Here is a 134886-nt window from a genome sequence, read left to right as displayed (position 1 = left end):
ATCTTAAAAAAAAAAAAGGAGGAGGAGGTATCTTTGGGAAGGGGGACATTAAGCTGCCTACCACAATATTCAAGAAGCCTGCCAGAATCTCAGGTTGAGAAGCACAGCTAGAGATCACCCAATCTAATCGGCTCCTCCTTATTCATTACTGGGATCTGTGGGACAGTTAAGCACTGTGCTGCATGGTCCAGACTAGGTGCTTTCGGACTCCATTTTACTATACTTTCACTTGCTCTTCCTTTGGCAACTGTATAGTGGACCAGGGTGCCTCTAAGCAGCAGTCTTGCTTCCCCTCCCTAATTTGTTGCTGTGCTCTTAAAAGTCAGGTCACAAATTTATTGGAATATAGAAGTATGTGTAAAGTAAGAGTAGGTAGGCTCTGAGTGAGACCCCAGCAGCTACGGTGGGTTTTCCTTCTCTCTCTCTCTCTCTCTCTCTCTCTCTCTCTCTCTCTCGGATCTCATCCTGCCTCGCCCCCTCCTCCAGCATATTTCACATAATCTGCTCTATAGCTGAGAAGCCAAGGAAAGGCTCCCTCAGGCCAGGAGAGAATGTTCCTCCCTGGGTCCCTGCCATTCTGCCTTAGGCTCTGAGGTCATTTTGAGAGGAATAAACATGCCTCTGTGGCAGAAGTGCAGCCCAACTTTCTGGAGGGCAGTTTGGGGACAGGAATGAAGGTCACTTTCAGGAATCTAGCCTAATGAAATAGCTATCTGGGGTACCTGGGTGGCTCAGTCAGTTAAGCTTCTGACTTTGGCTCAGGTCATGATCTTGGGCTCAGGTCATGATCTTGGGCTCAGGTCATGATCTCAGAATCCTGGGATCAAGACCCACATCGGGCTCCCCACTGAGCGGGGAGTCTGCTTGTCCCTCTCGCTCTGCCCCTCCCCCTGCTCATGCTCTCTCTGTCTCTCTCTCAAGTAAATAAATAAAATCTTTTTTTTTTTAAAAAATATTTATGGGCAAGGCTCTTCACTGCAAGTATGACTTATAATTCAGGAAAATCAGAAATAGCTTAAATGTTCAGCTACCGTAATAAATTATGGTCTTCCCATATGAAATACTATCCCACCATGAAAAACAAATCATGTTTTGTAACTGCTGAATGAGCCCATGGGAGAATTAAAAAAGCAAAAAACAAAAAACATAAATACCAGAATGGGGAAATCCTTTCTAAGTATTACACAAAACCTAAAGCCTCAAAAAAAAAAAAAAAAAAAAGAAAAATTTCTGCATCGCAAAAACTACCACAAGCCAAGTCAAAAGAGAAACTTTAAATTGGGAGCGGGGTGTGCAGGAGTAGGAGTGAGGGTGGGTTGTGCAACTCATAACATAGGCAGAGGGATGAGTTCTCTAATGCATAAAAGGGCTCCCACAAATCATTTTTAAACGAACCAATAATGACTCAAATACGGAGAAATAGATGAAGGATATGAAGGAACAGTTCGTAGGAAAAGGGGAAATTCAAATGGGTTCTTAAACACGTGAAAAGATGCTCAGAACTCCCTTATAAGGATAAATGAAAACTTTATCTCCAAAGGTACTGTTGTTCACTTATCAGATCAGCAGAGACAACAACGTTTGGTAACACACTAGGTTTGCAAGGGTGGGAGAGAAGAGACACCTTCCTGCCCGGCTGGCTGGTGGTGTAAACTGATTTAAACTTGATAGAAGGAATTTGGCAATATTTATCAAACATATAAACACATGTTCCCTTTGACTCAGCATTTCCACTTCTGGAGATTTATCCTACAGATACCCTCACACAGAAGTGATATGGTGCATGCATCAGGCTTTTCACTGCAAAATTGTCTGTAGCTGGAATGAACCTAAAAGTCCACCAGCAGAGACAGGGTAACTGAGCTCCCTGTATGTCCGTGCAATGAGGAATGTAGGTAGCTATTTTTTAAAAAAGAGCTGGGGTGCTACCTATAAAAAGTTGTTAAGCAATAAAAGTAATAAATAAAATTTTGTACAGATTTTTTTATTCATTTATTTGACAGAGAGAGACACAGCGAGAGAGGGAACACAAGCAGGGGGCGTGGGAGAGGGAGAAGCAGGCTTCCCGTGGAGCAGGGAGCCCAATGCGGGGCTTGATCCCAGGACCCCGGGATCATGACCTGAGCTGAAGGCAGACGCTTAACGACTGAGCCACCCAGTCGCCCAATAAATAAATGTTTTAAAAATTAAAATAAACAGATCATTGTTCAAGTAGATTATCAATTGTATTTTAAGCAGGAAAAAGCACGTAATTCACTTTGACATATGTAAATAATGACTCTAGAGATATAAAAGACGCTGATAACACTGATTGTTTTCCAGAAGGAGAATAGAGCAGATAGAGAACGGGGTAGAGAGCAGATTTTCCATGCATCCTTTGGGAATGTTGAGCCATGTGAATATGCTGTCTGTTCAAAATAAAAGTAAAAGTGCAACGCAAAAAGACCAGAGGATTTAACAGATTTTACAATATAAAAATTGTTTAACTTTTCTATATTTGCAGATGAAACGACTTGATGTCTGGGGTTTGCTTGGAAATAATCCAGGTTCGGGGGAAGTCAGGGATGGCTGCTCAATACAGCATGATTTAAAATAGGGGACCCTGCTCAGCAGGGAGTCTGTTTCTCCCTCTGACCCTCTTCCCTCTCGTGCTCTCTATCTCTCATTCTCTCTCTCTCAAATAAATAAATAAATAAATAAAATAAAATCTTAAAATAGGGGAAAATCAGAAGTAACTTCAATGTTCGGTAATTGGGGACTAGTTAAATAAATTATGGTTCTCCGTGTGAAAAAATACTATGTCATCATTTAAACAAATAACTGTTTTAGAAGTAGTGGAAGAATCTGTTTTTGTTTTGTTAATAATCATGGACTGGAAAAACCTTTCTAAGAATTATACAAAACGCAAAAGTCACAAAAGGAAAGTAAGAAATTTGACTACGTGAAAGCAAAAATCTCTGCACTGCAAAAACCACTATAAGCAACATCAAAAGGAAAGCTTCATACTGGGGGGAAATCAGCCTTACCTTGATCACTGTGGGTGATCAAGGGTCACTGTGGGTGACCCACTCAAAGGTGGGTACACTGGGAGTTTATTATACTGTTCTTACTACTTTTGAGTATGTTTTCAAATTTCTGTAATAAAAAGTTAAAAATCATTTAAGTATATATGAACTTCCATATGGCAAAAGACAACAAGTGCACTGGGCTATAATATTTGCAGTACATATAACAAAGAATATCAGTAACATTAAAAAAGTTGCTACCAAGGTGATTTTTAAAAATAAAGATGCCACAGTTGAAAACTGGATGAAGGATTAGAACTCAAAAGACTTGTAGAAAAGGAAATTAAAAAGGCCAATTGATACATGAAAAGGTGTTCAACCTTAGTCCTAGTCGAAACACAATTTCAAAACGAGATGTCAAATTTTCCTCAGGATACTGGCAAAAGTTTAGACAATCCACTACACCTAGAGTTGGCAAGGGTGTGGGGGCAGGCTCTTAGAGCACTTGTGAATTGGTCTGACTGCTTGAGAAAGTACAATGGCAAGACCTATTAAAAATATAAGGATGGGGCACCTGGGTGGCTCAGTTGGTTAAGCGTCTAACTCTTGGTTTCAGCTCAGGTCATGATCTCAGGGTCGTGATATTGAACCCTGCTTTGGGCTCCACGCTCAGTGCAGAGTCTGCTTGAGATTCTCTCCCTCTGCCCCTCCCCGCCTTTAAAATAAACTAATAAATCTGTTTAAAAATGTAAGGATGTGTAGCAAGATGTTTATTGAAGCATTCCTCGTCATAGGAAAAATATAAAAAGGCCAAAGTGTCCATAGTGTGCCATTTAAACAAATTATTATAAACATCCACACGAAGCAGTACACAGCAGTTAGAATGAGTTAATTCTGTATATTTACCTTGGAATGATGTCTGTGGATATTTGTAAGTAAAAAAAGAAAAAGCATGTGCTAAAGGAACACATTTACTATTGTTCCATCTTCATAAGAACTCTCCTGTGGGTGGTGTCATGAGTGTTGGGATGAGTGGAAAGTCACGTGCCAAATGATTAACCTGTGTTCTCAGTGAAGTCAACTTGATGCAGGGGGGCTGCAGGGAGGGCAGGGAGACTGACCTTGTTTTCTTATATACCTGGGTACTCTTTAAATTGTAGCACAAACACAGACTATTTTTGTAGCAATTACCACCCCAAACAGTAAAATAGTATTTAAAAGAAAAGGATACAAAAAAGCCAAGGGGAAGGGGCAGATGGAAGGAGCCAGGCCCTGCCCATCCCGCGTGGGGCCCCTGGGTGCCCGTGGGCCTGCTCCTGCAAGCTCTGGGGCTGCTGGGCAGAGCCCTGGCGGGGGGTGACTGATGTCACAGTGGGACAGGGAACAACTTAGGGCAGCTCAATGAGGGCCCTCCCTCAAGTCCCCTCCTCCGAGCTGGAGTCCCTTGAGGACCAGGGCAGTCCCTTCAAGGTCTCCATCTCCCCTTGAATTCAGAAAGAGTGTGGGAGTAGGCAGGAGAGGGGTGCAGACTCCTAGGGTCCCCAGCCTGGAAGACCAGGAGCATTCCGTTTCCTCATCCCTCAGGGTCCCTTCCCTATACACACCCCTCCCCCGGGGGAACAATGTGTCCTGGAACTGAACACCTATTTTGAGCAGGTGATTTAACTCTGAGGCCAACACAGTCCCTGCCCAGGAGCCAGAGAGCGAAGAGAGAAACGGTTATTGTTATTCATTCACTCCTTTGGTCGGTCAATCAACAAACAAGTTTAAGGAGCATACATTGCATGTGGGCACCAAGCGTGGCTCTGTGGATGCAGGTGGGACCTGTTCCGGAGGACTCCTGCTCTACCTAGGTACCAGTGGCAGGGCTCATAAATGCCAAGGGTGCAGGGGCTGGATCAGTACTGTCTTCCACTGTGCCCTAGTGCCTAGCATGAGACTTGGCACTTACCAGGCGAATGAAGGAACCAAGTTCCACACTATTGTGACAGTGGCAGGGGGTCTGCTCTGTGCCTGGGAGGGGCAGGAGAGGGTCAGTGAACAGGGGGAGCTATTTGGGTTGAGTCTTGAGGATGGAGTTGAATTAGCCTAGTGGACAGGTGGAGGGAGGTTGTCCTGAGCGGAGGGACCAGCATCTGCAAAGGCACGGGGTCAAGTGCATGGCGGGGCATCAGGCTGGGGCCGGTGAGGATGAAACACTGGGGCCTTGGATGCCATGCTAAGGATTTTAGGCGCTGCCCCTAGGGGATGCTGAGTCCCTGATGAATTTTGAGAAACAGACACTACTGGAGATAGATTTGCCTTTTACATTCCTGGGGGACAGTCTGGGACCTGTTTGGAGGAGAGTCAGGTGGGAGGCAGGGACAGATGTTGGGACGGGGTACGGGCTCTCCAGAGGTGGAGGAGGGGGCAGTTTGGGGATTTTACGGCTTGGTAAGCAGGAGCTACAGGCTTGAGGAGGTAGGTTTTCTGAGAGGGAGGGAGGGTGAACCCGAGCGGCTGCTGGAGCTGGGATGCTTTTATTGTTATTTCTCTTTGCTGTTGTTTTCAAGAATTCAGTTTGGGTTTTATTATAAAATTGATTAAAAACACATTGTTTGAAAAAAAGGAGGACACAGAGCAGCTTTGAGAGCAAATTGCCTTGGCCAGGCAGGAAGCAGGAAAGGGCTTTTGATGTGGAGCTGGGCCCAGCAGGGTCCTGGACCGCAGAAGGGACAGACTGGACCCAGAGCACAGTGGGAGGGACAGAGGTCCCAAGCCCGGGTGAGAAGGGACAGGCAGGCAGGGCAGAAAGGCAGAGTGAGCCCTGCACCCCTTGGTGGGCTCCCATTCTAGGGCTCCCTCAGAACCCCACTCCAGGGAGCTTCCCCAGGGCAGGCCAGGGTGCTCAGTAGGAGGCCAGCTTTGCAGTCAGACACATGGCTTCCTATCAGGGTCTGACACGCACCAGCGAGTTAACTGACTTTGGGCGGTTACTTCCCCCGGAGCCTTCACAGATGAGGGTCTGTGAAATGGGCACAGTCCCTCATGGAGTTGTTGTGAGAAGTACATGAGAAACAGTGTGTACAGCGTGGACCACCATCAGGCCCCCAGGAATCCCTCAGTGATGACCCCACCATCAAAGTGTCCATCTTTGACCAGTTTGGCAAGGTTTGTGTCCCGCTCCGGCCCTGCCTCTTCCTGGGCCTCCGGCCCCCCGCAATCGGCAGCTCTGGGGGGTTCCCCATCTGCCTTCTTGGCCATCCTTCCCACATCATTTCCCAGGCCCTGCTATCTCCTGAAAGTGCCCTTTCCTGAATCCCCTTCCTGGAGCCTGGCTCTCCCATCCCTCTGAGAGCTCCAGGCCTCTGCCCCCCTCCCGCCCGCAGCCCTGGCCATCCATCGCCCTCTGTAGGCCTTCCTGTGCCCACCCCGCCTGAGCCCGCCCGAGGCCGCCACCCTGCCGCCCCGCTCCCCTGCTCTCCCTCCGTTTGCCCCCCTGCCAGTCTGTGAACCTCCTTTCCCACGCAGGGGCTGCCCTGTACGGCGGAGGAATCTGTAATAGGCCGGTTCTCACCTCCACTGTTTTGGTTTCCTAGGGCTTCAGGAACAAGTGACTACAAACTGGGTGGCTTAAAACGATAGAAATGTATTCTCTCAGCGTCTGGAGGCCAGATGTCTGAAATGCACGTGTCAGCAGGGCCATGCTCCCTCCAAGGCTCCAGGCGAGGATCCTTCCTGGTCTCTTCCAGCTTCTGGTGGCTCCAGGCGGTCCCTGGCTGTGACTGTGTCCCTCCCGTCTCCTCCTCTGTGATCACATGGCCTTCTCCTCAGAGTGTCTCTTATAAGGACACTTGTCATTGGAGGTGGGGCTTCCCTAAGTCATCCAAGAGGACCTCATCTCCAGAATTTTCACTTAATTTTATCAAACATCCTTTTCCCAAATAAGGTCACGTTCACAAGGTTCTGGGGATCAGGACGTGGACCTAGCTTTTGGAGGGCCACCATTCAACCCATCCTCAGCCTCTTCCAGGCCAGCCTCTGCCCACGCCCCCCATGGCTCACCTAGAGCACCCCGACCCCTCACGCCACACCCCGTGTCACAGCCTCCCCTGCCTCCAGCGTCAGAGGATAAGTTGTGACGTGTCCTTCCCACCTGCCCTTGGGGCCCCAACCGCCTCACCCCAGGGAGAACTGCTCCAACCGCCTCTCTCCTCCAGGGCCTCCTCCTCTTGCTCTGGCAGCCTGAGACCTTTTCTAGAATTCCCTTCTTCGAATCCCCAGGTGTTGGACAGTCTGACCCCTTCTCAACCCAGGGACCTCTCCCCTCGCACCGCCCCCCCCCCCCCCCCGCTGACCTGCTGTGAGGCTCTCAGGCTGCGCCATTTTGGAAGCTCTCCTCTTCAGAGCCCTCAGGAAACCCTGGGGCCTCCACCTGCCCAGCTTTGCCCCTAGTGCTCCAGGGATCCCCAGAAGGGCCCCAGGCTGTTTCAGGAAAGTGTGCGCCCCCCACCCCCCACTGCCACCGTTGGCCTAGGTCTCTGGAGATGGGTCGGTCCTCTCCCTGGCACTCAGATCTGCACAGAATGTGGTCCCCAAGACCTGCTGTACACAGGAGGGGTGAGGCCATGGGCCTGGGGATCACTGAAGCCCACTCCAGGCTTCTGGAGGGGTCTGCACCTGGCTGACGGTTTCAGGAAAGAGGCCAGACCTGTGTCCAACACTGGTACTTTTGGGGGGCAGAGTGTGGACAGTGACTGTTAAGGATCAGGCTTTGTATCCTGGCTGTGAGAATTGACTAGCTGAGTGGGCAGGTAGCTCCTGTGTGCCTCAGTTTCCTCATCTGCCAACAGAAACAGCACTCTGCCTCACAGTGCTGTGGTGAGGCATTAAGTGAGGGAATACCACCGGCAGCCCTGGGCCTTGGCACTGGGCTGTACCTGCCCCTGCCCCTGCCGGTAGCCAGGCAGCCAGACAGTAGGGCTCAGTGCTGGGGATGGTTAAATGTTTAACAACCCGCCGGTGGTGGGCATGAGGTAGTCCTGATTTAGCACTTTCTGATCTCCGTGGGTAATTAACCCCCTCCCCCCACCACATCCAAGTTCAAGCTCCCAGAGGAGGCAGAGTTGGGAAAAGACGCTGGGGCGGGGCGGGGGGGGGGGCGGGTGGTGCGGACGGGACACAGCACTGTAGAACATCAAGAGCATAAATACCAGTCAGATGCGGGAATGTAATTAGGAAGCCGTGAGTTTTGAGTATTACCTTTGTCTTTACTATATTTAACTGTAAGCCAATTATCATTTAATTTTTAATAATGGCTGTGGTTCACAATGGACTCACAGACTTTGTGTAACTCTAACAGTGGGCTCTCACGAGCTGGGTCGCGCTGGCTCCAGAACCCTGCTGCTGCTGCCCCCACTCTTCGAGGAGATGTGGGGTTGCTCCAAAAACTGGGGCCTGGGGTCTGCCCACCTCCCCTTCACCCCAGCGTGACTCTTGCGGAACCCCATGTTTAAGCAGGGGCTGGCTCTGGGGTTCCTGTATGTAGCCCATATTCGGACCCCGCCAGCCATGCGGACTCCTTCAAGGTTGAAAGGCACGGGTTTGGGATTCGGGCACACCGGGCTCACCTTCCGGATCCACCCTTTGGTAGCTGTGTGACCATCAGCCGGTGCTCTAATCCCGAAGAGCCCCATCTTCCTCATCTGTGAGATAGGGATAAGAATGTTGTTAGAATTCCAGTCTGGCAGAGTTGGGTGTTAAGAACGGTTTTGTTGAAACTGACACACACTTGACATGTGGTAAACTGCTTACAGTCCACAAGTCCTGACAGGTACCTTTTCGGGACGCGTTCTCCACAATGAAGATACCGAAGGTCCCTGGTGACCCAAAAGTCTCCTAGCCCCACTGTGATCCCTCCCGCCACCCCACCTCTTCCCCGTCCCATCGCCAGGCAGCCACACTGACCTGCTCTCGGTCATTATGGATTAGTTTATGTTTCTCGAATTGTACGTAAATGCAATCACGTGTCTGGCTGCTGCGCTCACAGAGTTGTGTGAGGATTAACCCCATAGGACCTGGTGCAGAGGAAGCGCCCCAAACCCAGGAGCTGCTGAGGCAGTTCACTGAGGTCCCGCTACGCTGCAGTAACGAAGTTTCCTCTTCGAAGTGGTGCACCTCACTTAGGGTCGGGTCGTCAAACCTGAGGGCAAGGTTGTGGGAAGTGTCATGTTCCCCCAGAGTAGAGAGAGGCAATGGATCCTTCGAACGGTAATAGCGTCTACCACTGATGCTTTCCCTATTATTACCACTGTTTCAGATTAACCCCTTCTACGAGATGGAGATCATGCAAATGCTCCTCACATGTGGTCTGGCTGATGTCCCAGGCACCACCACCCCACGCTGGGCTCTCTTCTCCCCATGGACAGGGTCCTCCCCTTCACCAGTAGCCAGTTCACAGTTTTGGAAATGTAGAGATTAGCTAAGTCCACCAGGCCCCACATCGCTGTTATCCTTGGCCACAACCCACTCTGTGCACCCTCCCCACTGCCCACTGAGCCCCGGAAACCCTCCTTCCGTGGCCCGCACTCTCCTAATCATTCTCTGAGCACATGGCTTCCCTTCCCTTCCGTGACCCGGCCCTCCACAGACTTTGCCCACTGCATTTCATCTCTTCTTGTTCTGCTCCCCAAACCTAACTTACCCACCACCCCCAACCCTGCTTCTCCCACGGTGCCCGACAAGACAGGGTCCCATTATCCACATGGCTGCCCAGGGCCCTGGTCATGACCTCCCTCCATGCCACAGGACGAGATGCAAGCCTTGTCAGCTCGAACCCCATGACATCCCATGCACCCTCCATGTCTATCTCTATGGTCCCACCTTGACCTGGTTTGGGCCACCACTGAAGGCCTCCTGGGATATTTTCCCTCCCTTTTCCGCCATTCTCTGCACTAAAGCCAGGGTGCAAAACGGGACGCGTCATCACCCTCTCTATGCACAACCAACACACACAGTCCCTCGCTGGCTTCCTGCTGTCCTCCGGATAGCCTTGCAAGGCCCCAGCTCAGGTCACCTCCCTGGCCTCGATGTCTCCACACCTGCTCTAGCTGCTCAAGAGCCCTTACTCTGCAAACTCTTACACTCTCTGGCCCCCTGGCCTTTGTGTGTAGCTAGCTAATCTCGTGATGAAGGAGCTGAGATGTACAATCCTGGAGGTTTTTTCTATCTCCCCGCAAATGAGCTCAGTCTCTGGATGGTGGCACCAGCTCTGTCTACCAAGGGTTGTGAACATGTGGGTCTCTTCCACTCTGAGAGGACAGGGAGGGGAGTTGTGGGGTGGGAGAGACCAACCAGTGACAAGGACAACAGTAACGACAGTGACCTAACATTTATTCAGCTCATACCATGGGCCAGACACTATCCCAAGTGCTTCCCATGGATTAATTCTTTTTTTTCTTCTCAAATCCATGTTATTTTTTTATTGAAGTTTAACAAAGCCAAAGAAAAATACGAAACCATAAGTGAAGAACTCAGTGAAGCTTCACAAAGGGACCACACAAGTGAAACCAGCACCCAGACCAAAAGCGAACATGCCCAGCACCCCATGAGCCCTACTCCTGCCCCCTTCTGTCTCTAGCTTCCAGAAGCATACCCGCTATCCCAGCTTCTAATACCATTCGTTCACATGGCCCATGTTTGCAGTGCAAATAAGTGAAATCACACAATCTACATTGTTTTGTGCCTGGCTTCTCATGCCCGGCGTTCTGTTCATGTCTGACACCATGACATATCATCATGTTGCATGTCGGCGTCGTCAGCTCTTTCTCATGGCTGTGCAGCATTCCAGGGTGTGAGTAAATATTCATGCATATCATTTAGATGGGCATGCGGTTGTTCCTGATTCTTGGCGATTATGCGTAGCGCTATCAACATTTTGTCCACATCTTTTGGTTGGACATGTGCACTCATTTGGCACCACGGAGTCCTAGGATAAGCATGTTAACTGCAGTGGGTTCCGCCAGTTTCCCACCAGCTGTAGAAGAGAGCTCTGCATTAAGTCTTCATCTGCACAACAGCCCATGGCACGCGATGTGGTGGACAGCTGTCTCCACCTTGCTCAGCAAGCTCCTCACTGTGTGACGCTGGGGCCAGCCTCCTCTAATTCCAGTCCCAGCCCCTGAACTTCACCAATCAGAAGCACCTGCCTAGGAGTCTGTGTCTTCAAGGAAGGCAGGCAGGGTCTACGGCCCTGGGGTCCAGGGTTGGCAGTGTCGGTGATAATTTCGGAGGACATTTTTTCCCTTGTGTCCTGGTCACCTTGGTTTTGGGATTTCCACCTTCCTTTTGAACCTGTGAGAGCTTCCCCATAGCCCTTTAGGAAGCTACTGGGTAGGTTCCATTGTTTGCAACCAAGAAGCCCCACTGATTCAAGGAAGCTATTTTATTCCCATCTCACAGGTGAGGAAACTGCACAGAGAGGTTATGTATTTTGCCCAAGGTCACACAGCTGACCTGCTGGAGCCAGGACTCAAAACCACGTTTATACCCCATTTAGGGCTTTCTGTCTATGTCTCATACACTACTCCTACAACTTGAAGCAGGCAGCTAAGTGATTCACTCGGGGTCACACAGTCACGAAGTCAGGCCCCGTGACTCCCACCCCACAGAGCTTCCGGCCCTGAAGCTTGGAGTGAGTGCAGAGCTTCGGCACACCGAGAGGGAAACGGGAACGTGCATTCAAGCATCGAGCCCTCATTTACTGACAGCTAATGGGGGTCAGGCACTGTGCTGGGTACCAGCAGAACAGCAGCAGTAAATAGTGAAAAAAGCAGAGGAGACATTACACAGGCTGTCCTGTCAGGTGCCGGGAAGGACAAAGCAGGGGGAGGGGGAGGGAGTGACTGGGAAGGCAGGCCGGGGGGGGGGGGGGCGGGGGGGGGCGGTCCTCTGAAGACATTTGAGCAGAGGCTCTCCCGAAGTGAGGGAGACCAGAAGACCGGCTGCGGGGAGGTGAGGCTGAAGGCCCCACGGCGGCAGTGAGCCCGGCGTGTTCACGGAACCGTGAAGGCCAGGATGGTCGGAGCAGGGAAGTCAGACGGGGCGGCAGGAGGGGAGGACAGATAGCCAGGTAGGGGCACCCAGGCAGGGCCTTGCGTCTTGTTCTGAGGCTAGCGGGAAGCCTTTGGAAGGTTTTAAACGCTGCAGGGCAGTGCTGTGGCCTGATGAAGGCTTCAGAAGGTTCAGTCTGGCTGCTGGGTGATAAAACAGGCCATGAGGAGGCAAAGGGGGGGTAGAGCAACAATTGAAGGGCTTCGATGGTGTCCAGGCAGGGGATGGGGGGGACGTGGGGGTGGCATGCGGGTTCCAGGACAATCGGTTCGTTGTCAGACAGTATCTGCGACTGGTGGGCAGTGGGCTCCCAGGGAGGGGGCTTAACCTTGGGGGCTCTGAAGAGGTGAGAACATAGGGGCTGGGCCACCGGAGGCTTCAACCAGGGACAAGGCTGGGGACTGCAGGTTCAGAACAAAGGCACCACCTCTGAGGACACATGGGAGCTAGAGGTCACTGGGAGGCCAGGGGAGCCCAGCCTGGCCTTGGGTCCGTGGCCTTTCTGGGGCCACAGGAGCCCAGAGCAGCTCCGCAGGGCTGGGCTGGGGGCTGGGGGCTGGGAGTGAGGTGGCTGGCAGGGACGTATGACCCCGAGCCCTGCAGCTCCAGTGCGCCTGACCGGGAGCCCCACTCTGGGCTGTCAACCTGAGCCAGGTGTTGCTCCGTGCCAGGGAGCATCACTGCGGAGCGTGCCTGTTTGGCATAGACTTTGGACCTTAGGATTTCCCTCCAAGCTGTTACGTCATCATGTACTTAAAGGGCTGTTGGGTTGGTCGGCACTTCCGAGGGCGCAGGAGGGCCTGGCTGCTGGAGAGGAGGCAGTAGGAGGCTGGGAAATTCAGGAGGGGAATTTCAGCAGAAAAGGCCCCAAAGTGCCCCAGGCCAGCATCGGAGTGGTAGTGGGAGCCTCCTCCTAGGGGATGGGTGCCAGGGAAGCGGCCGGCATACCTCCCAGCCACACAAAGGAAGTTCCAGGAAAGCTGGCTAAGCAGCTGACAGTTCAAATCGTAGCTTGTCTCAGTCTCCCTAGCAAGGAAGGATTACTTCCCAGGCTATATGTGTCGCTGCCGCCTCATGCCAGGCTGCGCGAGCGAGTCGTGTGGCGGGCAGCCAGCTGGGGGCTACCCGGAGGCTTGGGGAGGAGTCAAAGGAAGGGCATTCAGGACCCAGTGCTCAGGACCAAGAGGCTGGAGGAGAGCTTCACACCCAGTCTGCCCAGGGCAAAAGTAGTGGTCTCTGGCCGCGGGGCGTGCCTTGGCTTTGTGGCTGTCTCTGGGCCTCCAGCTTCACTGCGGGCTTGTGAGGGTCCAGAGATAGGGTGTGGGAAGGCCTCCTCCCACGGCATTGCCCCATGTTGGAGGAGGCATGCTGACTCACCAAGCCACACAGGCAAACCCAGGGTCTTATCTTGGCTGCACCCAGGCTGGTAAAGAAGGGGCTGCCTCCTGGGTTCTCTCTTCTGTTGCCTCCGGGGAGGCAAGATCCTACCTGGTCGAGGCCAACATGGACCACCAGGAACACCCCCACTCCCTGTGTGGTACCTCCACTCTGATCGGTCAGTGCCTGAGCCATGCTGGTGGGCAAATATTTTGAGGATCACCTCAATCTGGAGGACCAGTGAACCCCAGTCTTTGAGAAATTTACCTGTTCTTCCTTTATATCATTTCAGCTGTGCCTTTATGTCAGGAGTTTGCAAAGGACACCGATGCTCAGCAATGCAGAAGACAACCTTCAACCTGCCCGCTTGAAGCCGTGGCCCAATCCTAGGAGGCAGGGGAGGGGATCCCTGTTCCCAAGGCTCTCAGGAGGCCAGGCTGATGTCAGAGTTGAACAACAATGTAAGATTTGCTCTAGCAAAGGCCCAAAGATCTCAGTTCTCATGGGAAGCAGCCAGGCCTGCTTGGCCAGAGGCCCTCACCCCAGTCCTGGCCAAACACGGACTCCTTCCACTGTGCCTGCAGCACCTCTCACCTTCCTGCTGACTGGGGGTTCCAGGCCGTGTCTCCCACACTTCACGTCCTACCAATCAGAGAAGCTTGCTCCTCATTTTAAGAAAAGCTTTGCTTTCCAGAGCCTCCCCACTTCTGCTACCACTTTATCCAGTGGAGGCCTCTGGATATGAGGCTGGCCTCACTGGTGGGGCCAGGCCAGCCGCCTGTCTTGGGAGACCCACCCTGGCTCGCCTCCTGCCTTCTGTCATCTTCCTCCCAGCACCACCAAACCTCCTGGCCTCCCGCATCTTCTGCCACTCCCTCTGCTAAATGCCCCTGGGGTGACGGCAGCCAGAGTTTAGGGGGCCCTCCACGGTCTACAGCAGTTCTCTCAGTTAACCTTCACAATGCCGAGGCAGGAGTACCTGGTTCCTGAGTTTCTGGCTGCAGATACTGACCTTCTGCAGGCTCTGTGCGTCCCAGAGTGGGGCTGTGACCCACACTCCTCCATGACCGCCTTACCACTTCACTAGAACCACCCTTCCAAGTTCCCTCGCTGTGTTGCCTCACTTGGGGACAATTGCGAGCTCAGAGACCATGTCTTCTTAGTCCCCAACCCCTTGGTCTCTCCCACTCAAGGCCCCTCCCTTGACGTGAGGTTGCTCCACTGTCTCTTCTCCCTTCCCCTGCCCACGGCTATGTCCTCACCCTCCCGTCATCTCTTGGCCACACTGCTCGCCCCCACAGCTTCAGCCCATTTTCTCTCCTGGCCACTCCCAGGCTCCCAGCTGGCTGGTGGACGTCCGCCCCAGCTACTCTAGGGCAACTCCAATCTAACATGTCCACATCTGAACTCTGGGTCTCTCTTCCTCCCAAACCACCTCCTCCTCTCTCAAGTAACACCCTTGCTGGTTCTCCCATCACTTGAGTTCCTCGGTCATCAGCTTTGCCTTCCTCCTCTCCCTCAGCCTTCACAGGCCTTCTTCACCTGGTCCCTCCCCTCTTGCTACTCCCAACGCTACTGCCCTGGTCCCCCTTCTCAAAGGACTGAGCACAGGGCCCCAGAGAGCACAAGCTATGTGTTCTCGTAAGAAGGAATTGCCGTTTCCCTCAACCATCACTCACTCAACAGTTTCTGAGTGAGCAATATGCACCAGGCACTGTCCATACCGCACCAAATGAGGGATGAACCCCGCCCCTGGGGGGCATACACCCTAGCGGGGGACAGACAGCAGTTACAATCCAAATATACGGTACGTTAGAGTGCCACGGAAAAACAAAGCACAGCGCTGGGGTGGGGATGCAGAAGTAGGGGAGCTCCTTTATGTGGGGTAGTCTGAGAGGCCCCTCCTCTGTCCAGAGGGTGGCCTGGCTGTAACAGGCCAAGGCCAATCACCAAAGTCAAAAAGAACGTAACTCTTTCAGAAAGAGAACACTCTTGGTTTTGGCAATAAAAATCCAGGGACTTTATTTCCTAATCCTTTAAATTGGAAACACTTGTTGCTATGAGGTAGGGGGCTCGTGGTTTGTGGGAACAGGGTGGGAATCTGGCTGAACAGCCTTTGGTTACCTTAAATTTTGAAATACATGACTATATTTCCTTTTTAAAACACTGATTCACTGAAATAGGAAAGAATGTGCAGTCTTTTGGAAAAGATTAATCATTTCCATGAACTATTTCCTTAAAGGGGGCCTGTCTGCATATCTGCCGACTGCGGACAGAACACAGCAGATGGGAGTCTTTCTGTGCTCCTCAGAGGGCAAAGTCTCGAGCAGGGGGACAGCCACTTGGCAGCCTGTGAGCTTGGGCCAGGTGGCACATGGGTTGTGCGTGGGCACTTGACTAACCATGCGCACAGTGACAGGCAACCCGGGAGGCAGGGCAGAAGGCATGGGAAGCCAAAGAGCAGGGTGCTCGCTGGGAGCTGACAACACCTCTGGGTCGCTCTCATACTTAAGTGGCTCTCCATCCTGGCTATCACATTCACTCCCAGTTTTATCTTCAGGCACCACTGATGCATCCTATTTGGAGAGCCACAGACAAATGGCTATACTGAGGAAACCCCCTCTGAGACCGGTCCACGGGTGCCTGGGTGGATCAATCAGTTGAGGGTCAGACTCTTGGTTTCGGCTTGGGTCGTGATCTCAAGCCTCGAGTTGGGCTCCCCACTGGGCAGGGAGTTTGCTTCTCTCTCTCTTCCCACCCCCAGCCCTCCCCCTGCTTGTGCTCTCTCTCTCTAAAGTAAATAAATCAATCTTGGAGGAGGCGGAAGGCTGATCCACAAGCCAGGATTTAGCTGGCATGCTCCCCTGGCTTTCTGGTGGAGCTGGGGCCAGAGAGCACTTTGCTAGGGTGGCTCCATGGAGGTGGGTGTGGGGAGGGAAGGGCTGGCTCTGTAAGTGGCAGAGGCCTGAATAACAGGGACTTGAGAAGACTCAAGATATCCCAACTTAGTCCTCAATGTAACAAGCACAGGGCTATGACCAGGCCAAGAGGAAAGGTAAGGAATTAGGTGCCCTGTATGGGTGAACGTCTGTGTCCCCCAGATTCTGATATTGAAGTATAATCCCCAATGTGATGGTATTTGCAGGGGGGCCTTTGGTAGGTCATTAGATTTGGATGAGGTCATGGGGGTGGAGTCCCATAATGGGACTGGCGCCCTTATAAGGGGATGAAGAACCCAGAACTGTCTCAGCCACGTGACGACGTAGCAAGAAGACGGCAGTCTACAAAAACAGGAAGCAGGTTCTCACTAGACATCAAATCTGCTGGCATCCTGATCTTGATCAGACTGCAGAACTGTGAGGAATGTTTGTTCAACCACCCAGTCTAAGGTCTTTTTGTTACAGCAGCTTGAACTAAGGCTGTTTAGAGTACGGCCAGAGGGCATGATGGGGGCTGCTAGCGGTGGGAAATGGGCTCTTGTCCTTTAAATATTCCACATAACGCAGTCACCAACTCCAGTCACTAAAAATTCAGACTGCCAGTCACTCAGTGTGGGCACTCAAAGGTCCTCAGCAGAGACAAGATCAGGAAGCTGAGCCTGACATGCACCAGGCACTTAGAAACAGCCTAACAGAAGAATTTCAGATTTTAATTAGGGGCAGTGAGGACAGGAAACCCAATATTCTGTCCCATTTCAGGAAACCCTCAGTGTAAACCGTCCAGAGCCAGGGACTCCCAAATGTAGGCCCAGTCCCTATTTTCATAACTGACATCTCTCAAGCAGCAGAATCTGTATCCTTCTTCAAAAAAGGCATACAATTTCCTTTCAGTTAAAAAAGAAAAGTTTATGGTTTTGCTGGTAGCAGACAAGAGATCTAGCTGGATTTGTAGGCAACCTCAAGTAGTTAATGAACAATTATTGTGGTTTGTCCAAAGAGATGGGAGTTTTCCAAATAAAAAAGCAGGCTGGGGGCGCCTGGGTGGCTCAGTCGTTGAGCGTCTGCCTTCGGCTCAGGTCATGGTCCCAGGGTCCTGGGATCAAGTCCCGCATCGGGCTCCCTGCTCCTTGGGAGCCTGCTTCTCCCTCTGCCTCTCTCTCTCTCTCTGTCTCTCATGAATAAAGAAATAAAATCTTAAAAAAAAAAAAAAAAGCAAAGCAGGCTGAAGTTTTAGGCCACTATTAGAGGCAGTTTGAGGGATGTGATTGGGATGCTGACTTGCTGGGGGTCTACGGGACCAGTCAGTGGTTTGTGGCAACAGAGCAGAAAGCAACAGTCTCTGGCAGCTAAGAACACTGGAAGGTTGTCCCGGACAATGCAGGGCACCCAGCTGTCCTGAAGTAATACACGAAACCACAAAACAAAGAAATAAACTCAAGAAAAGTGACTAGGCTCTAGCTTTGTGACTCTCAATACGACACCTAACACTCTGGGCTGCTGTCCCCTCATCAGTCCAGCACAGGGGGCCTCCGGCTCTCGCCCTCTCCGACACCGTCACTGGTCTCGTGAGCAAACCAGCTCGGTTTTATCAGGGTTTGTAAGAAGCTACTAACCTCCCTCGGACTCGGTTTCCTTATCTATAACAAAGAGGATAAAATTGGGAGAAGCGATTGAGCAGTGAAAGCAAATGGACTTTGGATTTAGGCAAGCAGAGTCTCAATTCTTAGCCCTGTGTAACCAAAAGCAGGTTACTCGACCTCTCTGAGTCTTACTTTCTTCACCTGCAAAATGAAGACAATCATGTCTGTTATAAGGGCTGTGGAAGGATCCTGCTCACACTACCTTCCAGTCCGGGCAAAGTAAACATCAGTCTTCTTCCCTCTTTCTTATTCCACATTTAGCAAATGTGCGAGAGGGATGTGAATGCCCTGAAATGTCCGTTAAAAAAAAATTCAACCCTTCAAAGGATGCTATCCGCGGTGCCATCAGATAGAGTGACCTCCACGTCTCTCTTCCAGCGGAAGAAGGCCTACCTTCTGATCAGCACACTCGCCTCCGGCGCTGTCAGGGAGGGCCTGGAAGAGGTGAGGACAAGAGGCTGCGGGGAGCACTGAGCACCAAGCACAGAAGCACGGCGGTCCCGTGGGTGCCATCTCAGCCAGGCTCTGCAGCAGGAGCACGCTTGGGCGAATAGTCTGGGCCCCCGGCCAGCAAGCACGAGAAACCCTCAAGCTGGGAGACTTTGCCGTGATGATGCAGTGAGCTCCCTAAGGTCCTGAGACCTGGCCCCCGAGGCAGTGCAGGAAGAGGCACTACTCTAAGGCGCCTAAGTTAACCACAGAAAGTCTGAGCTCTAAGTTAACCACAGAAAGAAAGATTCTCATCACATGTAAAAATTCACAGCTTTCCAAAGCCAGTCACCTGGTGGGGAACAGCGTGGGCCCATAAGCAGAGCTCAGGGAAGGACTCCTCCCACACTAGGGAGAAGACGCACTGCCACCGGTCTTGGCCAGCCCGCTTCCCGTGTCCCCAACCTTCCCAGTGCCAGTTCTAGAACAAGTGATCCCAGCTCAGGCTCTCCTGCTCCACAAGCGGGTGTAGACAGCAGTGGCTTTCCTGTATGGAGAAAATTCATCATTTATAACACAGCAACTGACCCATCTGCTCCTCATGAGAAGAATGTATTTAAACCTGGAAAGAGTCATAATTCTGAGATAGTCCACATGTTGTCAGCTTTGCCTTCCACAGATGCAGGGCTTCTCCCCTTTGATGAGGGACCTTGTGGCTGAGCTGGAGAAACAGCCGTGGGGAAGAGGGTGCTCTCCCTACCAGCATGTATCAGGGTCATGATCTGGATCAAGTCCCGTGCAAACAGAGCTAGGACTGTGGCAGTGAGGGAAACATATTCCGTAGGTGGTGGGAACCAGAAAACTTGCCTAGACGAAAGGACTCTGGGCATGACAACCCTAGTAGAGGCAGGAGGCAATTCTGGTTCTCATCAAACTCTGCCCTTGTTTGCCATTCACCACATACCCTAATCTGAAGGGTCAGCCCTGTTCTAGCTATGGCACCTCGTCAGCAAGAGTGAATGCTATAGGACCTCAGAAGCATGGCGGTGCTAAGGATGAAGACTCTAGGCAGAGAATGTCCTAGTGGTGGGTTCTAGGAAGCAGGTGGGTCCCCAGACAGTGCCCAGTCCCTGGGAGTGGCTACATGCGGGAAGTAAAGGTACGAGTGGCTCGGGCACGTGGACCCCCACGGAGGAAGCCGGGGACCCCCCCCCACATCTGCAGTGAGTGGCCACATGTATCAGAAGCCGGCAGGTGGCATATGTGAGAACCAAGCCCACGCTAGCCGTGAACCTGGGACGCCTCCCCACCCCCAACTCCACGGCAGCAGGGGGCAGGGCCCGGGGCCTGACCCTTCTAAGGCTCAGAGTGGGCTCTGTGGCAGGACTGGCTTGGCTTGCTTCAAGGACTGCAGTTCAGTAGCCATGGGCCCTCAGACAAACTGGGACAGGTTGGGGACTTTGATGTTGAGATCACCAATGTTGATGTTCCGAGGAATCTCCGGCAGATTGATGTTTTTCACAGCAGACACGGCCCGGGCAGGGGCTGCTGAAAGGCCACCCTGAGGAGAAAGGGGAAGGGGCATGAGACACATGCTCAGTGTCATCTCTCTAATGCTTAGAAACACAAGTGACGGAGACCTGGAAAGCGTCCACGCTGAACACACACAATGCGTGTTTTGCTTTTTCGTCCGTATTCCTCAAAGGTAGCCAACACGACGATCTTGAGGTTGACGGGAGCCATGGGGTAGGGACCTGCACTCTGTGCTCCCAAAGGGGTTGTGGCTTATGCAGTGTTGTAGCCGCAGCACATAATAGTGCCTGGCACACCTGCAGGTGCTTTGCTGCAATAACCTGAGATGGTTCAACCGAGTCAAAGTATTGGGGGCCCTTTTCAGGCTCCAAACAAAACCCTTTCCTGAAGAGGCTGACTCTTAGAGACAAGTGCAATCACAGGGAAACTCTTATAAGGAAAAGGAAAGTCAGAGCTTAGGGCAACTGCTTGCCAACGAACACCGTGAGATGGGAAAGAGCTGGCTTTGGAAATGTCATGTGGCAGCAAGATGGGAGGAAGGACATGGGTCTGATGTACCCACGGCCACGGAAGGGCTGGTAACAAACACAGAGGAAGGCGGCCACAGTCGGTGCTCCTCTGGCTCACCCGCAGTGTGCAGAGAAGGGGAGAAGCCGACAAGACTCTCAGAACCATTTCCTCCTTACCAATGCTTTCAGGAGACCGACTCCAGTTCCACTCTCGCCCAGCACGTCTCCATTCTTCTGCTTTCCAAACCCCTTGCCTCTGACTCACTTACTATTCCTGGAAGCTTCGCGGCCTGCCTCCCTCAAAGAACTGTCGTGCCACTCTAGCTGTGGTCTGGAAAAGCTGCTTCAGCAGGACCGCCAGACCTCACAGACAGAGGAATTCCTGGTTTTGCAAGATCAAGTTCTGTTACAAGAAGCAATGAAGCTCTTGAAGATGCTCAGCTCATTAAAGAGGTAATTTATTCTGCTATTTCCGCCACGTGTGACGGTGTATACCTGTAGCCTCAACTCTCCAGGAAGGCTGATGGAGGTGACAGACCTCAGAGGGGTAGGACAGAAATAACTGTGAGCATTTATTTTATTTTTTTTTTAAGTAATTTCTATGCCCAACGTGGGGCTTGAACTCACAACCCCAAGATCAGGAGTCACACACTCCACCGACTGAGCCAGCCAAGTGCCCTGACTGTGAGCACTATGTGGGGGTGGGCTGGGGTATGTTACTTGCAAACCCAGCCCATACCCTACTGCAGCTGAGTAGAAGGCTAACTGGAAATACGGCAACTGGCAACTCCGAGGTTCTGAAAGACACCATGAGACATGGCCGCTGGGAGATCAGACTGCCATAGCACTGGGAAACCACGCTGGGACCAGAGAAGGGCATTCTGTCTCCCTCCAGGGAACGTGTAGCTTTGAAAGGAGGAATGACAAACCACAAACATGGGCCATAATCCCCCAAGCCCGGAGCTGTTTGTCTTCCTGTGCCATCTGACTTTTCCATTCACACTTTTAACCTTAATTCTTACAAGTTTAATTTTCAGCACTGGCCTTCAAGTCAATTGGTTTTGAAGGACTCAAGGAAGAAAGAGGAACATAAACATCCCTAAGGTTTCCCAGCAACACAAACCAACACATGTGTCCATTCCTCCTTCTGCCCCAGGCTCTTGGAACCAGCCGGGGCAAGAGCACAGCAGTGCACTCACCTCGGATTTCTCCAGCCTGTTTTGAGCTTCAATCTGAGCCACGATTTCATTCATGTTGGTTTCCAACACCATCCCACCCATCACCACCTCCTGAAGGATGTAGTGCACCTAGAGGGGAAGCAAAAATAAGAAGGGTTAGAGCACCCTGTGGTAGCTGGGGTGTGGCCCGAACGCAGACCTCCTGGGCCTTTCCGGCACCAGCCCAGCAGTCGGACCTGACACACCAGCTCCTGATTCCCAACAGACACTTGAGCGCCTGGGTCATCCACCTCTCAAGCGAGCCCACACGGATGGCCCCCACGCCCTGGCATTCCCTAGCATGAATCTCTTCCATGAGCAGTGATAGCTCATTCTTACCTGCGGAACTGCCTGGCCACACTCAAGGCAGGGAGGTGGTGGCTGAGAGCACAGGCTCTGAAGTCAGACGGACCTTGTTTAAAATTTTGGCTCTGCTCTCTGTTAGCTGGGTGATCTTGGGCAAATTATCCTTTCAGTCCTCCAGCTTCCTTCCAGAACCATGGTGAGGACTGAGTGCGATAACCTGTATCAAACACCTGGCCTGGCGTCTGCCCCACAACAGGTTCTGAATGCATCAGGATGGCTGTCATTACCAGTACCATCATCACGATCATCACGGATGCATTCCGTCCATCCAGCTGTGGCTGAGCAAGCCCTGCCCAGTGGGATGTCTCCCAGGCTTCCTAAGATAGACCCTTCTGCCTGGGCTCTGCTGGTGGCAAAATGGGCACCTTTCTTTGTACTTGTCCGCATCCCTTTCTTAGAGCTCCGGTAAGAAACCAGGCTCAGCATGAATACTCGCCTGGGTACCAGGCTCACACCTGAGCTCGGGGTCCATCTAGCCAGGACTCCCCAACAAAGGTGACTCTCGGTGTGCTCAACTGCTGTGCCCACTGAGCCATGGTGCTGACTCAATTGCTGTGGCCCACGGTAGCGGGAGGGCTGCCATGGAAACCCCCAGAGGGTCAGGTAAGAGGTGCCTGCTGGGGTCCTTAAGGGGGAGTGGGGCTTCCTCTTTCAAATCAAATCATATCAACATGGCCTTCAAGGTGCTTTCAGTCATGCTGGGAAGATCACAGGTACCACCTTCTATTGTTAATTAAGTGCCCAATTAGCAGTCTGAGGAGGAAGAGGGCAGTGGCTTAGAGAGACCAGAGAGGTTCACGGAGACGGTGGGAGGACTGAGCTGGGCTCTCACATCGGAGAAGGACACGAGGTGAAAGGCACTGGAGGAAGCGATTCGGCTGGTGTTGGGTATGAGGAGCACCAGGATCTGGCTGGAATGGCAGATTTACGAAGAGGCTAGAGACAATGCTGACAAGGTAGTTTGGGCCTAAGGTCTGGGCACTACTGCCATTAGGAGCTGGATAATTTTCTATTGGGGAGGGGGGCTGTCCTGTGCATTGTAGCATGTTCGGAAGCACCCCTGGGCTCTGCTCACCAGATTCCAGTAGCACCCCTCCAGCTGTGACAACCAAAAATGCTTCCAGACATGGTCAAATGTCTCCTGGCGAAATCGCCCCCAGTTGAGACATACTGATCTAGTGTCTAGACTGGGCCATGGAGGCTTTGAGGGTCAATTTACTCTGTAGGCAACAAAGAGTCAAGACAAATGATGTGTCCGTGTGTCTGTGTGCTTGTGCGTGTGCATTTTTGACACATGAAGCTCTCTGGAGGAAGTGTAATAAAAGCATATGTTCTGGAGCGCCTGGGTGGCTCAGTCGGCTAACCTCTGACTCTTGATTTCGGCTCATGTCATGATCTCAGGGTGGTGAGATCCAGACCCTCCTCGGGCTCCGTGCTCAGCAGGGAGTCTGCTTGAGATTCTCTCTCTCCCTCTGCCCCTCCCCACTGTGTGCTCTCTCTCTAAATAGATAAATAAAATCTTAAAAAAGCCTATGGGTAAACACAAAGTATATTTGCCTACATTGAGCTTTACAAATCACTTTTCTGTCCACAAAGACACACTCAGGCGGCATTCTTAAATTTTATACAATAGGATTTATTTCATTACTTAAATGCAAATGGAGATTTGATGGCAAAACGCTCATATCTAGATAATTAACAAAATGTTAAACAAGACTGATCTTAAAATTATTTGTTGGGGAACTATACCGTTTATACTTCCCCATCAAGAAATCAGCCTCTGAACACAGTATGGTTGTTTCTCAAAAATTTTTTAAAAAATAGAATAGCCATATAATCAAACAATTCTGCCACTGGGCATCTACTCAGAGGAATTAAAACAAAAGTTTCCAAAAGATACTTGTACATGTATCATCACAGCAGCATTATCCACAGAATAACCAAAAGGCAGGAGCAACCCAAGTGTCCATCGATGGATGAAAGGATGAATGTGACATACGCATACAAAGGAATATTATTCGGTCTTAAAAAAGGAGAAAACTCGAACACCTGCTACAGCATGGACGAACCCTGAAGACATTACACTAAGTGAAATAAGCCAGAGACAGAAGGACAGATCCGGCATGACCTCCTTATGTGAGGTACCTAGTTAGTCAAAACCAAAGGCATAAAGTAGAACGGTAGTTGCTGGGCTGAGGTGGGAGGGGATGGGGACTTGTTAATGGGAACAGAGTTTCAGTTGGGCAAGATGAAGAATTCTGGAGAAGGGTCACACAACCACGTGAATGTGCTTAACACTACTGAACTGTACACTTCAAAATGAAGATGGAAAATTTTACGTAACATAAAATTTACCAGTACTCCTAGTATTTTATTCCTTTTGTTTAATGAGCCCCTTCTTCATGGGGAAGTAGTACTTGTTGAGCATCTACTACACGATGAGCACTTCATATGTAACTTATTTTAATTTTACGATCCATGTGAGGTAGGTAATATGACCTTCACTTTATCTATGAGGAAGTGAAATATGGAAACGTCAATCAGCTATTCCGCTGTCACACGTATCAGAAGGAGGACAGAGTAATGGGGCTGGGTCTGTCTGACTCCGGAGCTCATGTTCTGCACCCTTTCCCCCATGATGCCTCAAAATCCCAAACTGTGTCTTCTGCCCTGTCCACCCCTTACCCCTAGTCCAAACAGAATCATTTTGAGACTTGCCTTTGGTATGTCAGAGATCTTGTATGAATTCTTCCATGCTCTATCCCCAAGGCCTAGCATACTGCCCAGTGAGGAGGAGGCATACTGACTGAATGAAAAGGCTTTTTGTAAGTCTGAGTAGCATATTCCTGGGGCTTTAGGTGCTTAGAAAGGTGGAAGGCAGTGTGGTGGTGGAGGCTGGATGGAGAAGGTGTAGCAGAAAACCTAATACAGAATATCATGGGGACCAGCCACTGGTTAATAGAAAATGTCAGTTAAGATTTCTGATTTGAACACTGCATCATGAAATCATAATTTTAAAATGCTATTCAAGATGTATTCTAAGTGCAAAAAGGAGAAATAAATAAAAATGCAAACTCCATTTTCAACAAAACTGGAAGACAACCAAAATCCCAGACTCTAAAACAGCTAGAAAAGCTGTCAAAGGCAGGGAGCTCAAACAAGGTTCCTTTCCTTTAGAGAAAGAAAAGAAGAACGGATCCTATGGAGAGGACACACAGGAGCTGGAGAGAAAGAGATGTCCAGACAGACTTCCTGTAGGTAAAGGACACGCTCTCTGGGACCAAACAGATTCCTGGTTTTGAGAGGCAGAAACGTCCGTGGACCTGGAGCTAGGAAACCACACAAACCAGCTATATTTGCCTCACAGAGTTAAACTCTGTGGCAGCATTTGCATCGTGGAAAAGCTCACAGATGCCTATCTCTGTTGGCTGGAGAGAGAGAAAGGGTAAATGAACTCACCCAGAACCTTAAATCATGAGAATGGCTGCAGCGAGCATGGAACGCAGACTCGGTACCTCTTCTATACAAGCATCCTGCAAGAGCTAGTCCCTGAAAAACTCACCTATTTAAAGAGGAGTTATAAGAAATCTGCACAGGATATATACAGAGATACAACAACAAAAAAAAAATTAGGGAAGAAACTGGAAAACCAAAAGGCAGACTAAGACTACACACTGGAAAACGCTGCTACAGAGCAGATGAACAGCAATAAAATCTTTTGCAAAAGTGAAAAAAGAAAACCATGAAGCAAGAGCTCAGAGCAGAGGGACACCTGGGTGGCTCAGTCGGTTAAGCGTCTGCCTTCAGCTCAGGTCAGGATCCCAGGGTCCTGGGATCGGGTCCCGCATTGGGCTCCCTGCTCAGCGGGGAGTCTGCTTCTCCCTCTGCCTGCCGCTCCCCCTGCTTGTGCTCCCTCTCTCTCGCTCTCTCTCTGACCAAAAAAAAAAAAAAAAAAGAGCTCAGAGCAGAAGAGCAAGCGCTCACAAGAAGGGGTAGGGAGATGACAGGGAGAAGAGAAGACATCAACTAGCACAGCTCAGGGAAGAAGGGGAAGGAAAAAATGAACCGAAATGAGGGTAGAACAGAAAAGAACAAAAGGGAGAAGAGACACTGTGGAAAGCATGGTAAGGAACAAAACGGAGGGACATGGAAAAAACCACATACAATGAAACGGGAAAGGCGTTCTCAATAGAATTGAGAGTGAACAGGAGTTACAGAAGGCAGCCAAGGCCAGCAGCATGCGCATAAAGGAGAACTGTAATCGAAGCAAACAAACAGGCAGAGTTGCTCATAAACATTCCATGAAGATCTACTTCGAGATGTTTCTGAAACAAAAATATCCACATACTTAAAGGACACACTGTATATCCCAGGAAAAACTGGCCCAGAACAGTCAGTGCCAAGACAGAGCCTGAGGGTAAGATTTCTGCAACCAGGCAAAAGGATCAAATCACGTAAAAGAGGGGCAAACTCTTGAAAATTCCCCCAGTAAAATTCAGTGCTAGCAGAAAAAGATGCAGTACCTACACAATTGCCAAAGAGAGGCAGCGAAACCCAAGAGCTGTACCCAGGGGGCTGCTGATCCAGAAACACTGTTCCCCATGAGTCTTTCCGGAGAAATCTACAAACGGAAACACCTCTGCCAGCCAAGAGGTGAGGGCAGAGAGGTCAACCCTGAGCACAGAGTCTGCTTACAGGCAGGGCCACGGCTGGGGGTTGGGGGGCATGGCAATGAGAGGCCAATGCTGTGTGCCTTACAATGTCGAAAGCTACAACTAGCGGAAATTAGGAAGACAAGGGCGGGGAAGGAAGGAGGGAGAACAAGAACCCCGATGCTCCCACTCTCGGTAGCTAAGAGCTACCTAAATGATAATGTGTATCATTTAAAAGAACTCATGTGATAAAGATACAGTTACCATGACTTTTACTGTGATTCCCCCCTCCCCATCCAAGCCCCCAGTCACTTGCTATAAACAACACTTTGAGAGCCACCAAACTTGTACCTTGGGGCCAATGAGATTTTTCCTGCTGACCAGAATTCTATGCCCACTTTTCCTACATCAAAGTCACCCATATGCATCAGTTTCTTTAAGCACAGGGAGAACTCAGCCCCCTGTGGAGCACTAAGTACGGACTCCTAGATTTTTAGGTGCCTCCACCTCTAGTCTTCTACAGTTTCTGCCAGAACCTGATTCGACTTCATTTCCTTTTTTATGTAACTAGCCTTTCCAAAGTGTTCACCTTAGTTTTCAAAGAACAATTCTCTTTGCTCATTTATCTGTATATTATTAAGTCAGGTAATTACAATACCCATTTGACTGGCACCAACAGGTCTACATATATCACAGCTGATCTTTGGTCAGCACAGTGACTCATGTGCTATAAATGAGCAAAGGATGAGGAACTAAAGGTCAGCTTCCCAGCTGCCCAGGTTAATCTGACAAGTCAGTGAAGACCCCTTCCAATGAACACGAAGTGACCGTGAAAGGAATAACATTTCTTTGAGTGCAGACAGAGGGGACATGAGAAAGCTGGGGGTTGCTCAGCATGGGTGTGTAGAGAAGGCTGCCAAGAATCAATACTACACAAACACACACACACACACACACACACACATGAATATGACTCAGCAATAAAAATGAATGAGATCTGGCCACTTGCAAGAATACAGATGATAGACCTAGAGGATATTATGCTAAATGAAAGAAGTCAAAAAGAGAAAGACAAATACCATATGACTTCAATCGTATGTGGAATTTAAGAAACTAAACAACCGAACAAAGAAAAAAGAGACAGACAAAAAAACAGTCTCTTAAAAACAGGGGACAGAGGGGTCACTAGAGGGGATGGGTTGGGGGGAGGGGTGAACTAGACAAAGAAGATTAAGAGCACACTTACCATGGTGAACACTGAGTAATGTACAGAACTGCTGAACCACTTTATTGTACACCTGAAACTAACGTAGCACTGTATTGTTAATTATTCTTGAATAAAAAAAGAAGAATCAATACCAAACTCATGTACCCAAGAAACCAGATACAGTCAGATCACAAAGAATGGCCCTGTTGAATGACCAGAGTTGACAGACAGACTGACCTTGAGGACGCCGGCAGAAATGTAGGTGAGTACCTCAGAGAACACTGAGAGTTAAAAGTACCAAACCAACAAAGAAGAGGCAGGGGAAAAGGAAATCTAAAATCTGAGTCATGTAGGTGGCAAATAAAAACCACAAGAATAGAAGACAGCAAAGACCTAAAGGTCCTCAGGAACCCTAAACCCAGCCTAACATCAAGTGCACCGAACAAACAGGAATTATCAAGTAATAATAACTCATAGCTCTCTGCTATTTCGACAACCGTCTAAAACAATGACAATACCAAAACTCATTCAGAAGTACCTGTTAAGAGAATTTAAACAAAAGCACTACTGATTTCTTAGTTCTTGGCAAATCCAGTGGTATTCTGACCTAGAAATAATCACAACCAGAAGGATCTTCAACTGAACATAAGATTGAGATGGCTCCAATAAACCAACAGGCCAACCTGATGTGAGAGGAAGGCAAAAGAAAAGATACTTTCGGTAATGAATCTGAGATCTTAACAGGTAAAATGCTGGGTGGAAACTCATATTTTACAAGATCAAAGAAACATAAATTTATGGCCACACTTTAATGAATAAAAGCTGGTGTTTATAATTTGGTCCTATTTAAATTTTTTCTCTTAAAATCCCTCAAAACAATCAAAAAGTAAAATACAGTTGACCCCTGAACACGGTTTGAACTTTGTGGATCCACTTATACACAGATTTTTTTTTTTTTTTAATAAATACACTCCAGTACTGTCAATGTATTTTCTTTTCCTTATGATTTTCTTAATAACACTTTCTCTTCTCTGGCTTATTTTATGGTAAGAATACATAGAACATATAAAATATGTTTTAATCAACTGCTTATGTTATTGGTGAGGCTTCTGGTCAACAGAAGGCTATTCTTTTTTTTTAAAGATTTTATTTATTTATTTGAGAGCCAATGAGAGATAGCATGAGAGGGAAGAGGGTCAGAGGGAGAAGCAGACTCCCTGCTGAGCGGGGAGCCCGATGCGGGACTCGATCCCGGGACTCCAGGATCATGACCTGAGCCGAAGGCAGTCGCTTAACCAACTGAGCCACCCAGGCGCCCTCAACAGAAGGCTATTAGTAGTTAAGTTCTGGAGGACAGTCAAAAGTTATACACGGATTTGTGCTGGGGGTTGGTGATCCTAACCCTGCGTTGTTCAAGTGTCAGTTGTAATTACTAGAATCAAATATCTATCCTCTGGGCGCCTGGGAGGCTCAGTCAGTTAAGCATCTGCCTTCGACTCAGGTCATGATCCCGGAGTTCTGGGATCAAGTTCTGTGGCTGGCTCCCTGCTCAGCGGGGAGCCTGCTTCTTCTTCTCCCTCTGCCCCTCCCCCCGCTTGTGCTTGCTCTAATAAATAAATAAAATGTTTAAAAAAATGTCTATTCCTCTAAAGGCAATCTAACCGGCTATCAAGCCTCTGTACTGTCCTCCCAACATACGTGGACAATGGTCTTCCTTCGTTCTTCTTTTCTAAGAAGTTGTCACATTGTCCTCCCACCCCTGAAGATACCTACTTCTGGAACTGGATCCTGTGGGCATCGATTTGGCCTCACTGTTTTTTCCTATCAATATAAGTTAACTGTCTGAGACCTTCCCCATCTCATTCCCTAGAGGCAATAATGAGTGTCCTTCAGGATGGGGACCTACAAGTTTGTGGCTTGTAGGGCTCCGCCAGGAAGTTTGTCTGTGACCCGGTTCATGACGAGATGAAATAGGAAGAACAAATCTGGTGCATGCTGAGGATTCAACAGTGCTTAGGTACGGTTCTGGCAATCCTAGCAAGTGTGACTCTCCTGTTCTAAAGAACCTGGCTCAGAGGTTCTGGGCCAAAAAAGGCTTGACTAGCAGTTCTACTGCAAAGATGCACAGAAAGGGGAAAATGACACCAGGAGGCATCAGAGGAGAGTTTAATGACTACTGAACCTGCTGGGACTCCCTGAAGCAAAGAAAGCCCTTCTCCAAACTGGAACAAGGGCTTGTACTGCCGCTGACTCTGCTGAGATTTCTAATCCTAACCTTCACTACCTTCTACCATTCTTTCTGCTGATCCTGTTAAGCAGTTCTGTAAAAATCAGAGACATTCTTCCAGGATTTGAGGTGTGGAATACCCACAGCTTGGGCCAAGTAAACTCAAGAAAGGCTAAGGGCTCTCTCAGCTAAGACAATCACCCTCTTCTCGGTGATAGTACTGGAGCCTGTGCATTTTTACTGAGGTACTTAATTTAGTGCACTGTCATATTTTTTACTTGCGTGCCTCTTTCCCTCGACCATGATTTTCCTTGAGGGTAGATTTGTTTGTTTGTTTGTTTTTAAGATTTTATTTATTAATTTGAGAGAGAGAGTGCACAAGCAGGGGAAGGAGCAGAGAGAGAGGGACAAGCTGAATGCGACTGAACACAGAGCCCAACACGGGGCTCAATCCCACAACCCTGAGATCATGTCCTCAGCCAAAACCAAGAGTCGGATGCTCAACCGAACACACCACCCAGGTACCTCTTGAGGGTAGATTCTATGTCATCTTCATCTCTGGGTCTCCAGTACTAAACACTGTGCTTGGTAACAGCAGAGCCTTCATAAATGCTGGCTGAATGGATGAAAGAAGCTCATCTAGTTCAAAAGTCCTGATTTTGAGGAGGCACAGGCTTTTTGAGTTGGCCTGACTTCCCATTCTGGAACTGAGAAACAAGCTCTACTGTCCAGGACACAGAGTTAACCTCTACAGATAAAAGTGGGTTAAAATAAACTTGCTAGTTTCATGTCAGGATCAAGAATCTAAGAGGGAACACAAAAGTGTCACTTCAAGGACAGAGATGCTCCTTAGGCACACAGCTGGGGATGGAGACAAGTTGGTTTCAGCAACCCTATCCAAGGATAGAGGATTCCAGGATCTGCCAGAGTTCTATCCTTGGTTATGTCTCTCACTGAAGGCAAAAAAGTTCTGAATCCAGTCCCAGGTCAACAGAGACCATCACTAAAAGCAAACTGATCTGGAGCCTAAAGATAACAAACAAGACATTACTTTTTCCTCTAGTCAAAACACAGTATTCACGTCTTAAACTGGCCATGTTCCATAAACTTAAGTATTGAACTTACAATGAATTTTTCTATAGATACAATAAGTTTCTCATGCTAGCAGCTCACAAAAGCGCACTTAAATCCGTAATGCTTACTTAGAGCAGCCCCGCATCTACATCTAAATACCACGAATAATACTGCTTCTTTAGTAAAATCCAGTTCTATTTTTTTTTTTTTAAATCCAGTTCTATATTGGGATGGCAGGAACCTATCTAGCAGGATGCCTCAGGCAGAGGGGGTCGGTAAGATCTTTTGAGACACCAGTGGCACATGAAGGCACACCACACTCCAGGCTTAATCTCATCCACAGAAGCCTCTAGACTAGATCAATCCCACCCCAGATTCTTGCATGGGAGGACAAAAGCCTATAGTACCACAAAAGGCAAGGGCTCCATCCCCACTACCAATCCCTACTTTCCTATCTTTCTAAAAACAACTGTGTTCTCACACAGAAGACAGTAAAACACTAATCAAATACAAAAGAGCACAGTCCCAGGGCTTGTACTGGAACAGTAGGATACCAACATTTTAATACTTAAGTTTTAAGAAAGAATCACTGATAAGATACATACTCTACTATATCAAAAGCTAAGTGCTGGGGTGCCTGGCTGCTCCGTTAGAAGAACATGTGGCTCTTGAGCTCGGGGTTGTGAGTCCGAGCCCCACGCTGGGTGTAGAGATTACTTAAAAAAAAAAAAAAAGCTAAGTGCTGATAACTTTTTTGACCTCTTCTTGGCTTCGCTGGTTTCATTAATTCCTAGGAAAGACCTCTGGAGAGTAAGGAAGGAAGAAATTCTCAGTAGGATGGGGTCTGCATCACCTCCTTGTCCATACCGGAGGGCAGTGGCTCTCAACAGGCCAAAGCATGCGCTCAGTACTGCTAAGGGGAAAAGAAAGTCATCTGAGAGTCATCTTGGCCCAGAGTCAGCCTCTAGTTCCCATATTATCCACTTTAGAGAGAAATGAAAGGGGGAAGAGGACATAAAAAGGCGTTTCAGACACCTGATACCTAAGGCTTCTCTCTTGTCCCTACTTTCATTCCAAAGTCCAATGTTGTATCAGTTTTGAAACATGCTGAGGACTGCCCGTCCTCATCTCCGTGGATTGCCTCTCATCTCACTTGTCTGCAAATGAACCATGGCAATTAAACTCAGCAACAGTCGGCTGAGTGTCCACGTAGATGTAGCTGCAGTGAACAAGGACCACACTGAGAAGTATACCAGGCACACCTAGTTCCACTGGGAAGCTGATTCTCTAGCTAGAGTCAGAACAGAGCGTGAAAGGGTCAAACATTAACTCGCCATTTTAAACTATTTTAATGGAAACCTTCAAAAAATGTAGAAGATACGCACAGACATTTTTCCAAAGAAGACATACAGATTGCCAATACAGACATGGAAAGATGCTCAAAATCCCTAATCCTCAGAGAAATTCCAATCAAAACCACAAGGAAATCACCTCACATCAGTCAGAATGGCTAATATCAGAAAGACAAGAAGTTATTTCTTGTGTGGCAAGGATGTGGAGAAAAGGGAATCGTCATGCACTGTTGGTGGGAATGTAAACTGATGCAGCCACTATGGAGAACAGTATGGAGGTTCCTCAAAAAATTAAAAATAGAATTATCCTATGATCCAGTAATTCCACTTCTGGATATTTATCTGAAGAAAATGAAAACATGAAATTGAAAAGATACATGTACCCTCATGTTCACTGTAGCATTACTTACAAGAGCCAAGACATGGAAAAAAATCTGTGTCCATCAATGTATGAATGGATAAAGAGATTGTGGAATATATATACACACAATGGAATATTATTCAGCCACAAAAAGGGAAATTTTGCCATTTATGACAACATGGATGGACCTTGAGGGCATTATACTAAATGAAATAAGTCCGAAAGAGAAAGACAAATACTGTATGATTTCTGTTACATATGGAACCTTTTTTTAAAAGATTTACTTGATTTATTTTAGAGAGAGAGAGATAGAGCGCACATGCACCTGTGGCAGGGGGTGGGGGGGAAGAGGCAGAGGGGGAGGGAAAGGGAGAGGGAAAGAATCCCAAGCAGACTCCATGCTCAGTGTGTAGCCCCACACAGGGCTCAGTCTCACAACCTTGAAATCATGACCTGAGCGGAAACCAAGAGTCGGATGCTCAACCAACTGAGCCACCCAGGTGCCCCTCTTATATATGGTATCTCAAAAAACAAAAAAAACAAAAAAACAAAAAAACAAACAAAAAAAACAACCAAGCTCATAAATATAGAGAACAGATGATGGTTGTCAGAGGCAGGGAGAAAGGGGATGATAGTGAAGGGGGTGGGAGAAATGTGTCAAGGGGGTCAAAAAGTAAAAAAATTTTAAAAAAGAGAGCGATACAACATGTGCATAACTGGTATGCCAGAAAAAGAAATGGAACAATAGGAGAGAGAAAATATATTCAAAGATTAATAGAAAAAATACATAACTTGATTTTACATATTGAAAAGATCAGGTGATATCCCAGAAAAACTGATTCAGAATGATTAACACAAGACTAGGAGCTCCAGGTTTTATATTGTTTTGAAGAGTGAGAAAACAAACCTCCAAATCTGGAATTTGGAGATTGATGCACCTGGCTAGAATAAAAAGATAAATGGCAAGCAAGGCAAAAAAAAAAAGAAGCAACAAGTGTTTTTACGTGCATGCTTGTATGTATAATTCATGCTTATGTATAAGTGAGATAAACGACAGCAATGACACAAGGGACAGCAGAGAGGCACTGGGATTAGTTATTATTTTGTTACTCTAAAGTATCTGCACTGCCAAAGAAATTATGCTGTAGAGAAACATTATATAACAAAATTGTTGATGCTGAATTCCTAGGTGGAAAATAAACTACCTGGGTATAGAATGATAAAAAAAAGTATACTTCACATTCTTATGACTTCTCAAACAGAATACAGTGAACACAATTTAGCTTTTTCTTCGCTGCTCATTGTTAATATCCGTTAGTGAATGCACTCTGACTCTGAGATGCCCCGCAGGGACGTAGCCACAGGGCTGTCTGGTCCCAAGCAGCCGTTAAAAGAAAGCAGGCAAAGAAATAACCTGCTTCGTAAAGTTCTGTTTTTCTCTTTTCCTTGTTATGAGTGTCTCCTGAACTACATTTATGATCTCCTAATCTTCAGATGGAGACAGGACATGTGCACCGTTTTTTTTTCCAGATGTCTTGTCATATAACTCCACAAACCTCAATCCCTCACCCTTGATTTTCCTTCTTTTTCACATTCATATGATCACATATTCTTTCAATAACACAGGAATGAATCTAGTGAAATCTCATCTTACATCAGTTTAAGTTGTAACAGCCACCAGAAGAGACGGAAACACGTGTAGCCGCACATCCCTTACATCGCCTGTAGTCTTCCTCCACCAACGGCACTGCTGAAGTGGCCGGCTTGGTTAGGGGCCACAGACTGAAAAGCTCTACTGTAACTTTAAGCACTAAAATCACTCCGAGCACCAGGTGATGCTTATGACAGGCACATGATAGGTGTTAAAGAGCAGAGACAAAGAAGAGCCGGATTCACACTCACCGCAGGCACACACGAACTGAGTAGAATTGTGGATGGAATCATTCTGTATTTGGAATTGTTATCCTCATCTTTTTTCCAAAGGGTGAAAGTTGAATCGGTATAAGCTAAACGTGTACATGTGAGCCCACTGTACTCCCTACACACAAGATGATGTGTTAAGGTTTGAGGCATTCACTCATTTTCACCGAAAGGATGTTACCTGTAACAATATCTGTTTTCAAATATGCTTAACATCACAGAATGGTAAGAGCTGGAAGGAGGAAAGGAAGATAAGATGCGAACCCTGTCCTCAAAGGCTTAGAATCAAATTAAGGAAGATAAAACATGTACAAAATGAACTGTAATAAAAGGAAGGCTGTGATAGTACTATGACCCAGGTACACAATGCTATGGGAATTCAGAGGAGGGTGGGTCTCGAACTGATAAATGGAGGAAAAGGCATCTGGGCAGAGAGGATGGCAGATTGCCCTGCAACTCATTAACTATTCTCCATGCTCTGCTAATAATTCTTTAATAAAAGGATTCCTCACTCGCTGGCTTCATGTTTGACACTGAGTATGTACAGGTGACTGCGGCAAAGCATGCTCATTGCATATTATTCCTTCTTTCCTAATTTTTTACTTTTTCCCAAAGGATGACTACTATGGGGGCGCCTGGGTGGCTCGGTCGTGAAGCGTCAGCCTTCGGCTCCGGTCATGATCCCAGGGTCCTGGGATCAAGCCCCACATCGGGCTCCCTGCTCCACGGGAAGCCGGCTTCTCCCTCCCCCCCTCCCCCTGCTTGTGTTCCCTCTCTCATTGTGTCTCTCTCTGTCAAATAAATAAAATCTCTTAAGATAAAAAAAAAAGAATGCCTCTTATGAGTTGGAGTGCTCTGTGAAGTAAAATTTTAAAGATGTCCCAGCAGGACTTTTCCTTACCTGTCTACTGTTTCATCCGCCTTCATTTCCTACCTATCTCCAGTATTTTACAATACAGCGGCAGCTGTTACCATACTTCACCAAAGCCAAGTTACTGCACCCCACTGATTGTAAAACACACCATTACTTTATGTACCGCTAGAAGAGAAAAATGTTGCCAATTTAACTATGAGATTCCAGTGATGTAAGACAAATCTTGACTTGAGATGTTAAAATCAAAAATATTACCAAAAATGGGAGTCTAAAAATCGATGAAGTATGGTACCATCCCTGTTGTACAAGTGAAGACAGTGGGGCACAAGCAGGTCTTCAAGAGGGTTGATTGTCACACAATTAGAATCCAGTCAAGTCAGAAGTCTAGAAGGCCACTTGAGGAAGAATCCCCTCAAGGAACACAGTGCTCTTCTGCACCAATCCAAAGGTTATCCATCTCCCAAGGGAGCAACGCAAAGCTGAGAGTCCTACCCTGAAACTAGGAAGCATGCACAGGTCAGAAACCTTCAAAGTCAAAAACTAATAAAAATATGTTTACAGAAGAGGCCTGTAACTGTGCTGATCAGACATTATATCTGAAAAGTACTTTGGAAAATTAAAAACAAACAAACAGATACACAGATACAGAATTAGGACATTTATTACATGTCAACCAATCAACTATATTTGAGTCCCTGTGCTGCTCAGAAAACCAACATAGCATTACAAACTGACACTATTCCATATACTGGAAACAATTAGGACTAAAAACTTTAGAGCAAGGGCAAGACAAGTAAGTTGGAGAACCAGAACGCTGGAATTCAGAGAAGAGTTCATCAAATGTAAAACATGGGCTGGGTCTTGAAGCCTGGAAAGCTTGACGGGGGGACGTGAGGGTGCTGGGAGTGAAGGGGGACTGGTGTGGGCACAGGCAAAAAGGTGTGAATTGGCATGGCATGTATGGAAGACACGTCTCATGGGCCTGAGGGGTCTGGGTCCCCAAGCAGAGAGATCCTAAGGGCCATGAGGCTCCACAATCCAGAGATCCTTGGAAGCAAAAGGGAAGAATGTCGAATGGAGGGAAAATGGTAGAAATGTTTTCTATGGAAGGTCAGCCCAGTGAGGGAGGCTGGGGGAAAGACTGGATATGGGTGCTAGAGCTACATGTTAGTTACCTGGATTTAGGTCACGTGAAGAAAAACAAGAAAAAAGAGAAGAAAAGGCAGAAGTGAACCTGGAGAAAATACTGAAAGAAGAATCAAGACCACCTGGTGATCACTTAGAACTAGAAGGTAAAGGCAGGCATCCCTGAGACTGCATACCTTAAAGAAAGAGGATGTTGCCGACAGGCTGGGGAAGTTGAGGAGAAGATACTGGGTGGAGAGGTTAGTGAGTGAAAGGTAGGCAGGAAAGGTGGTGGATCGAGAATATGAGTGGCCTGGTATGGTGGCAGGTCATCCAGACGAAGGGGTATTGCACACTCTGGGAAACATAGCCTTCAGCTTGATCAGAATGAAACGTAGACGTTGTGGGGCGCCTGGGTAGCTCAGTCGGTTGGGTGTCGGACTGTTGGTTTTGGCTCGAGTCCTGTTCTCAAAGTCGTGGGATCAAGCCCCGCATCAGGCTTGGTGCTCAGCACGGAGTCTGCGTGGGATTCTCTCCTGTCCCTCTGCCCCTTGCCCCCACTTGCGCACAGGCACTCTCGCCCTCTCACTCTAAAGTAAAATACATTTTTAAAATCTTAAAAAAAGAAAGAAAGAAAGAAATGTAGATGTCATTCCCCCATCTAGATCAAAGCACATGTGTGCTCAAGGGTGAATGCACAAAGAGAAAGCCAGCAGGGTGCCCAGGAACTGAGATATGGGGCACACACCCAGTTCTCTCACTGTAGGGAGAGAAAGGAGCAGCAGTCTTAAAGCCCAAGAGGTTGGGCCCAGTCAGCAGAGAGCCTTCCATTCCTTTCCTGAGGTTTCCATAACCAACATCATTAAACATGATACCTGCAGGGCAAATTCAGGTATGTAGATTCTGAAAATCTAAAGGGCCGCATTTATGTAGTGACTGGGCAAAAAAAAAAAAAACAGGGAAGTAGGGGCGTCTGCCTTCCGCTCCGGTCATGGTCCCGGGGTCCTGGGATCAAGCCCCGCATCGGGCTCCCTGCTCTGCGGGAAGCCTGCTTCTCCCTCTCCCACTCCCCCTGCTTGTGTTCCCGCTCTCGCTGTGTCTCTCTCTGTCAAATAAATAAAATCTTAAAAAAATAAAAAAATAAAAGTGTCACTTTGAAATAAGTTTAAAACAAACAAACAAACAAACAAACAAAAAACAGGGAAGTACTCAGCTCCTGGCTTTGACTGGATGACTTTTCGTCAGTACTCTCAGCAGTTAAACCAGCAGGAGTGGGCCCAGGCAGGCCTCTGCCACAGCTGCTGAAAATATCTTATGGTACCATGGTACAGACCGAGCTGACATCACAAATGGGTTCAATAATTTGTTCTCTACAGAATGTGAACCTTAATTCTTGAGGCCATAAACAGATAAGGCCACAAAGATTTCACAATGACTGAGAATTAAATGTAGTGTACTGTTTTCACCAAGCCTGTAGATCCATCTGCCTTCAGACTCATAAACGTATCCTAAGGCACACTCTCCGCCATTAGCCTTTCTTGGCACACACTCCCTTGGCCCTCCCCACTTGTGCTCTGGGCATAAATCATAGATCCTAGGCTAGGGTGAAGGGGCTAGTTTGCAGACCATCTACCCATTTATCTGGCTTCAAGCTCAGACTTTGCCTTAGAGCAGCAGAGAGCGATTTTAACTGTTTGCTGTGCTAGGCAATAAAGCTTGTAGAGAAAGTACTACCTGGACTCTTCAATGAAGTTGGCCTTAAGACCCCAAGCAATAAACAGACAATATATGTACATGGTACAACATTTCTCAGAAGTTAGTCCCTACACTTACCTAGCTCCTCTCCCCAGAGGCAGTAACTCTTACCACTTTCTTCTGTAACAATGACTTACAGTGACTTACCCGATCCTCTTCCCCACCCCTACACCTCAACTCCTATTACAGAGCACCCCTGAATGACTTGGGAGTTAGGGGCACTGACCACCCCCAATGCACACACAGCCAAAAATCTGCATGGAACTTTTGACTTCCCCAAAACTCAACTCCTAATAGCCTACTGTTAACTGGAAGCCTTACTGATAATATAAACAGTCAAGTTACACAGATTTTGTGTGTTATTTGTATTCTATGGTGTATTCTTACAATAAAGTAAGCTAGAGAAAAGAAAACATTAAGAAAATTATAAGGAAGAAAAAATACATTTACAGTACGAGGTTGTACTTATTAAAAAAACAAAACTCGCATGTAAGTGGGCCCACACAGTCAAAACCGTGTTGTTCAAGGGTCAGCCGTACCTCTCACCTTTCTCACTTCCATCCAGCCATATCGGCCTCCGGGTCCTTGTACCTGCTATTCTATCTACCTAGAATGTTCCTGTCCAGAAAGCCACATCCTGCTCACTTTAACTTTCTACTTTGCTCACAGGCCACCTTATCAGAGATGCCTTCCCCAGCCACCTGATATACTCAACCCTTACCTGCTCTATTTTCTTCCCTGCACTTATCACCACCTGGTGTACATTTTATCTTCCCCTACCAGATATAAGGTTTGTGAAGACAGGAATGTTTTACTAACTTTCCCAAGCACCTAGAATAGTGGATGGATAAGTGAATTCAACAATTGAGTAACTAGAATGTACTAAGTATCGTGTTAACCAGATTCACAGTGGTGAACGAGACAGGCTGATCCCCACCTTAATAATGGTATGAAGTGGGTGAGGGGCAAACAAACAAGAGCTAGGTGCTCTCATGATTCCCTGTCCACATGTAAGTTCCTAAGGCACAAGTCCTACAATTCCTATGTGGCAGAATCAGGACTCAAGCCCAGGCATGCGGGCTCGGGGGTTCCGTGCTCTTAATCAGGTCAATGAGCAAAAACAACACATTATGTTAAAGGCAATGGCAAAAGTAGTTGAGGGGTGCTGGGGGGAACAAGGCAAGTGTACTTATTTCCGTCTATGGGCAGGGAGAGGAATGTCAGAAAGGTTTTTCGAACACTAACTTCCTTGAAGGGTGAGTCAGAATCGTCAGTCTGGAGATGCAGGGGGCTAGAGATTCGGTTTTGGATGTAAGTGAGTCTGAACTGAAGTGAGTTCAGTGGGTAATTTAGAAGTCACCAGCAGACAGATGACTGTATGAGATTTCCTAAGAAGACAGCAGCTAAAAGAAGAGAAGAGGGACTAAACTACGAAAGAAGACTAAAAGGCCAGATGGAATGGCCAGAAAGGTAGAGAAAAGACCAGGTGAACATGTACGATGGGAACGAGGAACAAAGAATGCTTTAAGGAGGAGGAAGTGTGCAAATGGCTCGGTGAAAAGATCCCTGGAAAATGCCCACTGGACGCAGCACCGCAGAGGACGAAGGTCTCAGGTCTGCTCACCCTTCACTCCTTCACACTGTGCTCCCACCCCAGAGGGTATCTGCATGTGTATCAGGCAGGGGCCCTGCTGGCGTTTAGTCGAGGGGGTCAGGGATGCTAAATACCAGCAACTCAGTGAAAAACTGCACTACCCGAAATGCCGATAATGTCTGCATTGGCTGACTCTGTGTAGATGGAGCTGCGTTTATGGGTGGTTCCAAGTCTCCCCGAATGTTCACACGCTCCTCCCCACCCTTCGCCATACCGTCGCTTCCTACTGCTTTGTCTCCTAGAATTCTGGTTTTGGAATTAAAAACAATTTTTTTTTTTTACAGAATTAAAAACAATTCTGTAAATGTCTACATATCTATCATAATATTCATGCTTTAAAACTCTCAAATTCTGAGATTTCTGAGCTTTAATGCAAAGAATGTGGGTTTTTAACGTTCTGGGCATTTCAGCCTGAGCATCGGCTTGCTGATCTGTTACACAGGGGTATTACCACCTCCTTTATAAAAGATGACTGGGCATAAAGTTCCTAGCGCAATGCCTGGCACCAGGCAGCTGCCCAATCAATATTAATTTCCCTTTTCATGACTACTCCTCCCCTCGATGAGTGCTCTACTCAGGAATTTATTCAGCTTTCACTGCTCCTCTCTGGCAGCGCTGATCTTCTAGCGCACACTGCTCGGGTTTTTCCCCAGCTATCTGACTTTGGGCCACCACACCTGTGGTACCCCGTGTTGTTGTGACCCAGCCAAGGCCGCTGTGCTCAGTAGGCTGCCTAACATGTCCCATGTCTAGGACCCCAGATGCCCAGCCAGAGCACAGGGGGGCCGCCATCTACCCTGGCCACTCCCATTTCAGAGCCTAGCCTCAGAAACAGCCATCTCTTCAGAGTTCTGCTTTCCTTTCTCTATCACTGATCACATTATCATTAAATCAAAGAACTCACAATTAGGTACTATATTATTCTATATCAAAAATTCATATACACTTTACTTTTACAAAGTACAATATGCAGATGTACTATATATATGTAACTAAATGCAGTGCTTGTGCTCACTTCTATAAAAAGTAGTGCAAGACAAGAGCCCCCTCATATAACACCATGCCTACCGAGAAATTACACTCAACTTCTGGCATCTTTTTCAAAAATGTTGCTTACTCCAAGACCAAGGAACACCTCTATGGGATTCAACCTTCTAGTTGGGACTATCAGCTTCTTGAGGGTAGGGCATTTGTCTTTTCCATCTTTGTATCTCCATATCTAGCACAGGGTCCTTCTCATTAATAAATGTTTGTTATTCATCTGATAAACAGAGGGGGGAAAAAAGACAAAAAAACATTCTCAACAGACATTAGTACTTTAGGCCAGAGAGCCAAGGTAACAATAGATGATTTGAGGAAAGCCTTTATAAGGAAAGAGGTATCTGTCTCCCAGATAAGGAAGCAATTTATTCTGTTAAGGAATTTTAATTTCCTAAATCACCTTAAATTCATGTGAGAGGTACAGGATAGGAATGTCATAAATTCTGGTAGAGAAACTGAAAAGCTGTTACATGAGATGCCTTTTTCTAAGAGTCAACCATGCTTCCCTCTTTCACGAGCATTCCTGTATCTTTTGGATACCAAAACTTCGAGGTTCCTGCCTGTAAACTGATCCTGAAGCAAATGTCAGCTTTTCCTCTAAGAAAATAAATGAAAAAAGTGTGGTAGTTATTAGTAACACTCAAAGCTATTGCAGGTTTCCCCCAGTCCTGGGCACATGGCAGGAAGGCACTTCCCTAAGCCACTTAGGTGTGGGCAGATGACTTGCCTGGACCAATGAAATGTGAGTACAGTGGGTACAGCATGGCACTTTAAGAGCCAGGGCACAAGTGTCCAGCTGGAAGTACACGTTGAGAAGGATTTCATCAGCTGGAACACCCAAGTGACTATAGTGAACACCACAACGGCCACATAGCATGAGTGAGAAATAAACCCTGTTGCTATATAAGCTACTGGAATTCTGGAGTTATATATTACCTCGTCTACCTAGATTGATGCAAACATCACGCCTGACAAAGGGTTCTCAACTAGGGATCAAGAAATTCTGGGTTTTGCCTCAGAACAGGCCAACCCTCTCTTGCATCATAAAGGATTACAGCAAGAACAGAACTGATCTCAATTCCAGCCTTTTAGGGCACCTACAAATCAACAAAGTAATATATAATGTGTTTTATCTGCAACATATTCAAGTAATATCATTAGGATTAAGTTTTAGTATTGACTAAAATCTTGACAAACACTGGGTTTTATTGAAAAGGGAGGATAACAAACAGAGAGCTCTAAAGGTCAGATTTTGCTGTCTTGTGTACACTATCATCCTAATGCCCTTAACCATGAATAAGGAATGATTAAACAAAGTAAACAGGCTCTCTGCAATTTCAAGTGGCAGACAATGAGTCAGTGCAAAGTTCAAGTAAGGAAAGTGAAGTAGTGTAGCAGACATTAAGAGTGGTTTGGAGCAGTCTCAGCTTTTCTTTCTTTTTAAACAAAGTATAGTGATGTTAGCAATTTAAGGAATCATCATTGCTAGTCTCCGTTAGTTGTTCTGAAAGGATAAGATACTGGCCTCTGAAAAATATTCTGCCACAAAATTCTTATCCATCAAGCATCAGCAGAGAAGGGCTCAGGATACAATGGGGCCAAAGGTTGGCCTAGGTTCCCCTCCTCTCTCTTAGGCATAGCCAGAAAGACACAGATAGCCAGGGATGATCAGCACACCAACTAACACTTTCTCGAGCACTAAAACTCAAACAGAATGTCTTATTCTTCTATGCCAAAACAGCAACTTCTTCATCACTAAAAACATACTAAGTATGTGTCCCTCACTCTTTCTTCTATTCTTGGAGACCAGCAATCAGAATACCTGCTTCAATGCCACTAGGGTGTGGCAGAGGGCCTTAACGTCATTAGGGTGTGGTGGGCCTTAATGAGCTCTGTTATCACAAACTCTATTCCCATAAGGGACATTTTAAATAAGCACCGTCCTTTATTACGTTTATGATCCTTTCACCTTGGGCTCACCAGTTCATTACAATTTTGAACCCTCAGCATTTTCCCATTTCAGCAGTCTATACTTAGCAAGAGATTTTTAAATTCCATACTGTGAGGTTTCTTGGCCTCAGACCCACCCAAAAGCATATGTTTCAGCTCTCCTGAGATAGCCTATTGCATACTAAAGTCCACAAAAAAGGCTGGATAAATTCCCTTGACGCAGCCACTGAATCGTGACTCTGATGACCAGATCCTGAAAGCCCAACTGAGTGCCAAATCCAGCTTTGCTGATAAGCCACTGGTAGATCAAAATGTTATGCTACCCACATGGTTTTCTTTGAGCAAAACTCAATTCATCATAATTAATTAACATCAACACCCAACTTAGTCATGACACTGAGCTATTTGGGGATTTCCCAAAGCAAAAGGGACCCAGATGCCCCAGGCAAGGTAAGCTCCAAATGGCACAGTATGGACTGAAGACTACCCCAAAGACTCTGAAATCAGACTTTACCCAGCCCGCAGCAGCTTAGAGCATGAACGACCTGATGACTCTAGTGACCTGGGCATCTTTGGAACACTCAGGTGAAGACTACCTCACTCAGGTACCATGCTGGATTCAGTGAGGGAGACAGGGCAAACACAAAGATAAGGGTGGTCTAATCAAGTCAGGAAAACATACAAACCTATATAAACTTAGGTACATATGGCCAGAAATAGCACTATATATGGTCCACAGAGTTCATCACAGGCCAGGGTGATGAGGACAAGCTTTAGGGTGGTAGGATTCGAGCTGAGCCTGAATGACAGGCTGGATTCAGTTACAAAAAGATGTGAAAGGCAATTCAGGCAGAGGCTCTAAGCAGGAATTACAACATGACTAAGACTGGTCCAGTCTGGCTGCAGCAGAGGTATCTGGTAAGAAGTAATGGTAAGCAAGGGCAAGATAGACTAGGGACAACTGTAGACAGCCTTGAAGACCTGGCCAGGGGGTCAAGGCTTGATAACAGGGACCAAAATTGGTCTGTGCTCAAAGGAGCAGCTAGTCTAATGGGTGCTTTAGGGGGAAAAAAATGTGTGTGTGTGTGTGTGTGTGTGTGTGTGTGTGTGTGTGTGTATAAAATTCCCATGTGCAGGATCAACAAGAGGGAAAAAGAAGTAAGGTTAGAAAACCTGACAGACACAACTGAAATCGAGAGGCACCATAAGTAAAGACAGTGCTTGACCCATAGTGGAATCGGCATTAAAAATACAAAGGACGTTACTGGGGCAAGGCAGGAAATTTAAATATGAACTGTATATTGAATAACAGTATTTTTTAGTGTTATAATTCAAATATGTTGATTATGCTGTGGTTAAATTACTGTGTTAATTACAGAATCATGCACAACGTATTATATAAGACAATGACCTTGTTCTCGGAGATGTCTACTAAAGTATTTAGGGATGAAAGGTCATGTCGTCTACAACTAACTTGGATGGGTCGAGAAGAAAACTATATATGTAGAGAGACGTAAAAGCAAGTGTACCAAATGTTAATAACTGGAGAATGTGAGAAGGGATAGAAGAAGTCTATGGAGAGAAGCAGCAGGTTTTAGTGACCGACTGGCTACTGGTGGCAAAGAAGGGGGGGCAAAGTTTTGATGTTCTGAACGTACTTGCCAGAGGATGGTGGCAGCACCAATGGAAAAGAGAGGCTGGAGGAGGACCTGGTTTTCAGGAGACACATGCCGCATCCAGCTCTGGGTAAGAAGTGGCTGGAAGAAGTGAGATGCTGGAATGAAAGGAGGAGGAAATGTCGTGCAGCAGTGGGAAATAGAGGGAAGGGACTCAGGCCATACCGGACTAGAAATGCCAAGTCTGGGAATTACCCGGCGGGCAATTTAAGTAGGAGAACAGGATGAGATCTAGGCTAGAAACAGGAGTGTGAGAAGAGTGAGGTAAGAGATGACTGACAACAGAAGTTAGTGACGGAGGTGGGAAGAGAGTAAGAGAAGAGCCAGGAAGGCTCTACGTAACAGAAGCAAAGGTGGAGAAAGGACTAAGAAGGCAGTACCTCTTGGAAGGATCAGTAACATCAAATGCTGCAGAAACCCTCCAGAAGGTGATACTGGCAAACAGGATTAGGAAAGTACCAGTGCCTTTTGGGTGAGAGTGAAAACCAGGAGACAGGGCTCCAAAAAAGGAACGGATGACGCAGAAATGCAAGACTGGATGCAAATCACTCATGCATTCAAGATGTTCACCTTAAATGCCAGAGTGGAGATGAGATGCCAGGTAAAAGAACGAGAGAAGCAAGGGAAGAGCTGGGTTCTGTGAAAGACTGCAGCCACAGCAGCAGGAACAGATACAGACAGCTCAGAGGCACCGTGGTGTCTGGCAAGGAGAGACGGGAAGAGGATCTGGATCCACACATGGGACGAAACACACTCTCCTTTAGGCCAGAAAGAAAGGGAGAGAGAGGAGGTGAAGAGACTTAGGGTAGAGAGGTTTCTTCAATCCAGAAGGATGGAGTTCAAGGTGACATTCCTATTGTCTTCTGACTGGCCCTCTGCCTACCTATCAGTAGAAGATATGCCTGAATTAGCAACTGCTCTACGTGAGGGCAAAGACAGGCCTGAGATGGAATTAAAAAAAGTCACCTGCTGAAAGACACCTTCAGACAGTGTAAAGGTGAGCAGGGTGAGGTCCTGGCTCCTTGCATCATCACTTTCCAAAGATCTCGGGAAATATGGACTGTAATTTCCTGATGTCACATTAGCAACTAAAAATAGTTTTATAAAGTATAAAAGGAATCTGCAGCAGCAGCAAACTACTTTATGGAACCTATTTAAAGATAAGACACAGGAGAAAGAACAACATTTTGATGGCTTTTTACTTCCTTTTTAAAGCCACCACCGCTAGCAGGGACGGACACTGGGTTTGACCTATGGCTCTCCTTAAAGGAAACTACAAGATAGCGCCTTGAACAACTGACATGTTTAAAGCAACTCTAAATGCTTGCAAAGAGGAGGCAAAGAGGTCTCTGAAGCTTCTAAGATTCTTTCATATGAAAAGGGAGAGTGACCACTTCAAAAGCACCAATGAGCTCTGGATCCCTTGAGCCTATCAGGGAGCCCCAAGGCAAGTATCTCTGGCAAAAATGGGCTTCTGTGATTCTCTTGTACCAGGATGCTCAGGGAGTCTTAATGCCAAGCTAGGTGTTGAGAGAGAAAACTTCACTCATTCCAACATCCAACCTTAAGAACGCACTCACTGCATTCGCCCAGAGAGTGTCATCTGAGAATCTCAGGAGAGTTAACAGAGACCAAAGATCCTATTGGAAAATGACAAGAAAGTCCTCTAGAGGGCAATGCTAGCAATGACGGATCTAAAAACAACTACCTCGTTGGGATGAAAATAGAGTAATAAAGGATCATGGCTTAGCAATGAGTCGTTATCTCCTAAAAAATCATTCGCTCTCTCCAAGGGCCATGGAGCATGGTGACAACAATCAGCTGAAGAAAACCGGGAGCAAGCACACCTAAGGTGAACAGCACTGGATACAGCATGAGCCCAGCTGGATAAAATACATGCGACAGTTCCTATCCCCTTGTTGGCTATCTCCTACCTTTAACTTGGCACATGAGGACAGAGGCCATGTCAAAGTGATGCTAGGAGCACAAATCTGAGAACATGTACTTTGTACCATTCAATTCTGCCTGATGGTCTGCTTCCCTACAGAATATCACCTGACCTCAAACTCTGTTATAAATGTCTGAGTCACTGTGTTACTCTTTGGGAGTAACTAGCTAGGTCAAAGACCCTGTGTCATGATTCTTCCAAAGCTTCACTGTCACTGGATTATGCCAAGCGAACTCATTTTACAATCAACATCAAACAATTTCTCTCGCCATTGGTGTGGCAGCCAACCATTATAGCGACACCACTGCTCTCTACCAAGAAGTCTGCCTGTAAAGAGATGAACCATGACATAGGTCCAGTAATCTCATGTTGTGTTAAAACTGGTAACAGATCTTAGCAAAACTATTAAACTTAAGTTATTAAATGAAACAAGTCTGGGACTACCCCCAGAGTAAGAAGCCACAAGAAAGAACATAAAGGTGTAGAGGTGGATAGAAATATCCTAGGCTTTTTGTTTTCTAGTAACCCTGGTTAGGGAGAGAAGGTACCTTATCCATATGGAAGATCAAATCCAATTCACAAACATTTTCAAAACACTTATCCAGGGTCTCCACAAAAACCTAGGAAACAAGGAAAAACAGATCAAGAAATAGGAACATATTCACATCTTCATAAATGTCACATTTGAAAGTAAAGAGGGGCCGCCACGATACTACTTACCTTATGATAAATCTCAAAACAAACCAAAAAACTACCAGCTTCAGGCAATCACCCTACCTGTCCCAACTTCGAGGGCACAGTTTAGGACAGGACAATCTTGTTTTTAGTAATAGCAATACAACCAGCAGCAGACACATGGGATTGTCTTCCCCCCTTTACAAGGTGCTAATTTACACAGAAAAATAACAAACTGAAATACCAACTACTTGCAGTCCTTTCCACGAGCCTCCATGTATACATGTACAAAAAATTTTTACTAGTATGGTGTCATCACAGTTTTGTCCTGCTAATTCCACTTAACATTAACTTCAGAACACCTTTCCATGAATCACGTAAGATACTCACAATTTGAAGTTTTTAACTTAATATAACATTTAAACAGAAAAGCATACAAATGATGAGTACAGCTTAATGAATTTTCAGAATGAACACATCACATGATCAACCACTATCCAAATACCGCAGTGGAATGCTCCTAGCTCCCTCATGCCCCTTCAGCCAAAACACCCTCTCCAAAGGTAGCCACCATCCTGAGTTCTATCATCACAGTTGAGTTCTGCCTGGGAATTTACATAGGTGGCATCATACAACGTGTATTCCTTTTGTCTGACTTCTTTCATTTAACAGTGCTGGTGAATTCCTCCACGCTGCTGCATGTCATAAAAGCTTGTTCATATTCACTACCGGATAGTATTTCATAGAAATATTTATGCATTCTCCTACAGATGGGACATTTGAGTTGTTTTCAGCTTCTGACTGGCTATAAACTAATAGAAATGGAAATCATATTTCTAGCTACTCTGGAAAACTCTTTGATATTATTTATATTATTTATTTATTATTCGTTGTTATTTTACTGTTTCAGCAATTCTACTCGTAGGCACGTACCCAACAGAAATGCATATACATATGTATATACATATGTATGCCAAGAAAATATCATAATTTCATATGGAAGAGTTATGGACACATAACTCTTTACATTTTTATCAGTGGCTTTTTCTAGAAGGATAACATACTTGAATAGGGGCTTCTTTTCAATCCCTGAGCACTTGGTGAGCCCTTACAATCTAGCAACTCAAGTCCTTCGGTTTGGGAAAATTTTGCCAAATGCTTTAGTTGAGAATGCCCCCCTTGCCCTGTCCCTAGTATGTCTTTCCGGAGTGGCTTCTGCTGAGGTACCAGACCTCCTCATTTTCTTATCCTTCCCCTTCCAGTTTTCTCTCAGGTCTTTAATTTCTAAGAGAACATTTTGTTTCATCTTTCTTTTTTATTTAGCAGACCGTTTTTTTGTTTTGTTTTACTTCCCTGTGGCTTAAAGACAGGGGTTTATTTTACTGTTGTCCTTTCTTTTATGGTCCCTATTTCCTCTACATTGCTCTTTCCGGTTTGTTCATTTCAGTCTTCACCTTCCATGTTAGAGGCTTTCCTCAGATTACTGCTTGGCCTTGTTTTTTCAGTCATACGAATCAAAGGCTGACTGGAAGCTCTGCAACCCTAGCTATTTGCTGGGGATCCTCCCCTTCATCCCTTTAGGCTTTTTTATTCCTTCCCCTCAGATTGCTCAAATTTCCCGGAGAAATTTTACAATCCCCAGCCTGAAAAATGAAAAGACTAGCTATCCGAAATTTGGGAGCAGAGTGTTGGCAAAGGGCTAGGAAGTCAGTACGCAACATTCACAAGGCACACGTTCACTGATCCCCTCGCTGTGCGCCATCGACCATGTCCGGTGTCCCCCAAACCAGAGACCCAGGCCTGGGGAAAGGACTTAGGGATCTAACTGGTGCTCAGGCAGCTTTCCTTGCCCAACTCCACACCACACCCAGGGGCCGTGCTGCCAGCTCTGAGCCTCGTGAGGCTTACGTGCAGTGAAGCAGCGTGGCTGTCAGCCTTCTCTGCTGCTGGCCCAGGACATGGCTCCCTTGGCCTTGCCAAGTCAATTACCATATTCTTTCCTCCTTTCAAAAAGTTCCTTGCTATTGTTTCCTCTCCTGTTCTGAGTGCGTGCGTGTGTGTGCGCGCGCGCGTGTGTGTGAGCCTCTAGTTTTAAAGGAAAAAAATGAACTTAGAAGTGTGGAAGTTCCCAACAGGACTTAAAAAAAAAACAAAAAACTAACAAAGTCAAAGTTCTTAACAGAAAATAAACCGTGAAAATACTCCGCCAAGAATGTTTAGAAAAACAATCATAATAAGGAATGACTAGGCATCAAAATTCATTGCAAAGCCTTGGTCATTAAAACAGTAAAATACTAAGAAAAAGAAGTATCGATCAATGGGACAGGAAATAAAATACTGAAACAGGGCGCCTGTGCGGCTCAGTCAGTTGAGCGTCTGTCCTCAGTTTGGGTCATGGTCCCGGGGTCCTGGGATCGTCCCTGCTCAGCAGGGAGCCTGCTTCTCCCTCTGCCTCTGCCCCTCCCCCTGCTCATGCTCTCTCTCTCTCTCAAATAAGTAAAATCTTTAACAAATAAATAAATAAAATACTGAAACATATACATGTGTATAAGAAAATACATTCCTCTCCCCCTCCCAGATGTGGTAAATCATTTTAATTGTTGTCAAAGGCACAATCCAGTTTTGGAAATTTGTTAAAAGGTTAAAATGCATACGAAACCTGCCATAAATTAAGACAGAGGTAGATTAAAATGCATCATAGTGATCTCTTAAAGTAATACCTTCCATAAAAAGCAAAGGTGGGCTTTTGCCTTAATGCTGAACAATGCTGGCTCTAGAATTCTATGCAATTCTGAACAAAAATGAATTCTCTGAAATTATTTCCACTTATTGTGAACCTCAACAGACCAAATTCAAAAGCAAATCCTGATAAAATCTACCATCGTCTTGAATTCCGTAGTCCAGGAATTTCAGACAAACTATGCTGAAAAGCCACTCCAGTGAAGCACGGGGACACATCATGGGCACTCTGGGTTTTGAAGCTTGAGAAAATTAAAAAGTTGATTTTGTGTATAATATTTTTAGACGTAATCTAGGAAGACCAAAACCACGAAAGCCATAACAGTCTGTGAAAGAGTCACTGGAGCCTACTGTCACCAGGCTGCCTCCATGCCCAGCGCCACATTCACGTAGCCTCCAGTGGTCGGCGCCACCAAACCCTCTTCCTCTCCCTCCACACAGCACGTGCCCCTCCTCGTCCCTGTCCTACAAGGTCTGGGGGCACTTCATCGTACGTGGGGCCTCTCATGCAAAGAAAATACAATTTTTGACAAAGGTGGTATTTTGTATTGGTGGGGAAAAGCTGTACTAGTTGACAGTGCTGGGACAAATGGCTAACCTTCAGGGGAAAAACTATAGTTGCCTATCCCAATACAGACATAAAATATCTTAGAGGTATTATGGAGCTAAGTGCAAAAAACAAACTAAAAAAGCAACGGCAGATCCCCTTTGTGCCACTTAGGTCTCTTAGTCAGTCTGTGGGAAGCTTCTGGGCGGCTGGTATTGTTAAAAGCGCTGCCCCAGCAACCAGGACTCTGGAGTAAGATGCCCAGAGCGTATGTGAGGAAAGGGAGACCATATTTCTCAGTGTGCCAAGGGCTGTTTTTATTAAAGAGGGTTAATGAAATTAAGATTAGTGTAGTAATCATCTTGGGCTGCCATAACAAAATACCACAGGCTGTGTGGCTTAAACAACAGAAATTTATTTTCTCAGTGTTGGAGGCTAGTGATCCCAGATCAAGGTCTGGTAGGACTGGTTCCTGATGAGGGCTCTCCTCCTAGCTCACAGACAGCCACCTTCTCGCTGTGTCTTTGATGGGACTTTCCTTGGTTTGTGCGCATGGAAAGAGAGAAATCTTAGTATCTCTTCCTGTCTTACAACAACATGAGTTGTATGGGATCAGAGCCCCAAGCTTATGACCTCATTTAACCATAATAAAACATCCTTAAAAGCACCCATCTCTAAATATAGTCACATTGGGGGTTAGGGCCTCAACATATAAATTTGAGGGGACCCAATTTACTCCATAACAATTGGGTTCTCAAATAGACCAGTAATACAGAAGGAGATGTAATAGCTCCAGAGAAGATATCCCCAGATAAAGATCGAAAAAGAGCAGTCAGATGTATCTGTTTCTTCTAGAGCCTCAAGATATCATCATTCAAGATCACGATCAAGATCGGGCGCCTGGGTGGCTCAGTTGGTTAAGCGACTGCCTTCAGCTCAGGTCATGATCCTGGAGTCCCAGGATCGAGTCCCACATCGGGCTCCCTGTTCAGCGGGGAGTCTGCTTCTCCCTCTGACCCTCTTCCCTCTCGTGCTTTCTATCTCGCATTCTCTCTCTCTCAAATAAATAAAATCTTAAAAAAAAAAGATCATGATCAAGATCAAAAGAACATGAAAGTCAGATAATGCAGGAATAAAATGCAGGAGCCAGAGCAGAAGCAAAGAGTATGCTAATGCATGAAGAAACTGAAGAAGCTACAGACGCAGATAGCAGAATAATAAGACACGAATCTAAAAATAAATCCTCTAAGAAATACAAATTTGAGGAACATATTGACAAAGAACATTCTTATAAAGGCGAGATTAAATTCATCTGAAAATGGTGAGGACAGACACAAATGCAAGAAAGTAAGTCCTCAAGAGGCAGAAGTCACTCAAGACCTAAGTCTCACTAAAGGCATCATCACGGTATTAGCGGGGAGTGGAAATGTCTCGATCCAGGAACAGATCCAGAAGTCATAATCTAGAAGCAGAGAGAGGAAGACACCATGATCCAGAAGCAGGGGAAGCACTGTGGATAAAATCTAGTCCCCGCTCAACACCAACGGGCATAGGGGTAGAAGCAGGAGCAGTACAGATGAGAGACGTCAAGATATAAAGAAGACAATGGACAAACCAAGAAGAGTTAACAGAAGTTTAAGCCACACTCCTAGGCTACCTCTCTTCAGAGGCAGAAATAGCAATGGGTGCACAAAAAGCTTTAGCTAGGGGGCTGGAAAAGGCACATACTGGGAATTACAAGAAAAGCAAGAAGAGGAAATTGTTGAAAACAAAGACAAGGGGCACCTGGGTGGCTCAGATGGTTAGGCATCTGCCTTCGGCTCAGGTCATGATCCCAGGGTCCCAGGTCCAAGCAGGGAGGCTGCTTCTCCCTCTCCCTCTACTGTGCTCTCTCACTCTCTCTGTCAAATAAGTAAATAAAATCTTAAAAAAAAAAAGAAAACAAAACAAAAAGAAGAAATAGCCTCAGCTACAGGAGGCTCTGTTCTCACTGCTGCGGCCCTGTGGGCAGTGCAGCGAGCTCCCCTTGTCCGTAGGGGTGCACCCCAAGGCCCCTGTGGGTGCTAAAACCACGGGTATTACCCAACCATGTACAGACTATATCCTATATGCACATACTTAGGATGGTTTAGTTTATGAGGCCCACTAAGAGATCAACAATAATAAAAATACAACAATTAGGGGCACCTGGGTGGCTCAGTCGTTAAGCGTCTGCCTTCAGCTCAGGTCATGATCCCAGGGTCCTGGGATCGAGCCCCACATTGGGCTCCCTACTCGGCAGGAAGCCTGCTTCTCCCTCTCTCACTCCCCCTGCTTGTGTTCCCTCTCTCTCTGTGTCTCCCTCTGTCAAAAAAATAAAATCTTTAAAAAAAAAATTATAACAATATATTATAATAAAAGTCAAATAAATGTGGTCTCTCTCTCTCTCTCTCAATATCTTACTGTTCTGTACTCACCCTTCTTGTGATGACAAAAGAAGATAACATGCCTGCATGGTGAGATGAAGAGAGGTGAGCGGCTAACGCACTGTGATGTAGCATTAGGCTACTACCGACCCTCTGATAAAGCAGGACACGCTTCTGGGTCGTGGCTGATCCGGGTAACTGAAGCCAGGGAAAGTGAAGCTGTGCATAAAGGGGGACTACTCTGATGCCTCAGACAGCTATGGCTCAGATGTTAGCCCAAATGAATACTTTGGCAGAGATGAGAATAGTCTTATCTAGCTATTACAACCTCGCAGTTGTGAATCCAGTGAAACCTGCTGAACAAGAGAAAAAAGGAAGGCGTTTCAGCAAGGCAAGAAAGAGGGGGACAAATCCCAGCCTGCTTAAATATGGAATTAAACTGAATTTTGAAAACAAGAACCGAAACGTCAAATTTAGAAAATTAAGTGATATTACAAGTGAAGACGAAGATGGATATAGTTCAGCTGATGAAGGAAGTTCCAAGACTAAGCAACAGGAAGTACAGATGACTCTAGAACATGGGGATTAGGAGTGCTGACCCTCCCCCACTTCCCACACAATCAAAAAATCCGTCTATAACTTGACTCCCCCAAAACTTAACTACTAATAGCCTACTACTAGTAGCTGGAAGCCTTACCAATAAGATAATCAATCAACATAAATATTGCATGTTATATGTATTATACACTGTATTATTACGATAAAGTAAGCTAAAGAAAAAAATGTTATTAAGAAGGTCATAAGGAAAATACACATACAGTATTGTACTGTATTTACTGAAAAAAAACCTATGTATAAGTGGACCTAGTGCAGTCCAAGGGTCTGGAAATCTAGATGCTCAGTATGAAATGGCAAGATCATAAACCCACACATAATGCAAGGAATGGATTCAGTTTGAAAAAGATCACACTTATAAAGTTTGGGACTTTAATAAAGACTTCTTGTTCTGATCAGGTCCTTGTTCACCAGAGGGCTAGCATTCCAACTTGTGTGGGTATCACACTGTAATTTATTGAAAAAATATGATTCTCACTACAAAAACAGAAATGGTTAATTATGTGATGTAATAAGAGGCGTTAGCCAATGCTCAGTGGTAATCATCTTGCAATACATAAGTACATCAAATCAATAGGACTGTACACTTTAAACTTATGCAATACTATATACATCAATTATATCTCAATAAAGCTGGGGGGATCATTTTTTTTAGAAAAATCAAATCAGGGACACTTGGGTGGCTCAGTCCAATGAGCGTCTACCTTCGGCTCAGGTCATAATCTCAGGGCCCTGGGATCAAGTCCCCCATTGGGCTCCTTGCTCAGCAGAAAGCCTGCTTCTCCCTTTGCCTGCCACTCCCCCTGCTTGTGCTTTCTCTCTCTCTCCCTCTGACAAATAAATAAAACCTTAAACAAAAATAAACAAAAATCAAATCAGTTTGACACTGGTGTTAGTGTTGTAATCAGGCTAAATCTCCTTCCATTAAACTTTACAGGACAAATTTTTTATTTCATGAATTCTACTTTTCAAATATACAAAAGCTGCAGGTGGGATAAAATTTCATACATGGATTATCTGTGTCATCTTGTGTACTTTGGTACTTAACTTTTTGCAGGTATTTTCATCTCTTGAAACATGAAGGAAATGTTATGCAGGTGTTCTTTAGACAATCTGGCCATTTGCTACATATCCAGCACAGATAAACTGGGTGGTGATGGTGATAAAAATGGTTTTCTCAGGAGAACAAATACTGTTAAAATGGCCATACCACCCAAAGCAATCCATACATTTAATGCAATCCCCGTCAAAACACCAACAGCATTTTCACAGAACTAGAACACAAACAATTCTAAAATTTGTATGGAACTACAAAAAAACTCAAATAGCCAAAGCAATCTTGAAAAAGAACAAAACAGGAAGTCTCACAATCCCAGACTTTAAGATACAGTACAAAGCAAAAAAAAAAAAAAAAAAAAGATACAGTACAAAGCTATAGTAATCAAAACAGTATGGTACTGGCACAAAAACAGACACATAGATCAATGGAACAGACTAGACAGCCCAGAAATAAGCCCACTCACGATTATATGGTCAATTAATCTCGGACAAAGGAGGCAAGAGTATGCAATGGGAAAAAAACCGTCTCTTCAACAAATACTGTTGGGAAAACTAGACAGCTCCATGCAAAAGAGTGAAACTGGACCACTTTCTTACATACAAAAATAAACTCGAAATGCATTAAAGACCTAAATGTGAGACTGTAAACCATAAAAATCCTAGAAGAGAGCACAGGCAGTAATCTCTCTGACACTTACCATAGTAACATTTTTCTAGACAGGTTCCCTGACTGAGGTAAGTGAAGCAAAAGCGAAAATAAACTACTGGGAAGACTTTACAATAAAAAGCTTCTGCACAACGACGTGGATGGAACTGGAGGGTGTTATGCTGAGTGAAGTAAGTCAATCAGAGAAAGACATGTATCATATGACCTCACTGATATGAGGAATTCTTAATCTCAGGAAACAAACTGAGGGTTGCTGAGTGGTGGGGGGTGGGAGGGATGGGGTGGCTGGGTGATAGACATTGGGGAGGGTATGTGCTATGGTGAGCGCTGTGAATTGTGCAAGACTGTTGAATCACAGATCTGTACTTCTGAAACAAATAATGCAACATATGTTAAGAAAAAAGAAAAAGAAGAAGATAGCAGGAGGGGAAGAATGAAGGGGAGTAAGTCGGAGGGGGAGACGAACCATGAGAGACGATGGACTCTGAAAAACAAACTGAGGGTTCTAGAGGGGAGGGGGGTGGGGGGATGGGTTAGCCTGGTGATGGGTATTAAGGAGGGCACCTTCTGCGTGGAGCACTGGGTGTTATGCACAAACAATGAATCATGGAACACTACATCAAGAACTAATGATGTAATGTATGGTGATTAACATAACAATAAAAAATTAAAAAATTAAAAATAAAAAAAATGCTCAAAAAAGCTTCTGCACAGCAAAAGAAACAATCAACAAAGTAAAAAGACAACCTACAGGATGGGAGAAGTTATTTGCAAATGACATATCCAATAAGAAGTTAGTATCCAAAATACATAAAGAACTTAACACCAAATAATAATAATAATAATAATAATAATAATCCAGTTAAAAAAGGGCAGAAGACACGAACAGATATTTCTCCAAAGAAGATATACAGATGGCCGACAGGCATACGAAAAGATGCTCAACATCACTCATCAGGGAAATGCAAATCAAAACCACAAGGAGATATCACCTCACACCTGTCAGAATGGCTAGAGTCAAAAACACAAAAAACAAGTGTTGGCAAGGATGTGGAGAAAGGAATCCTTGTGTACTGTTGGTGGGAATGCAAACTGGTACAGCCACTATAGAAAACAGTATGAAAGTTCCTCAAAAAATTAAGAATAGAATTACCATATGATCCAGTAATTCCACTCCTGGGTACTTACGCAAAGAATATGAAAATACTAATTCAAAAAGGTATATGCACCATATGTTTATTGCAGCATTATTTACAATAGCCACAGTATGGAAGCAACCGAGGTATCCATAGATAGATGAATGGATAAAGATGTGGTGTGAGCGCGTGCATGCACACGCACACACACACACACGGAATATTACTCAGCCATAAAAACGAATGAAATCTTACCATTTCCAACAACATGGATAGATATACAGAGTATTATGCTAAGTGAAACAAGTCAGTTGGAGAAGGACAAATACCGTATGATTTCATTCATGTGGAATTCAAGAAACTGAACAAATGGACAAACCAAAAAAGAAACAAACAAAAAAACCAGACTCTTAAATACAAAGAATAAACTGGTTGTTACCTGAGGAGAGGTGGGGGGGGGATGGGCGAAACAGGTGATGGGGATTAAGAGTACACTTAGAGTGACAAACACTGAGTAATGTACAGAATTGTTGAATCACTATATTGTACACCAGAAGCTAATATAACACTGTATGTTAATTATACTGGGAATTTTTTTAAATGTAAAAAAAAGCTGAAGAATAACGAGAATAAATAAGGGTTATCTTTATGCGTCATCAATCAATACAGTTTACCGGGCCTAAAATATATATATATACACACACACATATGTATGAGGAAATTTTAAAAAATGGCTTTCTCAAAAAAAAAAATAAAGGAACTGTAATACTGGACATTTTTTTTTTAAGATTTTATTTATTTATTCATGAGAGACACAGAGAGAGAGCGAGCGAGAGAGGCAGAGGGAGAAGCAGGCTCCCAAGGAGCACGGAGCCCGATGCGGGACTCGATCCCAGGACCCTGGGATCATGACCGGAGCCGAAGGCAGACTCTTAACCGTCTGAGCCACCCAGGCGCCCTGGACAACATTTTTATAGCTTGGAGCTATCAGGAAAAATATCAACAGATGTAACTACCTAAAGTTAAAAGACAAATGGACTAGGAGAAAATATTTGCAATAAATATAACAGAAAAAGGACTGATATCCACATAGTTAAGAAAAAATGCAACCCTTACAAATGAATAAAACAAATGGCCATGAGAAAAGTGGACAAATGCTATGGTCAGATATTTTCAAATATAAATGACCAGTAAACACTGAGAGCCATGCAACTTAAGCAATATTCAAGAAATCGAGGGACAACAATGAATTTCCGTTTTCACCCATCAGATTGGCAAACATTTGGAAATATTCTTAATATTGAAAGTTGGTGAAGTTATGGGGAAACAGGCCTTTTTGGGGAGACAATCTGGCAATACCTATCAATTTAAAAAGCACACATCCTTTAATCAAAGCAGCAATTCCAACGTTAGGAATCTATCCTAAAGAAATGACTACACGAGCATACAGACCATGTGCAGGGGAGCACTGCAGTGCTGTTGGAAACACTGAGAAGCTGGGTACTGAATAAAAGATTACAGCATATCATTTATATTATTATAAAATCATTCTTCACTAAAAAGAATATATGAAATGGAAAAAGCTCCAAGACTTATCATTAAGTGATAAAAAAGCAAGTCACAGAACTATGTATATGGTGTCACTACTTTTTATTTTAAAAAGTACATGCATACAGGGCGCCTGGGTGGCTCAGTTGGTTAAGCGGCTGCCTTCGGCCCAGGGTCCTGGGATCGAGTCCCACGTCAGCCTCCTTCCTCAGCAGGGAACCTGCTTCTCCCTCTCCCTCTGCCTGCTGCTCTCCCCGCTTGTGCTCTCCCTCTATCAAATAAATAAATAAAATCTTAAAAAAAAAAAAAGTAAATGCATATGATGTACGTGTGTATGTGTGTATATACGTGCATTAAGACTTAATAGTGGCCACCTCTAGAAAGGAGAGTGGTGTATGAGAGAAAAGGGAATGAATGCTAAGGGAAGGACTTCTCCATTTCACTTAATAAACTTAAAAAGAATATATTCAGGGCACCTGGGTGGCTCAGTTGGTCAGGCGACTGCCTTCGGCTCAGGTCATGATCCTGGAGTTCCAGGATCGAGTCCCGCATGGGGCTCCCTGCTCAGCAGGGAGTCTGCTTCTCCCTCTGGCCCTCCCTCCTCTCATGTGCTCTCTCTCTCTCTCAAATAAATAAATAAAATCTTAAAAAAAAAAAAAAGAATATATTCATGTACTATTTATATGACTTTTTAAATATTTTTTTCTACTTGTGTAATTTTAAAAACCCAAAACAATATCCTTGAAATTCCAGAAATAGGCCTAAATTTATATAGAAATTTAAGTTTAAACTAGGGGTAGCAAAACTACGGGAGGCTGAATAATTGGAGAAACTGGATAATGATATGGAGAAAAAGTAACTCAGCTCCATATCTCAACATACATTGAAATAAACCTTGTGTTAAAAAGATTTAAATAAATCTTTGTGCTAAAAGCTTAATAATACATATATTTTTTAATTGGAAACAACAGTGATAAGAAGACAAACGACTACTGAAGAGATAAGCATAAAGTAGAGAGTTTCAGTGAATAGTGAACTTGTAAATTAAACTGAGAATTAAAGGGAAGGTTGTGTAATTATAAGAAATATTTGCAAATATAATGATGAATAAAAGCTTAATATCTTAAAATTTCAAAATAAACCATAAGGTATTAGGACCCTCTTTGAAAAAAAACAACAATAAAACTTTAACGTAAGATCTGAAAGAAGAAATGAATAAATGGAAGGAAATGCTGTTTTTAATTCATTTCTAAGTATATATCCAACAGAGACTTTTGGGACCATTACAAATTATTCAAGAATGTATACAGCTGAACAAATGGTTATAAATATCAGAGAATATATTGAAAAAGAACTGCACCCAAGGGGAGTAATTGGTCTTACTGAGTATATGAACCTACATTAACACTAAATAAGACAGTGTGAAACTCATGCATAAAGAGAAACACAATTCAGTGGAACAGAATGATTAGTAAAAACCAAACCTCACTATGTATTATGTTTATTCAACCAATATTTAGTGAGTGGTTTCCGCATGCTAGACATTCTATCCGGGGGCTGCCTCGGTCAACAAGTCATGCTCTTGCCAGGCTTATGTTCCGGGTGTGGGAAGAACAAGGCATATAAACAAGATCTTTTCTATTGTCCTAAGTGCTCTGAAGGAAATGAGCAGGATGATGGGATGGGAGGTTACTTCAGACAGGCCTTCATGAAAGTCTCAGAGGATCAACGTTTGAGCCGAGTCATGAATGATAAAGAAGCCAGTCATCTGAAGAGCTAAAGAGGAAAAGAACTTGAGCAAAGGCACTCTGGTGCACTGAACAAGCGCAAAGGCCCTGAAGCAAAAATGTCCTCGTGTCTGAGGAACAGAAAGAAGGTGGGAATGGCTAGAGTATCCTGGAGGACAGTGAGAATATGATGAGCTCAAACAGAGAAAGACAAAGGAGCCAGATCATGACAGGCCTTGTAGACTGACAGGGAGTTTGGATTTTACTCTAAACCTTATACATTACAGTTTCTTTAATAAGGGGAAGTAAAATGGATTATTTACAACTTAATATAATAGTTTAGGAAAAAATTAGTTTTAAAATAAACTAAAAAATATAGAGAATTACTTTTCCATTGATTATAAAACACTTATTGTGCTAAGAAGTAAATGCTATCAATTATAATTGTAAGATTTCATCTACTGTAATATACATCCTGATGTAGGAGTTACTAAAGTGGGGGAAATGTGCATCATAGAATAGATGAAATATAGAACTATAAACCAGGATCTAGACTTTACCGGACAAGTGGTTCAATTATATTATAAAAGGTATATCTGAAAAGAACAATGTAAACCTACACATGGAAAAAGGAGGCACAATTAATAAAAGTAAAAATTCAGACATTTGTGAGGCACCACTCTACCTCTGAGTAGAGATTAAAAATGACATATCTCAATGTTGGAGCTAGGAAGAAACATGACCTCAAACAGTCCTGGAGCCACTGTACGTTAATATAGCTTTCCTGAATATCTACCTAGCTACGTGCATTATAATCAGCAATATTCATCTCTTTCACTCGGGAATTCTGTTTTCAGTAGGGTGTGAATAGGCCCAAGAGTCTGCATAAAGACAGAGTAGTTTTATTTGGGTTACTTAAAAAAAAAAAAAAAAAGGAAAATGGAAGCAATCTAATATCTCTTCTACTGGTCTGCTGCCTGGATTAGCTGAGGACACTCGTTTTACTCCCACTGAAACGCGCTTTGCCTCACTCTTGAAAACCAGGGCTATGGTCAGGACAAGCTGAGAAAGAAAATGAGCACTCCATTCCTCCTGACATGTTTCTGCTAGACAGCCAGAGCCTGATGCCCCACCTATGGTGAGCTGTTTCTCTGGATGCACTCACATGACCTTGCCCTCAGATGTCCCCAGAAGGAGCTCAGGTATACTCTCAGGGACGCTGAAGCCAGACCATGACACAGCCACTCTGCTCAGCTCATCTTCTGTTGGGAGCCTTCATCTAAAAGTGGCAAGTTATCCTTTCCTTGCACAACTAATTTTTGTGCTTGCCACTCAGATTTTCCAAACTAAGATAAATACCAGTTAGGGAATATACATCACATGGTAAAAACATAAAGAGAAGCAAAGGGAAGACCAACACAAAAGTCTGAAGAGGGTTGCAATGAATGAGCAGATAGGAGTAAGGAACAGTATATATGAGCTTTACGGAACTAGTAATGTACTGTTTCTTAATCTGGGTGATAGCTTCATTTTACTGGCATTCTTGAAACTGTATTGACATGTTTAGATTTTTTTTTTGTGTATACATGTTTCACAATAAATATAATTTTTTTTTAAAGATTTTTATTTAGGGGTGCTTGGGTGGCTCAGTCATTAAGCGTCTGCCTTCGGCTCAGGTCGTGATCCCAGGGTCCTGGGATCGAGCCCCGCATCGGGCTCCCTGCTCTGCAGGAAGCCTGCTTCTTCCTCTCTCACTCCCCCTGCTTGTGTTCCCTCTCTCGCTGTCTGTCAAATAAATAAATAAAATCTTTAAAAAAAAAAAGATTTTTATTTATTTATTTGAGAGAGCGCAGAGAGATAGAGAGCGAGAGAGAAAGCATGAGCGGGGTGGAGGGGTAGAGGCAGAGGGAGAAGCAGGCTCCCCACTGAGCAGGGAGCCCGATGCAGGGCTGGATCCCAGGACCCTGGGATCATGACCTGAGCCGAAAGCAGACGCTTAACCGAGTGAGCCACCCAGGCACCCCTGAATATAATTTTAAAAACAATCTTATAGGGATTCTGATTGGGTTTTCAGTAAATTTATAATCTGAAAGTATGGACACTGTAATGAGTTTTCTCAACAGGCAAAGGGTGTATGTTATTCATTTATTTTGCCTTTTTCATATTTTCAGTAGAGTTTGAAAGTTTTCTTCATATCTATCTTGCATATTTTTTACATTTATTCCTTGATACCTTATGGACCTTTTTGCTTTTGTGAGTGGGCCCCTTTAAATATTATATTTCCTAACTTATTAGCGCTAAGGGAAAGTTACTGACTTTTAAGCTTGTTAAACTTGTCCCAGTACTGAACTCTATTATTAGCTCTAATGGTTTCCCAGTGACTGTTTTGGATTTCCTAGGTAATAATTTCATCCACAAGCCTAGTAAAGCCTATCCCCCATTAACTTTTTCCCTCAAAACATACTTTTGCATTTCTTAGCCATTCATTTTTCCTGATGAATTTTCCCTTCAACAAGTTCTATAAGATTTCCTGATGGATTTATAACTGGTTTCCCATTCAATTTGTTGATTACTATTATCTTGGCTTGACTTTTCCCAAAAAGGAGAGCGCCTGTAGCTCCATTTATTTCAAATATTCCTTTATGTTTTTCCTTTAAGATTTCATAATTATTGGAATTAATGTCAAGTATTCCATACTAATTTCCAAACACTCGATATCCTTTGTCACTCCTGAGGCTTTTTTTTTTTCTAAAGATTTATTTATTCATGAGAGACAGAGAGAGAGAGAGAGAGAGAGAGAGAGACAGAGGGAGAAGCAGGCTCCCAAGGAGGAGGGAGCCCGATGCGGGACTCGATCCCAGGACCCTGGGATCATGACCTGAGCCGAAGGCAGACGCTTGACCATCTGAGCCACCCAGGCGCCGTATTGAGGCTTTCTTCTTTAATTATGGTTTTTCTATTTTCACAGAAATGAAAAATTCAATTTTGATGGATTTATCTCATATTTTGCTATTTTGCTCGTATCAATCATTACTTATTTATTATTGTAATTTTTGCTGTTTTTTTCCAGGTTTTCTAGGTATATAATCAGGCCATCCTACAGTGAAACTTAATTCTCTCTTCCTTTACCATGTAACTTGTTCCTTTCTTTTTTTATCACTCGTTACAAATGTTTATTCAAATTAGAGTAAATAATAAGGGACAGCCTTGTTTTCATGAATGCCTGTAGATTTCTCTCCTGAGACAATGCTGGCTCTTGGTTTTATTTTTATTTATTTTTTTTAAAGATTTTATTTATTTATTTGACACAGAGAGACACAGCCAGAGAGGGAACACAAGCAGGGGGAGTGGGAGAGGGAGAAGCAGGCTTCCCGCCGAGCAGGGAGCCCGATGCAGGGCTTGATGCCAGGACCCTGGGACCATGACCTGACCTGAAGGCAGACTCTTAATGACTGAGCCACCCAGGCGCCCCTGGCCCTTGGTTTTAAAACTAAAATTTCCTGGGCTCAGTCAGTAGAGTGTGTGACTCTTGATTTGGGGGTAAGTTTGAGCCCTACATTGCGTGTAGAGTTTACCTAAGAAAAAAAAATAAAGTGGCGCCTGGATGGCTCAGTTGGTTAAGTGGCCAACTCTTGGTTTCAGCTCAGGTCATGATCTCAGGATTGTGAGACTGAGCCCCGCCACCCCATGGGCTCTGCGCTCAGTGGAGAGTCTGCTTGGGATTTTCTCTTTCTCTTTCTCTTTCTCCCCCTCTGCCCCTCCCCCTGCTCACATACTCTTTCAAAATAAATAAATAAAATCTTAAAAAATAAATAAAAGGGTTTCTATAAAAATAAATAAAATCTTGAAAAGATAAATAAATAAAACTAAAATGTGCTACTCCTAGAAAAATAAACTAGGTACTGGAGAAAAGAGGGAGAAAAATACTTTTCACTATATATTCTTGGTTTGCCTTTTGAATTTTGAACCATGTACATGTATTATTTCTTCAAAAATAGTTTACGATAAATAAATATGCACTAAATAATCAAACAAAAATGCTTCCTATTCCAATTCAAGAGCATTTCGGGAATATAATTTGGATAATCATTTCTCTCTGATGCAATTCTATCAGTCTCCACTATCTTCCTTACTGCTGTAATAGATTCTAAGAACTTTCCCCTTACTAAACTGACTTGCATCCTTGGGATAAAGACAATTTATACACAATGAATAATTCTTCTAGAATGCGCTATTCTTGAGAGAGTACTTTCAGAGCTAGAAAAGAACAACTTGCACACTTACAAACTGAAACACACACACACTGAAGAGCCAAAACATAAAACAAGAACCCTTGAGCCAAAAAAGAGTAAATGATTTAAGGCCACGCTGCTTATTAACAGGACAGACAGAAACACGAGCCAGGTCTCCTGACTTGCTACAAGTGATTATTGGCTAAGATCTGCTTTAGTAATTCTGTACCAAAACTAATATGCAATATTTGAGTAAGATTTTTTTTTTGAGAGGCTTTTGGATTACTACCAATTTACACTGTAAAATACACTTAAGTAATATGATTTTTTTAATTCTCAGTTTAAGAAATACCTTACGCAATACAGAGGTTTTATTGTACCTCAACACTTAAAAATTCTGCTGAATCTATTAAGGAGTCAGGTTTTTTTAATCCTTTCCTGTTTCACGCTAATACTGGGTTAAGCGCCTTGTTGTTGGTCTAAGCTGGGTATTTATGTTCTGAAGTCAGCGACTTCAGATACATTAGTGATACAATTACGTGCATCATCCTCTAAAAACATGCGCATGTTCTCTGACTTTTATCCTCAATATATTAGGCCAACTATTCATTGATTTCATCGTCTTTTCAAAGATCAAACCCCTTAGTTCCTATTATTTTCATCTTCTACTTATCTATCTTCCCAAATCCAATGCCCATTATTTAATAAACACCCATTACATTGTAGGGTTAATTCTTTTTATTTTGACAAGATACATATGTGAAGTGCATTTCCTCCAATAACCGCATCCCAATTTTTAAACTATATTATCACTATTTCCTTTTTCTTCTAAAACACTTATTATATGCACATTTTTATAGCATTCTATAGTTTACAATACTATAAAATACATTGTCACAACTGAATCCTATAACCTATACATCTATTCAGATGGTAGATCCATGACTCAAATGCAGGTTTTCTGATTTTAGGTCTTAAACTCTTTCTATTATGCCACATTGACTCTCAATGTCCAATCTGACTCAACTGTTTTAAGAAAGCTTTTTAAATCATCTTACAGAGGGGCGCCTGGGTGGCTCAGTCGTTAAGCGTCTGCCTTTGGCTCCGGTCATGATCCCAGGGTCCTGGGATCGAGCCCTGCACCGGGCTCCCTGCTCCGCGGGAAGCCTGCTTCTCCCTCTCCCACTCCCCCTGCTTGTGTTCCCTCTCTTGCTGTGTCTCTCTCTGTCAAATAAATAAATAAAATCTTTAAAAAAAAAAAACTTAAGAGATCATCTTTTCAGATAATTTATATACTGTTATGTACAATGCGCGAATATAATGTATGAGTTTTTAATCATCTTAAATCATTTTCTGAATGTAAAATTTATATTTCTGTAGCTAGAGAGTTTTCTATAATTGTTGATTAGGTTTTAATGCAAGCTTCTATTTCAGTGCTTTCTACTTAAGAAACTTATTCAACTCACTTAAAGGAAGCCTACCTAAAATTTCACATATAAAATGATGGAATTAGGGGCCATGGCTGGCTCAGTTGGTAGAGCATGCAACTCTTGCTGTCGGGGTTCTGAGTTTGAGCCCCATGTTGGAAGCAGAAATTACTTTTAAAAAAAATCTAAAATGATAGAATTATACTAAATTAATGGTTCCCAAGCTAGGGGCCCTACACATCTCAGTTTCCATAAAGACAATAAAAAGAATCTATAAGCCACGGGACACCTAGGTGGCTCAGTAAGTTAAGCGTCTGCCTTCGGCTCAGGTCATGGGGCCAGAGTCCTGAAATGGCGCCCCGTGTCGGGTTCCCTACTCAGTGGGGAGCCTGCTTCTCCCTCTGCCTACCCCACCCTCAGCCCCGGCTTGTGTTCTCTCTCTCTCACTCACTCTCTCTCTCAAATGGATAAATAATAATAAAAAAATAAAAGAATCTATAAGCCATTTCTAATTTTCAAAAATCCTAAAAAAATTTTTGTTTACCTATGTTAGGATTGCATAGATTAACCAAAACATCGAGTATCTTTGTCTTAGGCTAGAATTACAAGTAAAAATAAAAAGTATGAATTCTTAAATGTCATTTGGCTTAACAGTTTAAAAAAATTTCAAAACATGGTATGATACTGTAATTTATAATAAGAAAATATTTGGTACTCATCCCTGTTTCTGGCACAGAGTTCCTAAGTGATAAAGGAATTTGGAATTTCCTAAAAGATAAAGGTATCCTGTTTATGTTAATAAGGTGACTTTTAGAAGGCACCGAAGATGGGGGCTTTTTGCCAGGCAAACCAACCATGCACTTAGAGGACTGGAACTTACAGTCCCACCCCTGATCTCCAGAAAAACCCAACAGGTCAGTGTCTGGAGAGCTTCCAGGATGGTGGACTTTGGAGAGTGGCCTGACTGGAAAGGCATGGAAGCCCTTTCCCCATTTCTCCATTCCTTGCCCTGTGAATCTCTTCCGTCTGACTGTTCCTGAGTTATATCCTTCTATAGTAAGATGGTAATCTAGTAAGTACCATGTTCTTCTACAGAGTTCTGTGAGCCACTCTAGCAAATTAAACCCAAGGAGGAAGTCATGGGAACTTCTGATCCATAGCCAGTCAGTCGGAAGCACAAGTGACACCAATCTGGACTTGTCACTGGTGTCTATCTTCAGGTAGATAGTGTCAGAATTGAGTTAACTTTGTGGAACACCTGGTCATTGCCCAGAGAGAACTGAGTTAACTGCTAGGTGGTGGTGAGGGGGAAGCACACACATCGGAATTGGTATCAGAATTGTACATGAAAACCAAGGGCAGTGAGAGGGCTGGGTAGAAACCAATGAGTCCAAAAGCTCTAGGAGTTTTTACGGGTTGCTAGGAGCTTTCTTAATAGCACCATATGGTGGACATCTGGCAACTCTTACCAGTATCAATAAAAAGACTAACAAAAAGATCTACAGGATGGTTACTCAAAAATCCAGTGCAAATTCTCTTTAGTGGCTGCCATCATTAGCTGACTACACATACCTGGATGAGGTCCAAGATTCCAAGTTCACTCTCTGATGAATCCACACAAAACACAAAGTAGAGAGTAGCATAGTGCCGATAAATCAGTTTGTACTCAGGGCCACCAATCAAACTGTGGAAGATGGGAAACGTTTAAATGGCTGTATCTTAATTAAACATTTCAAAGAGAAACCCTATGCCAAAGAATGAGAACAGGTACAACAGACAGGTGAGCACAGGCCAAACAACAGGCCATGTCTACCAGGGGAACAGCAACCAAGTTTGGAAGAGGTGCCTAAAACCACTTTACCTCACCTTTTCTTCTGCCGTCCTCCCAGGAACCAAACATCGAAATGAGCAGTATCGGAAGCACAACCATTCAACAGCTTCCAAAACAGAATTGGGTCTCTTCGTGAGCAGCTCAGGTACCCACCTGACACTTGAGTACTACCTGAAGAGGCAACAGTGATGAAGGGCACCCAACAGTGGATACACAGGGAGAAAACGGAAGCCCATGATTTACCTTCCACCCTCCAAGAAGTTACAGATGTTGTCATCTCGCTTGAGAACTAGATGGAAGGTCTCTCGAACAATCTGCTGTTGAATTTCTTCTGGCTAATGGAATAAAAGAAATAAAAGTGAATCAGTACCGGGGGAGGCAGTCTGAAAAACTACATTCCATGGATGGGGATGAACAGGGAGAGAAGTGCTTCTAAACAAGGAACAATCTGAACATTTGGTACCAGTTTCCAGAAAAAAAGAAGTGATGAATAAAGGAAAAATAAAAGGGGAATCTATGGAAAATGGGAAAGACTCAGTTACACGGGGCGCCTAGGTGGCTCAGTTGGTTAAGCAACTGCCTTCGGCTCAGGTCATGATCCTGGAGTCCCGGGATGGAGTCCCACATCAGGCTCCCTGCTCAGCAGGGAGTCTGCTTCTCCCTCTGACCCTCCCCCATCTTGTATTCACTCTCTCTCATTCTCTCTCTCTCTCTCTCTCTCAAATAAATAAATAAAATCTTAAAAAAAAAAAAGACTCAGTTACAGGAATTAAGCTAGGGTGTATTTACCTGGACATTGAGTCACTAACCATTACTGTCTTGATAGGTAAGCCTTATAGTTAATAACCAAGGAAAGGAGCGGGGAGCCTGGGTGACTCAGTTGGTTTGGCGTCTGACTCTTGGTTTTAGCTCAGGTCATGATCTCGGGGTCATGAGACTGAGCCCCACAGGGGGCTCTGCTTGAGATTCTCTCTCTCCCTAAGCCCCTCCCCCTGCTCACACACTCTCTCTCAAATAAATAAAATCTTAAAAAAAAGATTTTATTTATTTTATTTGAGAAAGAGAGAGAGAGAGAAAACAAGTTGGGGGCAGGGGCAGAGGGAGAATCAGACTCCCCGCTGAGCAGGAAGCCTGATGTGGGACTCGATCCCAGGATCCAGGGATCATGACCGGAGCCAAAGGCAGACACTTAACCAACTGAGCCATCCAGGCGCCTCTAAATCAATAAAATCTTAAAACAAAAAACAAAAAACAAGGAAAGGAGAACTGACAAACTCTCATAAAAGGTCAAAGATAACTAGAAGGCCAGTCCTGGAATATTTTGCCTTCACCTAGAAAATATCTATGCCAAGGTAAATAACAAATGTCAATAGGCCTAACCCTTCAAGGAGGTCAAAATTTAATTGTGTAATCATGTTTTCAAAAACTGAATTTTCCATCTTCTGTACTGGTAATATGGCATTACATATAAGATGGGGTGTTACTCACCAACAAAGTATTACTGTCAGAAAAAGTTCTATTTACAGATTAGAATTTTGAATGGTTATACTTTTTTTTTCACATACACAAGAAAGCTCAACTGTAATGATACCTCTTGATAACTCACATTGTGAGTTATAAATTCACACTCTTTATACAGAGGAAGTTCATAAGTATGGTTAAAAAAAATAAAAGGATGATGGCGGGCACCTGGGTGGCTCAGTCAGTTAAGCCTCCGACTCTTGCTTTCAGCTCAGGTTATGATCTCGGGGCTGTGGGATTGAGCCCTGCCATGGGCTGTGCACTCAGCCGGGAGCCTGCTTGAGATGCTCTCTCTCTGCCCCTCCCCCTGCTCTCTCTCAAATAAATAAATAAATCTTAAAAAAAAAAAAAGGATGATGGAAGGAAGAAACTGATCATTAAGACAAAAGTAATTAAAAGCTCTCACATCTCAATGTGCAATGAATCACCTGGGAATGTTATTAAAATACAGGTTCTGATTTAGTAGGTTTGGGGTACATCCTGAGACTGCATTGCTAACAAACTTCCAGGTGATACCAATGCTGCTGGTCTGGGGATCATACTTTGAGTAGCAAAGCTTATGAAAACCTTCAGATTGGACTTGCCCTAAGAGTCAGAAAATAGATTCAAGTAATGTTAACCCCTTCTTTCTAAAGCATTGAATTTGGGACGCCTGGGTGGCTCAGTCGGTTAAGCGTCTGCCTTCAGCTCAGGTCATGATCCCAGGGTCCTGGGATGGAGTCTTACAACAGGCTCCTTACTCAGCGGGGAGCCTGCTTCTCCCTCTGCCTACCGCTCCCCGATTGTGCGCACTCTCTCTCTGATAAATAAATAAAATCTTAAAAAAAATTGAATTTTAGTTTGAAATAGTTATTTAAAAGAAAGACTGAGGGTGCCTCAGGTATCTCAGTCGTTAAGTTGTCTGCCTTTGGCTCGGGTTGTGATCCCAGGGTCCTGGGACCCCACATCGGGCTCCCTGCTCAGCGGGGAGCCTGCTTCTCCCTCTCCCACTCCCCCTGCTTGTGTTCCCTCTCTCGCTGTGTCTCTGTCAAATAAATAAATAAATTTTTGAAAAAAATAAAAGAAAAAAACAAAAAAAAACAGGGAAAATGTAACTGTGGAGAAATTATTTTTCATAACTTTGACTCAACGTGGATGAACAGTGGCTCTCAGTATTTACTCAATCAATGAAAACCAGCTAACGGGATGCCTGAGTGGCTCAGTTGGTTAAACATCTGCCTTCAGCTCAAGTCATGATCCCAGAATCCAGGGATGGAGCCCTGCCTCTGGCTGGCTCCCTACTCCTTGGGTAGCCTGCTTCTCTCTCTGCCTGCCGCTCCCACTGCTTATGCTGTCCCGTGCACGCTCTGTCAAATAAATAAATAAATCCTTAAAAAAAAAAAACAATAAAAAAAATAAAAAAGAAAACCTGCTACTCACTAGTCACTGTAAGTTTGAGTCAATCAGTTACTATTTTCCTGGTTTCCATTTAAAGTCACAAAGCTCACTGACGCGAGGATGTGTAAAGGATTAACTCCGTGTACTTGGAAATACAAAACAAGTGAAGTATCAGCACTTTTTAACCTGATAAAAACATCTTTCAAACTAAAGCCTTTTATCTGACCCTAGGGGCAGGCAGCAGCAGTCATAGGGGAAGTGGTAATGAAACAGTGAAGCTAACTAATTTCTTTCTTTTTAAAAGATTTTATTTATTTGAGAAAGAGCGAACTAGCAGGGCGAGGGGCGGAGGGAGAAGCAGATTCCCCACTGAGCAGTGAGCCAGCCATAGGCAAGGCTCCATCCCGGGACTCTGGGATCATGACCTGAGCCACCCAGACGCCCCTAATTTCTAATTTCAACAGAAAGGTGAACTACCACTTGCTTACATGCCTCAATGACTTTAACAATCCCTCATATTTTTTAGTTCTCTGCCGTTTTCAAAGTAACTTTCACTTACAAGCTAATGTGTTCTTATAAAAATTCTATGTTCTCCAAAGGTTTACAAATGGCCAATAAGGACCTGTAAAGATGTTCAACATCACTAGTCATTAGGGAACAGAAATTAAAACCATAATGAGAATCCACTTTATACCCACTAAAGTGTTTCTAATCAAAAAGATAGTAACAAATATTGATAGGGAGGTGGAAAAACTGAAACTCCTATACATTACTGATGGGAATGTAAAACAGTGCAGCCACTTAGGAAAACAGTTGGGCAATTCCTCAAAATGGTCACCATAAAGTTACCGTATGACCCAGCAATTCTACTCCTAGGTTTATAACCTAGAGAAATGAAAACGTATGTGTACATAAAAACTTGTACGTGAATGTTCACAGCAGCATTATCCACTAGAGCCATAGGTAGAAACATCAACTGATGGACAATCAAAGTATGGTATATCCATACAACGGAACGTTAACTTGGCAATAAAGAGGAATGAAGAATTAACACATACTACAAGCTGGATTAACCTTAAAAACATATTAAGTGGAAAAAGCCAGTCATAAAAGACCACATACTGTATACCATTTACATGAAATGGCCAGAATAGGCAAAATTTAGGGACACACAAAATAGACTAGTGGTTGCCTAGGGCTGAGGGAGTTAGGAGGAAAATAGGGAATGATTCCTAATGGGTAGGGGCTTCTTTTGGGGGAAATGGAAATGTCCTAAAATCGACCATGGGTATGGTTCCACAACTTTGTGAATGTACTAAAATCCACTGAACTGTATACTTTAAATAGGTGAACTATATGTATGTGATTTATTTCTCAATAGCACCTAAAAAAAAATTCACACACACAAATGCAAATACAAACTGAATGGTTCTCTCGAATGTTAATAGTTTTATCTCAAAATATTTAATAAAACGTAATCTAGCTTAAAAAATTCCACGAAAAAGGTAAAATTGTTTTGTTCATATCTATTTGACCAAAAAAAAAAAAAAAGAGAGAGAGAGAGAGAGAGAGAGGAAAAACACAGGGTCAATAGACACGGGGTAAAAAAGGTGAGCTGAGGCCTGAACAGGAGTTTTCTCACTTTACCCTCTTCATTTCACCAATTATGTCCGTCACATTTTGAAACCTTGCCACGAAGAAATACAACGCTGGAGGGCGAGAGACAAATAACGATGTTTGTGTTTTCCCAGGGGAGTTTTTGGGAAAACTCAGATTTACATTATCACTTATTGAGCCCTCACGCGGTAGCATTTATAATTTCTCACCGCTTCCCACTTTTAAACTGACTTTCTTCAACTCTACAGGAGGAAGGGTATCCAGTCCCTGGGCAGTCCCGGCCAGCACTGAAGCAAAATAAGCCCAAGAAAGCACTTCTCCAGATCCTCTAGCCAAAGCAAAAACTTTCATAAGCGGGCATATGTCTTCCTACTCTTACAACGGCGCTTAACGACCGACAAGATTAAAGGGACTTCAATCAGTCGCGTTCAATGGGGCACACCCCACCGTCATTCAGCGAGCCCTGAGACCCAAGGGGAAGTGTCACCAAATGGCAGAGAGATGCAGGGGTCCAGGTGAGGGAGCGCGGGGGTGGGACAGACGGCCCGACAGCCGCCCGGGTCCCGCAAGGAGGGTGACGAGTGTGAGGGTCACGCCCGGTGCAAGGAGCCCGAGGTGGTCAGCCGGCCGGAGCGGCAGAGGGAGGGAAGGGGGAGCGCGGGCGCTCCGAAGGGACGTGACGAAGCTGGGCCGCACTCACGAAACGCTGGTAGAAGCGGACCAGCCGCGGCTTCCCGTGGTTGTTGAAAACCAGAATCGCTTGAATCATCCTTGCCGGCCACGTTCCTCCCACCGCCGGCGGCTCCCACAAAGCATCTCCTTCCGTCACAACACGGCCACTTCCGCTCGGTGCGCGGCGGGGCAAGGCCGGCGGAAACGTGCCCCCGCGCCCAAGGGCCCGACCGCGAAGGGTCCGGCTTCCCTGCACCCCTAGGAGAAAGCTCCCGGGTGGGCGGCGGGCTCGCGGGGGTCGGGCCGGTTATGACCGCGGGGCCGGGCCGGGGCGTCACCTCGGCTAAGCATCGGCTTGCCAGTCAGGGCCTGGCCAGGGCGCGAACCCGGACCTCCGCCGCTCGCCCAGAGGGAACGCTTGCCGCAGAATCCAGGGCGGAGCACGTGGGAAAAACAGATCCCGAAGCCGAAGCTCCCGAAAGCAGCCGCGCTCCCAGGCGACCAGGCGGCGGGGACCTCTCTGTCCCGCCGTTCGCGCGAAAACGTACGGTCCTGCCTTCCCCGTCACACTTGCAGGACGGTTCGCGGTGTGGACGTGCCCGCTAATTTAGCCACTGTCCGCTTAGGGAGCGTTTGGTTCATTTTCGTTTTGCCGTGTTACATACAGTGCTGCGGTGAATTACACAAATGCATGCTCGTGCAAAAGGGCCGTTTCTCCATGGTCGGTAGTGAAGGGTGGAATCAGGGACTCTTCCACGCATATCCATGTGGCGATCCCAAATTGGTAGATTTTGTTTCTTCTTTTAATGACTTAGTGGGGGTGAGGGGGAGCCACGTCCCTTATAGCAGCTAGAGTTACACGTTGGAATCACCTGTCCAGAGGACTGACCGTGGACATCAAAAGCCTTTAAAATATGGAGAACGTTAGGCCCAGCGTTTCGTGGTAGAATTTATAATAAAAAAATTGTGGACGTGTGAAAAACCTCAAGAATGTACATCTCAGGGAACATGGCTGGCTCAGTCGGTTAAGCCTGTACCTTCGGTTCGGGTCATGATCCCAGGGTCCTGGGATCGAGTTCCATATTGGTCTCCTTGCTCAGCCGGGAGCCTGCTTCTCCCTCTCTCCCTGCCTGCTCCTCTCCCTGCTTGTACTCTCTGACAAATAAATAAAATCTAAAAAAAAAAAAGTACGTCTCAGCAGTGTTAACTGCAGGGAAAAATGGGAAACAAATTATTCCGAAACGAGTTATTTGTTAAATGCCTTGTTCCGCATGCACACGAGGAATATTAAATGGTCATTAAAAATAATACTGTGAAAGGTATATGGTATAGGTAAGTGTTCATGGCATATCTGTAAGTGAAAAGATCACACAAGGTATGTACCTGGATATCCCACTTGGTAAAAGACTGTAAGTAGATACACCAAAATATGAATAATAATCATGTCTGATGGAATGGCAGCATCACAAAGTGTTCAGCACAAGGCCCTTGTAACAACACTGCCCTGGTTAAAACCCTGGCTCTGTTGACCACCTGGGTATTTTGGGCAAGTGCCTTTGTAAAACAGGCATAGTATGTTTCCTTTACTATAAAACTAGGTTTTTTTCTACTTAGACGGTTAAACAAAATTAGTTACTGTTTGTAAGCACTTGGAACAATGCATGGCATATAATTTAGTACATAAGCGATTTGACAAACAGCAGTGAAATTCGATGTTTTTCATTTTTTGAATTTTCTAAAATAAATATGTATTACTCTTGGTGCCAGATTTTTTTTAACTTAAAAAAAAAAAACGAAGTGTAGGGGCGCCTGGGTGGCTTAGTTGTTAAGCGTCTGCCTTCGGCTCAGGTCATGATCCCAGGGTCCTGGGATCGAGCCCCGCATCGGGCTCCCTGCTCTGCGGGAAGCCTGCTTCTCCCTCTCCCACTTCCCCTGCTTGTGTTCCCTCTCTCGCTGTGTCTCTCTGTCAAATAAATAAATAAAACCTTAAAAAAAAAAAAAACGAAGTGTTAAGCATCCGACTCTTGATCTCAGCTCAGGGTCGTGAGTTCGAGCCCTGCGTTGGGCTCCACCCTGGGTGTGGAGCATACTTAAAAAAAAAATAAAATCCAAAGTCAATAAATTTGCACTGAAACTTGACAAAATGTTCCAAATGTTGAGGAGAAATAGCAAAGAAAATTCTAAAACAGAAGAATAATGAGGGGGACTTAGCTCTACCAACTATTAAAACCTACTATGATAGTTCAAATTATTACTATAGGGAGACTTATTGAAATAGAATAATAATTTAAGTATAAAATAACTTTAACATGTGATGTAGGAGCCATCATAACTTGAGAGTGGGAAGGAATCCAATAAATATGTTGGGATAACTGGTTAGCAATTTGAAAATAAGCTATTTAGTTATCTCACTTCCTGCCCTTTCACAAATTAAAGGCGGAGTAGATTAAGGACTTAAATGTAAAACCAGGTAAAAACCAAAATGGAAGAATTGAAACTGAGTAACATCTGAAAGGAGAATATAAGCTTAGAAGCAATAAAAATCACAAAAAGTCAACAGATACATCTATATAAAGATTTTATGTTTGTAAGAAAATCAATTTTTTAAAAACAGAAAAGTTGTTAAAATATGGTAAATGCTTATGTTTAAAATTTAAATAGCCGAAAAGACCTCCACCTTCAGTATATAAATAGGCAAAGAACCTGAGGAAGCAAAGAGGAAATATATCTGGGTAATGAACGTGGAAAAATGTTTAAGCTCACTATTAATCGGGGGGAAAGGCTAATCACAAAGTATTAACTTTAAAGTATTGTTTTTACCTTATCAAATATCATTTTTTATTTTATTTTAAAGATTTTATTTATTTATCTGACAGAGAGAGACACAGCAAGAGAGGGAACACAAGCAGGGGAAGTGGGAGAGGGAGAAGCAGTCTTCCTGATGAGCAGGGAGCCAGATGCGGGGCTCGATCCCAGGGCTCTGGGATCATGACCTGAGCCGAAGGCAGACGCTTAACGACTGAGCCACCCAGGCGCCCATCAAATATTATCTTTTAAATGTTATTACACCCAATTCTGGCAAGGGTAGCATGAAAATGGTCCTCTCCTACAGTGCTGGTAAAATCATAATTTAGAACAACACTTTTGGGGAAAAAAACTTTTACAAAAAACTCCTAGATTCCCAGTAATCTGACTCCTGGGAATCTGTCCCTAAAGAAATAACCTCAAAATACAAAAATACGGTAGGGGGGTGGGAGTGGGGGATGGGGGGTGCATGGGGGGGGCAGGGCAGGGAGGCTGTATGGGTGAGATTTAGGGAACTATATAATCTAAAACACTTACTGACATGTTAATTAAATTATCTCTAAGTAGGAATCAATTAATTATCCAAAAATTGGACAATGATAGAGCTATTAAATGGTAGTCAATCTTAAAAAACAATGGTTATGAAGACTGTGTAGCAATATGGAAAGTGATTATACAACATTAATTGAAAAAGGATTATCAAATTTTATGTGCAGGTATGGTATAACAACAACCGTGTACACAATTTGTATATTCCAGGAGCGGGCCCCTCCCCCACCCCCATGGCTCTTCAGGTGCTCTTTTCTTGCTGGGGAGTCCCTTTCCTCCTCCATCTACCTGGATTTCTTTCCATCTCCACTCCCGTCGCTATACACCAAACTACTCTAGCCTCTCACTGTGACAATTAAAGCAGTCTCCTAGCTGGGCTCGTTGCCTTTAGTTTCTCTGCAGTCAAGTGATTTGATAGAAACAAATCAAATCATATCACTCTCCCCAGAATCACTGGCTTCCAGGAAGTTAAGGATAAAGTCCTAAAATACTTAACATGCTAAAAATGTCATGCCTGATTTCCTGCATCATCTCAAACGACCTCTACCTCCACCCATTCTCTGAGCTCCAGCCACAAAGGCCTTTTCCTTCCTTCCTTCCTTCCCCCCTCCATCTCTCCCTCCCTCCCTTCCATCCTTCCTTCCTCTCTCTCTCTCTCTCTCTCTCCCTCCCTCCCTTCATCTCTTCCCCACCCACCCAAGACATTAAGCCCACTTGCTGCCCAGGGTTCCCCCCACTGACACACTGGACCTCCTTTTTTGGAATGGTGGCCTGCCTATATGACCTTGCCATACCCTTTGGCCACAGTGCTATGGGCAGCAGGATGCCCTCACCGGGTGTCTCTATTCTAGTCAATATCCCCCAACCTCCTGCTGCTTAACCACTTCCCTGGCCACCCCCATGGTTGAGGCCCCAGCATGCTCAACACCCAGCCAGCCCCATTCAGACACAGGACACCAGGGAGGCAGCTATTATAACAGTCAAGGTGAGAGGTCACAAAGGTCTGAACTAAGAAAAGGGCAACAAGAACAGAAGAGATCGCAAGCAGACCAGTGACCTGTGACTTCAGGTGGCCTCACTGAAGTGTGAATCCCAAGCCTCACAGCCATATTGTCAAGCCCAGGCTCAAATATGCAAGAAGGTAAATGAAAATTGGAACCATAGTAGTAAATTCTGGAAGCATAATATTACTTGCTCAACTGCTAATACCAATAGAACTGATTTCAGCCTGGGCAGACCAGCAGTCAAAGGTTTAGGCAAGTTCCCTAAAGTCTAGGAATATAACCCCACTTCACAGAGCCAGGACTCCTCTGGCCCCCGTGTCCAAGGAGGCAAAGGACAGGGGAAGAACATAGGCTTTGCTTTCGACAGCCCCGGATTTAAATCCTGGCTGTGCCACTTATCAGCTGTGAATCTGGGAAAGTAGCCTTAACCTCTCTGAAGCCCCTTTTCTTCCCTGTAGTGTACACGTGGAAGCAGAATAACCCAGTAAAGAATACAGAGTCTGAAATCTGACTGCCTGGGTTGAAATTCCTCTTTCCTCTATATACTATAGATGGAGCCTCTGAGCTTCGGAATCATATGGAAAAAATTGGGTATAATAATCACACATACCTCACGGGACTGTTGTGACAGTGAAGTAAGATACTGCAAGTGCTTAGCAAGTACAGGTTTCCCCTACTATCCAAAAAGTACAGCATTCCTACGAAACCTTTTGTAAACTGAAATGGGAGACAGTGAGTAAGCAATCACCATTCATTTATATGGAAAAATTTTTGAGCGTTTTCTTAGGCTTTTCTGGGCACATCTTGCTGACACATACACAAAATCAACTGAAGTAAAGCATAGATGTTCCCAGGAGAGGAGACTGGTGGGGTCACTCTCACTACTTGGGGTGCGCAGCCTCTATAATGGCTCCCTGCGAAACAAATGCTGAATGCTATTTTCATTTTTTTTTGCCTTATTTTCATAAAAATGCAGATTTCTTTTCGTTAGAAAAAACAGGTACTAAGGTAGGTCTTTCATAAACGTCAAGTGTCATAACACAACTTTGAAAAGCAGGGGATATGCGCACTAGCACCAGGAAGGACTCAACAGTCAGTGGCTATGATTATCATCATGGAAAGCATCTAGTGCCATGTTCGATACATTAGGGGACTCGATACTTGTTAGTTCACCACCACCCTGTCTTGTCCCTGAGGCCAGCAGGATCCAAATGCCACCAAGTCTCTGCCCCATTCTTAGGACACGTGGCTTTCAACTCCACACCCCGTCATGGATCTGAGTGCAGGCGCACTACCCAGCAAGGCGAGGTTCATGATCAAAAAGACATGGCTTCCTTCTTACAGGATCACTGCTCAGCTGGAAGACCGTTTATACCTGACATAACCCGGTCAATGCAGAGGAATCCTTTTCTGAAGATTTACTCACTCAGAAAAAGTTCTCAAAATACAGAACAATAGCGGCAAAGGTGTTATCAAAATGTGGCCTGGCAGAGTGAGCCTGAAAGGTGGGGACCAGCCAGCCACACCTGTGAAGACTCTAGGCCTCCCTGAGAACAGCATCCCCAGCAAAGCAGCCAGGGAGGTCAGGAGACAGCAACCCCCCCAGTGTGGCAGAGAACCAGAGGAGGAATAAAGAATTGGCAGCTCTAGGGGAGGAAAAGGGCACAGAGGGGACACGGAGGTTTGAACAGGAGAGCAAAGACTATTATAACTCAGAGCACTGGGCGGGGGGGGGGGGGGGGGGAAGCAGGTGTGGAAGGTATAGGAGAAAATACGAGGGCAGAGGAAGGGACCCCTGAGCCACTCTGCATGCAGATGAGGGACATTCCCCAAGTCTACACAAAGACCAAGTTCGGTTCCACTGACTGCTTCCAGAAACAAGGCTGCCATTTAAGGGCAAGGGCCACCATGGAAACGTCTAGGAGATCTAGACTCGCATCAAGGGAGGGCCCCTCCATGAGCCACAGCATGGGGCACCACTGCTCACGTCACCACGGTCTTGGATTTGATTTTAGCAGTGCTTATTCCAAGAGCATTCCGTGGCAGCTGTAGGAAAAACCAGGGAAGGCTTGGCGGACCGCTCCCTCGAACTCCAGAGTCGATGTTGATGCAAGAGATTCTCAGCAGTGCTGGTGGGCCCAGGGGGCGCTTCACTCCCACTCACCTCAGTCGTCCTAGGGGTTAAGTAAAGAGGTGTGAACAGAGTGCATTTCATAAAAGTCTCCTACAAGTCATCAGACAAACAAGGGTTCCCTTGAGAGGTACCAGGGGAGCCCTCAGCCACCGTTCTTGGCTTCACCTCATTCGAGCGGGCCCAGGGAGCGGGCCTGGTGGCTCTAATTGTTTTTCATTCTGAGATTCACTTTTTTTAAGACAAAGGGGACTCCAGACCCTCCACTCTTCCTGCCCTGCTTTCTCTGGTGAATGTCGTTATTGGCATCACCTAGATAAATAGCCCATACTTCTGTGACTTGGTTTTAAATGTTCAATTTGGGGACTTTTGACAACAATTCAAATCTTCGGGTGAAATACGCTTCAGAAAAACACATCGACTGTGGATAGACTAAAGATCAACGAGGGGGCTGATCCTTGGCAAAAAAAAAAAAAAAAAAATACCCGACCTAGTGAGGACCAAGCCAGCCATTTTCCAGCCACTTTGGGCAGGGAGCCCAGAACGAAGGAGGGGGAAAAATGCTCATTCAGCTCAGCTGCCACAACATGGCTAATGTATTCACTGGAAGTGAAAATGTTTGGAGATTTAACAGCATCAGGTTTCACAGGTTCCCCTCCAGAGTCCATTCTTTCCATCCCTTGCTTTTATCAATCTTTGGGACTTTCTTGTAGATTGGCACAGTTCAGACCCACCAAAAGGAAAGGTCTCAAGTGGTCACCCTTCATTCCTTGAAAAGAATTTTCCCGAGGCTAACACCCACTCAGGAATCCCATGGAATTCCACCAAAGCTGGGGGTGTGAAATGTATGCTGCTGCGTTCTTGTCCTACACCCGCCGCAGCCCGTGCAGACAAAACTCCTGCCGAGGGGTAAACTGTACCAGTGCCGGGCTCACGGTCATCTCTCTTGACCTACCCACTCCTCGTCCTCTGCCCCGTCCCCCTGCTCTCGGGTCTCCGCGGTGGCTCCCATCGTAGACTTCTGGGCCATGATGTTGTCTGTCCAGGATGCCCCTGTCTTTCCATCACCAGCAAAATTACACTTGGTCACTGTTCCAGCCTCAAGTTTGGCTAATGACTCTGAAAGGAGGGAAGAAGTTGAATGGGCCATCTCCCTATTTTGGAAACATAGTGGGGGCTGGCCTGTTCTGCTGGGGTCTCCGAGGCCTGGGTTAAACCACTGTTCTCCCAGACCTGGGTGCCCTCGGGGAGGCCCTGAGTGTGATCCTTAAGGCACTAGATAGGAGACATCACCCACAGGAACCAGAGGATTGGGTGGCACCCCAGGATCCAGAGTGTCTAGGCTATTGGCCCCAGGGCACTTGTCCAGAGACTTAGAACTAAATCTCAGGGCTAAGCAGACCTGGCCTGCTCCCATGAGTTCTAAGCAGGAGGGACAGAGGAGCCTCAAACAGGAGGCCAGGAGCCTCTACAGGTCATGGGGACATGCTCACCCAGGAAGGGGCCATCGCCTCGGGTTTTCAGCCGTACCCCGACCCCCAGCTCCAGCTCCATCGCCTCCATCTCTGACTCGGACATCCAGAACGCCACTGTCTGGGCGGGGGTAAGGCTCTCCGTCAGCGCAAGCAGCTCTGGCTTTTGTACCAGTGCCTTCAGCGCCTCGGGCGTGAGTCTGTCCGTGTCCCCCATTGCTTCCACCTCTGTAGGCACACAGCACAAGAAGGTCGTTAGTGCCGGAACAGCAAGCACGTGGGGGCGGGGGGGTCTTTCAGGAGCCAGGTGAGGCCTGAGTGTTTCACATATTCATAACCACCTGGAGGTAGGGCTCTGCGACCCCACGGTGCCGGGGACTCACCGAGGGACTCCTAGCGGAGGAGTTACGGGTGTGGGCTCTGGAGCCAGGCTGCCTGGTGCCGGTCTGTTCACAAGCCACGTGAGCTCGGGCAAGTGACTTAACCTCTCTGGGCCTGACAGATGGGGATAAAAACGGTACCTACCTGACGGGGCTGATGTGAGGTGTAAGTGAAGTAACATACGTAAAGCGCTCAGCACAGGGTCTGGCGTGTGGGACACCCTCAGTGCGTGTAACTACTTTAATTATTCCTTTTTGACACAGGAGAAAACGAAGGCTTAGAGAGGTCAGGTGAGTTGCCCAAGGTCACACAGCTAGTCACACAGCTAGTCAGATCCTAGGAGGCAGGATCCCAACCCTCCACAGAATTCTGCCTTCCCACGGAGTCCCCAGTGACAAGCCAGGGTTCTCTCCAGGCTCTCAGGGTCTCCTGGCTGGGCTGGGGTCTGCTGGAATGAGCAGCAAACAGGGGTGATCCCCATACTCTCCCTTGGCCTGCTCATCCCCATCCTGGCAAAGCTCGGGGCTCAGGGAGGATTCCAATAGCCTCACCTGCCTGCCCCAAATGTCCCAAATCTGCAGATTCCGGGTTGGGGACCAGGGGGTGGGCAGCGGTGTCCCAGACTGAGAAGTGAGGATTTGCAGGGCCAGGAGGGCTCACAAGGCCCCGAGACCTCACGAAGGTGTGCACAGCCACCCCCCAGCTCAGCAACCCAAAACGGTCCTGCAGGTGGTCCTCTCCACACCAGCAGCCGGGGGCAGGGCTCTGCTGGAGAGCAGCCAGCCAGCCCATGGAGCCCACACCCCCTTCCGTCAGGGCGTAAAACCTCCAAGCTCTGTCAGGGATGCTTTCCGGGGTTCCCCAGATGCCTCACTCCCACCAAGGGCTTTTGAACTGACCCCTTCCACTCAGCCCTTGCCCTGCTTAACGTCCCCCCGGAAGTGCGACCACACGTCCCAGACAGAACTCTTCTCCCCACAATTGCAGCCAAGCCCAAACCCCAGGGTCGTCCCTGACTCCTCCCTCACTCGCCCCGTCTCCAAACACTGAGGCCACTGTCCCTCCTCTGTCTCCAATCTGTCCAGTCCCTCCATCCTCACCGACAGGCCCTTAATCCGGCTATCACAGCCTCCTAACAGGCCTGCTGGAAAGAGGAATGAAGTCACCAAGGGCCTAAGAATCACATGGGAATTTGGGCAGGAAAATGGAGGCTCTGCACAAGGGCAGTGAGAGCCCAGAGCCAGGTACATGGACGACTCTGCCAGACTGCAGGAGGCGGAAGGCCAGCCAGGCCCTGGGGATTGAGGTGGGGCACTGGGGATCCTCTGAGTGAATGCGGGGGGGGGGGGGGGCAGGAAGGAGTCCAGCCAGGGGGCCCTCAGGCCAGACATGGGCTTCAAGGCCAACCACAACTAAGACACTCACTAGGGGCCAGGAGACCCCTAGAGACACAGAAAGGCCACAGGGTCAGGAGGCCCCGAGGGAGGAAGGATGGAGGATACCTACTGTAGGATGACATGAGGAAGCCCGTGTTCACCTTCCTGGTGGCGCTGAAGTTGGGCTCGATTTCATTTCCCTTGGGGTCGAACTTCCGGCGATGGATGCGACTGGGCCTGATGTATAGCACATAGTAGCGCTCCTGGGGCCGGAGAGAGAGTGAAGGGGGGGTGCTTCACTCCCCCCACCCTCCAACACACACACTTCCCACAGGGCTCCACTGCAAACCGCCCCCCCCACCCTCTCCCTCCACCCTGAATCCCACCTCAGCGCCAAAAGATACTCAAACTGGGCAGACGCCGCCCCCCCCGCCCCCCCCGGCCCAATAGTCATTCATTCATCCAATCGTGTGCTTAGTACAGCAGCTGCCATACAAAATGAACCACGGAGACAGCCATGAGACGGCAGGCCCCGGGCCTGACCCTACGGTCTCCACCCAGCCAGAGACAGAAAACACAGACACAAAACCATAACCCAAGCACCAAGGACCCCAAATACTGTGACGCAGGAGTGAAAGAAGCCAACGTGTCACGGAAAGGGCTGTGTAAGGGTTCTGAGTGAGGGCGGCCATTGTGCCTCTTCCAACACATGTGGGACCTGAGGCAAATACCTCCTAGCCTCAGTTTCCCCTGGAGCATGGGGACAACGTGCTGTCTACTTTCAGGAGTGCTGTAAAGGTTCAGTGAGAGGACAGAGGAGCAAGCACAGCGGGAGACACGGAGCAAGCTGTCCATGCTGTTTGCCAGCTACTCTAATCCAAGCAGGTGGACGACACGCTCCCAGAGACTGAAGAAGAGGAATCCACCTCCTAGGAGAAACAGAAAAGGCAAGGTCTCCAAGGCTGGAGAGACCTACGACTGCGGGGGGAAAAGGGTGTAGGGAGACTATTCAAAGCCTGGGACAGGTACGAAATCAAGGTCAAGGTCCCATGTGCGTGTCTGAGCAACGCAGGGCACGCAGAGGCCTCGTGGGAGCCCAGGCTGAGAATGCAAGTAGGATCAGTTTGAGATGGGCCTTGAGCTGGTACTTTGGAGTTTGGACTTGATCGGGTCGACAAGAAGGAATCCCCAAAGGCTTCTCAGCAGCAGCGAGATCCTCAGAGATGCCTTTCGGAAAACAAGCTGGCTGCCGGGCAAGGGCGGGCGCTGGGGGCAGCCAGAAGGAAGGAGGGGCAGGTGCAAGACTGACGAGGACAGGCGAAGTTCCTGAGGCCCATGTGAGGCCAGTGGAAAGAGGAAGGGAGGGGCCAGGGAAGGGACAGTCAAGGGAGGAGGCCAAGAGGACCAGGCACGGCCGGCCTGGGGGAGAGGGGAGGGAGAGACAGTGGGGGTTTGCGGGGCTGTGACCAGCGGCTGGGAGGTCTATTGTCTTATCACGAGGAAGGAGGAACTCAGAGGAGGCACGTTTGGGCCAGGCTAAGAGAGCCCCACATCAGGCTGGAGTTACTAGTGCCAGCTCTGCTGGGCAGGCTGGCTGGGGGCTCTAGATTGGTTGTCTACCCTGCTGACCTGCACACTAAGGAGGGGGTGGGCGAGCAGAGGCTCTCCCCTGGGCCGCAGGACAGCAACAGGCTCTGAATAGCACCAGGCCTCTGGCCTGCCTTGGGGGCCAGGAGATGAGCTTGGCCTTAGAGACCAAGGAGCTAAGGTGGTCGGCACACTAGGGTGGGGCTGTATGAAAGGGGGTGGAAATTCAGAACGAGTGCTCCGGAAAGCGACACGGGCAAGAAGTGCAGGTGTGTCTGTGCACACCTGAGACGGCGGGGTGACAGACGGCATGACCCCAGGGGCGTGAGAGCTCAAGGGAAAAAGGCGTGCGGACACGGGAGGTGAAGCCCCCAGCACGGTCAACAACGCAGACTGTAGGCTGGACAAAGGCCCTGCACACAGCAACCCACCTCCCACCCCAACGTCCCCGCCTGTATGAACGAGGAGGTCCCAGAAACCCAAAGTGCCCAGCCACATACAGTGGTATTCAAAGACGAGCGAGCCCATGCCAAGAGATTCACCGCTTTGCAAAGGGAGAACTTCAAGGCTCCTTCTAAAAGCAAATTCCACCAGTACATTTAAAATAATGCAATTCCAAAGAATTCCAAGGACATGAGACCTCCCAGGAACAGACCCGGTACCTAGAAAGGGGAAGGTCGCTGCTGACCCTGTCACACCCGCCCAGGCCGCTAACCTGCCCTGACCTTGTCCATCAGGCCCTCGGGCGGTGGGAACCACCAGACCAGAAGCCGGGAATCTGGGCTGTTGGCCCTCCCAGAATAAAGAGCCATTCTTCCTGCGCATCCAGCAAGGCTCCCAGCACTCTAACAGAAAGCAACAGGACCTCTTCACAGTGCCTTCCAGCTCACACACAGCCCCAGCGCCAAACCAGTCACCTCACCCCTTCTGCTCTCACCCTCCCAATCCCAGCCGCAAACACGCCACTGGGGTTAGGGCTGGTCTGTCTTGTCAGCAAGAACCCAGGTCCTGCCCTCTGTCCTCCACCCAGCACAGTCCCGGTTGACCCCTTCCCACCCAGTGGCCCCTTTAGGCTGCTATCTCCCCACCCACCCCCCACCTGCCCTACCAGGCCCTCCAGGAATGAGCTGTACCCCAAGTCTGTGCACTGGCAGAGCCAAGCACAGGGAGATGGCTTGGTGGCTGAGGACCCGGAAGCCAGTGCCCTGCGGGTGTCCCCGGGGAGGCATCCTCACCTTCCTGTCCTGGGCATCCAAGATGCTGTGGCGAGACACATCTACCAGTTCTCCCTCCAGCAGGACGCCGTTTCCCCTGGGGATGTGAGAGAAAGAAGGGATCCCCTGCTTCGGTCAGTCCTCAGGGAAGAACCACAAGTTCAACGGCCCAGGCCAGAGTCTGGACTGGGACAGAAGCGGGGCCCACAAGCATCTGCTAGTCACCTGGCTGCCCCCCACCCCCCTCCCGGCCGCCCAGCGGACCTGGTACTATTTTCTTTGCGCTTCTCACATGGGGCCTCCATTCCTCCATTCCTCCAAGGGTCCCAAAGACTGGGGCGCTGCACAAAGGGTAGGGGGAACCGCCTCAGGCTGCAAGACCAAGCTGTGACCCGTCCCACAAGGGCTCACTATAAGCAGAGCCTCAGTCTTCTTATCTACAAAATGGGAGAGTAACAGCCACCTCACTCTGCTTCTGTGATGATGACAGCATAAATCGTGTAAGTGAAGGTGTTTGTAAACTATTATATGCTTACTAAATATAAAGGATTTTACTTTTTTATTTAGCCAAACTTGAGGGAGGGGTCTAAGGTGCTATAAAGTATCTTCCTTTTTCACCTGTTTTTTTTTTTTTTCCACCTGTCTTAAAACACTTTCTATTCTTCTCCCCATTCATACCCACTTAGAGGTGGGAAAACCCAAACTTAGAAGTTTTATGACTAGCCCAAGATCGCCGGGTCCCTCGCCGAGAGGAACTAGATCCCCGCTTCCCGCTTCTAGTTCTCATAAAAAGCAGAACAGGAGGCTTCCCTTTTTAGAGCCACAGAAATGAGAGAGGGGTGGGGACAAGAAAAGACGGGGATGAAAATGGAAACCCGCTCTACTTTACTTACCCTACCCACCGCCTCACCTCCAAATTCTTGCGTTTCTAACCAAATGGAATGGTCCATTTGTTCTCATAACGTCCCTGCGACAGCCACCCCCCCCCCATCCCGAGCCCACACGCGCCTCCAGGCAGGCACTGCCCTCCCACGGCCACGGCAAGCCAACTGCCCCGCGCTGTTGGGGTCACTGCGACGTCCTCCCTTCCGGGGCGGGAAGCGGGGCGGCCTGTGCCAAGGCCTGCGGGCAGGGCGCCGAGGCAAGTGGCTGGAGTTCATAGTCGCGGCTGGGGAGGGGTTGAGACAAAGATCGGTGCTTTCGAGCTCCGTGTAGGCGTCGGGAAGGGTACGGGGTGGGGAGGGGGCAGTGGGGAGATTTAAGCCCATCTGTGTTTTAGGGGGTGCGCTCCGGCTGCAGGGCGCAGGGGAGCGTTGAGGTGGGGGGTGGTAGCCGTGGCCAGGTCTGCCTTCCCTCCCAACCGCACCCGGACCGCGGTCCCCTCCCCAATCCCGGAGCCGGGGTTCCAAGCCGGGGCCGGAGGGCCGGCCCCGGGGGTCGGAGAGGCGGGGGCAGAGCACGGCGGGCCTACCCCTGGTGGGCGGCGGGGTCCCAGGCCCCCGGCAGCCGCGCGCTCCGCACCGCCTTGTTCCGGAGGGCGCAGTCGTGGTAGATGCGGCTCATGGTGCGCACGGCCGCTGCGCCCGCAGGCCTGGCGCTGGTCGGCGGCGCGCGGGGTCTCGGGCTGGGCGCGGGGGAGCGCGGGGGGCGCGCGCTGGGCAGTGATTCCCAGGCGCGGATCCGGGAAGGGCGCGGTCCGGGCCTGCCCGGACGGGATTTAAAGGGGCCGAGCTCCATTCCTGCCGCGGGACGGCGCGCGCGGGGAGGTGGGCTTCCGGGAAGACCCGCAGTTGGGGCCTCATTGTGGGCGGGGGGGGGGGGGGGAGCCAAGTTCTCCCCTTTCCCTCCCTTTCTTGTGACTAGAGGGAGACCCCCGCCCCCACACACGCACAAAGGGGAAATTGAGGCCCAGAGATCCTACAGGATCCACTCTGGAAGGAGCAGGAATGGAGAAAAGGGAAGTCTTTCAGGGATGGCGGGGTGGTCCGCACAGAAGCTGCTCTTTATGCTCTGCCCAAGGTCCCACAGTGGCTGAGGAAGGGGTTCCAGGGATCTGTGCCTAGGCTTGGGTGTCAGATCAAGGACTTATTAAGGTTTAAATCCCAGTTGTGTGAGTATGAGCAAGTGCCTCAACCTCTCTGAACCCATGCTTCCTCCTCTATGGGGTCAGTATCAGAGGGGTGGTAACGATTCATAAACTCACTGTAGAACATAGCATTTCCCCTCTCTGCCTTTCCCACACGGTTCTTGAACCCCTCCCCAGCTCCCTACTGCCCTTTGCCCAAGTATGTAACAGTGTAGAGGGGCGTTTTCCAAGCCTGGGTGCAGGAGTCTGTTCTGACCCTGGGATTGTTGGAGAACCTTGGTTGTCTCGGACCCATCTGCGGCCTCTGGGGGAGCATTCAAAGGGGAGATGGCCATTTAGATACCTGGGAGTCCAAGATGCGCTGTAAGTGGTAGAAGAAGCACCCTCTCCCCCCACACACATTAAGACTTTGGTGGTCCTACACACTTTTGTTTTCAAGGGTTCCTTCCTTGATTAAAAAAAAATTTTTAAATCATATTTTATGGGTGGGTTGACATAAAGATGAATACATTAATATTATATATTAAAACATTTTCTTCAGCCTGAAAATTCTTTTCTTCTTCTAATTTTTTAAAGAAATTAAAGTTAAAATTAACATTTTCATGGGTCCTAGGCATTGTGTCAAATGGCTTAGTTACCTCCCCTCCTCCCTCCTCAGTCTGGCCTACCTGGCTGTTCCAGAAAGTCTGAGAGAGAAAGACAAGAGCCCTAGTGGGCTTTGAGCAGAACTATCTTTGGGCTTTCTCTCTTCAAAATTCCCCTGGTTGATATAAGGAACTCCTACAACTTAATAGCAAAAAAAAAAACCCCCAAAAAAACAAATAATCTGATTTAAAAATGAGCAAAGGAACTATATAGATATTTCTCCAAATAAGACATACACATGGCCAACAGGTACGTGAAAAGCTGCTCAACATCACTAATCAGGGAAATGCAAACCAATACCACAATGAGATACCATCTCACACCTGTTAGGATGGCTAGTATCAAAAAGACAAAAGATAAGTATTAGTGAGGATGTAGAGAAAAGGGAACATTGGTACACTGTTGGTAGGAATGTAAACTGGTGCAGCCACTGTGGAAAACGATATGGAACTTTCTCAAGAAATTAAAAATAGAACCACCATATTATCCAGCAATCACACTTCTGGGTATACATCCAAAGGAACTGAAACCAGGATCTCAAAAGGGATGCCTGCCCTCCTATGTTCCCTGCAGCGTTGTTCACAATAGCCAAGACATGGAAGCACTGTAAATGTTCATCAATGGATAGATGGGGGAGGAAATGTGGTATATACATACAATGGAATATTATTCAGCCTTTAAAAAAAAAGGAAGGAAGTCCTGCCATTTGTAACAACAAGGATGAGCCTGAAAGTGAAAGAAACCAGACACGGGAAGACAAATACTGCATGATCTCATTTACATGGGGAATCTAAAATAGTCAAACTCACAGAAGCAGAGAATAGAATGGTGGTTGTCAGGGGCTGGGGGGAGGGGGAAATGGGGAGGTAGAAGTCAACGGGGTACAAAGTTTCAGGTATACAAGATGAATAAAGACCTAGAGATCTACTGTACAGTATAGTGCCTATAGTTAATATTGATTTCTATACTTAAAAATTTACTAAGAGGGTAAATCTTTTTTAAAATTTTTTAAAAGATTTTATTTATTTATTTGAGAGAGAGAGAGAGCACATAAGCAAGGAGAGGGGCAGAGGGAGAGGGAGAAGCAGATTCCTCGCTGAGCATGGAGCCCAATGCAGGACTCGATCTCAGGACCCTGGGATCGTGACCTGAGCCGAAGGCACACGATTAACCAACTGAGCTACCCAAGCACCCTTAAGAGGGCAAATCTCATGTTAAGTGTTCTTATCACACACATAAAATAATAATAGTAATCAATAAACTTTGGGGAGGCAATAGGTATGTTTATGGCATAGATTTTGGTGATGGTTTTTGGGGTGTGTACTTATCTCCAAACTCATCAAGTTGTATACATTAAATATGTACAGTGATTTGTATGTCAATTATGCCTCAATAAAATGGTTTGAAAAACAAACAAAAAACCCCAGGCTGGTTGCAACCATGTGGCTGGTGTGCCCCCCTACTTCCTCCCCTTTCTGTCAATTTCCTGCTCCAATGGCTTCAAATCTCCACTGCCTTATGTGGCAGCTACTGGGTACATGTGGCTATTTTAATTTTAGTTTTAATTAATTAAACCTAAGTAAACTTCAATTATGCCGTCTCACCAGCCACATTTCAAGGGCTTCATAGCTAGCAACATGGGGCTAATGGCTGCCATTTTGGACAGCACAGACACAGGACACTTCCATCATTGCAGAAAGTTCTATGGGACAGCACTGCTGTAAAGCCTTTTCTGGGAAGAGTAATCCCTCGCTTGCTGGGCTCTATGACTTCACCGCATCAGTACAACTGGTAGACCAGGTGCCGGCAACACAGGAAGCTAAAAGAACAAGAAAACATTTTTTTGAAGGTTTTGATATTTATTTCCTAAAGAGCCACCAATCATCACAGGGAAAAGACCAGAACTTTGTTGGACTTCCTTATACCTATTTGTAGGTTACTGATGTTTCTATATTAAATTATAAACCATGAGGTACAACATGGAGACAGCTTAAGCTTTGGGCCCCTCAGTTCAACGGCCCCTTTTGAGGACAGGGTTGAGGACCCCAAACAATATGTTTATATGGGCATATGCTTTTACAAAATTTTCACGGGTGGGGCAGTTTTTGGTATAGTCAGTTCAGACCAATATCTTTTGTTTTGTTTTGTTTTGTTTTGGCCTGAATTTTCCGTTGCCTCACATCAGATGATATTGCAATGGACCTGAATGAGAGAACAGTTGCCATGAGATACATTTAGTTTGGGCTTTGTGGGACGACAGATTTATGGGGTCTGTAGTCTTTCCCACTATCATTCCGTTTTTGCAAGCTGTCCTGGTATAGGAGGGCCCTACCAGCCTCTGTGCTGACTCACCTAGGGGAGGGCTCAAAGGTGCAGGACAAGGGGTCCCATCACAGTAGAAATGTGTGCTGCAGCACCTGGCACTGAGACTGCGTGGGGAGAGGACAAGGAACAAACTGTGGAACATAAGGAACCAGAAGCCTGGTGTGTAGAAAATTCTCCTACTCACCAGACAGGTAAAACCATAAGCAGTGGATTGGTTCTTATTAACCCTAGTCAAAATGGATGTTTACTCAGGAATGTTCTCGCTAAAAGCCACACATGTCATTGTAAACCCACCAACCTTTTTTTTTCCCCTTTTGGTGTGCATGGGACAAAACTGAATTTACCGGGATTTCTGTAGAGCAGAAACAGACAACAGTAACACCAACAAGAAGTGCCTGTGTGTGTAGTCTCAGGTTTTATGCCTCACAACACATCTTAGCATATCTGACACATCTTGTCTTGACAAAGTCTGCTGGTTCCGGAAGAAAGAGACGGCCAAATTGCCACAAATGCAGTGAAATCACCTGAAGAAAACACACATACACACCGCAGAGCAAAAGGTGCAAAACAAAGGAAGCAGTGAAGAGAGCAAGCGTAATAGAAAATAAGATGCCAGAAGGAGAGCTAAAGTTATCCATCAAATTACATCAATAAATGCAAATAGGACAAGCCTTGTTGGGAAAGAAAATCTATGATGCGCCTTTGTAGCAGACATCTCTTCACGCCACATCAGAACCTCTGGTCCTCACACGCCTCTGGGGCCTTTGACCCGTCCTGTCCCAGCCCCTCGGTGATGACCAACCCTGCCTACTTCACACAGAAGCAAGCCTCCACGCCTCACCTCGCGGCCACACCTCAACACTTGCCCCTGAAGACAATTGGTCCCCAGGGTGGCCCTTAAAAGAAGACTCTCAGCGTAGGATTGTGAAGTTGAATTACCTGTCGGTCTGATGGCAATAAGGACACTTGCTGTGGAAAGTGGGTGGTGGTCACCCTCGGCACAGAGAGGCATCGAAATTCCTGAGGTTTTCATCTGTGGTTAAATGGGGTGAGGTGCAGGTGGGAGGTGACATTCAGCTGGGAGATGGAATGTCTGTAGCCTGTGATGGGTCTTGGGGGCAATGATAATTATGCGACATGTGGAATAGGCCAGCTTTTTATGAACAGCAATGGAAAGCCTGATGGAAAGAAGATGATGGGCTCAGGGTAGACCACAGCCAACCTCAGGATACGCCATGGGGAGCTGTAGGGCAGTTTTTAAGGAGACTCTCATGTCCTGTGGCTCCAGGGCAAACTGCTCTGCAGTCAGGCTCTGCAGCTGATTGTAAGGGTGACAGAGCGGCTTGTTCCGTTACAGCTGTTGCTGGGATGACAGAACTTCCGTGCTTCAGCTCACTTCGTGTGGGTACAACCCAGCGGTGCCTTGAGCCCTCCCCAGTGCGTGTCTCCTGCTTTTGCCCTGAGGCATCCACGTTGATGCTGAAGCACTGATGCCCCCTCTGGGCACCAACCTTGCACAACCCCAAATGCAGGGGAGTTAACACCTTGGAGGGAACATTTGAGAATGTGGGGGATGAAAGCTGCCAAGTAAATTCTTTCTCCTTTCTCTCCCTGTACAGACTGTGATGAAAAATAGCTGAAAAGGCAGATGGCCTCTTAGAAGATGGTCCCATGAGATCAGACACTCGCTCCCTCTTATTTCCGAGTGGCGACCCACTGCATAGGGCACCCTTAGACTTGCCCTTCCTGCTTCCCTGCCCCTCAGCGATGTTCCCTTCCTCTGGCTTTCCTGGGATTGCACTCCCTAATAAAGCAGTGGCAAGGGAGGTTTGGTCTCAGGCTCTGCTTTTTGGAAGAACCCAATCTAATACAATCATATATAAGAATTTTCTAAAACAAAGCGACCCAGAAAGATATATGTAAAAGGACTTGGCAAAGGGCGCCTGGGTGGCTCAGTCGTTAGGTGTCTGCCTTCGGCTCAGGTCATGATCCCAGGGTCCTGGGATCGAGCCCCACATTGGGCTCCCTGCTCCGTGGGAAGCCTGCCTCTCCCCCTCCCACTCCCCCTGCTTGTGTTCCCTCTCTCGCTGCGTCTCTCTCTGTCAGATAAAATATTAAAAAAAAAAAAAAAAGGACTTGGCAAAGAGGAGGAAGATACAAACCAAAATGGCAGAGTCACACTTGTAGTAACAGACAAGGCTGAACTTAACACAAAATGCATAAACTCAGGTTTTTTAAAATGGGATTTTGGGGCGCCTGGGTGGCTCAGTCATTAAGTGTCTGCCTTCGGCTCGGGTCATGAGCCCAGGGTCCCAGGATCAAGCCCCACATCGGGCTCCCTGCTCGGCGGGAAGCCTGCTTCTCCCTCTCCTGCTCCCCCTGCTTGTGTTCCCTCTCTCGCTGTGTCTCTCTTAAAAAAAAAAAAAAAAAGATTTAAAGAAAATAATAATAATCAAATGGGATTTTATAGTGCTAAAAATTACAGTCCACAAGGAAACGGAATGAAGTTAATATTGACATGTCAAATAAAGTATGATTGTAATTCAAAAATAAAACATGATAGGATGAAATAGGAATCAAAGGGGATCACAATGAGATCCAAGTTCACACCCATTGAAATTATTCTTATATAAAAACAAAAACAGAAATAACAAATGTTGGCGAGAATGTAGAGAAATCGGAACCTTTGTGCACTGTTGGTGGGAATGTCAAATGGTACAGCCACTGTGGAAAGCAGTATAGAAGGTCCTCCAAAAATTACACATAGAATTGCCATATGATCCAGCAATTCTACCTCTGGGTATACACCCAAAAGAACTGAAAACAGGGACTGAAACATTTACTTACCTACCCATGTTCACAGCAGCGTTATTCACAACAGCCAAAAGGTGGAAACAATCCAAATGTCCATCAGTAGATGAATGGATTCAAAAAAAATGTGGCATATACATACAATAGAATATTATTCAGCCTTAATAAAGGAAGGAAATGCAGGGCACCTAGGTGGCTCAGTTGGTTAAGCGTCCAACTCTTGATTTCAGCTCAGGCCATGATCTCGGGGTTGTGAGATCGAGCCCCACATCGGGCTCTGCGCTGGGCTTGGAGTCTCCTTGAGATTCTCTCTCTCCCTCTGCTCTCTTCCTGTCCCTCTCTCTCTCTCTTTTTTTAAGATTTTATTTATTTATTTGACAGAGAGAGAGACAGCGAGAGAGGGAACACAAGCAGGGGGAGTGGGAGAGGGAGAAGCAGGTTCCCACGGAGCAGGGAGCCCGGTGCGGGGCTCGATCCCAGGACCCTGGGATCCTGTCCCTCTCTCTTAAAAAAAAAAGGAAGGAAATGTTGACACATACCACAACATGGATGAACCTTGAAGACATTATGCTAAGTGAAATAAACCAGACACAAAAGGACAATATTATATGATTCCACCTATATGAGATACCTAGAGGACTCAAAGTCACAGAAACAGAAAATAGAATGGTGGTTGCCAGGGGCTGGGGGGCGGGAAGAATGGGGAATTGTTGTTTAAGGGGTGTGGAGCTTCATTTTGGGAAAACGAAAACCTTCTGGAGAAGGATACATCACAGGAATGTGACTTCACTTAACAACACAGAACTGTGCATTAAAAAAATGGCAAGGATGGGAAATTTTACGTTAAATAGATTTTACCACAATAAAAAAAAAATACCAATGTACACATGCACTGTAGAAAATATGATAAGCAAAAGGAAAACATTTTTAGAAATTGCTCTAAGGGGAAAAAAAAGAAACAGATTTGAGTCTATATCTAAGATGATATATGTAAATTAAAAAACAAACACATGCATACACCAACACTGGATGTCTTAGTTTACTAGGCTGCCATAACAAAGTCCAATACATTGGTAGCTTAGACAGTGGATATTTATTTCCTCACAATTCTGGAAGCTAGATGTCCCGAGATCGAGGTGCCCTGGCAGTGTTGGCTCCTACAAAGGCCTCTCTCCTTAGCTTGTGGATGGTCATTTTCTCCCTGAATCTCACATAGTCTTTTCTTTGTGCAGGTGCATGTCTGTGTCCACATTTCCTCTTCTTATAAGCACACCAGTCATGTTGGATTAGGGCCAATTCTAAAGACCTCATTTTAACTTAATTGTCTTGTTAATGACTTCATTCTGAGGTCCTAGGGGTTAGAACTTCTACATGGGAACTTTGGTGGAGACACAATTCAGACCACAACACTGTATGTCATTCAGTGATACATTCCCAACCAAGGACACACAGTTAAATGCATAAAAGTGGGTGCTAGAGGATGAGGGTGGCAGGAGAACAGAGTTAGAATGGGAGTGGAAATAGTGAATAGAGGGGAAATGCCATTTTATTTTATTTACTCTTTTACAATTAAATGCGTTTATTTTCTGAATATTATGGTAATCCATACTTCCTAAGGATATGAGTTTGGGGCTTGAAATGGATCAAAATAACATCACAGACTCATATTTTATTGATTTCTACCCTCATGTCCCACACTGTGCCTATGACATTCTCCTAATTATTTCTAGAAGTCCCATCCTCCAAGAAGATCATATAGCATCCATCACACTCGTCCCTTCCTGATCAGCATGCCTGATCCTATGTCTCTTCCTGAGGCCCCTGCTGTGTGTGAAGAATCTGGAAGGCACTTTATCATTGCCTCTGATGTCAAGCCACCATTGGGTACACTTCCTCCCTCCCCCTCCCCTGACATACCAACCACTGCTGCATTTTCCAGTTAGGTCTGTTCCTTCTGCACTCTATGGGGTAGCACAGTTCTTGAGAGGCTGCCCTGTGTTCTTTGCAGCCCCACCTTGCTTCATGCAGAAATGAGAGGATGTTTCTCATTCCCTTGTATGTTAGCATACTGCCCGAACACCAAACAGAACTACTTCTGATCCAGTCCTTTAGAGTATCTTCTATGAAATATCTCCTTTCATTTTCTGCCCTCTGCAACTCCCTCCTTAGGTTTAAATATATCACAGGCTTGGGCATTTTTAGTGCAGAAATGCCATTTTAAAATGTACATGTCTGTAGGGAACCTGGGTGGCTCAGTTTGTTAAGCGTCCGACTCTTGATCTCAGCTTAGGTCATGATCTCAGGGTTGTGAGATCCAGCCTCACGTTGGGCTCAGCACTGGGTGTGGAGCCTGCTTAAGATTCTCTCTCTCCCTCTCCCTCTGCCCTCCCCCCCTCTAAAGAAAGCAAAAATGTACATGTCTGTATATATGTGTATTAGAAATACAATAGAATGAAAAGACAGATGAATTAATCCCAAATGAAAGAACAAGATAAGGCCAGAGCCAGAGATCTAAGTGAAACATAGGTTCACATCAGGCATATAAGTAACATGCCTGATGGAGAATTTAAAGCAACAATCATAAGGACGCTCACTGGACTTGAGAAAAGAATGGAAGACATCAGTGAGACCCTCACCACTGAGATAAAAGAGTTAAAAAAGAATCAATCAGAGACGAAGTATGCAATAAACAAGATTAGAAACATACTTGATGCAATGAACAGCAGGCTGGAAGAAGCAGAGAAACAAATTAATGACCTAGAAGACAAAGTAACGCAAAGCAATGAAGCTGAAAAAAGAGAAAGGAGAATTATGCAAAACAAGAATAGACTTAGGGAACTCTGTGACTCCAACAAATGTAATAACTTTCGTATTATAGGAGTCCCAGAAGTAGAAGAAAAAGGGGGCAGAAAATTTATTTGAAGAAATAATAGCCAAAAACTTCCCTAATCTGGAGAAAGAAACAGACATCCAGATCCAGGAGGCACAGAGAACTCCCATCAAAATCAACAAAAGCAGGCCAACACCAAGACATACTGTAAATAAAATGGCAAAATATGGTGATAAAGAAAAAAAATCCTAAAAGCAGCAAGACAAACGAAGTCATTAACTTTCAAGGGAAAACCCAAAAGGCTAGCTAGAGATAGCTTCAACAGAAACTTTGCAGGCTGGAAAAGAGTGGCATGATATATTCAAAGTGCTGAAAGGGAAAAATCTGCAACCAAGAATTGCAATCCAGTAAGGCTATCATTCAGAACAGAAGGAGAGTTAAAGAGGACCACAAAACCAGGCCTGCAAGAAATATTAAAAGGGACTCTTTGAGTGGAAAGTGAAGACCAAAAGTGACAGTATAAATGTAGGAAACACAAAAGCAGTAAAAATAAATATTTCTGTAAAAAATCATTCAAGTAACTCATACCAAAAAAAAGGATAGAAAACACAATCACATATACCTAAGTGTGGGGAGGAGAGAAGAATGGGTTCAAACTTAAGCGACCATCAACTTAATATAGATTGTTACATGCAGAAGAGGTTATATACAAACCTAGTGGTAAAACCACTAATAAACATGCAAAGAATAAAAACAAAGAAATCCAAATATATCACTAAAGAAAATCAGCAAACCGCGAAAGAGAGAAAGACAAAAAAAAAGGATCAGAGAAAATGTCCAGAAATAACCAGGAAACAAGTAACAAAATGGCAATAAATACATATCTACCAATAATTACTTTCGACGTAAATGGACTAAACACTCCAATCAAAAGACATAAGGTGAGAGAATGGATAAAAAACAAGACCCATCTATATGCTGCCAAAAGAGACGCATTTCAGACTGAAAGACACCTGCAGATTGAAAGTGAGGGGATGGAGAACATTTATCGTGCAAGTGGGTGTCAAAAGACAGCCAGAGTAGCAATACTGATATGGGACAAATGAGACTTTAAAACAAAGACTGTAGCAAGAACAAGGAAGGACACTCTATAATGATAATAAAGAGGACAATTGAACAGGAAGGTATAACAATTGTAACTATTTATGCACCCAACATGGGAACACCCAGACACATAAAACAATTAATAACAAACATAAAGGAACTAACTGATAATAATATAATAATAGTAGGGGACTTTAACACCCCATTTACATCAATGGACAGATTATCTAAACAGAAAATCAACAAGGAGAGAGGGGCTTTGAAGGACACAGTGAACTAGATAGATTTAACATATATTCAGAATATTCCATCCTAAAACAGCAGGATACACATTCTTTTCAAGTGCACACGTACCATTCTCCAGAACAGATCATGTATTAGGCCACAAAACAGGCCTCAACAGATTCAAGAAGATCGAAGTCATACCATGCACCTTTTCTTACCACAGCACTATGAAAGTAGAAGTCAATCACAAGAAAAAGTCTGGGGCGCCTGGGTGGCTCAGTTGGTTAAGTGACTGCCTTCGGCTCAGGTCATGATCCTGGAGTCCCAGGATCGAGTCCCGCGTCAGGCTCCCTGCTCAGTGGGGAGTCTGCTTCTCCCTCTGACCCTCCCCCATCTCATGCTCTCTCTCTCATTCTCTCTCTCTCAAATAAATAAATAAAATCTTTAAAAACAACAACAACAACAACAACAAACAACAACAAGAAAAAGTCTGGGAAGACCACAAATACATGGAGGTTAAATTACTGCTACTAAACAATGAATGTGTCAATCGGGAAATAAAAGAAGGAATTTTAAAAATACACGGAAACAAATGAAAATGAAAACACAATGGTCCAAAACCTTTGGGATGCAGCAAAAGCAGTTCTAAGAGGGAAGTTTATAGCAATATGGCCAACCTCAAGAAGCAAGAAAACTCTCAAATAAACAATATAACCTTACACCTAAAGGATCTAGAAAAAGAACAACAAAAAAACCTAAAAGCAGCAGAAGGAAGGAGATAATAAAGATGAGAGCAGAAATAAATGATATAGAGACTAAAAAAAATAGAAAGAACAATGAAACCAGGAGCTCGTTCTTTGAAAAAATTAATAAAATTGATAAACCTCTAGCCAGACTTATCAAAAAGAAAAAAGAAAGATCCCAAACAAATATAATCACAAGGGAGAGAGGAGAAATAGCAATCAACACCACAGAAATATAAACCATTATAAGAGAATATTATGGAAATCTCTATGCCAACAAATTGGACAACCTAGAAGAAATGGGTAAATTCCTAGAAACACATAAATTACCAAAAATGAAACAGGAATAGAAAATTTGAACAGACTGATAACCAGCAAAGAAATTGACTCAGTAATCAAAAAAACTCCCAACAAACAGAAATCCAGGACCAGATGGCCTCACAGGCGAATTCTACCAAACATTTAAAGAAGAGTTAATATCTATTCTTCTCAAACTAGTCCAAAAAATACAAGAGGAAGGAAAACTTCCAAATTCATTCTATGAGGCCAGCATTACCCTGATACCCAAACCAAATAAAGACACCTCAAAAAAGAGAACTACAGGCCAATATCTCTCACAAATATAGGTACAAAAATCTTCAACAAAATACCAGCAAACCAAATCCCACAATATGTTAAAAAAAATCATTTACTACAATCAAGTGGGATTTATTCCTGGGTTGCCAGGTGGTTCAATATTCGCAAATCAATCCACATGATACATCACATCAACAAGGGAAAGGATAAAACCCATATGATCATTTCAGTAGATTCAGAAAAAGCATTTGACAAAGTACAACAGCCATTCATGATTTAAAAAAACCCTCTACAAAGTAGGTTTAGAGGAAACATACCTCAATATAATAAAGGCCATATATTAAATATAGCTAATACCATCCTAAATGGGGAAACCTGAGAACTCTTCCTGTAAGGTCAGGAACATGACAGAGATGTCCACTCTCACCACTATTATTCAGCTAGTACTGGACGTCATAGCCACAGCAATCAGACAACAAAAAGAAATAAAAGCCATCCAGGGACACCCAGGTGGCTCAGTCAGTTAAGCATCTGCCTTCGGCTCAGGTCATGATCCCAGGGTCCTGAGACTGAGTCCCATGTTAGGCGGGGGGGGGGGGGGGGGGGGGCGGGGGGTCCTTGCTCAGTGGGGAGCCTGCTTCTCCCTCTCCCTTCCGCTCCTCCTGCTTGTGATCTCTTTTTCTCTCTGACAAATAAATAAGTAAAATCTTTAAAAATAAATAAATAAATTTTAAAAAAGAAATAAAAGGCATCCAGATCAGCAGGGAAGAAGTCAAACTGTCACTATTTGCAGATGACATGACACTATATATAGAAAACTCCAAAGACTCCACCAAAAATACTGCTAGAATTGATCAATGAATTCAGGAAAGTTGCAGGATCCCAAATCAACATATAGAAATCTACTGCTTTTCTATACCAATAATGAAGCAGCAGTAACAGAAATTAAGGACTCAATCCCATTTACAACTGCACCAAAAATTATAAGATACCTAGGAATAAACCTAACCTAAGAGGCAAAAGACCTGTACTCTGAAAACTGTAAAACACTGATGAAAGAAACTGAAAATGACACAAAGAACTAGAAAGACAGCCCATGCTCATGGACTGGAAGAACAAATATTGTTAAAATGTCTATACTACCCAAAGCAATCTACATATTTAAGGTAATCCTTATCATAATATGAACAGCATTTTTCACAGAGCTAGAACACACAATCCTAAAACGTGTATGGAACCACAAAAGAACCCGAATAGCCAAAGCAACATTGAAAAAGCAAAGCAAAGCTGGGGCATCACAATTCTGGACTACTACAAATCTGTAGTGATCAAAACAGTATGGTACTGACACAAAAATAGGCACAGAGATCAAAAGAACAGAATAGAAAACCCAGAAATGAACTCATAATTATATGGTCAATTAATCTTTGACAAAACAGGAAAGAATATGCAATGGGAAAAAGACAGTCTCTTCAACAAATGGTGCTGGGAAAACTGGACAGCTACATGCAAAAGAATGAAACTGGACCACTCTCTTATGCTACACCCAAAAATAAACGCAAAATGGATTAAAGACCTAAACGTGAGACCTGAAACTGTAAAAATCCTAGAAGAGAGCACGTGCAATAGCTTCTTTGACATCAGCCATAGCAAGTTCTTTCTAAATATGTCTCCTGAGGCAAAGGAAACAAAAGCAAAGACAAACTGGGGTGCCTAGCTGGCTCAGTCAGTAGAGGATGGGACTCTTAATCTCGGGGTTGTAAGTTCAAGCCCCACGCTGGGTGTAGAGATTACTTAAAAATAAAACCTAAAAAAAAATAACAATAAACTATTGGGGACCACATCAAAATAAAAAGCTTCTGCACAGCAAGGAAATAATCAACAAAACTAAAAGGCAACCTACTGAATGGGAGAAGATATTTGCCAATGACATACCCAATGTTAGTATCCAAAATATATAAAGAATTTTACACAAATCAACACCCAAAAAACAAATACGCCAATTAAAAAATGGGCAGAAGATATGAATAGATATTTTTCCAAATAAGACATACAAGATGGCCAACAGACACATGAAAAGATGCTCAACATCACTCATCCCCAGGGAAATGCAAATCAAAACCACAATATCACCTTAACACCTGTCGGAATGGCTAAAATCAACAACACAAGAAACAACAGGTGTTTGTGAGGCTGTGGAGAAAGGGGAACCCTCTTACACTGCTGGTGGGAATGCAAGCTGGTGCAGCCACTCTGGAAAACAGTATGGAGGTTCCTCAAAAAGTTAAAAATAGAACTACCCTATGATCCAGCAATCACACTACTGGGTATTTACCCAAAGAATACAAAAACACTAATTCAAAGGGATACATGCACATCAATGTTTATAGCAGCATTATTTACAATAGTCAAATTACGGAAAAAGCCCAAATGTCCATCGACTGATGAATGGATAAAGAATAGGTGGTGTATATATACAATGGAATATTATTCAGACATAAAGAATGAAATCCTGCCATTTGCAATGACATGGATGGAGCTAGAGAGTATAATCTAAGTGAAATAAGTTAGCCAGAGAAAGACAAATACCATACGATTTCACTCATATATGGAATTCAAGAAACAAAACAAATGAGCAAAGGAAAAACAAGAGAGAGAGAGAGAGAGAGAGAGAAACCAAGAAACAGACCCTTAACTACAAAAACCGAACTGCTGGTTACCAGAGGGGAAGTGGGTGGAGGGATGCAGGAAACAGGTTATGGGGACTAAGGAGTGCACCTGTGATGAGCACCAGGTATTGTATGGAAGTTTTGAATCACCATATTGTACACCTGAAATTAATATTACGCTGTATGTTAACTAACTGGAATTTCAATAAAAAGTTAAAAAAATACAATAGAAATGAGAGACTAATTTACTTCTCTCAACCTAGAACAGACAAAATACACATGAATTATTTGTTAGTATTTCAGTTCAGGTTTTGTCATGAGTGTGTGTTACCGTTTTCTTCTTTGTTGTTTACAGTTTTTAATTTTTTCTCTTCAAAAACCAGTCCGATTTATCAGTTCTGGCTGACGGTTTTTCTGTTTTTGAATTTATTCTTCTCTCCTCTCAGCTGCATGATTTCCTTCCTTTTGCTTTCCTTACATTTATTTTGTTCCTTTAAAAATGTGCTGAATTGAACGCTAAACCCTTTGTTTTCATTCTATCTGGTTTAGTAATCTCAGTTTATAGGGTTGTAAATTTCCCCTTGAGCCACCTCCCAAGCTCTAACACCCTCAGGCCCTGCCACCCGTCCCATGCCCTTGAGATAGATGGCCGGGGAGTGCCCTGCACTGAGAGCTCTAGTTTTGGAAGATCTTCCTTCTTGCTACTCTCAAAGGTGCTTACTTCTTTTCCCTCACCACAGCATTATGCCTCAAGATTCCTAGGCTTCCCCAGAATAAAATCTCTAGGAAGGCAGCTTCACACATTCATATGTGACTTGATGTTCCCATAACGAGGGTGTGGTAGACAAATGGAACACCAGTATATGATAAAAGTGCCATTGCCAATCAGCAGGGGAGAGATGGACAGATCAGTAAGTGGTAGGACCATTGAATCCCAATCGATTAAAGGTGAAAATTCTAAAGTACTGTAAAAATACTAGAAAAAAAACATGCAAAAAAAAAAAAGCTTAATAATTTCAGAGTGGTATGGCTTTTCCAAACAAAACCTAAAGTCTCGGCCACACACACACAAAAAAGGTGGGGGGCATGGATTGCAAGTGCATGTAAGTAGGAGTTCTGCACCAATGTGCATAAAAACAAGGTGGGGGGAGCACAGTTCTACATTTATAATTGCCTTATAAACATGGCAAAAGGTGCTCCTCCTCATTCATCGTGACAGCTATGCGATAAAACCATTGAGTAGGGTTGAGCATCTTTTAACATGTTTTATGAGCCATTTATATTTTCTGTGAAAGCTGATTTTTGCTTGTGTCCATATTTTCACCCAGTTTGAGGAAAATCAGAACATTTGGTAATAAAGTTTGGTTACAACATGGATAAACAGACACAGACATCTCTGGGGGAAATACATGTGTGAGTTGGTGTGACTTTTTTGAAAGGGCACTTGATCTATTAAAAGCACAAACACAGATCTTTCCCGAGAAAGAAAATTTTGTAACTATGGGTGGTGGGGGATGTTAACTAGACTTAACTTTGGTGATCCTTTCCCAATATACACTAATCATTACACAGTACACCCGAAACCAGAATAATGGTGTGTGTTGATTACACCTCAACAAAATATAAAAACCCATAAACACACATACCACTTTATCCAGCAATTCTATTTCCAGGAATATATTCCTATGTGTGTGGATTAACATATATGTGAGCCTGTTTTGAAATACCAAAATACTATAGGGGTGCCTGGGTGGCTCAGTCGTTAAGCGGCTGCCTTCGGCTCAGGTCATGATCCCGGGGTCCTGGGATCGAGCCCCACATCGGGATCCCTGCTCTGCGGGAAGCCTGCTTCTCCCTCTCCCACTCCCCCCGCTTGTGTTCCCTCTCTCACTGTGTCTCTCTCTGTCAAAGAAATAAATAAAATCTTTAAAAAAAAAAAAAGAAATACCAAAATACTACAAACGATGTAATTGTCCATCCAGGGGGAACAGGCTAAATGAATCATGAATTATTTACGAAGTAAAATGAATGGAACATACACACACACACACACACACACACACACACACACACACACACCATACGTATGTGTGTGCACACGATACCGAACTAGTTCACTCACTGTGAAATAAAAACAGCAAAATTCAGTACAGTGTGCCCAAGAAGCACTCATTCAAGAAATATTAGTCGAGGGCTTGCTTTATGCCACATCTGGTCGTAGGCACTGGAGAAATGGAGGTACACGGAATGGCTCAGATCCAAGCTTACATTCTGCTAGAGGAGAGGCGCAAGGAACAAATAGGGTATCCAGAAATGAGCTCATTTCAGATAGTGGTAAATGCTGCAAAGGAAACTGTGCACCAAGAGACGTGACTGTGAAAGATCGGGGGAAGTGGGGTTGCTTTAGAACACGTGGTCAGGGAGACTTCTCTGGAGGTGCCATTGGAGCTGAGGCAGCAGGGTGCAAGAAAAAAAGACCCCGAGGCAGGAAAGAGCTCAGAGTGAGGGCCACAGAGATGGCCAGTCCAGTCGGAGTGTGGTGACTGGTGGGGAGAGCGCCCCAGATGGGGTCTGAGCAGCAGGCAGAGCTGGGGATCTGTATTTCTGTCTAAAAACACGCTCTCGCTGTATACAAAAAAGGATATAAATGTACATTCGTGCATTTTTTTTTCTTGCGTGTGTGCTTGTTTATGTACCTATTTCTGGAGGGAGAAACAAGAAACTGATCGCGGTGGCTGCCTTGGGAGGACTGGGGCTCCAGGACAGGAAGGAGACTTATGTTGCATAGTGTATGTTTTTATGTTGTTTGATATTTATATCATGTACATGAATTACTTTTTCAATTAAAAACTAGTTAATTTTTTAAACTCTGGAAACATCATAATATTCCATCTCAGTCGTAATCAGAGAAATGCAAATTAAAACATCAGGGAAATAAGATTTTTTAGAAAGGATTCAAAAACTCATAAAGCTCATAGTGGATGAGAATATGAGAAACGGACTCTCAGGGACGCCTGGGTGGCTCAGTCGGTTAAGCAGCTGCCTTCGGCTCAGGTCATGATCCCAGGGTCCTGGGATGGGGCCCTGCCCCAGGCTCCCTGCTCAGTGGAGAGCCTGCTTCTCCCTCTGCCCCTCCCCCCTGCTTGTGCACTCTGTCTCTCTCTCTCTCTCTGACAAATAAATAATAAAATCTTTAAAAAAAAATAAATGCAATGTATAAATCTTATCTTTTATAGTTACAACTCTTTTTGGCATCTGGATTAAGGAATCTTTCCCTACTCTAAAATTAGAAAGGTATTTCCTAGATTGCTTTGTAAAAGGTTTTAAGTTTTACTTCTGGCATTTAGATCTAGAATATACCAATTTTCATCCTGGTCTGAGGCAGAAGAGATGCAGTTTATTACTTTTTTTTGCCATATGGATAATCAATTTGCCCAGCTCCACTTATTGGTATCGGAGGTAGCAGGGTAGAATGTGAGGAACAGACCAGGCAGTAAATGGAGCTGGGCAAGGAAACAAAGCCTTGGACCTGAGGGAAGTCTGCAGTGGCCCCTGAGGTTTCCTCCTTAATATTCACTGAGACTGTTTTCTTGCATGTTGTCATACGAGGATTTGGTACTGGGGACTGTTTCAGCCATTGTGTCCCTAGAGAGGAATGTTGTTGATACACAGAATACGGACAATGGAAAATCTACAGAGGACTAAGGTCTTTGATCATATAATTGAGCCACTGAGTCAACTCTAGCAGCAAGCATCTGGTACATATTAAGTCCTCAATAAATATTTCGGAGTAAGTGAATGAATGAATACATCTTCCACACAGGACCACTCCCTGTGCCTCACAATACCTAGTTCTTTTCTGCCTCTGTTGTCTTCATATTTTCTGTTCCTTCCACCGAGAATGCCATTCCTTCAACATCTCCATCTCCTAAAATTTGACTCAACCTCCAAGCCTCATCTAGAACGCCACCCTTTCCCTGGCGCTTATCCCAAACTCCAAAAGCAGATGTGATTTCTCCCTCCCTCAAATACTCATAATACTTTGTACTTTCCATACCTACCTTTTTAAACTTTTGACTTTTAATTATTGGTGCCTAGTCTTGCTCTACAAAAGATTTGGAGGTGCTTACAGGAACACAGAGGACCTTGGTTCCAGCAGTGGGGGCAGGTCTTGTTTTGCAAGCAGACAACTGCACACCGCGCCATCCAAATAGGCAAAGAGAGCCTCTGCAGACAACTGGACCAAAGGGATAAAAGGCCAAGACTCAACAGCAGAGCGCACGCAACACACATGGGAGATGCTCCCTGAAGGACCAGGCCCTGGGGAACAAGGGACATTGCTCGGCCGGGCATCACAGGACCTCTTTGTCATAAGGCTATTATTGATAAGAGCAAGAGAAGTACTTTCCTAACACACAGAAACAGATGCAGAAAATCAGACAAATTGAGGTGACAGAGGAGTATGTCCCAAATGAAAGAACAGGAACAAACCACAGCATGAGACCAAAGTAAAACAGATATAAGTAATATGCCTGAGAGAGAATTTAAAGTAATGATCATGGGGTGCCTGGGTGGCTCAGTCAGTTAGGCGGCAGGCTCTTGGTTTTAACTCAGGTCATGATCTCAGGGTCCTGGTCCTGAGCCCCACATCCAGCTCTGTGCTCTGTGGGGAGCCTGCTTGAGGATTCTATCTCCCTCTCCCTTTGCCCCTCCCCCTGCTCACTCTTATGCACACGCTCTCTCTCTCTCCTTCTTTCTCTAAATTAAATAAATAAATCTTAAAAAGATAAATATTTTTTTAAAAAATTAAAAAATAAAGTAATGATCATAAAGATACTCACCGGACTTGAGAAAAGAATGGAGAACATCAGTGAGACCCTTAACACAGAGACAAAAGGGAAACAATCAGAGATCAAGAACAGAATAAATGAAATTAAAAATACACTTGACGGAATAAATAGCAGGCTACATGAAGCAGAATGGAGTAATGACCTGGAAGACAGAGTAATGGAAAGTAACAAAGCTGAGGAAAGGAGAAGAAATAAAATTATACAAACTGAGAATAGTCTTGGGGAACTCAGTGATTCCATCAAATGTAATAACATCCCCATTATAAGGATCTCAGAAAACAAAGAGAGAGATGGGGCAAAAAATTCATTTGAAGAAATAATAGCTGAAAACTTCCCTAATCTGGGGAAAGAAACAGATATCCAGATCCAGGAGGCACAGAGACACCCCCAAAAATTCAGCCAAACGAGGTCCACGCCAAGACACATAGTAATTAAAATGGTAAAAAAGTGGGGTGCCTGGCTGACTCACTTGGTAGAGCATGTGACTCTTGATCTTGGGGTCATGAGTTCAAGCCCACGTTGGGCATAGAGTTTCCTTAAAAATAAACAAATAGAACGGCAAAAAGTAGCGGTAAAGAAAAATATTTAAAAGCAGCAAGAGAAGGGGCGCCTGGGTGGCTCAGTTGGTCAAGCATCCCACTATGGATTTCAGCTCAGGTCATGATCTCAAGGTTATGGAATCGAGCCCCACATCAGGCTCTGAGCTTGGTGGGAGTCTGCTTCTCTCTCTCTCTCTCTCTCTCTCTCTCTCTCTTCCTCTGGCCCTCTCCCTACTCGTGCTTTCTCTCTCTCTCTCTCTGAAATAAATAAGTCTTTAAAAAAAATAATAAAAATAAAAACAGCAAGGTAAGAGAAAAGTTATGAACAAGGGAAACCCCATAAGGCTATCAGTGGATTTTTCAGCAGAAACTTTACAGGACAGAAGGGAGTGGCATGATATATTCACAGTGCTGAAAGGGAAAAATCTGCAGCCAAGAAAACTCTATGCAGCAAGGCTAGCATTCGGAATAGGAGAGATAAGGCGTTTCTCAGACAAACAAAAACTAAAGGAGATCATGACCACTAAACTAGCCCTGCAAGAAATATTAAAGGGGACTCTTAGAGTGGAAAGGGAGACCATAAGTGAGAGTATGAAAAGTAAAAATCACAAAAGCAATAAAAACAAGTATTTCTGTAAAACCCACTCAAGGGATTCATAAAATATAAGGATGTAAAACATGACACCATATACCTAAAATGTGGGAGGAAGAGGACTAAAGAATCGGTTTAAACTAAGAGACCATCAACTTAATATAGACTGCTACACGCAGAAGATGTTATATACAAACGTAATGGTAACCACAAATCAAAAACCAGTAATAGATATGCAAAGAATAAAGAGAAAGGAATCCAAGCACATCACTAAAGAAAGCCAACAAACAATGAAAGACAAAAAGAGAAGAAAAGACCAGAGAAAATCAATAGAAACAACCACAAAACAAGTAACAAAATGGCAATAAATACATATCTATCAATAATTACTTTGAATGTAAATGGACTAAAAGCTCCAATCCAATGTCATAGGGTGACAGAATGGATAAAACACATACACACACACAAGGCCCATCTATATGCTGCCTACAAGGGACTCATTTCAGACTGAAAGACACCTGCAAATCTAAAGTGAGGGGATGGAGACCATTTATCATGCAAATGAATGTGAAAAGAAAGCCAGGGTAGCAATACTGATATGGGACAAAATAGACTTTAAAACAAAGACTGTAGCAAGAACAAGGAAGAACACTATATAATAATGAAGGGGACAATTCAACAAGAAGATATAACAATTGTGGGCGCCTGGGTGGCTCAGACGGTTAAGCGTCTGCCTTCGGCTCAGGTCATGGTCCCAGGGTCCTGGGATCGAGTCCCGCATCGGGCTCCCTGCTCCTTGGGAGCCTGCTTCTCCCTCTGCTTCTCTCTCTCTCTCTCTCTCTCTCTCTGTCTCTCATGAATAAATAAATAAAATCTTAAAAAAAAAGAAGATATGACAATTGTAAATATTAGTGCACCCCAACATGGGAACACCCAAACACATAAACAGTTAATAACAAACATAAAGGAACGGATTGATAGTAATATAATAACAGTAGTGGACTTTACCACCCAATTACATCAATGAGCAAATCATCCAAACAGAAAATCAACAAGAAAACAATGGCTTTGAATGACACACTGGAACAGATGGATTTAACAAATGTATTCAGAAAATTGCATCTTAAAACCACAGAATATACATTCTTTTCAAGTGCACATGGAACATTCTCCAGAATAGATCACATATTAGGCACCAAAACAAGTCTCAACAAATTCAAAAAAATTGAAGTAATACCATGTATCTTTTCTGACCACAATGTTATGAAACTAGAAATCAACCACAAGAACACAAAAATCTAGAAAGAGCCTAAACACATGGAGGTTAAATAACATGCTACTAAACAATGAATGGGTCAACCAAGAAATCAAAGAAGAAATAAAAAACTACATGAAGACAAATGAAAATGAAAACATAATAGTCCAAAACCTTTGGGATGCAACAAAAGTGGTTCTAAGAGGGAAGTTTATAGCAACACAGGCCAACCTCAAGAAGCAAGAAAAACCTCAGATAAACAAGCCAACCTTACACCTAAAGGAGCTAGAAAAAGAACAACAAACAAAAACCCAAACCCAGCAAAGGAAGGAAATAATAAATATTAGAGCAGAAACAAATGATATAGAAACTAGAAAATACCAATAGAACAGATCGATGAAACCAGAAGCTTGTTCTTTGAAAAAATTAATAAAATTCTACTCCTGAAACTAATATTACACTATATATTAACTAACTAGAATTTAAATTAAAAAAAGGAAAAAAGAATAAAATTGAGACATCTCTAGCAAGATACATTAAAAGAGAGAGAGAGAGAGGACCCAAGTAAACAAAATTACCAATGAAAGAGGAGAAATAACCAATATCACAGAAATACAATTGAAAGAGAATATTATGAAATGATATGTCAACAAATTGGACAACTCAGAAGAAATGGATAAATTCTTAGGAACATAAAACCTATCAAAACCAAAGCAGGAAGAAATAGATTTGAACACACCAATCACCAGCAATGAATTGAATCAGTAATCAAAAAACTCCCAACCAACAAAAGCCCAGGACCAGGTAGCTTCACAGGCAAATTCTACTGAACATTCATTTATTTTTAAAGATAAATTTTATTTATTTATGGGGCGCCTGGGTGGCTCAGTCAGTTGAGCCTCCGACTCTTGGTTTCAGCTCAGGTCATGATCTCAGGGTCGTGGGATTGAGCCCCCTGTCGGGCTGAGCGTGGGGTCTGCTTAAGACTCTCTCCCTCTCCCTCTGCACACCCCCCGAAAAAATAAATAAATAAAAGTTACTTATCTATTTATTTATTTATTTCAGAGAGAGCGTGCACACACCCATGTGAGCAAGGAGAAGGGCAGAGGGAGAGGAAGGGAGAGAATCCTCAAGCAGATCTCCGCTGAGCGTGGAGCCCCTCCATGGGGCTGGACCACGAGATTATGACCTGAGCCTAAATCAGGAGTCAGACACTTAACCAACTGAGCCACCCAGGCACCCCAGTTCTACCAAACATTTAAAGAAGAGTTAATACCCATTCTTCTCAAACTATTTTAAAAAATACAGTAGGAAGGAAAGGAAGGAAAGCTTCGAATTCATTTTATGAGGCCAGCTCTACCCTGACACCAAAACCAGACAAAGACACTACAAAAAAAAGAGAACTATAGACCAGTATCTCTCACGAATATGATGCTGAAATCCTCAACAAAATATTAGCAAACTGAATCCAACCTTATATTTAAAAAATCATTCTACATGATCAAGTGGGATTTATTCCCAGGATGCAAAGGTGATTTAATATTTGCAAAACAATCAACGTGATGTGTCACATCAATAAGAGATAGGATAAGAACCCTATGATCATTTAAATAGATGCATAAAAAGCACTTGACACAGTACAACAACGATTCATAATAAAAACCCTCTGCAAAGAGAGAATATATCTCAAAATAATAAAGTCCATATACGAGAAATCCACAGCCAACAAAATACTCAGTGATGAAAAACTGAGAGCTTGGGGCGCCTGGGTGGCTCAGTTGGTTAAACCGCTGCCTTCAGCTCAGGTCATGATCCCAGGGTCCTGGGATCGAGCCCCACATCGGGCTCCCTGCTCATGCAGGAAGCCTGCTTCTCCCTCTGCCTGCCGCTCCCCCTGCTTGTGCTCTCTCTCTCTCTCTCGCTCTCTCTGTGTGTCAAATAAATAAATAAAAAAAATAAAATCTTTAAAAAAAAAAAAAACAAAACTGAGAGCTTTTCCCCTAAGGTCAGGAATAAGACAAGGGTGTCCATTCCCACCACTTTTATTCAATATTGTACTGGAAGTCCTAACCACAGCAATCAGACAACTTAAAGAAATAAAAGGCATCCAAATGGGTAAGAAAGAAGTCAAACTGTCACTATTTGCAGATGACATGATATTACACATAGAAAACCCTAAAGACTCCACCAAACAACTAATAGAACTAATAAATGAATTCAGCAAAGTTGCAAGATATAAAATCAATAAACAGGAATCTGTTTATTCCTATACATGAAAAATGAAGCAGCAGAAAGTGAAACTAAGAAAATCCCATTTACAATTGCACCAAAAAACAATAAAATAGCTAGGAATAAATTTAACCAAAGATGTGAAAGACCTGTACTCTGAAAACTATAAAACACTGATGAAAGAAATTCAAGATGACACAAAGAAATGGAAAGATATTCCGTGTTCATGGGTTAGAAGAACAAAAAATTTTTTAAAGATTTTATTTTTAAGTCATCTTAAAAGACCCAGCGTGGGGCTTGAACTCACAACCCCAAGATCAAGAGTCGCATACCCTACCAACTGAGCCAGCCAGGTGCCCTGGAAGAACAAATATTGTTAAAATGTCAATATGACCCAAAGCAATCTACACATTTAATGCAATCCCTATCAAAATACCAAAAGCATTTTTCACCGAGCTAGAACAAACAATCCTAAAATTGTATGGAACTGCAAAAGACCCCAAATAGCCAAAGCAACCTTGAAAACGCAAAGCAAAGCTGGGGCATCACAATTCCAGACTTCAAGTTATATTACAGAGCTGTAGTCATCAAAACTGTATGGTACTGGCATAAAAATAGACACATAGATCAGTGGACTAGAACATAACCCAGAAGTAAACCCACAATTACATGGTTAATTTAATCTTCGACCAAGGGAGCAAGAACATGCAATGGGGAAAAGACAGTCTCTTCAACAAATGGTGTTGGGAAAACTGGACAGCTACATGCAGAAGAATGAAACTGGCCCACTTTCTTTCACAATACACAAAAACTCAAAATGGATTAAAGACTTAAACATGAGACCTGAAACCATAAAAATCCTAGAAGAGAGCACATGTAATAGCTTCTTTGACATCAGCCATAGCAAGTTCTTTCTAAACATGTCTCCTGAGGCAAAGGAAACAAAAGCAAAGACAAACTGGGATACTTAGCTGGCTCAGTCAGTGGAGGACGGGACTCTTAATCTCGGGGTTGTAAATTCAAGCCCCACACTGGGTTGTAGAGATTACTTAAAAACAAAATCTAAAAATAAATAAATAAACTATAGGGACTTCAGCAAAATAAAATGTTTCTGCACAGTGAAGGAAACAATCGACAAAACTAAAAGGCAACCTAATGAATGGGGGAAGATACTTGCAAATGACATATCCTATTAAAAGGGTTGTATCCAAAATATATAAAGAACTTATAAAACTCAATACTCCTTGGGGAGCCTGAGTGGCTCAGCCGGTTAAATGGCTGCCTTCAGCTCAGGTCATGATCCCGGGGTCCTGGGATCGAGCCCCATGTCGGGCTCCCTGCTCAGCGGGGAGCCTGCTTCTCCCTCTCCCTCTGCTCCTCTCGCCTGCTTGTGCTCTCTCTCTCTATCAAATAAATAAATAAAATCTTAAAAAAGAAAAAACCCTCAATACTCAAAAAACAAATAACCTAATTTAAAGGTGGGCAAAAGACATGAAGAGACATTTCTCCAAATAAGACATATAAGATGGTCAACAGACAGATGAAAAGATGCTCAACATCACTCATCCTCAGGGAAAGGCAAATCAAAACCACGAGGAGATACCACCTCACACCTGTCAGAATGGCTAAAATCAACAACACAAGAAACAACAGGTGTTGGAGAGGACGCGGAACCCTCGTGCACTGTTGGTGGGAATGTAAATTGGTGCAGCCACTCTGGAGAACACTATGGAGGGTACTCAAAAAGTTTAAAATAGAACTATCTTATGATCCAGGAATTGCGCTCCTAGGTATTTACCCAAAACATACAAAAATACTAATTCAAAGGGGTACATGCACCCTTATGTTTATTACAGCATTATCTACAAGTCAAACTATGGAAGCAGCCCAAGTGTCCATCGACTCATGGATGGATAAGGAAGATGTGGTATATATACACAAGGGAATATTACTCAGCCATAGAAGAGAATGAAATCTTGCCATTTGCAACAACGTGGAGGGAGCTAGAGAGTATAATGCTAAGTGAAATAAGTCAGTCAGAGAAGTACAAATACCATATGATTTCACTCATATGTGTAATTTAAGAAACAAAACAACAAAGGGGAAAAAGAGACAAACTGAGAAACAGACTCTTAACTAGCGAACAAATTGACGGTTCCCAGAAGAGAGGTGGGTGAGGGTGGGGGAAATAGGGGCTGGGGATTAAAGAATATACTTACCATGATGAAAAAATAAGAGAAAAGAAAAATGATAAAAAAAAAAAAAAGAAAAGCACTTACCCATGTTAAAAAGAAAAATCAAACAGAAGTAAAAATGTAAAAATCAAGACCCAAAATAAAGAAACTGGAATAGAAGCCCAAAGCAAGGAGGGTGTTAGAAAGCATGTATGTGAGCCACGGCCTTCATAGTTACTAAATATGAACCAATTTTTATCCATCTATAGCAGCTCCTGATATCCCCCTTACCCCCAATTTGTCATTATATTCAGAACTAAATCCATCCCTACTTGAAATGTCATCTTTTTTTTCCTCTCTACTTGCAAATATTTCTTGTCTTCTTATTCTGACCCACTGAACTGTGTAGTACCACACCATTTTTATTTTTGTAGTTCTAGGAGCTATTCCAATAACCGATAAGGCAAGTTCGTCTTTGTAACTCTACTCTATTTGACCTTGAATTCTCCTCCTCTACCTGTTTTCCTAGGTTTATCAATCTATTCCAGACTTTGAGAGCCCCTGGGGTGATACTTGAACTTCAAAGCTTAGGGCATGGTGGTGCTGGGCTCCCGGGCAGGTCTCCCTCTGCCCAGCAGAGATCTCCATGGCTAAGGCGCAGTCTGCGTGACGGTGGCTGTCCCCCAACCTTTGAAGCAAGGTACGCTTAAGGGGATTCCCATTTATTGCCAGACTCACATTCCAGAACGCTGAAGAGTGTCCTCTTTCCAACTGATGGTCCACTGCTGCTCACCCAGGTGTGACTGATTTGCCCAGAGCCCCTGAAACTTGCCTGTTTTGAGGAAGGGATTAAATTTACTTCTTCCCTAGACTAGAAGCCCTCACACCGGGCACAGGTCTGCCCAGGGGAGCTGTGGTGTTGGAGACTCCCGACATGGTGTGAGGTGTTTTTATCCTTGGTGCTATTTGCAAGACGCTGAGTTTTGGAAAATGAATGTCCTCATGTTCAAAGTTGTCATGCTGCCTGTAAGGGAAACTGTCTGACAGAGCAGAGAGGCAGGATAGGCCAGGATGATTTGGGTGAGTGTCCCCTCAGGGGCCTCTGGCCACGCTCCCCTGCTCTGACTGCTGGACACTGTTCTGCCTGATCAGACAGGCTATCTTCATCTGGTCACATTTTGTTTGTATTTACATCCTTATTTGTCTTAGGTGCCTCTGGAGAAGTACATTACTGCTGGGGATTAGAATGCCAGACTCAGGGGTCCTCCGAGAGCTGCTAGCGTGGAGGCCAGTGTGAATGGGAGATTCGTCACTGACGTTTTCATAAAAAAAAAAAATGGGTAGTGTTGTGTGTGGTAGGGCTTGGGGACATCTTGGAGAAACCACTGCTCTATTTCTGCTTTGAGGGCTAGTGTTGTAGAAATATCCTGTCAGTTTTTCCCCCAAAACTGTCATACTTGGGCTGGGTGTTAGGGAACAGGGAAAAAGGGATCATTTCCCACAATCGCTCCCTCAGCCAAGTCGCCCACATCCCCTTGCAGGTAGGTTATGTTTGAGAAGAGTGAGGGGTTTCAGAAACCCATTTGTGACATTTGCTATATAATATTTTGTGTCTAAATGTCTTTATTATTTTTTTGGCTCTACATACTCATTGTAGAAAATTTGGAAACTACAGAGAAGTATAAGGAATTAAAATTACCCATACTTCTCTGTTCAGAGTAACCACTGTTAACATTTTAGTGAATTTCCTCCAGTCTGTTTCTTATATCTAACTGAGGTCTTTCACTCAGTATATACACATTTACTTCCTGATTGCCACTTATTGGATAATTAAAACCGTCCATAAAGATCATTTTGATAACTGTGTAAAGTTATATTTGATGCACGCATAATAACCGGCTAAACCATCCTCCTATTGCAGTACATCAAAATTGTTTCCAGCTTTCACTTTTATAAATGTGGCAGGGTCTTGAAATGCAACTATCTCTGGGAGGTGAAGACAAAAATGTAGCTCTTTCATTTTTTCTGGTCTCCCCCATATCCTATTCTCTGGCTAGTCTGGGGGGAAAAAAAATTACCTTCCAAATATTGGTCCTAGTCAATAATCCCTATATGTGAGGCTCAGCCTCTCTAAGAAAAATGGCCGGTCTTCCACTATTGCCGAGATGGAGACTGGGAAACAGGGGAAGGAGTATGGCTTCTGGGATCCCAGAGGCAGGGCTGGAAGGGAAGGCAGGGGTTCCTTGGCCGTGGGGTTCCTCAGGTGCCTTCTGAGTCCCTGGTGATGTCACATCACAGTGGTCCTCTCCAGCAACGTGACAGCTCCCTCTCAGCTCCGTCTGGATCTCCATGTGGAGGCAGTACAGAGGCTGGGTGAGCCAGCTGCAGGGACCCTCCCCCTGGAACTGCGCCTGGACTAGTTACCGGACTTTCTGGGAGGTCACCGCTTCCAGGGGCTCCAAGCAGGAAGAGAGGCAAAGCCCCCGCCCCCCCCCATCACGGGTGTCAGGAGTTACTGACTTCTCTATCTCCCATCCCATTCTGCCTGACGTGCTCTCCTCCCTCCGCCCCCTCCTCCATCGCTTTCATCTTCCTGCTTTTCCCCAGGCCTTACACGGGCGGGCTTCCGCCGGGCTCTGCCTCCCGTCCCTGCCGTGTAGAGTAGCAAGCCTCCCCGCCTGCCTTCCCGAGCTGGAAGGATTATCTCCTCCACTTAGGGAGGACCCCACAGGCTGAGTTCTCTGAGCTCGGCTGCTGAAATGCTGCAGAAAAGGGGGGATGCGGGGGGTACCTAGGATCAGAAGGAAATAATTTAGAAGATCTTCTTTTAAGACAGACACCCGTTTTGCAAGGCTAATGTCGTGCTGCATAATTCTATTCTGAATGTCAGAAGGTAGATATTAATTCCTTCTTTCTCTCTTCATTCTTTCTGTAATTTTGCATTTCACTGAAATGAATGCCATCGGTTGTAAGATGCACTGTTATTTTAGGTACTCCCAAGAAAGAAAAACAAGCTGCCAATTAAGTTATGAGTGATGCTTTCTTATAATTCAGAATTTGGGTTTATACTTAATGCAAAAGCTCTTTTTGGACTTATTTAGACATACATTTTTATCACATATCACCCCTGTGCATCGGTAAAAAAAGAAAACAGCAGTGAAATAAATTGGAAAGTATTCCTAAAACTTCTTTGCAGAAGAGACTGATGCAGAGGATTCTTCTGAATCCATTTTCAACTCAGAGTTGTCTGTGCTTCCAGAGTGTTGTCTACGCAGGATCTCTTAACCCAGAGACTAAGTAAAAGATCTGCCTCTGCCTCCGGAATTTTCTTCCAAACCGCTGGCATCCATCCTGCCAGTTTTCATGCTGCCCCTCCCCAGCCTTTTAAAAGCCTTAAGGAAGGTGTTAATAGAAGGTTTTCAGACCAAGTTTGCATATATGCCGACAATGACAACCATGTCCCGACCATTGCCAAGCCAACAGCTACTGTCAGCCAACATTGATTACAAGACACACCCAATTTCAAAGAAATGTAAGTCTTAGAAATGATGAATTATAGTAAGCCTTAATATTTCTCCTTCCCACCCCTCCTCTTCAGGCAGGTAGATGCTTCCAGTCAAACCGAAAGAAAGTCATGTTCCTGGAAAGATTCTAATACTTTCTGAGCTATTAGTCCCCTTAATTTTATCAATGCTGCTGAAAAGAAAAACTTTGAATAGAAAACCTTGACTACAATTCTACTATTTCTTCAAATAGACTCTTTAGAAGAGGGTTTAGATATTTAAAAGTTCGGCGATTTTTTTGTGTGTGAATGTATGTCCCAGCTATCGGATCGAAGGTGAGGTAGGCAGACACAGGTACATGCTCGTGTGCGTATGTGTGCATCCTATGGCGACACTGGAATACAAGTGTTCTCAGTAGACCAGAAGTGCTCAGGAACTCTTAAAAGTCAGAAGGAGAATGAGGCTAGACTGAAGGAGGAAACCACAGCAGAAACCACATGCAAGAGAAAACTGCTTATAGAAGCCAAGAGCAGCTGAGAGGCTCTAAGCTCAGAAATGGCAGATACGGGAAGCAGAAAGCAAGCTCTCTGGCTACTTGAAGGTGGTTTTTTGAGGCCTTAACGTAGGAACAGGACGCTGGCTCTCTGTTTTCCTCCCCTTATTGTGCCAAGAAGAGGACAAGAGAAGCATCTGCCTGCAGTCAGTAGTAAGGGGGAGCACTTGAGCTGAAAAATAATGGCAGTGCCCAGGCAGGCCATCAACACTTAGGAGCAAGGAGCTTCTTTGGTCAAAGACATAAGCTTCTTGTTCACCTCACCCGGTAGAATCTTCCATTCCTCCACCATAATCCCCGGATTCAGGATGTGGGAAACAGTTAACAGTGTTCACACACTGGCCACATTTGTCAGAAATCTTTAACAAGTAATAACAAATACAACTAATAATGGCTCAAGCAAAAAAAGACATTTCATTAAATCACATCACAGGATGTCTAGAGGTGGTTTCAGGTTTGGCAGCTCTGATCCAATTAAAGCTATCCACAAATCGATTTCATACTCTCCACTTCAACATCCTTAGTGTGTGGCTGCCTCATGGTCACCTAATGGCTGCTGTGTTCCAGGCATTACAGCTATGTCAAAAGAAGGAAGAAAGAAAAAGAGGCAGTACCGTTGACTTTTCCTCATACAAATGTTCCTTTTACAATAAAGTAAAAGAAATTTCCCAGAAATTTCTCACTAGGTTTCCACTTATATCTCATTGGCTAGCAGTTTGTTACATGCCAGACTAAGCTGCAGGGAGGCTGGAAAAAAGAGGCACTGGAATTAGAATTGATTTAGTACAATCAGGATCTGTCACTTGAGCTGGTTGGGTATATGACTGCCCCAAAACAATCGGGGTTCTGTCAGGAAGCAAGAAGTGAGGAACACCTATTTGTAGCCCATTGCCAGAGTCTTCTGGAGAAGCTAATAGGAGCACTTGAACACAGAGACAATCACACATCCAAGAGTCAAAAAACACTTGAGAATTAACAACACCTTGAAACAGAGATCCCAAACTCAACAAGCAGAAGAAACAATAAGACATTAGATTACTTATATATAATAACCTCAGATAGATAAAAGAGAAGTTGGCATTCAAAAATAATAATAATTAGAGATTCTGGAAAAAAGTTAAGTTGGATATTAAAAAAAACAAATTCAAAGTCAGAATTGACACACTTGAAATGTGAAGCCTAGAGCAGAAAGATAGACCAATCAAGAGGGAAGGGGAAAAAAATGATCTACACCTAGACACAGTGTGGTATTTCACGACACCAAGGATAAAAAAAGAAATCCTTAAGAGAGGAAAAACGAATCCACTAGAAACTAAAAAAGAAAGGATAGTATAGAAAAGGAACATTTGGGGAATAAAAAATAAGCTTCCGGAAATTAAAGACGTAACAGTTGAAGTAGAGAGTTGGAAATTAAGGTGAAGAAATCTCCCAGCAAATAAAGCAAGAGACAAAGAGACAGAAGATAGAAAATAGGGGATCCATCCAGGAGATCCAATGGTCCAATAATTAGCCCGGACAGAGAAAACCAGGAAAATGGAGGAGCGGAAATTCTCTACAAAACAATGTAATTTGATGAAATGTTCCAGAATTGTTGCCGTGAAGCACAGTGCTGCTGCGAACACTTTTACAAGAGCCGAGAACATGCTATCATTGCGTAGCTCAAGCATGTTCTCTCATTTGATTCCCTTAGACTTGCATTTATGTATGCAGTGTGCATCTGTTTACATAATGAACTCCCATAAACCCACCAGCCAACTAGCCAACAACTCTCTGCCGCCTCCTGTTTTTCCCATCCCCCAGCACCCCCCAGTGAAAGGTAGCCACCATCCTGAAATTTGTGTTTATCATTCTTTGCTTTTTTAAAAATGGTTTTATCACATACATGGGTGCCTGAACAATGGATGGTTTTGTTTTACCTGGTTTAGAATCTTACCAAAAAAAAAAAATGTCATTCTGTGTGGTCGTCTGAGATGTGCTTTTCCTCTCATCATTAGAACTGTCGAGATTCATGCCTGTTGTTGCCTGGAGCTACGCTTCATTCATTTCCACAGCTTTGTGAACATCCCAAAGTCTATTCTTTCCTTCTCCTACCTCCTACCAGCTCGGGAGGATTGGGAAGAGGGATGCGCGTGTGCTGATGGAACTGTTCCCTCTTCATCCTCTCCGGTGGAAAGTCAACAGATGATGACGAAAACTGAAAAATCAAGAAGGAGCAGTTTAGAGATAAAGAAGTAAATATGTGAAGAATCAGCTAGAGGAGTGAAAGTGGTTTCCGCTGGTGAGGAGGAAATGGTAGGGGGGAGGAAGGGCGAGACTATTTTTCATAACAAAACTTGTACAGTGATTGGACTCTGACACTGAGCACATACACAACACTGCAAAAAGATGAACACGTTAAGGCTAACCACCAGAATTACAAAAATAGAAAATAGATCTTTCAAACCATCTGTAAAAAAAAAAAAAAAAACTGGAAAAAATAAAATGCAATCAAGCCAACAAATGGTAAATAAAGAAACAAGAGGGAGCCTGGCTGGCTCCAGTTGGTAGAGCGTGAGACTCTTGATCTCGGGGTTATGAGTTCAAGCCCCACATTGCGTGTAGAGCTTACTTAAAAAAATAAAAAATAGGGGCACCTGGGTGGCTGAGTTGTTAAGCGTCTGCCTTCGGCTCAGGTCATGGTCCCAGGGTCCTGGGATCGAGCCCCACATCGGGCTCCCTGCTCCATGGGAAGCCTGCTTCTCCCTCTCCCACTCCCCCTGCTTGTGTTCCCTCTCGCGCTGTGTCTCTCTCTGTAAAATAAATAAATAAAATCTTAAAAAAAAAGATCTCCTAAAAAAATTTTTTTTAAATACAAAATATATAATAAATTTAAAAAATGGCTTCCCTAAGGAAGAAAAAGAAACAAGAAAAACAATTTTTAAGTGTATTAGTTTCCGATTGCTATTATCACACATCATCACAAATTTAGTGTCTTAAAACAACAGAAATTCGTTAGCTTACAATTCCAGAACTTTAAAAGTCCAAAATGGATCTCACTGGCGGAGCTGCATTCCCCGCTGGAGACTCTAGAACAGAATCCGTTGTCTTGCCTTTTCCAGCCTCCAGAGGCCCCCCCGACGTTCCTGGGCTTGTGGCCCTTCCTCCATCTTGCACGTCAGCATGGTTGAGTCTGTCCACATCTCATCACTCCAACACAACTCTCCTGCTTCCTTCTTTCACACTTAGGGGCCCACATTATTATGTTGGCCCCACCTGGATAATCCAGGATAATCTCCCTATTCCAAGGTCAGGTGATTAGTCACCTGAATTCCATCTGTAGCCTTAACTCCCCTCTGCCAAGTAATGTACCGCAAATCACAGATTCTGGGGATTAAGGGGTGGATGCCTTTGGGAGGATATTATTCTGCCCACAGCAAAAAAGTATAGCAAACAGAAAACATAGTTAAACAGAAAAAATAGGTGAAACTCTGGAAAGGGGGAAAAACTAATTAATTGAAAAATAATAAAGACAAATTCACTAGAATTACCCCAAGAAGAAGGATTTCAGATCGAAATGGGCCACGGGGGCCCCAGAAGAGAGATAAGGAAATCCCACACCTAGAGAAATCATAATGAGATTTAAGAACGTCAAAGATAGAGGGAAACTTGAAAATTTACAGGAAAAAGAACAGATATTATCACAGGAACTGAGATCAGATTTACATCAACTTTTCAATATCAGTACTGGACGCAAAATGGCAAAAGAGGCTTCTTTTCAAACGATTGAAGGAAAAGGATTAGAAACGTAAAATTTTACATCCAAAGTTTCATTCAAATAGAAGGGCATGATAAAAAAATATCATGAGGTATACCAGGCCTGAGAAGATTTGCCACAGCAAGATTCACACTAGAAATACATTTGCATGGGTGGCTCAGTCGTTAAACCTCTGCCCTCAGCTCAGGTCATGATCCCAGGGTCCTGAGATCGAGTCCCATGTCAGACTCCCTGCTTGGCAGGAAGCGTGCTTCTCCCTCTCCCACTCCCCCCTGCTTGTGTTCCTGTGTCACTATCTATCTCTGTCAAATAAATAAATAAAATCTTAAAAAAAAGAAATACTTTTGCGTAAAGTATTCGAATAATAGCAGAGACAAATCTAATGGACGCTGCAAGAGATATAAGAACTGAAAGTGATTAAGCCTGTCTTTTTTTATTATTATTATTATTCAAGCAGGCTCCACACCCAGCATGGAGCCCAATGCATGGCTTGAACTCACGACCCTGAGATCAAGACCTGAGCTGAGGGGCACCTGGCTGGCTCAGTCAATAGAGCGTGTCACTCTTGATCTTGGGCTTGTAAGTTAGAGCCCCACATTGGGTGTAGAGATTACTTTAAAAAAAAAAAAAAGATCTGAGCTGAGCCCAAGAGTTGGATGCTTAACCAACTGAGCCACCCAGGTGCCCTTGATCAAGCTTGTCTTAAAAAAATTTTAAGATGAAACTAAAAGGTAAACATACCTATAATATTAATATTATGGAGCTTTTGTCTTACTAGGGAGGGAGATGTAGGCATCAATTTTTGAAAAAAAACAAAAAAATAAAAAGAAACAGAAAAATTAAAATAGTAAGTTGTCAGGACCACATCCAATTATATTAATAATTAAAATAATTTTAAAAGATAAAGAGGTAAATATTGGATTTTTAAAACTTAGCAGTTATATGCTATTTATATAAAATGTGACCTAAAAACATAAGGATGCACAAACATTGAAGGTAAAGGATGGGAAAAGGCTTATCAGGCAAATGCCAACTAAAAGGCAGCAATAATCATATTAATATTAGATTAAAATAGGCTTTAAGGCAAAGGGCATTATCAGAGGTGAAGAAGGTCACTGTTTTAAGATAAATGACATAATTCTCCAAGAAGTCATAGCAATTTAAAATGTGTATGCACCTAATAAAATATATAAATCAAACACTGGTGAAGATATAAAGAGAAATTCTTTTTTTAAAGATTTATTTCAGAGAGAGAGCACGCCTCTGTGAGTGGGGGGAGGGGCAGAGGGAGAGACTCTTCAAGCGGACTCTCCACTGAGGGGGGAGCCAGATGCAGAGCTAGATCTCACCACCCATGAGATCATGGCCCCCACCAAAACCAAGAGTCGGGCACCCAATCAACTGAGCCATCCTAGAGAGAAATTCTTAAATGTACCTCCATCCGAGTGGGAGATTTCATCACATCTCTCTTGACTATTGAGAGGGTCAAGCAGAAAAACACTCAGCAAAGATATTAAAGGTCTGAACAACACAGTGAACAGATTCGATCTAATGAGTCTAGAGAGAGTTCTGCATCCAACCGGGAAAGAGTACAATTCAATTCTTGTTTCTCAATTACACATGAAATACTAACAAAAACTGATCTAGAAACCTCAACATATTTTTCAATGCATAGGTAAAGACACACCATACCTTTATATCTTTACCATACCACACCAAACAATTCAATGCTCTGTGACACGAGACAAACGTCCTATAATTTAACTCAGTTCTGACACTGTCTACCTGGAGACAGCAACACATCCCACAGGTTAATGGCTCTGCCCCCAAGACGGCCCCCACCCCTGCCATGCCACGCACTCCAAATGTCAGCTGCATGTCCAGCTTGTCACCTGTGCCTCTGAGCAACCGGCCTGTAGACACCCCTCTCCCAGCACCCACACACATTCTCCTACCTGCAAGTTCTCCAACCTCCTACTTTGGATTTTTATGGAGGCTTCACCTCCTGGTCATGATTGATCATTAGCTCTATTTTCAGCCCTTCCCCCTCCCAAGAGAACATGAAACATGAGAATTCCAAGCTTCTAGTCATGGCGCGGCCTTTCTGGTGACCAGCCCCCATTCAGGAATCCAGCCAGAGTCACCTCAATAGAATAAGACAGTCCTTTCACCCAGGAAATCACAAAGGTTTCAGAAGCCCATTGTCAGGAGCAGAGGTCAAAGACCAATCTTAGAGCAAGAGATGCTCCTAGTGTTCTTGTCACTTCAGAAATTACAAGTTTTAGGAGCTCTTGTGACAGGAACTGGGGGCGGAGACCAATATATATTTTCTACCATCTCACAGAAATTAATTACGGAAAGGTAAGTAAAAAGTCCCTACATATTTGGAAACTATAAAACATATTGCTAAATAACTCATGGGTAAAAGAGGTCATCATGACATTTTTAAATAACTAAAACACAGTAACATGAAAATGTACCTCAGATTGTGCAGGGCACAGCAAATCTTCACTTCAAATTACTTAAATATTAAAGAGAGGAAGGCCTTAAAATTTACTGAACTAAATGAACACCTTAAGAAGTTAGAAAAAGAACAATGGACTAGAGAGACAAAGATGATAAAAACAGAAAGCAAAGATTCAAGAGTTGTTCAAAAAGTAAACATTGTTTCTCTGAAAAAGAACAAATAAAATTGACAAACTTCTAGCAACATTGGTCAAGAGAAAAGAGATAAGACACAAGATACTATGAATGAAGGGGCGCCTGGGTGGCTCAGTCGTTAAGCGTTTGCCTTCAGCTCAGGCCATGATCCCCAGGGTCCTGGGATCGAGCCCCGGCCCTGCTTCGTGGGAAGCCTGCCTCTCCCTCCCCTGCTCCCCCCTGCTTGTGTTCCCTCTCTCGCTGTGTGTGTGTCTCTCTCTGTCAAATAAGTAAATAAATAAAATCTTTTAAAAAAAAAGATACTATGAATGAAAATAGAGATATAATTACACATAAAGTACAGAGGAAGAAGAGAAGAGACAACAATTAACAATTTTGAGAACTTGGACAAAATATTCAGATTTTTAGAAAAATAGAACTAATCATAATTAACCCAAAAGAAATAAAAAGCTTGAATGGTCCTGTAACTATTTTAAGAAGTTAATCAGTGCCTGAAAATCTTTCCACAAAGGAAAGACTAGGCCCACAATTTTTTTTAAGTAAGTTCGATGTCTGACATAGGGCTCAAACTTACGACCTCAAGATCAAGAGTCACATGCTCCACCGACTGAGACAGCCAGGCATCCCTGGGCCTGTAAACTTTAAAGAGATCTACCAAACCTTCAAGGAACAGACCAAACCAATTTAGTACACTCATTCTACAGCACCAACATAATCTTGAAGCTAAAACCAGACAAGGATTATGAGAAAGGACAATTACCTAAATATAGATGCAAAAATTCTAAACAAAATATTATCAGACCAAATCCAAAGTGTATAAAAAAAGACAATACACAATGACCAAGGTAGGTTTGTCCCAGGAATCAAAGGATGATTAGAAAATCTACAAATGTAATTTACCATATTAAAAGATTATTAGAGAGAAATCCACGTAAACACTCGATACAGAAAAAGTATTTGCAAAAATTCAACACCCATGTGGAATTTTTTAAAAAGTCTTAGTAAATTAGAAACAGAAAGAACTTCTTAAATCAGAAAAACCAGAGCAAACATGATTCTAAAGGGGATGTTTTAAAAATATTCCCTTTAAACTCAGACATGTGATACGAATGTCCACTATCATCACTTCCATTTAACACTGTATATGAGATCTTAGCCAATACAACAATCTGAGAAACATTAATTAGAGGCATAATGATTGAGAAAAAACAAAGCTTTCATTATTTGTAGATAATACTATTAACACAGAAAACCCAAAAGAATATACAGGTAAGTATCAGAAACAAGAAGAGATTTTAACCAAATGGAAGGATATAAGACTAACATACAAAAGTCAGTTGCATTTTTATACCCCAACAGCAAACTACTAGAAAATGTAATTCAAAAAAATTTAAAAAAAATAAAAGATAAGTAATAAATAAAATCTTAAAAAAAAAAAAGAAAATGTAATTCAAGAGAAGATATTCGAGACCTCTAAGGAAAATAATAAATCTCAATTAAGACACATTAAAGATGTCCTAGGGGCGCCTGGGTGGCTCCGTTGGTTAAGCGACTGCCTTCGGCTCAGGTCGTGATCCTGGAGTCCCGGGATCGAGTCCCGCGTCGGGGTCCCTGCTCGGCGGGGAGTCTGCTTCTCCCTCGGACCCTCCCCCCTCTCATGCTCTCTCTATCTCATTCTCTCTCTCAAGTAAATAAATAAAAAATCTTAAAAGAAAAAAGATGACCTAAATAGATATAGAGATGTATCATGTTCCTGGGTGGGAAAATGTATTATTATAAAGATATCAATCTTTCCCCAGATTGATCTGTATATTCGATGCATGTTCAATCAATACTTCAATAGAGTTTGCCATGAAGCTTGTTAAGATTATTCCAAAATGTACATGGAAAAATAAAAAGCTGAAGCTAGGCAGGACATTTCTAAAGACAAAGAGGTGAGAGTAAGATTTTCCCTACCAGATATCAGGGTTTAATACGAACTTATTGTAATTAAAATAGTTTTCTATATTCAATGCACAGTACACAAATGACAGTGTGTCAGATCGGTGAGAAAGGAGAAAAATTATTATCTATGTAGGAAAAAATTAGAGAAAAAAATCCTTACCTCACATCATACACAAAAATCAATTCCAGAACATTTAAGAATTGCGATTTCAAAACAAAACTGGAAAAAACTGAACAGAGAACATGGAGGTCTGCCCTTTGGACCATGGAGTACAGAAAAATTTCTCAAGCAAGCTACAAGAAACACTGACAATAAAATATGATCAACAAATCAGCTACATTGAAGTTAAGATTTTTTATCTCAAAGGAAAACCTAAAGAAAACAAAATTCACACCCTGACAAAGAATTCAGCTCAAAAATGGACAAAGAACTTTCATTAATTAATATAAAAAGGACAATCAGTCCAATAGAAAAATAGGTAAAAGATGTGAACAGGCATTTTATAGAAAGGGAACCATATATATCAATAAATCTATGAAGAGATATTTAAAACTGATCTGGTAAATGCAACTCAAGACCACAAAGAAGAGGCTATTTTACAAAGATCTGATTGGCAAAAATTTGAAAGTTTGACACCGTCAAGCATTAGAAAAGATGTGAATCTCTAATATCTCTTAAACATTGCTGGTGGGAATGTAAATGGATGCAACCACTTTAGAAAACAAAAGAGTTATTATACTGTCTGCTCTTAGATAAATATTCTAGAGAAACTCTGACACACGCCCATCCAGAGAAACACATAAAAAATGTTTATAGCAGCATTATTGAAAATATCAAAAACTTCCAAATAATCATGACAGGGTCTGTACACTGAAAAAGATAAAAGGGGTCAAGCTTGAAAGAATCTTCCACGTGCTGGGACAATTTGTGAAAAAAGATTCACACACTGTCACATCCTGAAGGAGCTTCCAAATTCCAAGAAAAAGAGAAAAATTGTAAAGCAAGCAAACAAAACCTGGAAATAATCTAGATGCCCATCAATAGAGGCGTAGACGAATTAAATCTGGTGAAGTCATACAAATCAAGTATCTATAGCAGTCAGATGATTGAACTATAGTGAGACAGATAATACTTATCTTGGGAGAAGTCTGGAAGAGAGGTATGGTGGGGACATACGGTTAGATATAAAATACTGTCACAGTTCTTGCTTTCCTTTTAGGCTATGGATAAATGAGTACTCACTATATTATTAAAACTAAGTACATAAAGGCAGGCCCTGGGGCACCTGGGTGGCTCAGTCAGTTAAGCGTCTGCCTTCCATTGGGGTCATGATCCCTAGGTCCTAGGATCCAGCATGGGGCTCCCTGCTCCGCGGAGAGTCTGCTTCTCCCTTCCCCTCTGTCCCCGTCCCTGCTTGTGTTCTCTCTTTCTCTCTCAAATAAATAAATAAAATCTTTAAAGAAAAAAAGAAAAGAAATAGACATAGGTATGTTTGTGTATACACTTACATATAGTCCCTAGCCCTGTCTGCTGAGAGGACCTGGGAGAAGTGACTCCCCAAAAGGTATGGGCACACCTAGTGTCCATATCTGCAGGGCACACAGCGGACAACTGTCCAAGATCTGTAAGCCAAACCATGCCCACATCCATTCAGGGCACGGAGATGTTTAGTTCCAGCGGGGCTGAGTGGAGGGGCCATGTTGAACAGCCCGGGTATTCCTTGAAAAGTCCCTGAAAAAAACTCACAAATTGCCAAAACTGGAATAAGGAGAAATAGACAATCGGAATATCCCTGTATCTGTCAAAGAAATTGGATTTGTAATTTAAAAACAACGTCTTCACACACATGCCACGTTCTTAGAGGGAAATTTATAGCTGTGCAAGTATGTGTATTCAAAAAGAAGAAATTTCTAGAAGAACGGCAAATTAAACTCAAAGGAAGTAGAGGGAAAGAAATAAGATAAGAGCAAAAATCAATACATTAGAGAACATTAGAGAAAATCAATGAGGCCAAAAGCTGGTTCTCTGAAAAGATCAATAAAATTGATCCACCTCGAGACAGAGTGATCAAGAAAAAAGAAGGGAAGACACAAATTGCCAATACATTTTGATGTAAGTTTGTTTTACCCTTATGCCAAACATTCACATAATTCTAGTCAAATCTACAAAAAAAAAAAACGAGGTAGGTTCAGAGAAGCGCGTCTTCTACCCATCTTGCCTCCTTCCTCTCCTGTAGGTAATCATTTTATTTATTTAAAGTGGCTTTTCTAAGGATGCCTGGGAGGCTCAGTTGGTTAAGCGTCTGCCTTCAGTTCAGGTCATGATCCCAGGGTCCTGGGATCGAGTCCCACATCAGGCTCCCTGCCGAACAGGGAGCCTGCTTCTCCCTCTGCCTCTACTCCCCTTGCTTGTGCTCTCTCTCTCTGACAAATAAATAAATAAAATCTAAAGTGGCTTATCTATTCCATGTTTTGGCAAATACATGCATAGGGAATATATTTGTAGTGTTGTTTTAAAGAATGTTATGTTTCTCAGATGGGGGCACTCATGGGGTAGTTTAAGGTTCTTTCGCATACAGTCATGCTCAAATATAATCAATCCATCCCAACAAAAACGTTTTAGTGTGTTCAAAAACACATGCAAGAGTGTGTTCAATAGATCAATGAATATGGTTACCTTTGATAAATATCTGCAGAGAATATCAAAGGGGCTTATCCTAACTCTGCGGGGGGGGGGACTTTCAACTTTTTGTTGACTGTATAGTGAAAAAGCATCTGGCCATCTGAGTTAGGTTTCTGTGCAAAATGTGTCCCATTTATTTTTTTAAATCCTATTTTGTATTCCCAAATTCTACCTAATTCCGAGTGATGCAGACTCCCTTCATAATTTGGCCAGTAAGGTTTGTGACCCTGATACTGTCGATGAACAAGGGTGTTCTCACTGGGGGATGGGCTCTTTCAAAAGCCTTTTGTTGTCAGTGTTCAAATTTATTACCCTTTTCCTTTTATAAAGTAGTAAGCCTTAATTAAAACTCTTGATGAAAACTATAATTGCTTGTTTGTTTTATCCTGAGATGAAATATAATCCCAGTACTGATCATATAACTAGTGCATGCGTATGAAATTTAATATTATAGCTGTCCTTGGTAGCCATATGGTGAATCTATCGATCTGGTGATGGGTATTGGTAATAATTCCTGATTCAGCTGTGATAGTATAAACACTTGCATAGCTTGATCCAATTGTTTACATTCATTTTCAAATTAAAGGTGATCGTGCTCTAGTAAGTTACAATTTATACTTCTTACTTGGCAGATGTGTTTAGTTGCTAACATGAAAAGAAATGGATGGAAAATGTGGGCCACCATCATGTACGAGAACTTGGATGGGTCTGTCTCTGGTTCAGTGCTGGTTACAAGTGCAAAGTTCCTACATAAGAATTCTTGTGAGGGGGGCGCCTGGGTGGCTCAGTTGTTAAGCGTCTGCCTTCAGCTCAGGTCATGATCCCAGGGTCCTGGGATCGAGCCCCGCATCGGGCTCCCTGCTCCGCGGGAAGCCTGCTTCTCCCTCTCCCGCTCCCCCTGCTTGTGTTCCCTCTCCTGCTGTGTCTCTCTCTGTCAAATAAATAAATAAAATCTTAAAAGAAAAAAAGAATTCTTGTGAGGTTGTCTGGGTGGCTCAGTCGATTAAACCTCTGCCTTCAACTCGGGTCATGATTCTGGGGTCCTGGGATTGGTCCCACATCTGGCTCCTTACTCAATGGGGAACCTGCTTCTCCCTCTTCCTCTGCTCCTCCCCCAAGCTCCTCCTCTTTCGCTCTCTCAAATAGATAAGTAAAAGTCTTTTTTTGAAAAATAAAGAATTCTTGTGAGATCATCTCCATTTATCTACTGTTTATAAAAGCAAACCTTAGGGACACCTGGGTGGCTCAGTTGGTTAAGGGTCTGTCTTCAGCTCAGGTCATGATCCCAGGGTCCTAGGATCAAGCCCCGCATCGGGCTCCCTGCTCAGGGGGGAGCCTGCTTCTCCCTCTGCCTGCCGCTCCCCCTGCTCTGTGCACTCACCCATGTTGTCTCTCTGACAAATAAATGAAAAAAACCTTAAAAAAAAAAGAAGCAAACTTTACATTTATCTCCACTGCCACACCTCCCATTCTGAACTACTGGGGTTCTTTGTTTGTTGTTTCTTTTAGTCCTGATTCACATATATTTGTATACAATCATACATAAAAAATATAGTATATTAATCTTTGTAAATGGATGTGGGTTTATGAAAGAAATTTTAAAAAATTAATAGTTCAGGAAATGGGAAGAAATAAATGCAAAGTAAGTTTATTCTCTTTCTCTATATATATATCCCACACATATAAATATACATATGTATGAGAGAGATTGTTGTAGCAAACTATATTGAATTATTATCTTAGAGCTTTAAAAATCGTGATTTTAAAACATAATTAAATTTTAAATGGTAAAATTATAGTGTCAAACCTGTAACACATTAATTTTTACTCATAAGCAGCTAATAACATTTTGGGTTTAGGAAGAACCTGTTTATTTTAAAATTAGACAAAAATGCTGAGTTAGAGGGGCGCCTGGGTGGCTCAGTTGGTTAAGCGACTGCCTTTGGCTCAGGTAATGATCCTGGAGTCCCGGGATCGAGTCCCGCATCGGGCTCCCTGCTCGGCAGGGAATCTGCTTCTCCCTCTGACCCTCTCCCCCTTCATGTGCTCTCCCTCTCAAATAAATAAATGAAATCTTAAAAAAAAAAATGCTGAGTTAGATCTCATGTAGGGATAGTGCTGCGGCCGTGAATCCTTTTTCCTTTCCTTTTAGGGCCAAATATATTTGTACTGATTTCGAGTATATAGATCCAGATGATTTTCATGATCAGCACCATTGTGAACACAACGCCAGTTATTTTTAAAAGAAAAGAAGTTTTAATCTACCCTAAGGGACATATTAGGGAAAATACCTATTTGTTGATAGAGTTTAATAAGAGTAATAAAAGTTGGAATATAGAGAAATACACACTTTTGAGGTATAAGCAAAATTCTCCTTTTGCTTTTTATGTTGTATAGGTAAATACTGACTCTTTTTTTTTTAAGATTTTATTTATTTATTTGACAGAGAAAGACACAGTGAGAGAGGGAACACAAGCAGGGGGAGTGGGAGAGGGAGAAGCAGGCTTCCCGCGGAGCAGGGAGCCCGATGCGGGGCTCGATCCCAGGACCCTGGGATCATGACCTGATCCGAAGGTAGATGCTTAACGACTGAGCCACCCAGGCACCCCAATACTGACTCATTTTAAAAATTTAGTGTATACACTTAATTTATTTATGACATTGTTTATCTTTTGTCACAGGCAATATTTTGTTACCAACTATTCACAAGTCTTTGGATAAACTGAGATTATTTTATTTTATTTTTTTAAGATTTTATTTTTAAGTAAGCTCCACGCCCAACGTGGGCCTCGAACTCATGACCCTGAGATCAAGAGTCACACGCTCCTCTGACTGAGCCAGCCAGGAAGCCCAGACTGAGATAATTTTAAAGTCAGTATTATTTTTTGTCTGAAATCCCCAAAACAAGATTGTCAAAAAATAAAATTAAGTGAATATAAGCATACTATATTAATATACTGTCAATAATAACTAGAGAAATATTATATTTTAATAACTTTACCCAGAAAGTTTAAGTAGAAAATTTCTATAGGTCTATAGAAAAATACCATTTGAGGAGCACCTGGGTAGTTCACTCATTAAGAGTCTGACTCTTAATCTCAGCTCAGGTCTTGATCTCAGGGCTGTGAGTTCAAGCCCCGTGTTGGGCTCCACCGCCAGTGTGGAGCCCACTTAAAACAAAACAAAACAAAACAAAAACCATTTGAGTTTGATTGGGACCAATTTACTTAAGGCACAATTGAATTATAACAGAACTTAATTGTTATTCTGTTTCATTTTAAAAAAATTTTAAAGATTTTATTTACTTATTTGAGAGCAAGCATAAGCGGGGGGCGGGCAGCAGCAGAGGGAGAGGGAGAAGCAGACTCCCCGCTGAGCAGAAAGCCTGATGCGGGGCTCGATCCCAGGACCCTGGGATCATGACCTGAGCTGAAGGCAGCCGCTTAACCGACTGAGCCACCCAGGCGCCCTTCCTAGTTATTTCTTCATTATATACTACCCCTTTGTTTTGTTAATTCTTCACAAATTCATTGTTTCGTTGTCTAAAAGGTATGAAAGCTTCATGCTCTGATCACTACTTTGGGCCTTCATTGTCTTCTGAAGGCTCCCTTGTACATGTCAAAATTTGGTAAAATGTGTAGGCTTTTCTCCTCTTAATCTGTCTTTGCCAGCTTAATATTCAGACCGAACCAGAGACTCTAAGAGGGTCAAGGAAAGCTTTTTCCTCCCCTACACTTTCTTGTAAATAGGATGCATAAACAACTGTTTTGTGATTTTTCAGTTTGGGAATTTATCATTTGACTTCCCACTACAGAAGATTAGGATTAGCTACCATGCACACATACAAATCCCAGCCACCTACCCCCACCCTATGGACATAGAGACCCCTGTCCCTCCTCACCATTGAGCCAAAATAGGTATGTCACAGTTTTGGGTTAAATTATTTTTCCACGCTTACCTTACTATGACCAAATAAACATATTTCTTTTCTGGAAACAACCTTTTGTTGTTTTAACCCCCCTGGAATTAGTAATTGCTTCATTTTTAAATTTGCTTGCTTTTCTATGTGCCTATCACTAATGCATACCCAAATTCTCTACCAGAACTCCAAAACTCCTCTCAAGTCTATCAAATATGTCAGATAATATATCAATGTTTTTAAGACTTTGGAGACATCCATCCTGGAGCCAGCCATCATTCATTCATTTCAAAAATATTTACTAAATGCCTCCTATGGGTTTTAGGTTGGGGATATAGCGTGGAACAGAATAGGCAAGTGGCTTTTACTGAGCTTCCATTCAAGTGGGGGAAAGAGAAAATAAACAATAAGCGCAGAATTAAATATTATGTTAGGAGATGATATATGCTATGAAGAAAAATAAAGCCATGTCACTGGAACTAGATAGTCCTGGGGGAGGGGAATTCTAGATCATAGGAGAAGGGCCTTTCCAAAGAGGTGATCTGAGCAAAGACCTAAGTTAAATAATGGAGTGACCCATTCAGCCTCTGGTGGAGGACCATTCCTTGTAGAAGGAACAGTCAATAAGACATGGAGATGTTTGGTCATTAATTAAAAGTGAGATGATTCAGCATGACCGTCACTTTTCAGCAGTTAGTTCATGTGCCGTCAGAGTTAGTGGAAGGTGGGTGGTAAGTTGGGGCAGAGTTTTTCCAGACAAGTTGGGGTACAAGGGCGTGGTTATAATGATGTGATGGTTGGATCTAAACTGTATCACAGGGTAGTTGGGAGGGAGGGGCCCAGAGAGGGAATGGTGGGTCACCCTGAGAAAGTGGTCATCCGTGTATTGGAGGCTCCCACAGGGTTGGGGCATTGATGGAACAGGAATATGGGAGGAGGTGGGCAGAGAGGACAGTGCTTAAGAATTGAGCTTTTTTTGGGTCAAGATTTTATTGTTAAGTAATCTCTACACCCAATGTGGAGCTCGAACTTATAACCCCGAGAGGAAGTCACATGCTCTCCCAACTGAGCCAGCCAGGCGCCCCAAGAGTTCAGCGTTATGAGGTGGAAGATGATGAGCATAAGGATAAAACCACGCTTCAGCCAGGAGTGTGCCCTACAGGGGGTGTGCAGGGAGAAGGCCAGCAGGGGAGGAGACCCAGCCCACACTCCCCTCACCACCCCTGTTCCTGGGGGCTCTGCCACGCAGAGGGGCTGCCTTTTTCTAACTTACCCTAAAGCACTCTACAGTCGAGTCCGTGATCCTGAGTTCAGTAGGATTCCCCGGGGAAAGCCAGGATTCTTCCAGAGCAAGAAGGTGAGGGTGAAGGCAGCCTTCAGAGAAAAGGTTGAAGATGCAGGAGAATTTGCTGGGAAGTGGCCTTGTGTCTCAGATGGTATGGTGGCAGGCTCAGGAATAAAATCTCTCAGGGGAAAACAGAAAAACAGCTTTATTACCTTGGATGGGGAGGGATGCAAGATCTTTTAAACAAAGTTTTTAAATTACATAAAGAAAAAAAAATATCAATGGATTTGACCACTTAAAGATTTGAGTTTAGTAGAGCGCCCCATCGACAAGGGAGCAGACTTATGACAGCCTGAGAGAAATCTGTACAAAGCCAACCAAGAACAAAGTCATAGCTAGAACATTCAAGAATTGCCGATCAGCAAGAAAAAGACAAGAAACCCAGTTCTTTTTCTTTCTTTCTTTCTTCCTTCCTTTCTTCCTTCCTTCCTTCCTTTCTTTCTTTCTTTCTTTCTTTCTTTCTTTCTTTCTTTCTTTCTTTCTTTCTTTCTTTCTTTCTTTCTTTCTTTCGTTCTTCTTTCTTTCGTTCTTTCTTTCTTTTTTTTACAAGAAACCCAATTTTTTTAATGGGCAAAGGATTTGACAGATAACTCACTGAAAGGGAGACTCATGCGGCCGGTAAGCATTTGATCTTACCAGTAATGAGAACAATGCAAATCAAAACAACAGATACCACTGGACTAAAATCAGGAAGTGAGATGTTATCAAGTTCTGGAGAAGGTGGGGGGAATGAAAGGCCCTTGGGTCTTGCTGATATGACTCTAAAGCAATGCAGCTGTCTGGCGAGCTGTACCACAGTACTTAGTGAAATAAAGAACACACAACTCCCTACAACACAGCAATCGCTCCCCCTCCTTACCTCTCAAAACACTGTCTTGCAAAAGTTTGTCACCTTTACAACAACACAACATGTGTCATAACAAATTGCTGGTTCCGATACCAGCAGGATGGATGAGGAAAAGACAGAGTGTGTTTTCCGTGGAATGTTATGCAGCACTCAGGAAAAGCAACCTGGATTCCATGAAACAATACTTTGAGATCTCAGAAACTTACAAATTGGTGCAAAAAAAGAAGTAAAAAACAGAACATGATTGATAGTACAATACCAATTCTGTAACTTTATTTTTTTAAGTTTATTTATTTGACAGAGAGAGGCAGCGAGAGAGGGAACACAAGCAGGGGGAGTGGGAGAGGGAGAAGCAGGCTTCCCACTGAACAGGGAGCCCGATGCGGGGCTCGATCCCAGGACCCTGGGATCATGCCCTGAGCTGAAGGCAAACGCTTAACCCGGGCATCCCAATACCAATTCTGTAACTTTAAAGGTATCTACAAAAGGGCTGCCTGGGTGGCTCAGTTGGTTAAGCGTCTGCCTTTGGCTCAGGTCAAGATCCCAGAGTCCTGGGATCGAGTTCTGCATAGGGCTCCTTCAGCTGTTGCTCCCCCTGCTTGTGTGCGCTCTCTCTCTCTCTCTCTCTCTCTGAAAAATAAAATCTTTTTTTAAAAAAAATAAAGTACAATAAAGGTACAAAAGTACAAAAACAACAAAAAATAAAAGGTCCAAAAATAAAAGTACAAAAAATGGGACATGCTATATTTTTAAGAAGAGACATATATCGAAATAAACAGAGGTGGTAGA

General features: G+C 44.3%; 2 protein-coding genes across 10 annotated transcripts; both read right to left on the bottom strand.

Annotated features, from left to right (window-relative positions):
- Positions 1-19076: 19076 nt before the first annotated feature.
- AP3S2 (adaptor related protein complex 3 subunit sigma 2) lies at positions 19077-72876 on the bottom strand. Of its 6 annotated transcripts, XM_028122145.2 has the most exons (8): positions 72745-72835; positions 72075-72136; positions 67773-67864; positions 67565-67700; positions 67271-67382; positions 47470-47541; positions 21722-21829; positions 19077-20041 (listed from the first exon to the last, which is right to left on the bottom strand). In XM_028122145.2, the coding sequence occupies exons 3-8, from the start codon at positions 67804-67806 to the stop codon at positions 19913-19915; spliced, it is 591 nt and encodes a 196-aa protein (XP_027977946.1). In that variant the 5' UTR covers positions 67807-67864; positions 72075-72136; positions 72745-72835; the 3' UTR covers positions 19077-19912. The 6 variants fall into 6 exon arrangements, with proteins under 6 accessions (XP_027977946.1, XP_027977945.1, XP_027977947.1 ...); XM_028122144.2 differs by lacking the exon at positions 72075-72136 and having other exon boundaries at positions 72745-72833; XM_028122146.2 differs by lacking the exon at positions 67565-67700 and having other exon boundaries at positions 72745-72829.
- Positions 72877-78820: 5944 nt separating this feature from the next.
- On the bottom strand, positions 78821-86892 carry ARPIN (actin related protein 2/3 complex inhibitor). Of its 4 annotated transcripts, XM_088024947.1 has the most exons (7): positions 86707-86778; positions 85500-85672; positions 85257-85332; positions 82565-82697; positions 80699-80905; positions 80161-80324; positions 78821-79248 (listed from the first exon to the last, which is right to left on the bottom strand). In XM_088024947.1, the coding sequence occupies exons 2-7, from the start codon at positions 85538-85540 to the stop codon at positions 79240-79242; spliced, it is 630 nt and encodes a 209-aa protein (XP_087881073.1). In that variant the 5' UTR covers positions 85541-85672; positions 86707-86778; the 3' UTR covers positions 78821-79239. The 4 variants fall into 4 exon arrangements, with proteins under 4 accessions (XP_087881073.1, XP_027977942.1, XP_027977943.1 ...); XM_028122141.2 differs by lacking the exon at positions 85500-85672 and having other exon boundaries at positions 86707-86892; XM_028122142.2 differs by lacking the exons at positions 85500-85672; positions 86707-86778 and adding an exon at positions 86146-86211.
- Between the last annotated feature and the right edge of the window lie 47994 nt (positions 86893-134886).

This window comes from Eumetopias jubatus, unplaced genomic scaffold, assembly GCF_037043125.1.
Source record: "Eumetopias jubatus isolate StellerSeaLion01/CBP00866 unplaced genomic scaffold, mEumJub1_p1.0 scaffold_7, whole genome shotgun sequence".
NCBI lineage: Eukaryota > Metazoa > Chordata > Mammalia > Carnivora > Otariidae > Eumetopias > Eumetopias jubatus.
Note: the sequence above shows the minus strand (reverse complement) of the source record. Positions and strands in the feature narration are given on the sequence as shown.

Excerpts from the sequence above, each read along its gene's own strand:
- AP3S2 (XM_028122145.2), bottom strand. The coding sequence starts at position 67,806 with ATGACAACATCTGTAACTTCTTGGAGGGTGGAAG. Across the intron at positions 67,383-67,564 it reads GGAGGACGGCAGAAGAAAAG|TTTGATTGGTGGCCCTGAGT; the intron begins GTGAGGTAAAGT and ends CATCTTCCACAG. Across the intron at positions 21,830-47,469 it reads TGATCTTCCATATGGATAAG|GTGCACTACATCCTTCAGGA; the intron begins GTACCTTCTCTC and ends CTTCCCCTCTAG.
- ARPIN (XM_028122141.2), bottom strand. The coding sequence starts at position 86,798 with ATGAGCCGCATCTACCACGACTGCGCCCTCCGGAACAAGGCGGTGCGG. Across the intron at positions 80,906-82,564 it reads CTTCCTCATGTCATCCTACA|AGGTGGAAGCAATGGGGGAC; the intron begins GTAGGTATCCTC and ends GTGTGCCTACAG. Across the intron at positions 80,325-80,698 it reads AGGCGATGGCCCCTTCCTGG|AGTCATTAGCCAAACTTGAG; the intron begins GTGAGCATGTCC and ends CCCTCCTTTCAG.